General features: G+C 35.9%; 11 protein-coding genes, 2 long non-coding RNA genes and 1 pseudogene across 21 annotated transcripts in view; 3 read left to right on the forward strand and 11 right to left on the reverse strand.

The window, feature by feature from the left end:
* LOC110775876 (uncharacterized) overlaps positions 1 to 5,112 on the forward strand; it is a 12,401-nt gene extending 7,289 nt beyond the window's left edge. The window contains exon 4 of the long non-coding RNA XR_008924811.1: positions 4,934 to 5,112. This is a non-coding gene — a long non-coding RNA (uncharacterized lncRNA). The remainder of the gene's footprint in view (positions 1 to 4,933) is intronic.
* LOC130464409 (uncharacterized) lies at positions 2,067 to 4,323 on the reverse strand. The gene is made up of 4 exons (XR_008924809.1): positions 4,059 to 4,323; positions 3,697 to 3,934; positions 3,121 to 3,184; positions 2,067 to 2,137 (listed from the first exon to the last, which is right to left on the reverse strand). It is a non-coding gene; the product is annotated as an uncharacterized lncRNA (long non-coding RNA).
* A 6,742-nt stretch (positions 5,113 to 11,854) lies between the features above and the next one.
* Positions 11,855 to 14,070, forward strand: LOC110788799 (uncharacterized). The gene is made up of 3 exons (XM_021993437.2): positions 11,855 to 12,628; positions 12,724 to 12,870; positions 12,928 to 14,070. The coding sequence occupies exons 1-3, from the start codon at positions 11,855 to 11,857 to the stop codon at positions 14,068 to 14,070; spliced, it is 2,064 nt and encodes a 687-aa protein (XP_021849129.2).
* A 17,979-nt stretch (positions 14,071 to 32,049) lies between these two features.
* Positions 32,050 to 35,691, reverse strand: LOC110788788 (uncharacterized). The gene is made up of 3 exons (XM_021993428.2): positions 35,332 to 35,691; positions 32,565 to 32,719; positions 32,050 to 32,441 (listed from the first exon to the last, which is right to left on the reverse strand). Exons 1-3 carry the CDS (start codon positions 35,552 to 35,554, stop codon positions 32,181 to 32,183), a joined length of 639 nt encoding a protein of 212 aa, XP_021849120.1. The 5' UTR covers positions 35,555 to 35,691; the 3' UTR covers positions 32,050 to 32,180.
* A 4,494-nt stretch (positions 35,692 to 40,185) lies between these two features.
* LOC110788787 (vesicle-associated membrane protein 722) lies at positions 40,186 to 45,894 on the forward strand. Its single transcript, XM_021993427.2, has 5 exons — positions 40,186 to 40,656; positions 44,943 to 45,084; positions 45,152 to 45,272; positions 45,441 to 45,503; positions 45,586 to 45,894. The coding sequence occupies exons 1-5, from the start codon at positions 40,467 to 40,469 to the stop codon at positions 45,736 to 45,738; spliced, it is 669 nt and encodes a 222-aa protein (XP_021849119.1). The 5' UTR covers positions 40,186 to 40,466; the 3' UTR covers positions 45,739 to 45,894.
* A 166-nt stretch (positions 45,895 to 46,060) lies between these two features.
* LOC110788786 (pantoate--beta-alanine ligase) lies at positions 46,061 to 49,846 on the reverse strand. The gene is made up of 5 exons (XM_021993426.2): positions 49,679 to 49,846; positions 47,911 to 48,632; positions 46,676 to 46,789; positions 46,461 to 46,592; positions 46,061 to 46,362 (listed from the first exon to the last, which is right to left on the reverse strand). The coding sequence occupies exons 2-5, from the start codon at positions 48,481 to 48,483 to the stop codon at positions 46,240 to 46,242; spliced, it is 942 nt and encodes a 313-aa protein (XP_021849118.1). The 5' UTR covers positions 48,484 to 48,632; positions 49,679 to 49,846; the 3' UTR covers positions 46,061 to 46,239.
* A 1,988-nt stretch (positions 49,847 to 51,834) lies between these two features.
* Positions 51,835 to 57,462, reverse strand: LOC110788785 (protein SULFUR DEFICIENCY-INDUCED 1). Its single transcript, XM_021993425.2, has 4 exons — positions 57,075 to 57,462; positions 55,931 to 56,143; positions 55,198 to 55,353; positions 51,835 to 52,430 (listed from the first exon to the last, which is right to left on the reverse strand). The coding sequence occupies exons 1-4, from the start codon at positions 57,177 to 57,179 to the stop codon at positions 52,023 to 52,025; spliced, it is 882 nt and encodes a 293-aa protein (XP_021849117.1). The 5' UTR covers positions 57,180 to 57,462; the 3' UTR covers positions 51,835 to 52,022.
* Positions 57,463 to 59,249: 1,787 nt separating this feature from the next.
* LOC110788783 (uncharacterized) lies at positions 59,250 to 64,343 on the reverse strand. Of its 2 annotated transcripts, none has more exons than XM_021993423.2 (8): positions 64,058 to 64,343; positions 61,897 to 61,977; positions 61,721 to 61,809; positions 61,565 to 61,639; positions 60,879 to 60,964; positions 60,717 to 60,800; positions 60,554 to 60,619; positions 59,250 to 60,124 (listed from the first exon to the last, which is right to left on the reverse strand). In XM_021993423.2, the coding sequence occupies exons 1-8, from the start codon at positions 64,178 to 64,180 to the stop codon at positions 59,589 to 59,591; spliced, it is 1,140 nt and encodes a 379-aa protein (XP_021849115.1). In that variant the 5' UTR covers positions 64,181 to 64,343; the 3' UTR covers positions 59,250 to 59,588. The 2 variants fall into 2 exon arrangements, with proteins under 2 accessions (XP_021849115.1, XP_021849116.1); XM_021993424.2 differs by having other exon boundaries at positions 59,250 to 60,121; positions 64,058 to 64,321.
* Positions 64,344 to 70,162: 5,819 nt separating this feature from the next.
* LOC110788764 (uncharacterized) lies at positions 70,163 to 72,470 on the reverse strand. Of its 3 annotated transcripts, none has more exons than XM_056831481.1 (4): positions 72,135 to 72,470; positions 71,636 to 72,039; positions 71,329 to 71,533; positions 70,163 to 70,383 (listed from the first exon to the last, which is right to left on the reverse strand). In XM_056831481.1, the coding sequence occupies exons 2-4, from the start codon at positions 71,912 to 71,914 to the stop codon at positions 70,364 to 70,366; spliced, it is 504 nt and encodes a 167-aa protein (XP_056687459.1). In that variant the 5' UTR covers positions 71,915 to 72,039; positions 72,135 to 72,470; the 3' UTR covers positions 70,163 to 70,363. The 3 variants fall into 3 exon arrangements, with proteins under 3 accessions (XP_056687459.1, XP_056687458.1, XP_021849098.1); XM_056831480.1 differs by having other exon boundaries at positions 71,636 to 72,015; positions 72,135 to 72,469; XM_021993406.2 differs by lacking the exon at positions 72,135 to 72,470 and having other exon boundaries at positions 71,636 to 72,128.
* Positions 72,471 to 78,461: 5,991 nt separating this feature from the next.
* LOC110779759 (protein argonaute 4A-like) lies at positions 78,462 to 83,463 on the reverse strand (annotated as a pseudogene).
* Positions 83,464 to 85,085: 1,622 nt separating this feature from the next.
* Positions 85,086 to 90,462, reverse strand: LOC110788782 (uncharacterized). 6 transcript variants are annotated; one of them, XM_056833408.1, is made up of 4 exons: positions 90,131 to 90,321; positions 88,869 to 89,085; positions 85,456 to 86,584; positions 85,086 to 85,349 (listed from the first exon to the last, which is right to left on the reverse strand). In XM_056833408.1, the coding sequence occupies exon 3, from the start codon at positions 86,572 to 86,574 to the stop codon at positions 85,468 to 85,470; it is 1,107 nt and encodes a 368-aa protein (XP_056689386.1). In that variant the 5' UTR covers positions 86,575 to 86,584; positions 88,869 to 89,085; positions 90,131 to 90,321; the 3' UTR covers positions 85,086 to 85,349; positions 85,456 to 85,467. The 6 variants fall into 6 exon arrangements, with proteins under 6 accessions (XP_056689386.1, XP_056689388.1, XP_056689387.1 ...); XM_056833410.1 differs by lacking the exon at positions 90,131 to 90,321 and adding an exon at positions 90,356 to 90,462 and having other exon boundaries at positions 85,086 to 86,584; XM_056833409.1 differs by lacking the exon at positions 90,131 to 90,321 and adding an exon at positions 90,343 to 90,360 and having other exon boundaries at positions 85,086 to 86,584.
* A 9,062-nt stretch (positions 90,463 to 99,524) lies between these two features.
* On the reverse strand, positions 99,525 to 101,979 carry LOC110788762 (peroxidase 57). Its single transcript, XM_021993405.2, has 4 exons — positions 101,488 to 101,979; positions 101,208 to 101,387; positions 100,948 to 101,113; positions 99,525 to 100,114 (listed from the first exon to the last, which is right to left on the reverse strand). Exons 1-4 carry the CDS (start codon positions 101,728 to 101,730, stop codon positions 99,699 to 99,701), a joined length of 1,005 nt encoding a protein of 334 aa, XP_021849097.2. The 5' UTR covers positions 101,731 to 101,979; the 3' UTR covers positions 99,525 to 99,698.
* Positions 101,980 to 109,961: 7,982 nt separating this feature from the next.
* On the reverse strand, positions 109,962 to 112,279 carry LOC110788781 (pentatricopeptide repeat-containing protein At2g15690, mitochondrial). The gene has a single exon (XM_021993420.2). It carries the CDS (start codon positions 112,171 to 112,173, stop codon positions 110,281 to 110,283), a length of 1,893 nt encoding a protein of 630 aa, XP_021849112.1. The 5' UTR covers positions 112,174 to 112,279; the 3' UTR covers positions 109,962 to 110,280.
* Positions 112,280 to 117,072: 4,793 nt separating this feature from the next.
* On the reverse strand, positions 117,073 to 118,251 carry LOC110788797 (uncharacterized). The gene has a single exon (XM_021993435.2). The coding sequence runs from the start codon at positions 118,249 to 118,251 to the stop codon at positions 117,073 to 117,075; it is 1,179 nt and encodes a 392-aa protein (XP_021849127.2).
* Positions 118,252 to 123,856: the final 5,605 nt, after the last annotated feature.

A 123,856-nucleotide genomic window follows, 5' to 3' on the forward strand; every position in this document is an offset into this window, starting at 1 on the left:
CGAGGGAAACAAATCAAATTCAATCATCACAAATAATAATAATAAAAGAAATTATTCCTCTTCGCGTGCCCAAACTAAATCATTGACCACTTGGATAATTAAATATTTAACTTTAATTCCTCAAAAGGAACTTGTATTTCCTAAAGAAAATTTTATTCCTCAAAACAATATTAATAACAATTTCTAAACCATAATAACGTACTTGTCCTCAAAATAAAATAAAGGTTCTATGACATAAATATAAACTACCGCTGGGCGAATTATGGAATTCTCAAATTGGAAAGAATACTTTAACTTTTATTGCTAATTCTATAAAGGTTTATTACATCCTTGAAAAGAATAAAGAATAACTCGATCTCATATTACTTTAACTTTAAACTGTTATAGCTTTGCTACTTATTCTTTAAAACATAAAGGAACTAACTAACTATTACAACTTCAAACGTTTAAGGCATCTTGCCTATCTGCTCTTTCCTTGGAAACTTGTGGAGTGAAATCTAGATTTTAGTATTCGTTGAACTCTTCCTCCGGATCCGAATCTTCTTTCACACCTTACCAGGGATCTCAATGGTAGGCTCATAGGTCTTTGGGTTAGGATTTTCTGCCTCAACCTCTACATTCTCATCCTCAACGGCTACATCATTTTCCTCTAGATCATTATTTACACCAACTCCTATAGGTTCCTCTATAACGGCATCCCAAGCATGATTCCCTATGTCTTTACCCTTATTAATCCACTTTCTGCTACCTCAATAGTGGTGGTCATAATCTCCGAGTCGTATCTCGAACTACTATCCTAGTCCCATACTTAGCCGAATTTGGTGTTCCATAATGAGAATGCATGTCTTTAAACATATCTTTGAGTTCTAGGTATGACATTTGGTTAGGTAAGCAATTAATGATAGTGGCTGCTATGATATCCTTTCTCATTAAGATAGGTTGCCCTTGAACTTTAGCATAATATTCACATCCAAACATGATTTTCTTCACGTAAATATCTGGGGTTTCTATATCAAGTTTCTCGAAGGATCCTATGTTGGTGTACTTGGAAAGAAACATTTTATTACTGAAATAAACAATTCAAGGTCTCACTAACGATTTTCCAGCCAAAACATAAACAAGGTTCAATGATCAATAAGTTTGGTGGAATCAAACAATTCTTTATGCACATGTAAATGTAACATTAAACAATTAGCACACGCACATACATAACAATCAATTTCTTATGCTTTCCTTGGCTAGCTACTAATGCACATATAATTCTATCTTATATGCCCTTCTTATACTACCCATCTCTCATAAACTAGAGCATTGGAATAATATAAGAAAATTATAATATAGAATAATAACATAAATAAAAATAGAAAATAAATAAAGTGAAATATGTTAAGAAAATGCGTAGCGAATAAATTCGAAAATAAAGTTATTAATTCGAAAAAAATTATATTTCCTAAATAACGAATTCTAAATCTTGAAACAACTAAAATTTTTTTTTTTTTTTTTTTTTGAACTTCTTTAAAAAAAAATGTACACATTTTTTGAATAATAAATAATAAGAAAAATAAAAATTTCGAAAGTATCACTTTAACTTGAATAAATAATTTGATTTCAAACTTAAATAAGAAATATTATGTTCTTTCAAACAAGATAAAAGGAAATCGGCCCCCCCAAAAAAGTACCAATTTTTGAACACTATAGCTCGATTTTTAAGAATTTTATTTTAAATAACTAGATAGTTAGGTGCCTAAAAATTTATTAAAGTAAAACCTTAGCTTCTAGATACCACTTTGTAACACCCCGACAATTCTCTCTTTTCTAAAAGAACATTTTAATATAAAACGTAGAGAATTATCAAGGCATTATCGCCCGTGTGAAAACGTAACGGCTTATTCAGAATTTTGCAGCGGAAAACATAAAACTAACTGTAGGTTTATAAATAATCATTTTCAGAATAAATCCCAAAAACCAATCAACGAAAAACAAAGTTAATGTTACTAATTCAATAAGTTTTAGAGTCCACTTAAACAAACCAAATCCAACTTAGAAAATCAAATGAACAACAAGCTCTCTAATCCCGATCCCAATGATGCATCATCTTCAAACCTGTAGATGGGCAACGCTTATTGATCCTTAGAGACTGCTCACCAAAGATGGGTCATCACAGGATCAATAAGGCATAGCCATGATCAACACACACAAACAAAGCACGTAATCAGCAAAGCTGAGTACTACATACTAAAGCAATAATAATCCTAACATGATACTATTAAACATAATTAAGGGCAGACAAAGCATGATAATCTGACGACCATACTTAACTAGACTAGGCTAGACTGGACTAGACTTTTATAACAATAATATTATTTTAATTGAAATAGGCAATGGACCGAGTTTTCTAGCTAGACGAGGTACGGGCGCGACTCCGTAACCTCAGTGACCTGCGATATCGAGGAACGTTTGACTGAAAATAGGACGCGGTGATCAATCCGGTCCGAATGAAAGGCCATGGGCTACCACCATGAACCCCAACTCCTGTTTGTCCGTCACTTTAGACGTGCACAGTCTAAAGCTATTGCTACTCAGTTTCACTTTACATGATTTACAAATTGACACCCTGTTATGACTCAACAATCACATAAGGCATGCAACTCACATTTATTTATAACTGTTTTTATCTTGGAATTGAGTAAGTGATCACAGAGGCATCAAACAAGACTCATTCCAATTAACTCCAATCTTTTCTCTAATACTGATCAACCCCTGTATATGGGTATAAGGTTTCAACTTACTAAATGAGGTCATCCGCCCTCATAAAGTAGTGAAAAGCTAAAAGGGAACAACAATTAACTGATCTGAATTATATACTAAATAATCTAGTGTTCCCAATCAAACATGTTTGCATCAATCTTCCATACTAACATGTTACAATTCTCATAATGCAATATAAGTTCATTATGTCCGTCCAACAGTATTAAACATGCAATTTCAACCTAACCGAGTTCGTCAATAATATCAACATAACTAAGTTCAACAACAATCTCAACACAACCAAGTTCACCAACAAGTTCAACATGGTTTCAACAATTAGCACACATTCCAAGCACACAGGTATGTACGTACCTTGTGTAAACAAACTGCAAGACCACTTTAATAATTCAAAAGTCGCCTACGGAGAATTCTCCACCTAACAACAACCAATATAGACTCATATCAATTCATATTGAATTTTCAGCAACATTAGGGAGCTTCAAACCCTTCATAAACATAATTAGAACATTTTCCAATATCGAAACTTGAATATTTGATTTCTAGCATCATAATTATTATATTAATTATTGAAATTCGTTGAAAACTCTTCAAAGCATCATACTTTAAATTTCCAGCAATATAACTACTTTCAAACTACTCCGAAACATAATTAACATGTTTGAAATCATAAAAACAATAAATTTAATAATTCCTAAACATCCTACCATGATTTAAATCATTAAAAACCTTAAAATTCATTCTTTAAATAATTAAAAATTAATAGTTCAATGCATTTATATAATCTGAAATTAATAATCTAATTATGCAAACATATAATTTTTGAAATTCATAATCAAATCATAAAACTTATAATTTAAATTCAAGAAACATAATTAAATCATTAAAACGTAATTAAAACATTAATTAATTTAAGGGTTAAGAATTAACCAAAAGAAAGAATGAAGAGTGGTTGGACGGCGGTCGGAGATGGCGCGGCAGCGGCGGTGGCGGCTGTCGATGGTGGCAGCGAGGGTTGCTCGGGTCGTTGGTGGTGGTGCCGTGAGCAAGGAGCAAGCCAAAGGGAGGACTGTTTGCGTGTGGAAGGATTGCGAAGTTGGTGCTGGTTGGTCGGCGACGACACAGGACGGTGGCTGTCGCGGTCAGTTTCGCAGGTGGGTGGTGGTTGCTGCACAAAACCACGAGCATTAAGGAGGAGAGGAACGAAAGGAAAACCAATCACGAAAAGGAAAACGTGAGAGGAGAAGGAGAACGGAGGAGAACGAAAGAGATAAGAGAGGAGGGAGGTTTACCGGACGAAGGAGGAGACGCCGACGGCGAGGGTGGTGCAGGCGGTGTGCGGTGGCTGGTGGCTGGCGGCTGCAAGGTTTGAGGGTTTGAGGGTTCACGTGAAGGGTGAAGGATGAAGGAGAGAGATTTTTCTTTTGTTGTTTCTTTGGTTTCACGTGAGATGAGATTATGGGGGTTTAGGTTTATCACAATGGGCTTTACCAAAGTGGGCTAGAATTAGGAACTTAGTTTTAGGATTTCATTCCAAAATCGATTAGGAACGTTCTCTAAATTCAATCGGTTTCGTAATTCGATTTATTTTCAACATGAAATTCTAAAATTATTTTAATTTCATAAATCGTTGAAATATTTAAAACGTATAAAAATAAATATTCGTTAATTACATTTTTATTTCTAAAATTCGTAAATTCTATTTAAATATAATTAACTATACGTTAAAATGTATTAATAAGATTTATAAAATTACGGGGGATTACAACGCCATTCTTGATTTCTGATGGTAAACTATGTGTTGTGGAATACTATTGAAGGTTATTGTTGGGTTCTATTTGGTCATGTTTGACGGTTGTTTCAGTTTGCTAAATATCAAAGATTAGTTATTTCCAATTTGGTGCTTTTCTTTATAATATTTTGATAAATTTGATGGCGCTGCAAACAGCTGCTCGGGTTGTGTTAGGCCCTTATGGTAGTGGTTGTCTATATGTCGTGAGTTGTGACTGTTGCTAATATTCTAATTTTGCAATGTGTGTGTATCTTGCTTAACTGAAGAATTTGATTCGTAGATTGGTAAGTTTGTCATTTTTTTGTGGGCAGAGTACGTATGACACTATGGCTATTGCCTTATTTGAGATTTCTGTTATAAATTCTTTCCATGTAGGTTATGGCAGCACATACTTGGGGAATTATTATTTGTCTGGATGAAACTAAAACCTTGGAGTATAGTCAGGTGTTTGTGCAAGTTTCAGGCGCAAGATTTTATTATTGCCTTATTGGAATTTTTTTTGGATGAACTTTGCAAGCGTTATTTCTTGCATATTTTCTTGCATAGTGTGATTAGTTGTAATAACTAAATTCTCTTTTTGAATTGAGTTTTCGTTACTAAATTCTCTCAAATTTGGTTCATGTTTTTGGCTTGCTTTGGTTCTTTTTTTTTGTCTTATGGCATGGTTGTTGTGGCTCTTGGTTGTTTCAAGTTCTAGCTTCTGGCCTTGCAGGTTTATTACAAGTTGTTTCTGGTGAAGTTTTGCCTTTCCTACACTGTTGTCCTGCTGTACTCTATGGCTTTGCTTCTGCTGCAATGTTGTTTTGGTTCAGCTGTGTGCTCCTGTTGTGTCTTTGGCCTCGCCTGCTGTTGCTGGGGTTCTACTGCTTTGTGGCCTTGCTTTTTTTTTTTTGGCCTGCTGGTGCTGTTTTGTTTTTCTTAGCCTTTATGTTGTTTTCTGGTTGTGTATGTCAGTAAGGGATGCGGGGTGTGCTCCCTTAACTGAGGTCTTTGCTTATTTGTTTTGGATTTTACGTTACTTTCTTTTGGTCATTAGTTGCAATAAAATAATTTAAAGTTATGATATTATCTCGCACGCATCGCGTGCAGATAAGACTAGTATCTTTATATCAGAGCGACTGAGAGACGCGAGGGAGGAAGAAAGAGGCAATAAAATACGGTGTACAATTTACTCTATGAATAAACAAATTCGTAGAACTAGTTTACTATCGTTTTGATAATTGTGCTCGACTCTAATTAGCATATGGTGCATATAAACGGGCACCGCACAATAGCAACCATTCAACGCCGAACTTAATTTCTCATATAGGGCCGCACACGAATCAGGTCGAGACGAGAATTTGTGCGTTCCAGGCTCTAGCTTGAACAAACCAAACAACTAAAAGTGAGCCCAAATATTAGCAAATTGGTCTTAAGGTTTACAACTCAAATAGATAATAGCTATCAACTATCAGTAAGTATAAAACTTTTATTTAAGCAAACATTTGTTTTCATATTGTTCCATTCAAATATATGCCAACTTTTTTCGAGCTAAATGAGCTACTTTAACTATCAGCACGATTGTTGTTTGATCAAGGTTCATTTACCAAACGAGCTTTGAAATTTAGCTGGACCTTGTTCATTTTCTCAGTGACCGAGCGTGTTTGCGGGTTGTTCTCGAACGTGTAGGCTCCATTAGCACCCGTAACTCTCGTAATCTCTCACTGTGTGGGTTTTAGTTGAAGCTTAGGAATATTATTTTACGTGAATTGTTATGCTTATTCACCCAACTTAGCTCATTGTCACGTGCTGACTATCATATTCACCCAACTGTAGTCATACAAGTCATTCACGTTTGGTTTTAATTAGGCAAAAAAAAAAAAAAATACCTTTTATAAAAGGATAAATTGTTTTTTACCACCTAAAAAAATCAAAAAATTGTTTTTTACCACCTAAAAAACTAAAACTTGTATTTTACTACCTAAAATAATTTTAAAAATTGTTTTTTACCACCTGAAAAATGAAAAAATAGATAAAAATGTTATGTAGGGGGTCACAATAACGGTAATACTTCTAATATGTTCTATTCTTCCACAATTTCATGTATTTAACTCTATTTTCTTCCCCCGCTTCCTTATTTTCAATTAATTTACATAATTTTTCACCACCATTAATTTATAAAATTGACAAAATTTAATGAAAGTAAATAGCGAAGGGTGAAAGAGTTAAAGAAAATCACACAAGGAATGTATAAAATTGGAGGAAACTTGAATTAGGTAGTCATACATAAAGGTTTCATCTATTTTTTCGTTTTTTAGGTGGTAAAAAACAAGTTTTAATTATTTTGTAGGTGGTAAAATACAAGTTTTAATTTTTTAGGTGGTAAAAAACAATTTTTCGATTTTTGTAGGCGGTAAAAAACAATTTGTCCTTTATAAAATAATTTTTTTTTTTTTTTGTTTTGCCTAAAAAAAATGATGGTCCAATCTAACTACACAAGTCATACGCGTTGCGTTTTGAGTTCTAGGCGGACTTCCCCAAGTTAGAGGAGCCACCTCCCTATCCAATAGGCCGCCCCCAAACAGCATGATGATTGCAACTGTTCCAACAGTTTATTGCCCCCACATAGGTCACAGGCCCACGTAACTATGCCCGGCAAAAATCAATCCTTCATAACCGTATATAACTCTAGCAAAATCTCTACATTTTCTTAATGTGGGAAGTCTTTACAAACCTAACATTCTTAAATAAGTGGTAAAAGTTAAACTATTAATAAAGTGATGATCCAATTGTTTTAAGTTACATTTCATTAAGTGATGATCCAATTGTTTTCAGTTATTGTGTCTTCCATGAGAAGGGTATTAAATATATGATGTGATATCTTTATATCAGTGCGATAGATAGAGACGCAGGGGAAGAAGAAAAGGGTAATTAAATACGGTATACATTTTACTCTATGAATATACAAATTCAGTTTAATTATCTATCTAGTGAAATAAAAAAAACGGTGTACGTATGATTCTGATTCTAAGCTTAAACTGCTACAAAATTCTTGTGAGCATTGCAAAATTATCAAACTAACCATAAAGGAATCAGGCCGAGACAAGTATTGTGCGTTAATTCTAACTTGAACAGACCAAATAACTAAAAGTGAGCCCAAATATTAGCAAATTGGCGTTAAGGTCTACAACTCAAATTGATAGACATCAACTATAAGTCTAAAACTTATATTTGATCAAACATTTGTTTTCATATTATTCCATTCAAATATATGCCAAACTTTTTTTCGAGTTAAATGAGCTCGTTTAACAACCAACACGACTGTGTTTGATCAAGGTTCATTTTACTAATTTCGAGAATAGTAAAATGTGCTATTCATTCAACCAACAAAAATACACTCCCATTAACAACAATAACCTGTGCACTGATTTATACAAACTATACAAGCAACTATTGGGACCAACAAATATACAAACTATACAAGCAACCATTGGGACCAACAAATAAAAAATATACTGGAGTAAGATTAGAAGGATAGAATCAAAATAAAAAGTGGTGGTTCATTTTAGAAGTTCGTAGTCAGCCGAGTGAGTGCTGTAGGGGGGTTTGTTGGTCTTGCGGGAGAGATACCGCGCATGTTGCGGTCGGCACTCCCCGTAACCCTACCCCCTTTTGGTCTCAGCATCAGTGATGATGTAACTTTGAGGTTGTTATATTCCAACACTTTAATGCTCCCACTTGGGTCACAAGCCCACGCTACTAGGCTCAGCGGTGGTTTTAGCTTTGTAAACCTACATTAAGGCGTAAATAATAAATCAAAGGAATAATATGGGAGAATTTATTTTTAAAAGGAAATATGGGAACTTTATTTAATACTCCGTACTAGGCAGTATTTTTTATGTACGACTTTGCTTTTGTTTTGTTCATTTAGCTTTTACTCTCTATCACACACAAAAACAAAAAAGTCGCTTTTTTGACATAAGCTTAACATACATAATTAAAAGAGTTCAAAGATTAAAACACATAAACTACTAGGCCACTAAAGACCCTACATGAACCATCTACCAAACCGAGCATTATTTGCTCTGGCTTACACAGCTTTACAAGGAACAATAAAAGCAAAAGCTTCCGTTTGGGATACATATATAATATATTTCCTGTATTTCCTTTTATGTTTGGGATGAAACTTGGGTCAAAACAATTGAAATGATCCACTGATAACTTCCTCTGCAGCTTGAAAGACAAGGCAAAACATGGAAGAAAGTAACATCACAATTCACAAGGAAACGAAACTTCAAGTCAAAGGGAAGAAGCACATACTTGGTAGTATGTTTATTAACCCCCATAACATGAGGAGTGCTCAAATCTGAAATTTTGAGTGCAATGAGCCAAAAACTCATTGCAAACTTAAACTAAGACTTAACAATTAACACCTCTGATCAACCAAATCAGAAACAACACAAAATCCCGTGATAACCAACCCTTCCTCCCACATACTCCTACACTTATTCTCATTGTAACTATCTATAATGTTTTTTTTTCCAAGAGCAAGTTAACAATTTAACTTGGTAGCCTTGTCCTTGCTCAAAATCTATACTAATATATTAAAACACGTTTTGGAAAACGTCTATGTGTCACGTAGTACTCTTCCCTTTGCGCCACATCATTCATTCACCAAGTGGCAAGTGGTATGTCATGTCATGGATAACCAAAAATCAATACAATGACGTTCGAACTCTAGACCTCATGTCTGAATGATAATTCTCATTACCATCTTAACCAACCACCAATTGTGATTTATTTCTTCACATTAATTTATAAATAAATGTTAACATGAAGTCTAAACCAACTAAATTTTTATTTGATTTTTTATTTTCAATGGAATATTTTGAAAAAAAATAAAAATATATAATTAGTACAACTATGAAGACACATGATGTCATGAATCTCATAAGCATCAACTATAGAAATACCTTGCATAGCTGCTTATATCTAATTTGGTGTTATTAATTTGAAGCACTATACAATTGTAAGATGATCTAATTGAAAAATTACTTGGCATGATAAATGACGTAGTGTATTTGTGTAGTTGACAAACTTAATTGATGTTTTTCACTTTAAGGTATACATGCATTTCGTCAAATATTGAGCTCAAAAAAATCTAAAATTTTAACTATTCAATATAGCGTTCGGGGCATCGCCCGAGCCACACACTAATTCAAATATTAAATTAAGTTGTTTGATGAATTCAGATGATCAATGTAACTAATTGTGCCACAGTTGAACGTTAAACTTAGAAAGTACGTGTCCTTTTTTTTAAAATATAATTTCGACCACAACTAGTAGTATATCGACCAATGAAGACATTGTATGTAAATTGTAAAACAATAAAACCGTAAATTGTAAGGATTTTGCATAATTGCATTCTTTCCAACTAGTGACTACCCATACCGCCATACGGGCCTCTTGCCCCTAAGCAAAACGCGTCGTTATTTTTCAAACAAACCGGCCATAGACGACTCAACATAAATCGATGTAAAATAAATCAAGTAGAAAAAGTTACATCCTCGACACGTACATCCTTAAATTTCAAACAAATACTCTCTCCGTTTCTAAATAAGTGTCACATTTTCATTTTTGGCGTTTCTTTATAAGTGTCACATTTCTATTTTTGAATATGTACTTTTTCCAGTGTCGCAAGAAATCCTACTTTTTTGAAAAAAATCAGAAATTATAATATTCTCCTAAGGCAAATTTTTTTTCTCAATTTCATAAATATTGCAACATTTTTAGTTTTGTCACTATTCATACACCAACTTTAACCATATACTTTACTAATTTATTAAAACCAATTGTTATCAAGTGAAATATATACCGTATAATTGATTTCAATTAAAAGAATCTACTACAGACTTGTTGTTAGTCGGACTTTGGATTTCGGACTTACCGCACTACTTAGAGCACTCCCAGCAGTGAGTAAAGGAGAAAACTTAATTGACCCAGTGGGTCAATTACCCACCTGACTTGGCAGACAAATGTGACATGTGTGATACTTGAGTGAAGGTGATGTGGCCCGCATTTGTTCAAATATTACTCTGTAATTGAGTAATTCAATGCGGGTAATTATTTCTATGACTTTTCCAATATTGTTTCAACTTCCAAGTAAGTTACGGATAATTGCAGGGACAATTCATCATCTCTTCCACCAAAATAGCTTCAAAATCTCAATCTTTATCAATGGTGTTTCTTCATCATACCACCCTCTACGGCGTTATAGCTGGTGGCGTCCACCATAAACCGGCTAATAAGGATATTGGATTATTGGGGACATCAACATGCCGGAATTCGTGACTAATGTCATTGTTAGCAATAGTTTTTTCTTGTAGTACCAAAAAATAACAGCGTCGCCACAAGTTGTCGATTCAATTCAATTTTCCAGATTTCTACAATTTTGTCAATTTGATTCAGTTGAAAAAACAAACAACGTACAAAGCAGAAAGAACAATTTTACACTGTGTTTTCATATTTTGGGGATTAGTGTGAGATGAAGCAATGGGAAGGAAGAAGAAGAGACAAGTTGACAACTGATGTGGCCTAAAAGAATGCCACCTAACTGCACTATCAAAATCCAGAAGAAAGAGCCCAAAAGCTTGCCTACGGGCATTTTCCAAAACTGCACAGAGCCCAGGCCCAAACGATAAAGAGGTCCACATTGGGCCTAAACAAGCCTACAGAACCAATGCAGGACACGTGTCCCAATCTTGCGTAAACACTCAATCATGCGGGACCAGTTCCCGAGTAACCCTAGCACTATAAATAGTGCAGATCCCTAGGTAAAAGGGCAATCAATTCTGGCTCAGCAACAGAAAACCTATCTTTGCTCTGCCTTCTCTCTACAAATTACTTATCTCTCTAGCTTATACTTACTTAAGCATCGGAGGGAATATTCCTACGGGAATATTCTTGTTTTGCAGGTTGCCAGAAGTTCGTGCCAGGTCATACTTGATACCTCCGAGGAGCACGTGCCACGTCAGCACCGTAAAAGTTCCCACAACATTTGGCGCCGTCTTTGGGGAGGTACAGTGTCATGGCCGAACTACACCCTGACAGAGAGCATGCTAGTGAAGAAGAGAGACGGCACATTGAAGAAACGAATCGAATTGCAAATGCAGGGACAAAGAGCATAATGCTTATTTGGCTTTCCTCAGTCATAAAGCAAAATTGTCTTGGCTTAAAGATGGAGATGAGAATACTTCTCTTTTTCATCAGAGTATCAAGACTAGAAAAGTTCAGAACCAAGTGTATAGCATTTATGATATGCAAGGAGAATGGAAAGATACAGCTGATGGGGTGTCCAAAGCTTTTTTGGATTATTATAAAATGCTCCTAGGTAGTACTTCTGATAACAGAACACCAGTTAACAAGGAGGTGGTGCAGCAGGGGCCAGTCTGTTTGGATCATCATAAAGCTATACTCAATGCTCCTTATACAGCAGATGAAGTTAAGAAGGATCTTTTCTCTATTCCAGGTATAAAAGCTCCTGGTCCAGATGGTTTTGGCTCTTATTTTTACAAAGATGCTTGGCATATTGTTGGGGATGAAGTCATTGCAGCCATTCTTGATATGTTACAGCAAGGAAGAATCTTGAAGGAGGTGAACCACACTGTGATTACTCTTATCCCCAAGACTAAATGTCCAAAGGATGTGAGTGAGTTCAGGCCAATTTCTTGCTGCAACACCATTTATAAGTGCATAACAAAAGTTTTGTGTGGGAGATTAAGACAAGTTCTTCCTGATCTCATCATGGAAAATCAAGGAGGTTTTGTTCATGGGAGATACATAGTTCATAATATTATGGTTGTGCAAGATTTAGTCAGGCATTATGGGAGGAAAGGGGTTAAGCCTAGCTGCCTTATGAAGATTGATCTTCAAAAAGCCTATGATACTGTTGTTTGGCAGTTCTTACAGGAGATGCTGGTTCTTTTGGACTTCCCAAAGCAGTTTGTTGATATGGTTATGCAATGTGTTACTACTCCCATGTTTTCTTTGATGCTGAATGGTTCTATGCATGGTTTTTTAAATCCAAGAGAGGTTTGAGGCAAGGAGACCCTATCTCTCCTCTGTTATTTGTCATTTGCATGGAATATTTGTCTAGAATTCTGAATAGAGTGAGCTCTATGCATCAGTTCCAGTTTCATCCAAGGTGTAAGGGGATTGGTCTTACTCACTTATGTTTTGCTGATGATCTGATTATCTGTAGCAAAGGAGATTATCAGTCTATTTACTTGTTGCTTCAAGCTTTCAAGTTGTTTTCTAATACTTCTGGCTTAAAGGCAAATTAACAAAAGTCTTCTATCTACTGTCATGGCATGCATGAATCTGAAATTCAGAGGGTAGTAGATGTTTCTGGTTTTTCTAGAAGTATGTTGCCATTCAAATATTTGGGGGTCCCTATATGTTCTAAGAAGATCTCTGTGGCTCAGTGTGCTCATTTGGTGGATAAGATGATCACTAGGATAAAAATTTGGAGTTCTAGGAATTTATCCTATACAGCAAGAATGCAGCTTGTTAATTCAGTTTTACTGAGTTTGCACATGTATTGGGCACAAATTTATGTGCTTCCAAAAGGTGTTCTTCAAGATATAGTGAAGATCTGCAGAGCCTTCCTATGGAGTGGCCATGCTTTCAGTCATAAACCAAGCAACATAGCTTGGGATAAAGTCTGTAGTGACAAGCACACTGGGGGGTTGGGGTTTAGAGATGTTCAGAAGTGGAATATTGCCTTTATGGGGAAATATGTTTGCGCTTTAGTCAAGAAGCAGGATAATGTGTGGATTAGGTGGATTAATTCAGTCTACTTAAAGGATGGGGATTGGTGGGAGTATCAGCCTGGTTCTACTGCTAGCTGGTACTGGAAGCAAGTGTGCAATACAAAGGAGCAGCTCAAACAGTTCTTTACTTGTGCAGATTTTGAGAACATGCCTCATTATTCAGTGAAACAAGTGTATGAGAAACTCCTAGGGGACAAGCCAAGGGTGCATTGGGACAAAATGGTTTGGAATAGGCTGAATATTCCAAAACATAGATTCATTTGCTGGTTGGCTGTTCAATCAAAGCTCCAGACTACAGACAAACTAGCAAAGATAGGCATTAGTCAATCTGCTAGTTGCTTGATTTGTGGCTTGGATGATGAGACTCATCAGCATCTCTTTTTTCAGTGCCAGTATAGTAAGCAAATTATTATAGCAGTACATCAGTGGATAGGTTTCTCTATTCATGGCAATTTGTTTCAGTTAGTCAGGAAAGCTGGACAAAGTAAAGCTTCAAAGTTCGGGAAGCAGGTGTATTTTGCAGCTGTTGGTGCTGCTGTCTATCTGATCTGGAGGTGTAGAAACACAAGTTTTTGGGATAACTCCATTCCCACTGTCAGTCAGAGTATGAAGGATTTGAACCAAATGGTCAAGAGCAGAATTCAGGTTGTTCTGCCAAAGCATGTAAGCAAGAGAGATAGTGAATGGTTCACAAATTTGTAATAGCCTTTAGGCATTCTGGTTGTGTTTTAGAGCTTGTATAGCTTTGTGTTTGCTGATTTCAAGGGCATAGAGTCCAACCTAGTTGGTTTGTATGTCTTGGAATTGGCTTAAGGTGTAATTGTTTGATCCAATTAATATATTTCTCTCTTGCTTAGCAAAAAAAAAAAAAAAATGCAGGGAACACACCAGGACGAATGCAAGCTGAGGTGGTGGTGGAAGAAGAACCAATAACCGAGGCGTCTCCGCCAGGCGGCCATCTAAGCCCTAGAGTCCGAGACGTCGTGTTGGACGAGAATCTAGATTTGCCAGTATCAGTGGGCTCCCTACGCGAGATTTTAACAGGATTCCAACAGCAAATGAATCAGACCTTCCGACAACAGATGAGGACTACACTGCAAGATGAAATTCGGAAGAACATGTTGATCTACTGCGCTGAGAGGACGGCTCCGCAGAGGCCCCTCAATCTAGGCGTCAATCGGATAAGCAGAATGCCGCTCAGGTCCAACGTCTGGAGAGCTGGAGAAGGTTCTCGTCCACAAGCAAGCAGGGGAGTTAGCCCTGTGCCTGAGCACTCAGAATATTGCCGTGACCCGCCCACCTTCTTACCTCGAAGGGACCCGGTCCTACGACCATCATCTAGGGAAAGTCCCCCAGCCGTCTTGCGACCAGCTGCAAGGCGTCAAGAGCACTATGAGACTGAATCTGAACTGTCAGACACCGGGTCCACCCCTGTGATGGAAGACCCGCCATTTTATCCCACTACACGTGGACCAACCCAGATGACGCCCCATAGGGTAAGCATGCGCCCCCGCCTACTATCAAGCCGCCGTGAGCCAACCTATCATATTCAGCAAGGATTCAACAATCTGACGTTAAGGCACATGAGTACCCCTTTTTCTGACGAGATTATGAACACCCCGAAGGAACCCAAAGTAAAAACCCCTACCATTGAAGCTTATGAGGGGACCACTGATCGCGGCATGCATCTTGTCGCATACCGCCACCACATGTACGTACAGGGAACCAATGAATCCACCTGGTGCAAATACTTCCCAGCCACGCTTAAGGGAGTAGCGCCTAAATGGTTTGAACGGCTGCCTCCAGGATCAATTGCCTCTTTTAGCGAATTACAGACTTTGTTCTCTACAAGGTTCATGGCACACAAGGAAGAAAGGAAAACTAGCATGCATTTAGGACGGATCCAGCAAGGGAAGGACGAGTCCCTAAGAAGCTACGTGAAGCGTTTCAATCTGGAGGCGGGACAGATCCCAGACTTGCCCGATGGTGTCTCTTTTGATAACTTTATCAGGGGATTGAAGAAGGGCTCCTTCAAGTTTGACCTAGTTAAGAAGAGTGTAAGGACTATGGCAGAGGTCCTAGACGAGGCTGAAGCATTTATCCATGCAACGGAAATATGCAGCGCGTCAAAGGAAGGGAGGATTGGAGAAACAACAGACTCCTCCGGGAAGAAGGATAAGGTGGACCGAAAGCCTCCACGGGTAAATGGCACATGGGCTCTCTCTAAAGAGCATGATACCAACTTTCCGGGGCACAAGAGAGAACGGCCGCAAGAGCGGGAATATTTCGAATACAACACAGACCTTCTCACCATACTAAAAGACGTAAGGGCAAAGTACGACCTTGATCGACCCTTCCCCATGAAGTCCCCTGCTGAGACTCGAGATCCCAAGTTATATTGCTAGTTCCATGAAGATATAGGACATGAAACCAAGAATTGTAGAAGCTTGAAGAGGGCTTTAGATGGTCTAGCCTCCAAAGGACATCTCAAGAACTACTTACGGAAGAATGCTCAAGGCTTTGGAAAAAACCAACACAAAAGGAACAAGTCCCCTGCCTCGCCGACTAAGGGACAACATAGCGACGGAGGATTTGTAGCCGTCATATCTGGAGGACCAGCCGCTGGAGGACCTACCATGAGAGGACAGAAGGATTATGCTCGCCGCTTAGGGCAGGTGCTGCTGTCAGCCAAAGCACCCATGGACCCATTCCCAAAGATTGAAATATGTGAGTCAGACGGTGGACGGATAGCCACGCCGCACGATGATCCACTCGTGGTTGAATTCAAGATAGCTAACATGAGAGTTAAGCGCATACTAATAGACACGGGAAGCTCGTCCGACATAATGAGTCTAGAATGCCTCAATCGCCTAGTACACGATCCCAAAGCCATCGAAAGAATTCACTATCCCATCATTGGTTTTGGAGGGAGTATCATTCATCCTGTTGGCGTTATCACTCTACCAGTTCGAATTGGAGATAGGCAGAATGGGCGGAAAATGGAAGTAGACTTCTTAATCGTCAAAGACCTGACGGCATACAATGTCATCCTGGGACGACCCACCTTAAACAAGATCAAGGCTGTAGTCGTCACCCATCTGATGCTTCTGAAGTTCGTGTGCGATGATGGAGTCATAGGCACCATACATGGAGATCAACAACAGGCTAGGGATTGTTACCTGACGACCCTCAACCCGTCAGCATGGAAGCAAGATTCTGCTGAAGTCAGAGGAAAACGAAAGCATGAAGATGAATCCCAGGTCACCAAAGAAATTGGACCCGTCCAAGTAGAAGCGGTCAAAATTGAAGAAGGTGGCCAAGAGTAGAACATCATTAGGGTAACCATTGTACTCAGAGCCTATAAAACGGCCTAGCTATTGTACCCAGAGCCCACAAAACGGCCTGTAAATACCCGTCTAAGACGCGGTGAATGTAGCAAACAATTTAGTAAATTAACACTTATCTGACGAATACAAGTCTCTGTTGAAAGAAACTCACCAGAAAACAGTTCCTAAACTGGCGTCCCTATCCACTAAATATACAATACCCAGTGCTAATAAACACGAAGGGTTTTGACACCCAGCATGACGCCTTTTCTTTGAAAAGCGCCCAAAAAGACTCAAACAAAGAGCAAAACAATCAGACCTAAGACCTCCTCCTTGGATGGCGTCTAAAAAGACTAATCGTTTGACGGCCTGAGAAGTGGCCTAGATTAGCACCTCAAAATAGGCTCGCGAAACATTCAGACATAAGACCTCCTCCGGGGATGCCGTCTAAAAAGACTAATCGTTTGACGACCTGAGAAGTGGCCTAGATTAGCGCCTCAAATTAGGCTGATCACCTAAAACACTGAGGTTTCTGTCCAACAATTGGACCCAAAGAAATTTTTTTAAGAAATCAGTACCGAACTGATAGAATTAAAATACAGTGCACAATGGCACAGACTGTTTATACATAGCGCCCAAAGCGCAAACAAACCAAATCAAATAAATGCCCGAAGGCACCAAAGTTTTACAAACGCCCACGGCGTCATCTAAACCAATTGCAAGAAAACCTGCTCAAGGAAGAGGGGCAATGGAACTCCCGTCCTGGACGTCCTAGCCTTCAGGGGAGTTCACCTCGTCTTCTTCGACGTCTTCCTCCCCGTCACTAACAAACTCGGGAGGATCTAAGCCCAAGCGCCTAGTCGTCGAAACAGCTATCTAGTGGGAGATACGGCGTTTGAACCAGGAAAAATCCTTCCCGTCCATAGACTGATCCCACGCCTTTTGGGCACTCTCCAAGATGGACTCCTCGCCCAACTTAAAAGAGCTTGCAGCCTCCTTGCGCACGGCCTCGATCTTCCCCTGCATGGCCTCGAGCTGACCTTCCAGAACATTCCCCTTGGAAGAGAAGTCAGTCACCCGTTCTAAGACGGAAGAGTACTCCTTTCTCAGCTCGACAAGCCGCCCCTCATGTTCCCGCAGTTTCTCTTCATATTTCTCAGCGTCCTCCTCGGCCTTCTTCAGCTCTTCCGTCTTCAGGGCAATCTTCTTATCCGCGTCCAAGTTGATCAACCTGGCCGTCTTCTCAGCATATTGCTCATGATTCTCGATCTGGTCCTTGTGCTTGAGCATCTCTTTGTGCATATCAAAGCGGTAGTTCCTACTCTCGGCACAACGAATGAAAAGCTGCCAGAAACAATATAGAATTAAAAAATAACATACACATAATCATAACCACATGAATCCAGGGGTAAGTGTCTCACATCAAGGACGAGAGACTGAATGGACCCAAAGAATCCCAAGTCAATCCCGGGGAGTGACCTCACGTATTCCTCAAGGATGGCCGCATACACATCGGCAAGGATTTTATCCTTCGCCTCTGAGCTAAAACCGGAAGAAGGAGGGATGCTCGCCACCTCGGCCCGACGCATCCGCTTGAACATCTCAACTGAACCAAACACCAAGATTAATAAACATCGTGCAAATCCCAACCTGATTATCACAAATTTAAAGTACAGAGACGCTAACCAATTGGCGAAGCTGCAAGAGGAGTAGAGGCATTATCAGTAGAAGGAGCCTCAGTCTCCTTGCCTTTACCCTTGTCCTCTCTGGACAAGGCGGGGGCGTCAGCCGCCGCAGTCTGATCGACTGCTGCCTCGTCAGTTGCTGCTCTGGCAGAACCATCCATTTCGGTGTCCACCTGGGATGGAATCTCCTTTTGCTCAGGAGGAGGAATGGGCGTCTGGATAGGAGGAACCTCCCCCTCAGCTGGGGGAGCGGACGGTTTTGGTACCGACGGCTTGGTAACAGCGTCGGCCAGACCCATCTTCTTAAAGAAGGGTCGTTTGGGCTTAGGAGCCTCCGTCGAAGATGCCGGACGCTTCTTAGTAGCCGGCAAGATGGGTTCCTAAAAGAAAAAGAAATCAGCGACCAAATCATGACAAAAATAATAATATAAAGTATATATATATATATATATATATATATATATATATATATATATATATATATATATATATATATATATATATATATATATATATATATATATATATATATATATATATATATATATATATATATATATATATATATATATATATATATATATATATATATATATATATATATATATATATATATATATTACCTTGGCGACGTCGCCAGAGGCACCCTCACTGGACTTCTTGGAGGAATCCTTCTTCTTGGCCTCCACAGCCTTAAGAATGTCCTCGGTATATACTTCGGACAGCCAAGCGGGTACTTCCACTACACCCTTGTCTTCGGGAGATAAGCGATCCATGGCAGAACTTACAAAGCCAAGGGTTAGTAAAAAAAAAAAAGATGGAAGAAAAATGTCTGAAAATCTACTGGGGAACTACCTCTACTCAAAAAAGAACAAAGACCGACGGCCGAAAGAAAGACTAAATTAGTAAACTGGCCGACATGGGGAAGCCAAGTATTAGGCACTCAGGCATGGCTTTTTGACGACAGCCGATACATCTCAGCCTGGAACAAGGGCTTCACTAGTCCCCACTCCCTGGACGAGAGGCGAGGGTAGGCGTCAGCTCTAGACAAATAACGGGGCCGGCGGTTCCAACGAGAAAGACGTCTGGAAAGAGAGAGGTCTTCCATTCGGACAACAGACCACTTCTTCCTCCACCAAACCCAACTAGAGGTCTTACCCACCACCGTCTTATATCCCCGACGGCTGTAAAGGGTGAACCATCCCTGAGGAGAACGAGAAGAAGGGGCAATAACTACGAGACGAAGGAAAACAGGAAAGGAAGGAGTGACGCCGCTCAAAGCACACTTGGCAACAAAACCAAAGACATTTGCCCAGGAGTTGGGCGTCAATTGAGCAAGGCCAATGTCATACCCCTCTAAAACGTCCATCATAAAAGGGTGCAATGGAAATCTAAGGCCCAACCTAAAGGCAGCAGTATAAACGGCTACCTCCCCGTGGGAGAGTTGGTCCACGGAGTCATGAGGTCGGGGGCTCCTAAGGCTAAAACCTGGAGGCAAGAGCAGAAAACGCTCAAAGTCGCGACCCTGCTCTCTCAGGTACCGCAGCCATTTCATGCTGGGAAAGATATCCGACGGGAACAGATTGACGTCTTCCTTCCCCCGGACCATAGGAGGAAGATTTTTTGCAAACTCCTCGTCTGAGGAGCTAGAGGAGTCATCTTCAAAATCCTCGCGTGGAACGCGGGGACGGGAAGCCACATTCTTTCTTCTCCTAGGAGAAAGTGCTGTTCTAGTGGCCCCGTCTCCTGTATCATGGGAAGAATAGACTCCACTCCTACTTCCTTGGGACGGGTTCGAAAAAGGAACCCTATCGTCCCCCTCTCGCGGTGCAGCCCATGCACGCACGTTAGCTGTCTGTCTAATTCGAGCCATACCGTCCTGCATAAGGGACAGGACGTCTGACTTTAGCAATGAATGAAAGGGATAGGTGTCATAACCCCCAAGACGCCTCCACAGAATACTATAAACAATAAATGAGAGAGGTCCCACAAGCATGCAAACAACAAGGTGTTGATAGAAAACTTATCAGAAAATGATCAAACTGATGAGAAGTCTTGGCAAATCCTCTAAACCCTCAAGAACACTGGACAGCAAATCCAAGAACACTCAAGCGCACGCACCGGCAGATCTTTGGCAGGACGGAATTTACTTTCTCTCTCTAAAAGAAAAAATCGCTCTGAAGTAACAAAAGAAAAATGAAAGAGGAATTGAAGCTTTTAAAGGAAAATCTAAGTTCGGAGAAGCCCTCACACGTGGCGTTCCTCCCTATCAAGCAGCCTACCCCACAGTGACAAGGGGCATCCTCCTTGAGGGGCAAATGATGTGGCCTAAAAGAATGTCACCTAACTGCACTATCAAAACCCAGAAGAAAGAGCCCAAAAGCTTGCCTACGGGCATTTTCCAAAACTGCACAGAGCCCAGGCCTAAACGATAAAGAGATCCACATTGGGCCTAAACAAGCCTACGGAACCAATGCAGGACACGTGTCCCAATCTTGCGTAAACACTCAATCATGCGGGACCAGTTCCCGAGTAACCCTAGCACTATAAATAGTGCAGATCTCTAGGTAAAAGGGAAATCAATTCTGGCTCAGCAACAGAAAACCTATCTTTGCTCTGCCTTCTCTCTACAAATTACTTATCTCTCTAGCTTATACTTACTTAAGCATCGGAGGGAATATTCCTACGGGAATATTCTTGTTTTGCAGGTTGCCAGAAGTTCGTGACATGTCATACTTGATACCTCCGAGGAGCGCGTGCCACGTCAGCACCATAAAAGTTCCCACAACAACAACCACATTGAACAAAATCAACACCAAACCGACGAAGATGAATGTTGATTTTTTTCCCCCTTAGTTTTACTAGTTCTTACTTTATTTTATAAAAAATTATTTAATTTGCAATCTTCTACTTTCTTTAATTCCAGATTTAATACTACTCAATACTCATTCCGTCTCTCCTCCAACATCTTCTACACAGCATTTTTTTTTCAACCTTGTAAATCTCCCTTTACATAAATTGATCTTGTAATTTGAGAAACAAAGCAGGATATTGACAGATACATTACTTTAAAGGCTGGTTACAATTTTTAGTTTTTAAATCGACATTCTGACACCCTTGTTCTTTAATTTTAATGGTATCTATTAGATTTGTGAACTAATCTTTATTTTGGATTCATTTTTTCAGAATAAGCGGCTAAAAATAACATTCCAAAGAATAGATGAAACAACAATCAACAACACTAATGATAAAATTGGAAGCGAAAGCAATGCAATTAATGTATCTAAACGACGAAGATATTGCAGGGAAGCAAGTTTAAAACAAAAACGCATTACAATTAAGGCCCCGTTTCTCATGATCTGATCTGATCAACTTATTTTTTCTGATCTAATCTGATTTGACCTGAACTTATTTTTTCTGATCTGATCTGGTATGATCTGATCTGATTTTTCAGAATTAAGTTTTTTAAAAAAATCTAAATTTATTAATATTAAACGACTTACGTGTAAAATAAATATTACACAAATTTATAATATTCTTATTATTTATTTGACTTTGCTCATTATTTAACTATTCCTCATATTAGATAGACCTAGACATGAGTTAGATAGAGGGATAATAATTTGGATATGATCTGTATAGATCGTTTCTAATATGGACATGATCTATACCGAGAAGTACGATCCGGACATGATCTGTACAGACAAGTTCTGATTTAAACATGATTTGGACAGTTCGGTTTTGATCAAAGTAGATTAATTCAAATTTGGACATGGTATGGACATAAGGGTTTTGATATGGACTTGATCTTAACAAATTAGTACAGATTTAGACATGATCTAGATAGATCGATCCGAATATATATATGGGTTCTGATCTACACGTATGGGTCCTGATCTAGACGTGATCTTTGTATATCGATTTTGATTTGGACATGATCTATACAGATCAATTATGATCTAGACATGATCTATACAGATCAGTTATGATCTGGACATGATATGTACATATCAGTTTTGATCTAGACATGATATGCACAAATCAGTTCTGATCTGGTCTGGTCAGGTCAGGTCTAGTCTGGTCTAATCTGATATGATCTGATTAAATCTGAAATAAGTAATAAGGTCCTGAAATAAGGTGAACTAAATAGGGCCTAAGTCTCTGTTTTGTTCGACTTATTTTGACTTATTTCAGACAAAATAAGTACCGGTAAGTTCATAATAAGTTTAGTTAAAATAAATTCAGAAAAATATTTTTTTTCATACTTCCGCACACAAATAAATTTATTTCAGACAATACTTTTTTTTTCTCTAGATAATTGAGTTTATATAAGTTAAGATAAGTTCAGACAAAATTAATTGAATAGAACGGTGCCTAAGTTACAATAATATTACTTTATAAACTTTCGGATTATAATGTTTAACTAGTTTTTGGGCCCGGGCGATGCCCCGGGTTACTACATAAATAACATTCACTTTTAGTTATATGTATGTTTTTTTTCAATAATAACATGACACATGTAATAGCTTAGTGGTAAAAAGCTTTATTGTTTAAACTCTAGGTCAAGGGTTCAAACCTTAGCAAACTATATTTGGTTTTTTTAAATGTATATGAAGATTATATGGAGCGAACTAACCATAAGCAGAGCGCCACGTGTCACGTATACTCTCTCATAGACGCCTTTTAATATATAGTATAGATAAAACTTACTTCGTATATACACGAAGTAATTAATAATATAACTAAGAAAATGAGTTGGGTTAAACGAGTTGCGGAATGTAAACGGTTCGGATTAAACGGGTTATGAGCTGTAATTGGTTCAGATTAAACGAGTCACAATTGAAACGACTCGGGTTAAACGGGTTACGATTGCAATCGGTTCGGATTAAACGAGTTTTCTCAGATTGAAAAGATTGGGTCATTAACGGTTTCGGATCGGTTCGGGCTAGGTTGAATGTAATCGGATTGCAATAGATCGGTTTGTTATCGGATTTTGTATCTTAACCGGATCAATAATTTTGGGTTGGCTTGACTCGGGTTGAATATATTTGGTTCAGATAGGGTTTCGGGTTCTAGTTCGCGAGTTCTAAACGACCGAAAATACTCAATAGTTTCAACCATTCGAGTTTAGAATTGACACCCCTAATCTTAACCTACATCTATTTACATTATATGTAGTACTAAAAAGACATCAGAAATGAAAAATGTCAATTCATGGTGCAATATTTTCCCGCCAAATAATTGTCACTAACCACGTATTATATAAACCACATATTTTGGTTTCCATATTATAGAGTTTTTTTTGTAGAAATTCACTCCTATAATTTGTATTTCCTTATATGTTATATGCATCCTTTTTACTCCATAATTTTTTGTTTGTTTTTGAGGTAATCCTTTTTACTCCGTATTACTTTTTCTTAAATATTTTAATTTAATTGTTAAAACTGATAGAATATATGTAAATTAGGTTAGTGTATTTTATTTTATTTTTTGACATAGGCGTATTATTTTATTAGGTCCCTAATTACTAGCCAGTCTTGCAGCGAAATTACGCTAAAAGTTTAATTAAATTTTTATTTGTTCTGTTTTTTTTTTTTGATAGTGTTATTTTCTTTAATTTCCTTTCTCCTCTTTTGAACCCAAAAAAAAAAAAAAAACTGATCTCCGGTATTTTCTTTACTTGGTTGCTTTAATTTTGTTTTAATTACGTTTATCTGCTTCTATATGTGAATAATAATAATAAAAAAAAGTATTCTTTTCAACCTCTTTATTTCCCCACTTTTAATCCCGTATGGAAAATTCTAAATACTTCTTGGAAAATTGTTTTTTTAAGTTAACATATTTTTCCGATCTTATATTAATTACTAGCACAAATTTATTAAATGCTTTCACATCTCTATATTCCTCATATGCTTACTTGGTTGTCCAACTCATCTTTAAATGTCCACATGTGTGGTCCACCTCAGCTGGGTGAACAACCCGGTGGGTTGATGTATCAATCTCCGTGAGTAAAATAATTGCCCACGATTGAAAACGGTGAGAATTAAAAAGCTCGCACACCACATTAATGGGTAAAATATAAAATACTCGCGAGGAAAATAAAAAACGCTTGCATGGCGTTTTGTTTTCATTTTTTTCTCACCAAAATCTGGGCCCCACTTTCTATTTGTTGTTGGCAAAAAGTTCAGCCTACATGCATTGAATATTGTATAAATGCCGTTGTGCAAATTAATCCAAAAAAACAGGGAAAGATTCCCTTTTGCTGAAAGTTCACAAGCAACGGCCCAATGGGCGCTTGACAAATGTCACACTCAGCATTATCAACCAATTAAAAAAAATGTGTGCAATTTACAATAGCTATTTTGTGTTAACGACTAATTTAGCCGAAAATAATTAATTAAAAAATAAATAAATTATACCAATGGTCATAAAATTTCAAGATCTATAAGAGCATCTCCAATAGTAAGCTAATTTGACAATTAGCTTGTTATGCCACATAGAGACCAAATTTGCTATATTTTTAAACACTTTCAAAAATTATTTTTCTCTCTCTAAAATCATCAAAATCATTTTTCATACTAAGTATTACTATAATTTGTGTTATTTTCGGAAAATTAAGTAAATAACGTAAAAAAAAAAAAGATTAACGTGGGAGTATGTGGGAAATAGAAATTGTGGTGGGGTTTTATGAATAGTAAAAGTAAAAGTGGTGAGGAGTTTTTTTTAGTTCATTGGTGGGATGAATTTGTTGTAACAAAATTTGTATGTGAGAAAAGTGATGTGGAGGAGTAAGAAAGTAGTAGAGAGATAGTGGTGAGATTTTTTTTTCTCCATTAGTAAGAGGGTCTTACAGTGCTCATTGCTCAGTCGTTTCAGATTATTTGCATCTTTTAAACCTAAATACGGAGTATGTTTGTGTATTTCCCAATAGTTACTCTCCAATTTTAATTTGTACATGTGTGTAAACAACCAATAATAAAATCTATTCCCTCGGTCCCTTTTTACTTTTTACGCTTTCCTTTTCTAGTGTCCAACTTTAATCTTTATATTTGGAATATTTCCTTTTATATTGTATCATATACTTCCTCCGTCTTTTAATACTCGCAACGTTCCTTAGTTTCACGCATGCCAATGCACAACTTTGATCATTTATATATTAAATTCTCTTTATGCAAAAATTATAAAAAGTTGATATTTTAAAAATACACATTGAGACGAATCTAACAAGATCTCACATGACTATGTTTTATCTTATATAAAAAACACTAAGAATAGTCAAAGTAGATTATATGAATAGTGGCAAAAGTCCAAACGTTGCGAGTATTAAAAGACGGAGGAAATATGTCTTTAATATTCTCTCAAAAATTGTGCAATTGATTATTTTAATTAATTAAAATCACTGGGATACTAAACTTTTCAAATTTTTCTACTGATACATTAAATATATCATACTTTTCCTATGTCATATTTTGGATTTTAGTGAAAACATCATCAATAAACGTAAATTGTGTTGATTAAATAAAAAAATGGAAGAATTTTTATAAAATTAATTACTCCCTCCGTCTCTTTTTGTTCTTTACGTTTGATGTTTTTCACGCGTTTTAACGATTAATTAATTTGCATCGAGATTCCTCAATTATTTTTATTTAAACAAGATAAATTACGTTTATTTATAATGTTTTTACTTTTATCAAAATTCTGATATTGGTAAATGAGAAAATTTTAATGTCCCAATGAAAAAGTATGGGAGATTAAATGACCCGATGAATTTAATTGGTTAAAATAATAATTGGACACAAATTTTGATAGAATACTAAGAGCAAGACCAGCCCTAAGTTTTAAGACTTGGGATGACATCATCAATATTATCTTAAGACAAGACTTCCATAATTTCACCCATTTATCTCCCTTTGTCTTAACAAAGTCTTAAGTGGAATCTTGGTTTTTCAAGACTCAATTTAAGACTTGGACATTCACATGGGTGATGTCATCCTAAAAGTGAGTGATGTCATGTACATGTATTGATAAATCTTAATTGAGTCTTAGGGGTGAAGAGATAAATTTAGTTGAGTTTTTAGCAAGTCTTAGAGCATAAAAAATTATTAAAAGTTAGTAAAAAGCTGATGTGGCATTTGAAGTAAGTCTTAAGACGAGACAGGGCTGAACATGCTCTAAGTCATTTATGTGATAATATAAAAGGAAATGTAAAGAACATTTTGAAATACCCAAAAAGGAAAACGTAAAGAACAAAAAGAGACGGAGGGAGTAGTTGTTAAATCGAGTGCATGATACCAAATGTAAAGAATAAAATGGGTCGGATGAAATATTTTCCTAGAGAAATCTATTACTCTCTCCGTCCATGTTTATTCTTTACGTTTGAAATATTTTCCTTATAGCATAAATACCCTATAGTTTATAAAAAATTGTGGCAATTGATTAATTACTTTAATCCATTAAATTCAGACATTTAATCTCTCACACTTTTCCATTGGACATTTAAATTTTCACACTTTTTCAATGCCAGATTCTGAATAAAAGTGAAAACGTTATAAATAAACGTAATTTGCATTAAAAATTAGAAGGAATCACAATCCACGTTAATTAGTTGTTAAATTACGTGCAATATATCAAACGTAAATAACAAAAAGGAACGGAGGAGTACAAACCTGCAATAATCTTAGTGGAGCGCTAAAAGCCGCCTCATATTACTCAAAATCGCCCCACTGTTTTCCCTTATTTTCCATTAGTACCCTTACTTAATCTTACTTTCCAATTCTCTCCCACCACCACCAACCACCACCTCCGGCCACCATCGCCGGCCACTACCTCCGGCCACCACCATCACGTCGTAGGCGACAAAATGGCCGAGTCTTCACAAGAGTTTTTCTTTGTCCGATTTTTTTTAGAAACTTAAGCATTTTTAGCTTGTACCATGGTATAAACTTATGAATTTTAAGCTTGTATTATGGTACAGACTTATGAGTTTTTAGCTTCGACCATGGTATTGACTTATGTCATTTAAGCTTGTACCATGGAAGGAGCTTAAAATTCATAAACCCGTACCATGGAAGGAGCTAAAAATTCATAAGTCTGTATTTTTTTTCCGATTACATTAAATCAAATGCAACAACAAATCAAAATCTTTAATAATATAGACTTATGAATATTTAGCTTGTACCATAGTACAGGCTTATGAATTTTTAGCTCCTTCCATGATACAAGCTTAAACTGCATAAGTCAATACCATGGTCGAAGCTAAAAACTCATAAGTCTGTACCATGGTACAAGCTTAAAATTCGTAAGCCTGTACCATGGTGGTACAAGCTAAAAATGCATAAGTTTCTAAAAAAATTCCGGACAAAAAAGAAAACCTCTTGTGAAGACTCGACCATTTTGTCCCCTACGACGTGATAATAGTGGCCGACCATGGTGGCCGGAGGTGGTGGCCGGTGGTGGTGGTTAGATTTGGGGCAGGTATATGGGTAAATGTTGAATGAGGGGGTAAATAAAGAAGGACATATAGGTAAATGATTGAGACGGTTTTGAGTAATATGGGGCGGTAAATAGTAAGCCCCTAATCTTACTAAGTGCGTGAATCTTTCTAAATTGTGACACGTGAACATTTACTGCTAATTAGTCAAGCAATAATGTTCTTTTTGTCCATGTAAATTTGTTCGGCTATACTTAAATAACACATGCCTCTTAATACATAAAGCAATTTATAAGATAATAATACAAGTAATATCTACCAATGATGTTTTAACCTAATAGTTAAGATTAAGGACCTGTGTACAATAGGTTTCAGGTTCGAGTCTCCCCGCCCCCGTTTGTAATTTATATAAAATCGTCGCAGAAAAACCCTTTTGCATAAATGAATTGTTACTTTGGTGTTTGAAATATGTGAGACTTTTTATTTATTTATTATTAATGCAACGAAGTTGTTTTATATTTAAGACCCCAGTTTAAAATTTAAGACCACTTTTGTATTTATTACTTTATAAATTTTTTATTTTAAATTACTATCTTAAATTTCCAATTTTTATTTTATTTACTACTACTTTACATTTTTCTAATTTTAAAATTAAAATATCTCTTTCGTTTCTTAATCGTTTAAAGAGGTTCAAAGTTCATTATTTTCCTATTTCTATATGGATTTCATTGAGAACAAGACGATTATACTCTTACAGTTTAATAATAATAACGACATTTCAAGTTGTGTGTGTTGTTGTTATATCGACTTAACAAGACGATTATACTCTTACAGTTTTCCCGTGCTAATCAGACTAGTTACAAATTAAATAAATTACACGATTTAGCTTTTATTTTTACTTTCCCACGTGTATAAGACTAGTCATTCATAGAAGGGATGTGAAAGAGATGTTCACTTTAAATAATACTCAAAAATTATTATTTATTAAGATTAGTAATAAACGTAGATATATAACAATAATTCACAAAAACATAAGAAAGAAGAGGAAACATAACATTATTATTCAATCTGAAACCATAATTTTATTGGATGCCGCTGGAGTGTGGAGAACCGGCCATGGTGCCTTGAGCCAGCTGCCGGAATGTTGAACACCGGCCGGAGTAGGCGTTTGGAGGGTTAGTTGTTGCAATCATACCATAAACCCCCAAAAAAACTTTCACAACACAAAGCAGGCTGAGTTGGGGTGATGCCTGGCACATTCAATCTTCCAATATGACATTCGTGCCCTTCGCAACAGTCACTATTAGTACTACACCCATAACCTCTCAGGGTGCATGATTGCCCTAAAGCCATTTCTGCAAAATTACAACACCAATATTAATAACTAACCTACTTAATACTACCTCTGTTTCAAAATGATTTTTACTGTTATTATTTGCAAAAATATTAAGACAAAAGAGGAATATAGTGTGAAAACTAAAAAGGTAAGTGAATATAAAAAAAATATGGTTAAAATAAGATAAATTTGTAAAAAAAAAAGGTGGATGGGTGGTAAGATAAAAAAAAATAAAAAAAAATAAGAGAAAATGAGTGGAAAATTGTAAACGGTGTGGGGGTAATTAAGAAGGGGTAAGATAATAAATTTTCATGTCCAAAAATAGTATAAAGAACAATGTAAACAACATTATGAAACAGACAAAACGAAAAGTGTAAAGATTTTTTAAAGGATGTAATATATAATAATATGTAAGATCGAGTTTAATTGACATTTGTAATAACCTGATGCCATTAGGATTAGCAGTAATCCGAAGATGATTGGCTTCAAATATTTAATCGAGTGAGATGCCATTTTCGTATAGTAATTAACTGCTTTGCTTGTTTGTTTGGAAGATAGTTTAGCAAATAAATAGGAAATTGGTTGGTTCAAAAATGAATGTACATAATTTGCTATTTATATTGTCTTTTTTATACGGTAAGATCAGTCAATTTACTATTGTTTTTAGTTAGCAACTAGTACTGTATTAGAGTAATAATACATACATTACCGTGAGAAGAAATTAAAAATACTAATAAAACTTGACCGATAATAATATCCACTTATTTTATCTCCTATATGAAGAACAATGCAAGGTATGAATGGAAGATAGTATTTGACATGGTCGCTTAAATATATTTTTGTTTAAAATACAATCAGATGCTTAAGTGTACGCAATTAATGTGCTAATCCGATCCCATCAAACTATCATATATAGTACGTACAATCAGATGCTTAAGTGTACGCAATTAAAAGGTGTATATAATAAAGTATGCGTGCTACGTGTCACCCTGTTTTAGCATTAGAACCATGCCACGTCACATATTTAGCAAGTATTATGACAACAAAAATATGTTAATACAAAGATTCGAACATGTGACCAACAAGTTAGCCAAGTATTTGTTGTGCTTTATTACACTATATAAATATACTTAACTTTAAAGATGAGTGATTAATTCTAGTACTCTTATCACGATGCAATAATTATATAAGACACTTTAAATTTTGTTAAAGAAATAACTAGCAACTTTAGTTTTGTGGTTTTTTAATATATATTTTTTCCATTTGCGAAACATAAAAACAATTTTCTTTTACACAAGTTTTTTTATAAAAAAAAAGGTTGAACATACATATATTATTCAAAGTAGCATCCCGAGGCATAGCTCGGGCAACACACTAGTTTTTTATTATTATTATTATTATTACTAGTCAATGGTACGTGCGTTGCACGTGATATTTAAAAACGTACTTCCTTCATTATTTATTTAGATGACACAACTTTTTTTTTATCATGTTTTCCAATGTAATATTTCAATTACTAATGTTGTTGTACTTGCACCATTTTGACTTTTTATACTATTTACACAATTTAGTTTGACCATATTTCATTTTTAGTAAGTAAAAAGAAATGTTAGTATATATTTTCAAAATATTAACAATTTATAAGTTTTTATAATATATATTTTAAAGATATTAGTGGTCAAATTATGCATTGACAAGCGTGTGCAGTCAAATTGTGATAAGTAATTTGGGATGAGGGCGTGCATTTCACTTTCTACTCTGTACTCCTTAGCCACATGGACATATGCAATGACCCTATGTGTCTAGAAGCATTAAGGTCCAACATACCTATAATAGAAAATATTGATGGTCCAATTATGGACTTAACCAAGTAGGCGCTATTGGACCTGGATGGCGCAAACTCGTAGTCCTTTCACTGACAGGAGAAGGAGGTTTTCGTTGCTCTGTGAAACCAGCCTCACGCGGTCCCCTCCACTTTAGGACCCATGAAGTTCGAGCCTTCGCTCAACCCACATGGACCAACTACCAACTTGGAGTAAAAAATATTTTAATCTCATGAATAATTATTTAAAAAAAAACAATATTAACTAAGGAAAAAAAAGTGATGGTCCAATTATGGACTTAACCAAGCAGGCGCTATTGGACCTGGATGGCGCAAACTCGTAGTCCTTCCACTGACAGGAGAGGGAGGCTTTCGTTGCACTGTAAACCAGCCTCACGCGGTCCCCTCCACTTTAGGACCCATGAAGTTCGAGCCTTCGCTCAAACCACATGGACCAACTCCCAACTTGGATAGGGCGAGCCAGCATTAAGCAACCCGAAGGTCCGGCCCAATTGGCTGAGAACGTGTCCCATCACATTAGTGCCCCTACTTAGGTTACAAGCTCACGTTACTGAACTCGGCAAGCCATTATTGACTGTACTCATATATAAACCAATTCAAAACTGATATCGGTCTCGATGTGGGATTTCTTTAACCCTCTCATTTACAATTCGCTCTATCTTATTTGCATTGGTTTAGAACTTTAAATAGGTATGCAGCGTATGCTGCTTTAGCATAAAATTAGCAACTGCATTGAGCTTCCCCTGTAAACTGCTCTAGTGGGTGGATGGATTAACATACAATGACGGATGTTATCCCCATTAATTGCTCTATCTTTGTCTTCTATAAGCTTCGCCCCTTCCCCTTGTTAATTAGCCCAACTATTTTGATTTTGGAGCTTTATTCACAAGTTGCATTATCTCTAACAAGCACTTCATCCTAAATCTCGCTACCCCTAATCGATTTTTTCCCTCTGCTCGAACTTTCAACTAAAGCACTGCCCCAACAAAGTCCCACAATAACTATGACAATGGCTCAGAAGCCACCCGCTCGCCTCTATTAAAATTTGGCAAAAGCATACATCAAGAAACAAATACTTTGTATTATCACATATTCTAATGGATCTTTATAATAAGGTGAAATTTACTCTAGTTTCTGTATTTTTCATGAACAAAACTGTATCATTCTAACATGTATATTCTCTAGGCAAGAATCATTCATCTATGGTTATACTAGAAAGAGAATCTGAATCAGTGTCACGGTCTTCAAGTCCACCATATGCAGGGCCATCTGGATTGACCACACGACGTATGGGAGCAGCTGGATTCACGGGGCCAACCATAGCACTCGAACTAGCACCATTTCTTTCTGCTGCGTTTCTTGTGCTAGAGTTGGGGATGAGTCTCCCTTGCTCTTCCATGGATTCACGAGCAGCTTTTTCCTTAGCTCTTTTGGCTCTTTCGAGCACATCCTCCTGCAGAAAAATACAAGTGTCAGAGACTGCGCTCTTTGTGTGGTAATTTCATGAATTTCACTTACAAAGATATGGCTGGGAATGCTCCTTCATTTTGATACTAGAGAGTAGTTCGTTCCTCACCTGAAATTCTTGAACTTGCTTTTGTTGCTCAGCTTGCAACCTGCCCACGGTGCTCAGAAATTCACCAACTGTAGATTCAATTCTTTCAGTCAGTGCTTCACCAAGAGCTTTCCCTAGGAAAAAGGCATCAAGGACAGTTTTACTGTCATTTTCACCTGCAAGATTCAGTACCTCAGAGATCAAAAACATGGCTGAAGAAGGCAACAGTAAAACACGAACACTAACAAATATAGGCATGATGCCTCATCTAAGTTACATTAGCATCTTTCATACCTTAAATGAACTACTGAATTCACAACAAATGTATCAAGCTAATGAACCTTTGCCTGATATGTGGTCTTAAGATGTCAATACAAAATTTCACCAACTTTCAATGGATGAGAACAAGACATCATATGCAAACTACGTGAACTTTTCTTAGAACTATCGGGTCTTCAGATGACTGATCGCCTTGTTCTCTTTTGATTACAGTGTCCCACATAAATTAAATATTTGAATATCCCCTCAAAAATCAGTTAAACATTAAGATACTACCGGAGTACAGAGTACTTGACAAAGAAAATAGTACTACACTACTATGTATGAACCAGAGATAAGGAGAGGCATATATATCCCAATTTAAAATCAAATGCATAGCTTTCCTGCAGGATTAGATCTAGCCAACATATATTACCTTCTAAATTTATCAGCATGGAATTTCAACAGAGCCTAAGTTCATCTCCAACGGGAGGCTCAAATAGGGGAAGAAAAGGAGAAAAAGTCTTGCTAAAGAAGAGCCCCTTCATTGGACGAGTTATCAAAAATGACAACAGTTATTATTTTTTATAACTCTTTACAAAGGGGTCTTTTCCTCTAAAGGAAAGTTTGTTTTAAAACAAAATCTGAAATATTCATTCATTAATAAATGAAAAATTTAAGAGATACCATTAGGTGTTTGAGTTTCAAAAGGGGTTTCAAAAAAGAAGCAATTATGAAAGGTTTTTGAGTACCAAATGAAGGTTCACCAATGGTGATGCTCTAATAACCAATGCTACTAGTCATGTACTAGACGTAATTAATGAAGTTGATATTGTAAGGATATCTAAGAAGAATGGGGAAGAGGATATGTTTACATCCAGATTCCTAGCCCAAATATCTCAATTGCATGACATTAGGAACTCAGTCACAAGAAAATTCGGGCAGAAGTATAAAAATTGCTAACCCAACAATCCAAGCGACTTAACCAATCTTCACGAAAATAAGAAATTTATAATAGACGTCAGTACTTCACTTTAAGAGTGAAACTTCATAAAGTTAGAAACCATGAGATATAAAATACAAACTATATTTCAGATATTACAACATTCAAACACCTAAACTGGACAGTTAACACTTAACAGCACTGATGACCATTTTAACAACTGCCCCTAGGATATGATTTTAAGATGATACTGTTTGAGAAATAAATTGACAATAACTCAAGTTTCAGTTGCAAGGAAAGTTCTTGCCAAGTTGCCAATTTGGTGCTAAATCATCCCAGTTTGAGACCCTTTACTGCAACATCGTTAGTAAAATGTTCTATTCATTCAACCAACAAAATACACTCCATTGACAACAATAACTTGTGCACTGATTTTTAGTTTCAATATTTTCTATGAACAGAGACCAATTAGCTTCTTTTGTTGAGGTTTCAGCAGGATGTTTGTATAGACAGCTGACACCTACTAAGCCTCCGCGGATCTACTTTCCACAAACACCAAGCAATCTACTTATTCATAAAGATCTATCTGACCTCGAAATAATTAGCAAAGGTTTACAAGTACTTCCGTATCCTTCTCATAATCTCATGTACTCATCCCCTATGAATTACACTTAACTAACCATATACTTCGTATCGTTGCATCGTCATGGCTGGAACTACAAACCTAGCCTCTTAGAAACTACTAGAAATCATAGATGAGAACTAATAGAGCAAAATTCATGAAACATACAAGAGATAAACCCATCAACATTCTGAGTCACTTCCATACAAGCAACCACTGGCACCAACATGCTAAGTCACTTCAATCAAAAACCATCTTTCGATGTAAGAATGGGGTTTTCACTCCTCAACACCTCCTCAGTAGATAAACCCCAAGCTCTGAAGCTCAATATATTCTCCCCAAAACGTCTTATGCAAACCACTTGCAAGTTGCTTTCAAATTCTTGATTGAATGAACTCGAATCAGATCCCGGCCTGAGACTCAAAACTTTTAATAAATTTCTAAGTTCTTTGGTATGTTAGTATTAGACATCGGGTCCAAGTCCGTTCGACTAGTACATAACTAAAGTGGTAAACAACATGCTAATTGCTAAACAATTGCTCCTGTTTCAAATTTCCAATACTCAAGGAAGGTGATTAAATCATAGTGTGATTCATAGGCATACTACTTCAGTTGTTTTTTTTTACTCATTTCAGCAATTCATAATCACTCCAAACAACAAGCTCAATTCCTCAACACAAACTATAGTTCACCCATCAACAAATTCACCGAAACTACCCAGATTAACTCAAACCCAATTCTTCAATTTCAACAGAAAGATCAAATTCCAAAGCACAATCCATTTCAATGAATAATTCAAACCCAATTCGTCAATTTCAGCAGAATAATCAAAGCACAATTAATTTAAATAAATAACTCAAACCAAGTTCGTCAAATTCAGCAGAAATCAACATATTAATGCACAACCCTTCTCAATGAAACATCATGAACACAAAATTGAGTGCAAAAAAGAGCGAGAAACTAACCAGCGCCAGGGGAATTGCTGCAGTAAATGGGTTTTGGGGATTGAGAACGAGAGGAGAAGGAAAGTTGTGGAAAAGTAGGAAGATGATTGTGTCGGTAATTAGCAATCAAAAGTGATGGAAATTGGGAGTTTGAGCAAATTGTACGATTTTGAAAAAGGGAGTTTAATGGTGAACAAGAAGTAGATTGCTGGGTAACTGAAGATGAAACTCCACCTACCATCATTTCTGAGTCTTTTTTTTGGTGCTAATTTCTGAGTCTGTTGCAAAGTTCTACAAATTTTTATGGTTCTACCAAGTACCAACGGTTCAAGTGTTCAACAAATCTCTTGATTTTTCTTTTTGGTTTTTGTTCACTACCCCTCTTGTATTGGTGTACAAGTTAGTGCCTTACAATCTTACATAGTTACGTCAGCTTGTGAATCGTAATTTTCATTTTCTTTGAGGCTGTGTAAAGTGTAATAAGGAATTCTAAATCTTGAGTGGTTTGTGTCCATATGATACAAAATTTAACAATGGATATGAAGTTCTGTTAATGTATGTCTGATTTTATCATTTGAATAAATGATGACAAAAGTTTATTTATCAAATTGTATATTACTTTCGTTCCTTAATGTTTTTTACGCTTACTATTTGCACGGACTCCAATGCAATATTTAACCACTAATATATCAAATTCCGTATGTGAAAAAAATGATAAAAGTTGATATTCTGAAAATATATACCGATATCAATCTAACAAGATCTTACATGATAAAGTTTTGATGTATAAAATAGTGAGAATTTACGGTCAAAATTTTCATACGTAGGACACATATTCTAAGGCGTAAAGAACTTTTAGAAACGGAGGTAGACACTCACTTTAATCTTATACTTCGTATATTTTTTTAAAAAAAAACTCACTTTCCTTATCTTAAATATACTTCCTCCGATTCTTTATAGTTGCAACATAGTGGAATTTGCACTATTCACATAATCTACTTTGCTTATTTTTTATGATCTATGCTTTAGGAAAAACATATTGATGTGGGATCTTGTTAGATTCATCTTAATGTATATTTTGCGAAAATCAATTTTTTAGAATTTTTACTTATCGGTAACTAAATATATCATTTGTTCAAGATATGCATTGGCAAGCGTGAAAAGCAAAGTGTTGCAACTAAAAAGAAAAGTGTTCAAGATATGTAATCCGTTATGATTTTCTTGCTTCTCGCCTGCAAATGAGCACACTGCAGGTCAAGATTATGTCGAAGACATGTATTGTCTCCTCTAGCTCTTCTTTTCTTGCATGCTCTTGATGATTTCAATGTTCTTTGCAATGTTGATGCTCTCTCTTTCACCACTGGATCTTTTGCCCACCGGATAATGAAAACTCTGGCAACGTGTTACTTTGGTGTCATCGAGAAAAACCTCGTTGCTAGGTACATGCTAAGCCCAAGACATGTTGTTGTTCTCAGTTGTATCCTGATGGCTTGGGGAAGATGATAAACCATCGTCAATTCCGCTATGTGTTGTGCTATACGCTCTAGGTACCTTTGTTATCTGAAGGTAGTTTCTTCCTGAGTTACAATGCTCATATGATGGACCAATGAAGATATCACGTTGTCCACTGTTCTACCGAAGTGGGTGTGAAGTTCAGATATAATTTGGTTTCCACTCCTTCTTTGGTTTCATCGATCAACAAAATATCATCTGCAAACATCAAGCACCAGGGTATACCATCTTGAATCGTCCATGACTATAGAAAAAAGGAATGGGCTAAGCGCAAACCTTGATGTACTCCAATCGTAATGGGAAATTCTTCGGTCTTACCAACACTAGTTCGCACACTCGTGCTAACTCCCTCATACATGTCCTTGATGATATCAATATACTTCCTCGAAATTCCTTTCATAGCTACTTAATTCCCACCAAGGAATTTCCCTCGGTACCTTGTCATACGCCTTCTCCAAATCAATGAACACCATATGTAAATCCTTCTTCTTATCTCGATAATTCTTCATTAGTTTTCTTATAAGATGAATGGCCTCCATAGTCAATCTCCCGGGCATAAACCCAAACTGATTCTCCAAATTCTTCACACTTCTCCTCAACCTTTGCTAAAAAATTCTCTCCCAAAGTTTCACAATATGACTCATTAATTTGATTCCCCGATAGTTGGCACAATCTTGGACGTCACCCTTGTTCTTGTACAAGGGGATGATAGTACTTTTCCTCCACTCAAATGGCATCGTATTACTTCCCCAAATCTTGTTGAGAAGAGTTGTTAACCATACAACCCCTCTCCCTCCAAGGCATCTCCAGACTTCGATAGGTATGCCATCGGGCCCACTGTTCTCTTGCGTCCCATCTTTTTCAATGCCACTTCGACTTATCTCTTTTGAATTCTTCGCATAAAGTCTATGTTAACCATATCCCGAGGGATATTTGTATCTTCAATATCGCGCCCTTGATCCCCGTTAAACAAGTTATCAAAGCAAAACCTCCATCAATCCTTTATTTCCTTATCTGCCACCAAATTTTTTTGATCAACATCTTTCACACATTTAATCCTACCGATGTCTTGCGTCTTTCTATCTCTCATTCGGGCAAGTCTATAGATGTCATTTTCCCCTTCTTTTGTATCCAATCTTGCGTAAAGATCCTGATTCACCTTTGCTCTAGCCTCCCTTACGGTCTTCTTTGCTTCCCTTTTAGCCTCCGTGTACTTCTCGTAGTTCTCACCACTTCTACATTTTTCCAACTCTTTATAGCATTCTCGTTTGCTCTTTATAGCTTGTTGCACATCTTAGTTCCACCAAGATGTGTCCTTACTTGGTGGCATGCATCCTTTAGATTGTCCTAGGACCTCTTTCGTCACATCCTTTAAGGTGTGCTACATTCTTATCCATAGTGAGTCTATCTCCAAATCCATATCACCGTCTCAAATACCTTCACTCACTAACTTTTCTAGAATTTTAGTTGTTGCTCCCCTTGAAGTTTCCACCACTTGATCCTAGCTAGGCTCCACTGGTGGTCTTCTCTTCCTTATATAACTTCTACCTCGAAAGTCAAGTAGCACAAGTCTATGTTGGGTTGATGTAATCTCACCAAGGATCACCTTACAGTTGGTGTAGCACTTTCTCAAAGCTTTCCTTACTAAACTGAAGTCGATCTGACTTGTATTACCTCCACTCTATAGGTTACTAGGTGAGAGCGACTTTTGTCAAACCAAGTGTTTAGTATACCCAAGTCATAGGCCAATGCAAAATTCAAAATAACATTTCCTGCTCCATTCCTATCCCCATAACCAAAATCACCGTGAATGCTTTCAAATCCATCGCGACTCGAACCTACATGTCCTTTGAGATCCCCATCAATGATCAGTTTTTCACTTCTAGGGACTGGTTGCACCACTTCCTCAAAATCCTCCCAAAATTCTTGTTAAGTTGAAGCACCTAATCCTACTCGTGGTGTATAGGCACTCACAATAGTTACAACTTCGTCCTCTATCTTAGCTTAATACTCATAATTCGATCACGTTCACAATATATATATAAAAAACACAAAAAAAATGCAAAGCATACGTACATAAATAGTTCCATGACCGAACTGTTGATAACATTTTATGTAATTTTGTTGATTTATCTTGCTTTTACTAAATTTGTTCATCCGGGTACCTGTCCATTTCGATTTTAAGATTTAATTGATTTCAGGTTAGTTTGGTAATCTTAACTACTCACATTGAATTTTTTTTCTTGCATTTTTGGCAGGATATAATTATAAAAATCAGCTCTTTTTTATTTTGGGTTTTGATTGGAGATGGGGTTTATATTTGCTAATGTTTTTCGTAAAGATATTTACTTGATTTTTGCATTTGATTTTTATTTTTTATTTTTATAGTAATTTTGAGTTGGGAATTTTGGTGGAATGCTGATTGATGGTAATGATTGATTTAGTTCATCGAAGCTAAGAAGGTATTTTGCAATGAATTTGATTTTTTTAATTAAAAAATAACAAAAGATTTATTATTGGGTACAATAGTTTGTTTTTACGAACTTTTATATAAGGCAGTCTAACACAAAAGACCGCCTTGATGTCTTATAAGTTAAACAATGAATTCAATTCGTTAAGCATTGGAAATAATTAGTTAAACAATGGAACTATTAGTTGAACACTAAAACTAATGAATTCTGCAATAGAACCAATTAGTTAAGCAAGCAAGTGGTCTTTTCGATAAGGCGGTCTTACACAAAAATTGTCGATTTGTTTTTGTTGGAGCTTGGCCGACGTCAGAAATGAAGATTGGAAAAGGTGAAGCAGGGGACATAAAGTATTTTATCATTTACTACCTCCGTTTCGAAAAAATAGGGACACTTTGACTTTGACACTATTCACGAATTTCAATTTGACTCATATTTGTGATCTATGGGTAAGGAAAAACATAATCGTGTTGAGTTTTGTTTGATTCGTCTCGTTATGTACTTTCGGAATATCAACTTTTTATAATTTTTACGAATATGAATTTAGAGATATTAATGTCCAAACATTTACATTGACAAACGTGAAAAGGTAAAGTATCCCAATTATTTCGAACGGAGAGAGTATACGAGAACTTTTTTAGCGAATATGGTCAACCTCACCCCATGTAATTCTTCTTTCCCTCGGGGCAAAGAGTATCCTTCTTTCCCTCAGGGCAAAGAGTAAGAACTCGCTTTTGGAAAGGATATCTATAGTAGTTATTATACGATTAAATTCATTCTACCCTTTTTGGCAATGAGAACTACGGTGTACTCCGTAAGTCACATCTGTGTTCCACAGGACTAAGGTATAAATTTGTGGGAACAACAATCCCAAATATTGACACGTCAAAAAAAACATTCCAAAAATAAATTAAAAAACCGGTCACCCCTCTTTCTCTCTCCTCCCCACCTCCTCCTCTCTATCTCTCTCCAAAGAATCAAAAATCAAAAATCAAAATCATCCAAAGTTCTTAAAAAAAAAAAAACACAAAATTCACAAAAAAATTCCTTCAAATATATCCTTTTCACCCAAACTCACGCTTCCTCTTCCTTAAAATTCCATACAAAAAACAATTCCTCCATTAATGCCATCCTTTGTGTAAATTTTTGGCGGTGAGTTTAAAAAAAAACAAAAAAATGGGGCAACAATCGTTGATCTACAGCTTCGTTGCGCGCGGGACGGTGATTCTGGCGGAATTTACCGAATTTACGGGGAATTTCACATCGGTTGCTACACAATGTTTGCAGAAATTACCTTCTTCTAGCAGCAAATTTACCTACAATTGTGACGGCCATACTTTCAATTATCTCGTCGACAATGGCTTCAGTATTTTCCCTTTCCCTCTCTCTCTTCATTTTTGCATGCTGTTTTGTGTTTTCAAGGGTTAAATAGACATGAATGAATAACACCGGTTGACGCGTTGATTTTGTTATGAGTTCGGAAATTGGTTGTGTTAGGGAATGTAATTAATGATTCCTCGTAAACTTTAGGCCTTTAGCTCTTAGGGCTACATATAAATATGAATAACACGTTCCGACAAGTAATTTTGTTATATGTTTCGAAGTTGATCTTGTTACAAGTGCGTGTTAGGAAATGTATTTAAAGATTATACATTAGCTGTTACGGTTACGTATAGCAAAACCCGTTTATGTTGTAGTAAGTATGGCAAATGATGGTTGATGAACCAATGATGTTTTGGTTTAATGGTTAAAGTTGAGGGCTATATTACCTTATGGCTTAGGATGGATGATGAATCTGCCAATTGTTTAATAATTTATAGATTTGAATTCTTTGTTTGCATAAAATCAATGATTAGATTGTGGTTGTTGTTTATGGTGTGTGTACTATGGAGTATATTATTATGGTGTGTCAGTTATGCAAATAAATATACATCATAAAAATTAAAATGTTGATTTGGTGATTATGACATTATCGCCGCAATGAGACAATTTTGAAAATGATACTTTGTATTTCTAATTACTCCGTATTTTTTATGCCTTTTGTAATTGGATGATGAGTAATTGTCATATTGATTGCCTTTTTTTTGTGTGGTGATTGCCATATTTTATTTTGGTGGCTTGTGAAAATTCGGAATTTTTTTTCTTCCTCCTAGAAAGAAGAGGAGAGGATTTGAATAATCAAGGAATAAGCTTGTATGAAGCTAAGGGGAAGTCTAACGACAGAGGCTTTTAAAGGCATTCTCAATGTTGGCTTCTCCAACCAGTCAACCACCCTCGATTGTCGCTCTTAAACGACATAAACTATTTTGTAATGGCAAATTAACTAGTTTCTTGCTGATTTAATTGGTACGGAGTATTTTAGTTCTGATACTGGAGTATCTTTTTATGAAAATTGTTTTCAGGAAATTGACATTGACATGTATTACTAGTATGATTTGTGGTTTGCGCATTATCCAGAAGTATTTAGCTAATCGTAGCTGGTTGGTTGTCCGGCTATCTCTGAGTTTTATAAATCATTAAGTTTTGGTCGTGAGATTATAATGTTGGGGATCATGTAAGGTAAGAAATGAAATTTTGACATTGTGATTATGAACTGTAGTTTCCTAGTGAGGGAACTGAAAGCTGTCTGTTTTAGGAGCATTAGGACAGTAAGACTGAAGTTGACTTTGTGGTCCTACCTTATTAGTTTTTGAAGCATATATTGAGCCATAATTTGAAATAATAATTGGTATAGAGTTATAGACTTTGTCTCTTAAGATATTCTTGTATGGAGTACGTTTTATCCTCCCTTTGTCATTATAAATTACATTTCCATTTTAAGCATATCCTAATTACTCTTCTAATTCAATAAGTCGAACTTGGAAGGAAAGACTACCTTGTACGAGTAGTTTGGAGGAAATGCGAGAATATAAAACTCTTTTTTTATTTTAATGAATACCCTTTATCAGATGCCTAGCTTCTTTAGAGAAGAGAGTAGCTTTTTATTTATTTATTAATATTTTATATTGATACGAGGTTATTAGTGATTAAAGGATGGTAAAGTTTGACCTTAGATGTCAAATATCACCTAATAAAGGTTCTGCTAGACAATAGACTCATTTGCTAGTTTGCTGCCATGTCCATGAGGTCATGTTTGTACTAGAGTACTGACAGCTATCCAAGCTTGGTATTGTTTCTTCCCTCTGACGACATCAATGAAGAGCTATTAGGAGGATACACAATTCTTTTTGTTTGGATTATACATATAGGTATATAGCTTACATGACCAATTCTATTTTTAATTGAAGAAGGTTTGGGACTTGGAAGAAGGAAGCTTTTGATTGGAGTAATTAGCCAATGGCACTGGCTTTTGCATTAGCAGTCTCTAGTCTTAAAACAAACAGTTTGTGCTATCGAAATGTCCAATAAAATACTCAATTTTGACAGGGGAAAATTAGACAATTCACCATTTGTTTCTTCTGCAGAAGTCGGAGCTATGCTTCTACTCAGCTCATGAGTAGCTGAGAGGCTACACACAAAGATGCTCTTTTCGCTTCCTGCTACAAACTACATTAAAGCCATATGTTTTTTGGTGGAAATAGTAGGGGTAGTTGGTGAAGCTGAAGCCTAAAATCATTAACAGTATTAGTCGAAAAGCAAGGGAAAATAGTAGATTGATCTAGACTTTTAATTGGCTAGCACTGAAGTTGTAAGCAAAAAAATAAAATAATATTCATCATAAAAGAAAACTGTTTTAGGTCAACTAGCTTTCTTCTATTCCATTTAACTACTGTAATTTTCACTCAAATAACTTCAAATGTCATATCATTGTTTGTATGAGAACACCTTTAGACATGTTATATTCCAATCTATCTGCCAGTGGCTTGGAGGCAGGGGAAGGGGGGGTAGAAGGCTTTCAATTGCGTACTATTTAGACTTCTACGTTGGTCCTAGGAAGAAAGTAGTATGCTGTTAATCTGTAGATCTTGTATAGGTTGATTCGTGTGTAGCTAGTTAAAAGATAGCTCTATCCGGAACTGTGTCTTCATTCTGCTGCTTATGGTCATGAATAAAGTTGACAAGATATTGAATATGTGGTTAGTCGGTAAGAATTGGATTGAGGTTAGAGAGTAGTGTTAGACTCTTTATTTGCACACAATTTGCGGTTCCTGAAACAATATGAGGAGATCCCCTGAAGTGGTAGATCTGGTTTACTGTCAGGTTTTGATTGGTTGAATTTGAACTAGAGTAAAATGTTGTGTGATCGTGCAATGACTTTGAAGGTAAAGGTGAGCAGAAGTTGTGTGATCTACAACACCAGCTTTTAAGGTGACAAAGATACTATATATTGAAAAAAATTAAGTACAGTTGCATTTTTGGGAAGGTGGTGATAGTTGTGGTTTATCATACTTCAAAGTTCAAACTGCAGAAAGTTAAGGTGGTGAACTTTTGGTAAAAAGGTGCTTAGTTTGTTATTGAACCTTGATTATTACTAGATTGTAAGATCAGTGGGGAGCAGTTTTTTATTTGTAATGTAAAAAGGAATGTATATGGAATGTTTCAAATGTTTATAGTTAAGGAAGATTTAAGGAATCACCCTCACAAGAGTTAATGGGATAGACTATGGCGGATAGCTTCTAATGAAGACAGGAATTTTTAATGGCATACTTTCACTTGTGGCTTTTACTTTCTGTTGACTGAATTGTTATCAATCAATGCTATAGATACGTCATGTTAGACACTGATGTTGATGCCTGTAGGGCTGTTGGAGTTGGCAGTGGCTCTCCTCGGTTATATCACGGTGTTTCATTGTCCTTTAAGGCGAAGAAGATAAATAAGAAACTTAGAAGTATACATCTGATGCAGGAACAGATGCTTGGTGTTCAAAATTATTAGTGGCATCTGCGTAGCATGAAGTGTGCCAATGTTAGTGTTATCGTGGAAATAGTAGTTGTGGTCCTTGAGGATGGTGTAAGTTGAATTTTCGTGTGTCTGAAAAGGAGGATAGTCTGCAGGGGTGAGATGATGACCAAGGTGAAAGACTGACAAGGAATTCTGTAGAATGTAGACTGACTTTGCCTTTGTATAACAAATTTATTTTGCCAACTATGAGGTGATGGCATGATGTGATGACCTTGTAGTACAGCACATCAGTGTTAATGTTTTTATTTAGAGCATTGAAGATAAATTTTCTAAATATCTTGGTAATTTTATGGCTGTATTACTGGTAGGCAGAGTACGTGAATGGATAAACTTTGGGTTTGGCTTACTATTGAGTTTGTTTGGTAAAATCCCATCATTCTGGATGGATTCTTTCATTCTGGACTTGTTAAGATTTGTTTGACTGGGTTGCATGTTCTGGTGTAGTTGATCTTGAGTGTTTAGAATCTTAAGATTGTGATATATGTCATCCGAAACTTGTTAAGTGATATGGTAAAAAGATATCCTCAGCTGTACTTAAAATATCTGCAAAATCTCATCTGCGTCCCCCTAAATGATTGCAAATTGGAAGGGGGGGCATTCTTAATTTGACCTCTACTTCTTGTGTAGAAATTTCGCTAGATACAATAAAGTATCTCTCAGTTAGTTTCTGCTTGAAGTTTAGTTGGTTGCTCTATGGTATGGCTACTGGCTGGTATTTGTTAATTTGGTTTGTTCTTTTTTGTGGTGCAGCTTACTGTGTTGTTGCAGTTGAGTCTGCGGGCAGACAGGTTCCAATTGCTTTTCTGGAGAAAGTAAAGGATGAATTTTCCAAGAAATATGGTGGGGGAAAAGCTGCAACGGCTTCTGCTAAAGGCCTAAACAAAGAATTCGGGTAATTGGTTTTTGTTTTCCTTGTTTTTCAATTTGGACTTGTTCATAATTTTGTGTGTTGGTTTCAGACCTAAGTTGAAGGAGCAGATGCAATACTGTGTTGATCACCCGGAGGAGATAAACAAGCTTGCAAAAGTGAAAGCCCAGGTGTCAGAAGTCAAAGGAGTAATGATGGAGAATATTGAGAAGGTATAGAAGCATGTCCTGTTATTCTTTGATTTCTGGGTACCGTAAAATGGATGATTTTGGTTCTCCCTTTGCTAGGGATGAAGCAATTAGTCAGGTTTTGAGGTATTTGTGTTTGTTGAGGTATATGTTTAGGACATTGTAGGATTGTTAAGGACATTGTGGTTTCAGGTTCTTGACAGAGGTGAAAAAATCGAGCTCTTGGTGGACAAAACAGAGAACCTTCGTTCTCAGGTCAGTATTTTACGCGACTATTTACAGACAGGTTATAATACCACTTGGTATGTATTTTGAGGAGTTGGTATATCGGGTGCAGGCACAAGATTTCAGGACCCAAGGTACCAAGATAAGGAGAAAGATGTGGTGGGAAAACATGAAGATAAAGCTGATAGTTTTAGCTATTATTGTGGCATTGATTCTCATCCTAATCTTGTCCATTTGTGGCGGCTTCAAGTGCACCCATAAGTAAACTAGATCTATACGCTTATGTAACTAGAGTTCCATCATCTATGCTTTATGATGGATTTTCAGACAATTTTGTACAGTTTTGTACCTAATCCTGTTTACAGTAGTAGGATGTTATCCAGAACTTGGTCATAGAAATGGTTGATTCCTATTTTGTCCATCTTCATGCGAAATTAAGCTGCTTTATACTATTCACGATATGTTACATTAGCACAAATGCAGTATGCATACAAATACCGACAAAGAATATACGTAATACTTTCAAGCAAGACCTCTTGTCTACTCTGACAATGTAATATACTACTTTCAAGCAAAATACTTTGAGATAATGAACTGATTATAATATACTACTCCATAATAATTGCATAAGTTAATCGGACATACACACAAAAGCCTGAAAATTACCACATTGTCTTAAAGAAGCAACAAAAAATGTGTAAAATTTATCCAAAGTAAATTCTGCAATGTTGCAAGCAACAGACCTTAAAAATATGTTCTATCGTCATCAGGCGTAGGCAGGAATCTCTATATTGTCAATCAACCTGGCCTTTCCAAAACAGGCAGCAACACATATTACAACAGGGGCCTTGATCTCTTCAACTGCTTCCAAGGTCTCTTGGTCCACTATCTGCTTCCAATAAAACCCAACCAAATCGCATCACATGAAACCCAAATTTCAGCCAACTTCTACAGACAAGCATTGCAAAAAGGAGAGCTCTGATTTACCTCAGCATAATCTACTTTGCCACCAGCTTCCTGTATTGCTAGGATTACTGAATCCTGCAGCTTTTTGCAATTAATTTGCCCTTCTTCTGCAGCATGTTTGGCTCTTGATAGAGACCTATTAATAGACAATGCCTGGACATGCAAAAATGGTAGGCATCACTAACTATGATCACTCAAAGAAAGAACATATATATGAGTTATAAGATATAATCAACCTTTTGCCTTTCCTCGGGGGAAAGGTAAACATTACGAGAACTCATTGCTAAACCATCATCTTCGCGCACAATCTCTGATCCAATTACTTGGACAGCAAAGTCCAGATCTCTAACCTGTATCAGTAGTTTGAGATCAAGGCAGCTAAACTCTAAACTCTAGTTAATCACACAAATTTATCACAATATACACCCTAGTTTCAAAGAATTGGATCAATCATCATCAGTTAGAAATAATATACAAGAATGATTTGCTATTCCTGAATTTTTCAGACAAATAAAATGAAAGGACTGCTGTTATCCGTTACTGGACGTAACCAACATGGAATAGCTGTAAGAAGACTACGCAAACACCAATATGCAAGAAGCTCTGTTTTGAGGAAGCAATTCAAATTGGAGTCTTGGTGGAAAACTGACAAGAGAAACAGCCTTTAAATTCAGACGGATGATGAATAAAGGCCACAGTCAACTTGTCACCAACTTCTGAGAGACCAAATTAGTCTTCCTGAGATATTTGGGCAACAGATCAATAGATCATCCATGTAACAGCAGCTTGGCATTTGATTTTATGAGCGCACCGATAGGAAATTCCTCATAGCACACATAAGTACTAAATTAAATAGTTCACTCTATAAGACTATAAGACTATAAATCTACAGCCATTAACCATTTACTAAATGCTTCTGACAAGTCTCCCTCATAGCATGGGGATGACTATCACCAAGTTCTTGAATTTCTACAAGTTTAGATAATGAGAAGGGCTGCTAGAAGGACAATTTTTTTTTTAACAAAAACTTCTACATTAGCATTTCACATTTCTTAAGATGATAATAACTAAAGATGGCATAATCCACAACTCCAAAAATGACTCCCAGTATTGGTATGCAAGTTGATTTCATCTTCTAGTAAGCATTAAAACCAAATTGAATATAAGCAATAATTGAAAATGTTTTAGGCTTCTATACTAGAAGCCATCCCCAAGCTTAGTTTGGTCTAGAAATGAGATTCACTAGGAGCAGAGTTCTCAGCAAACAAACAAATCAGTCACTAGCATCTCCATTCATCATCATACACAATAGACATTAGGGAACAACATTTGGGTAAAAGTATCAAAATACCATCAGCTACACGCCACACCACGTCGCCTAAGTCGAGATATACACAATCTTACAGGAATACAAAACAAATCACAAGCAAGAACACACTGTTAAAAGCCATACAAAATAAAGCTGGCTTACCATTCGACGAATAATTCGCCATTGTTGATAATCCTTCTTCCCAAAGATAGCAACATCAGGATCAACAATATTGAATAATTTACTGACAACAGTAGCCACCCCTCTAAAAAAAAGGGGCCGACTCTTGCCACACAAGCCCTTCTCCAATTTCTCAACCCTAATCCAAGTTTCATGCCCACCTCCCCGTTCCTCCAAACAAGATACCTCCTTTACACTATCTCTCTTCTCAGCACCTTCTCTGTCCCTCCCACTACCATAATCATACAAGTCATAGGGATTGAAAACAACATCAACACCCCCAGAAACAGACATTAGTTTCTGTAAATCACCATAAAAGTCAGATGGGTAGGTCGAAAGATCCTCGGAGGTAGAGAACTGACCTGGGTTAACATAGATGGAGACTACAATGAGGTCGGCATGTTGACGGGCTTCATTAATAAGGGAGAGGTGGCCTTTGTGAAGGTAACCCATAGTAGGTACTAGCCCTATGGTCTTCCCTTTGGCTCTCATTGCTCTTGACCATTTTCTCATCTTTTCTTTGCTTGTGATTATCTCTGGTTCTCGAGCAGCCATTGTTTAAATGAAGGGAGATTTGGTTTTTGAATCTTGAGGTTTTTGGCGCAGTTTAAAAGAAGGGTTCTTCAGTAGGAAGGTATTTCCAGAGTCTTGTATAGTTCTAGTATCATATGCTAGTAAGGATCAGAAAACCACTTTTCTTTCTCCTGTGCATTTGTAAGTTGTAAGACAGAAACAAAGAATCATGAGAATCATATGTTCAATCACATTCATTGCATGATAACTTGATAATATTAATCAGAAAGAATTTCCGAGTAGAAAGAAAAAGCTAAAAAATATGGGAAATTGTCAAATGTCAAACAAAAAGGCAGGCAGAGAGTGCAATTTGCACTTTTAGAGATACTCATTGCTGTCCTCGAAAATCAATCAACATCAAGACAATTAGACAAAGAGGTGAAGCCAGGAATATTTAGATAGGGATGCGATGGAAATAGACAAAATACATAAAGAATGACCTTTTAACACACCGAAAACATAGTCATACTATCCCAAATACAAACCTTAAATTCAACAATCAACGTTATGAAATCGTGTAAAGAACTTGATGTTGGGAATGAGGGATCAAACTAATTAGACCACATTTCAATTCTAAACTCGGAAATTATCCCGCCTAGCGCTTACAAGTTACAACATAGATACCGATCCTGCAAGAAGATTAACTAAAAATCCTAAAACCAACACATTTGAAAGCCTAATTCCATGAAACAAATGGCATTTTGCAACAATCAGATTTCAGTTGATACAAAAGCATCATCTTGAATCGATTCACCATCACCGAGCATCTCTATTTGAACATTGTCAATCATACTAACCATATGCAGAGAACGAATGTCAAAGCTCTATAATGATTTAGAGTAAATGAAATTCAATTGACGTTCAATACAAATGCTAAGTATAATCACTTACCAAAATCAAATGAATAAAATTAATTACATATAATTAAAAGCTACCAAATTGCTTAAGTTTCAATTCTTAACTTAAAAATAAAAGAATGAACAATCAATCAGTTAGAAATTTTCAATTAATCTAAACCCTAACTCAATCAAAAATTGAATTGAATTAAATTAAATTACTAGTCTTGTTTCAACTCCAAAGTAAACGGAATAAATTCAGAAATTTTCATCAAGGGATTCAGCTCCTTTATTAATCATCAGCTGAAAATAAAAATAAAAAGATCAAATGGGCCAATTACCTTGTCGTCGGTCAATCAACAAGTGAACTCAGTGAGTGAGCATTGACTCGTGAGATAGACTGCAGTGTGGCAATGAGTTGAGTACTCAGATGGCCACACCTGTGCAACTGCGCAATTGTTCAATGGTTTCGGTGCTGGAAGATGCACTATGGAGGAGGGAAATTTCTAAACAATCTCTTTAGTTGGCAAAATATGTAAATCAATTGGCATTCTTGTAAATACAATGAAATAACATGCCATTTAAAACTTGCATGTATGGTCTAACTGATCATTTTAAAAATAAAACTAAAATAAAATACACTGCATATGTAACATTCAGATTGTATATCTCGACAATTTATTTATATAAACATCCCTTTATATGCTTAATGCTCGCCAATCAAAGAGATTGACGGGACGGAGGACGGGAGTACTTCCTTGGTTCGTGCTAGAGGTGGCAATTGAGTAATTTGTTTTCGATGTCACAATTCATGATAGAAAGCTTAGTTAGGAATCTTTTAGACCAAACAATAGATTATGTATTTTAAGGGTCTATTGTTTTATTTTTGGTGTAGAGAGATATATAGAGAGTGAAAGAGGATGGAAATTCAGTACCAAGGTTGGCGTAGCGACATTCTGTTATGTGTTGGGAAACACATAACAGGTATGGTCCACAAGACAGTTGTAGCAAAAAGACAAAAACAACAGGAGAGAGAGAGAAAGCGACATTAGGAAGATATAGACCAATTAAATACAATTGTTTTTTTTTTTTTTTAATATATATATATCATTGTTCCGTTTTTATACCATCGTTCGTTTACTTATGTCAATTAAATACCATACATGTACGATGTTTATTTCATTTTGGCACCATTATTTCATTTTTTTTTATCCATAATCAATATTAAAATATATCAAAAAAAAAAAAAAAATTAGGCCACAAAAGTTTAATATATATACAAAATTGTCATATTATGTATTGCCTTTTGCATAACGGTTATGCAAAAATACTTCTTCATTCAATACCATGGATATCAATTATGTATCCCCCTTTAGTTTTAACCAACTTTTCGACATCAACATATTTATGAGATTTATTTCAAGGGTGATGATAAAGGTCGCAAGTTGCGATGACATTTAGTTGTCGCAATCTTACGTGTCGCTGTTTAATTGGTACATATAGGCGCCACGTAGGCTATGCATCATTAGAATATTTTTACTATCAATGCATTATTTTTACTATGAAATTATGTAAATAAGGTAGTCGATATAAAGAAGGAAACAAATTAGAATATTAAGATTTTTTTACCTTTTTTTGAAAAATGTATAATAGTTATATAAGTTAAATATTTTAGTTTCCAATTTAAATCATGACACACAAGTATGCCATATCATCATTGTGACACGGCTTAAAGGTCGCATGTTGCGACCTTTATCATTTTCGTTATTTCAATTACCAAAAGTTAGTTTCCGGCATAGTCGATATATTGGCTTAGTTTGTTAGCACAATATGACAATATAAGCTTGTTATAAAAAAAAAATGGCAATATAAGCTAGTTGATACTCCGTATGACCGTATTTTATCTTTGTCACATATCGTTAGAAGGTTGTTTTGGACTTCTTTTTATAAGCAAGGGAGGTATATTAAGTGAGAAACTTCTAGTAAAATTGAGCAATTGTACTGTAAATGGTTAAATGTATGGTCTAAACCGCCTTATTTTGACATTCAATTATACAACTGAATTTTAGATGTTTATAAACTCCACAAAATTTTAGTGGTTAAACTTTGAACTTGAGTTGTCAACTTAAACCAATACTTTTTATATACAATAGGTTGTAACTTGTGCATAGTATTAAGAAGACTATTGTGTTATCCACGTGCTTGCATCATTCAAGCATATGGATAAACAAACGATCTTGGTTATTTCACTTGATTTAACATGCTAAGCATGGTGTTTTGACTTTGAAAATCGAACCTAACCTCATTACCCCCAACCATATAAAAAGCTAAATCCCTAAGTTTAGATGGATGTTGAGTTTTAAATGACCATATTTAATAATTTCATCTTTCAAGATAACATTATCCTATCAATTTAATTTACTTTGACGACGTCACAGATCTGCCCTAACAAAATCGATCCATGTTTTCCAAATCTAGTTGGTACAACTTCACCAAATATAGTAATGTTGAGGAAAATATATTGAAAGTAGTACAAAAGTTCATTTGTAGCTCCTCAGACATGATTGACATTAGTATACAAGCAACCTTAATTATTTCAACATACATTTCTATTTAACCCTACTATCACCACTCTCTACATTTCTATATTAACATGTTTAAAATACAACAAAAAGGAGTATATATTTAGCAAGCTAATTGATTTTTGAAGTTGGAAATTTCCTCAAAAATGGGAAGTCTTTTAGGTCTTAACGGGCCCCATTTAGACTCAAGATCCTCAAGCCCATGAACAAACTCATCCTCCAAATCAAGGCACACAATGTTAGACAACAAAGAAGGCGGTTGCCGTGACTCCAAGTCCAACAACAATTCCTCGGCCCGATTCCTAGACCGGATATCCTCCGAGCCCGGTAGCTTGGCCTCCACTACCTCCTCAAGCACCGAACGCGCTTCTTCATATCGGGCTTGTTTAATAAGACAAAAGCCCAAGTTACAGGCCTTATTTGCATCAGGGTCAATCATTTGGGCCTTTCTATACACCACTTCTGCAGCCATGTAGTTTGTCTTCTGCATGTAGGCCCAGCCCAAATTTCCCTGTGGTCCAAAACGAGTGTGGGGAAAGTGGTAAACACATTGCTACAAAATACACAAAAAAGTTTGCTATGCCTTGTCCGAGTAGCTAGTAGTAAAGATGGCTGTGGACCGGGCCGGCCCGAAGCCCGACCCAACCCGGTACGGAAAAAGCACGGCACGAGCACGAAAAAAGCACGGCCCGGCACGGGCACGAAGTCGTGGGCCAGGCCTGGGCCTTACTTTTTTGGAAAAAGCACGACAAGGCACGGCACGACTCGACCCGGCACGACAAAGCACGTTAAATTTAGTCAAATTAGCCTTAGGCACGCGGGTCGGCCCGGCACGGCACGAAAGCACGTGGGCTTGGGCCGGGCCTGGGCCTTATTTTTAACTTTTCGGCCCGGCACGGCACGAAACAACGTGGGCCTGACGTGGGCCCGGCACGTTTAGGCCCACGGCCCGTGGGATCGGCACGAAGCACGGCCCGGCCCGGCCCACAGCCATCTTTAGCTAGTAGTGTTAAAAGTACTAATTCTGACCTACAGCGTACTCCGTATTATTTAAGGACGGAGGAAATATTTTATTCTGAAATGCAAAATGCGACCATATAATTTGAAAGTTCATAAGCATTGACATTATTATGTTTGTTAACAAAATTGTGCCTCAACAAACGTAAAAAGTCAAAGGATATATCTGACGGGGTATACAATCTTATTAAAGAATGTTTAAGTTTGTTCTAGTTACGTAGAAGGGTAGAACAAACTATAAAGGTCTAAATAAGACACTCGAATGGTCGTTGTTGTGGTACATTATACTAATTAATTAATACGGAGTACTCAAGTTGGTAGTCATACTTGTATCAGGCTAATAACGTATCTAGTTGGGACAATTCAATAAGTTGTACGTGCTTAGTAATTTGATTAGTACTTAGGAAGTACAGAATATTAACTACGGATTTTTCATGAAATACCCCCGAATTATGGCGTAATTCACCAAATGCCCCTCGACTTTCAGAAATTCACCAAATGCCCCTCACAAATGACTTAATACCCAAAATACCCTTACTAATGACGCGCCGTTAGTCCTCTGTTAGCCTAATTTTTAAATTCACCAAATACCCCTATTTTATTACTTATTTCATATAATACCCCTATTCTGAAACTTAATTCACCAAATACACATAACTTAAAATTACCCATTTTGATGCTCAGCGGCTAGTTTTATGTTTGAAAATTAGCCGTTGCTTATTGTTTGCTTATAAAAACCCCTTTTCTGACTATTTATTGTAGTTTTTCTATTGTTTTGTTAATTTCATATCATTTTTGTCATGAGTTTTCTTTCAAAATCATCATCCACACCCATGAATCCACATATGTAAGAGTCCCAAACAATTTCTAATATTATGGGAGGAAATTTCCATCCGAGGCTCCGATACAACACTCAGTAAGTTTCAATTATGATCCAATAAGTTCAGGCCTCATCCAGTAAAGACAATGCACTTTAGCTGAGCAAAAGGCCAAAAAACCCCATTTTCAAAGGGATCTTATGTAAGTGAAGCTGAAGTAATTCAATCTAAAGCTAACACCTTAATTTTCTTATTGTCCGAATGGTAAAGAAACTAAGAAATCAAGTTCAATAACACATACATTTTTATCACAACCTCGATTTCAACTTGGATTCATGATGTGAAAATCTTGAGTTTGGAGGCAAATCTTTGTGCCAAGATTCATGTTTTTTCACTGGTTCATGAGCTTTGGAACATACCTTAGTTTCATTTTTTTTCTTGTTCCCTCAAATCCAAAAATAGACATTTGTCCATAAATCTGACCATGTCAATAGGACCTAGCTCAAAAGAAAAGTGGGAAAACCTTTATGCCTCGACTGTAAGGTTGAGAGAAAGTTAGGAGATTGAAGAAAGATGTTTAGAGGCAGTAGAGACAGGAGACAAAAGGGAGTTAACGTTAAATATGTGGCATGAAAGCAATAGAAGCCAAGGTAGCTGGAACATATGCGTTAGAATAAAATTAATAAGAGCTTTATTTTTAATCTGTTTGCATATGTTAAAGATATTTCCCATATTGAAAAAGGAATACCTTCCGATTGCGTGGTAAATATAATTAATTGGTCACATAAAGAATAAGGTACAAAAGAAGTAGCTATTTTCTTGAAGAGTTGCGACGTTTTGAGGTGTTTTTAGGAGTGTTTTCTGTTTTAGTGTTGTACCGGAGCTTCAGATTGAGTGTTGTATCAGATATTCGGATGTCAAAGTTTCTCCCATGATAACAAAATTTATTTGGGACTCTTACATATGTGGACTCATTGGGTGTGGATGATGATTTTGAAAGAAAACTCATGACAAAAATGATATAAAATTAACAAAATAATAGGAAAACTACAATAAACAGTCAGAAAAAGAGTATTTATAAGCAAACAATAAGCAACGGCTAATTTTCAAACACAAAAACTAGCCGTTGAGCATCAAAATGAGTAATTTTAAGTTATTGGTATTTGGTGAATTAAGTTTCTGAATAAGGGTATTTGGTGAAATAAGTATTAAAATAGGGGTATTTGGTGAATTTGAAAATTAGGTTAACGGAGGACTAACGGCGCATCATTAGTAAGGGTATTTTGGGTATTAAGTCATTTGTGAGGGGCATTTGGTGAATTACTGAAAGTCGAGGGGCATTTGGTGAATTACGCCAAAATTCGGGGGTATTTCATGAAAAATCCGTATTAACTAATTCATTACTCAATAGAATTGTAATTAAACAAGGGTGTAAAAAGATACCAGTATTCTAGACGTTTCTTGTTTGATAGAAACTTGAAACTTCTTGCCGTGAGATCTAGCTGTCTTTGTTGGTTTCCCGTTGAAAGCTTCGCCATGATAAATCAGCCTTAGCTTACGTCTTAGTAGATCAATTTGCTCATCAACTTTCCCACATTTCTGCTCAAAACGTACACCAACCAAATAAAATGCAAGGTCTTGTTATAAACTAAACTTTGAATTATGAAAACGAAAATACAGAAACTAGATTAAGACGAGTTAATAAGATCTTGTTATAAACTAATGAAAACATTAAGACGACTTGGTCCAATAAATCAAGCCACAACTTATTCAATATATCAAGCACATGTGTATATTTAAAGATATGCAAAACATCATATTTCTTCCATTTGGGAGTTTACAACAATAAAGTGACAACAGTAAAGTGAAGACTATTTATCTAACGGGTCTTAGCAAACAAACTTTGAACATTTCAAACAAAGAAAAACTCATTCAAAACGTACTTGTCTTTTCAACGACATTGTGTGTGTGTGTGTGTTAATCGTGTATCTTTGTGTGTTTAATCGCTTTGTTTGAATAAAAGCAATGGCGGAATTTAGAAATGTCATTAAGCAAGTTCTTGATCAACAAACAAAACTATTACATGAACTAATAATGTTGTATTGAAGCATACTCTTTAATTAGCTTGTTGTTTAGAATGAAATTCATCATCATAAAATAGAAGAATTTAGAATACCTTATACAAATCGATGAGGACGTTGTCGAGTGATTCTTGAGCATTCCTAGAACAAAGGCCTCTAAAAGACATAATAGCTTCAATAGCCTCTTCAGTTCTATCAAGTTGCTTCATAACAACTGCCATATCTTTCAGTGCACTATCCACTCTATCCCCTGCATTTATAGCCTTCCAAAATAGTACTATTGCTGCTTCTGGATCCTTTTGCACCAGCTGATCCATTTCCACACCCCCCCCCCCCCCAAATATACAAAACACTAATTAATCTATTGTTTTTCCTGACTTTTGACTCAAATAAATTAACTTATCATGCAACATTTAGAATCACATACCAAGTAGTTATTTATTTTAATAGGAAAGAAAATCAGGCGGACAACCTGAATCATCATTTCGGATGGCATATTTACAATTACATGCTTATAAAGTAAGCTATATACGGAGTATATATTAGTTTAAAATATATTAGTATGGGATTTTGAATCAAAATTTATATCAGATTTTAGATTAATATAAAAGAATGACTAACTAATTGGTGTCACCTATCTATTCCTCATTTGTCTTTAAATACCCATAAATTAATTACAAATAAGAGTTCATAAATCATACGGAGTAATAGCTTAGGTATGAATAATTTGGTCCTTAGGAAATTACAAGATTAAATGCATTGATAAAAACGAGATTTCATTCCAAATTGTCGATACCACTCTCCAAAATTTTACCAACTAAGTTAATCGGTGTAAATCTACCGCTAAAGTTTGCCATCTAATTTAATTGTCTACCACTAAGGAGTAAGGATCGGAGGATACAAAAAATAATTCTAATGATGATTTTTGAATTAAAACTTAGGTAACTAAATCTATGCTACATCACATTGCACAAAATCGTTAAGTTTACACTATTTACAAAGTACAAACCGTACGATAAAAATCAAAACTATTTTTTTAGTCATGGCCGGACAATACAACCAATTGTATGACAAAGATGCATTTCACAGGGAGAAAGTTTTGATAGTACAAATGTACAATGCATTTCTTCATGAATCACAATTTTTACTCCATAAATGTTATCCAATATTCATTTATTTTATTTAATTTAAGAAAAAGTAAAAAGAAAAAAGAAAAATAAAGGAAGTAAAAAAAATTACCTGGGCATGTTTGGCACGAACATAAGGGCCATCACCAGAAGGAACTTTGTAAACAGCATGAAGTGATTCTTTCTCTCCTGGACTTCTGTTAATCCTTTTTTCCATTCTTAATAATAATAATAATTAATATTAATAAGGATAATTATTTATGATTTGTTTTTTTATAATAAGTTGGTGAAGTAGTTTGACTGTAAACTGGATTAGGAAGTGTTTGGTTTACAGAATTGGGGGATGTGGGAAGTTGAAACTCGCAAAAAACAGGAGAAGAAGAAAGGGATATGGAGTGATTTAGAGGAGAGAGAAAATGGTGTTAAGAGGGGAAGAAATTGTCGACACTTTATAAATGCCAAAGGTTAAGTTGAACCTGGACGCTTTTTGCTACATTATTCAAGTTTAGTGATTTTAGTAAGCCAGTACTAGTTGATTTATAGGAGGCTTTTTAATTTGGTTTCCTTTTGGGGCTTTTTAAAAGCCTATAAAATAAAAATAAATAAAATATGATGAATGAAGTGAGTCAACTCCTCCTAAAGTAGGTTTGCTGCGTCGTGCATCCGCAGTTGTCTTTCATTTATTCGGCCCTTTTCTTTCGTTTCCCACATCCCTCATTCCTTCCTAGTCCTAGGATAGACATAAACTTGGACAATTGGCCGTACAGTGCACCCGAGTGTAGAAACTTACTCTTTTTGTCATTTTTTATTTTAAAAAATTGAATTTTTGTCCATATTAATTAATCGTTAAATCGTGTGCATTAATAAAATGTTAAGATTAAAAAGGATGGAGCAAGTAACATCTAAAATTCGCCATTCAAGCGCTGTTGTATGGTCATTACGCAAATCTAGATTAGGGAACACGTGACATCATGATATGATGCAAATGAACACAAATGAGAGAGAGCGAATTCGAACATGTGACCTGAGGAGATGAGGAACGTGACTCTAACACATCTTGTTAGATATTGTGAAACTCCGTGAGTTAGAGTGTATTGTTATGTATCTAATTATGACTAGAAGTCTAATTACATTAAAATATCCCAAGAGATTAAATCGTAGTAGATTTCTATCTCTATCACATCTATTATTCACTTTTTTTTATCACACAATCATGCTTTGTCTGACCCACATGCCGAATATATTAAGTTGCAATTTGTTACCTTAGTTGCCAATATGTGACTAGCAAAAAACTTGTTTTTATTATACACAGACAATCAGTTTTAATTGTTAGGTGAAGATCTCATTCGTAGATTATTTTAGTTATTTGTTTGAAATAATAAATTATTGTTATGTCTTTAGTTTTATTTGAACATGTATTTGATTTACTAGGTTAATTTACCTTAGAATTAAACAAAGATATGGTTGTTAACTAATCAAATTCTCATACTCCGTAGGTGGATTTGTATTAAAACTTACTCCCACCGTCCTTTAAACATTTTGTTTAATTGACTTTTCGCAATCTCGAGACTCAAGAACACATCTTTAAAACGATTTAGATACAAGGATAATCTTTTGAATTGACACTCTACTGATAATTAGATACAAGGAGGAAGATTGAACGTAACAAACCAAACTAGTAAAAGTGAAATAGAAAAATGCGATGGTAGTGACCACTGACCAGTGAGTTATACAAATGTACCATGTATCATGTATGTGAAACTGCTAAATGATATGGAATTATGGAGTAATATTGTCGATTCCATGATTCTAGCATAAAATGGCCAAATGTTATAAAGAAATTGTCACACAATTTTTTAATAAAAGTCACCACAAAAGAATTGCTCGTCGGTTAAGTCTAAAATGACATCCGCTTGGCATGCAAATGCGATCCATGCATGTGTAGCTTCTGCTTGATCTGTTGCAGCTTACATAATAACTACTGAATCTGGACACGATTATACAACAGATTGTTCGACCTTCCAAAAAATGTATTTATATACTCCGTAGAAAATGGTTGCAAAATCTAGACTGAAGGCAGTCCACATTCATCAAGCTTAAATAACTCTGTATAAATCCATAACATTTAGTCCCACCCAAGATTAGATAAGGACAGAACTATCGGTTATGACTTATGGATCCATGATAATCCAGTAGGACAAAATATACACAGGCCAGACAATAATTTCAGACTTCAAAAATAGAAATAACCGAAAAATAAGGTTGAAGAAAATGAAAGACGAGAACCTGGACAAAAAAATTGCATTTTCTATTACACTACAGATTGAGGTTTGATTGATTACAGAGATGATGATACCTGCTTTAGGCTAAAAGATTAAAAAAACAGCATATAGAAAACCAAGCCTTCTTCTAATAGTCATTTTTATCATAGCGTTGCAAAAAGATCGACAAAACCTTATGCCATTACCCACCACAACACTTAACCCATTACTATCAATGCATCAAAGGCAACTTCTTTTTTTTTGTTTTCATTCTTCTTTTCGTTCTGAAAAAAGTAAAGCGCAGCACATGCAAGCCAAAGCGAGTATTTCAGAAAAAAGATCAGGAAATTAGGGAGGGAACCCTTTTAAGCCTGATCAACATTTGTATCACCTTGAGAGCGGCCTCCCATTCGACCACGACCACGACCACGACTACGGCCCCTGCCTCTACCATAACCTCGCCCCCCACCTCGACCACCTCGATACCCATCATCTCTATCACCATAATACCCACCATCTCGATCTCCGTGATATCCACTGTTCCGGTTTCCTTGGTACCCACCTTCTTGGTTTCCTTGATATCCACTGTTTCGGTTTCCTTGGTATCCACCTTCTTGGTTTCCTTGATACCCACCGTCTCGCCTTCCTTGATACCCACTGTCCTGTCTTCCTTGATACCCACTGTCCTGTCTTACTTGATAATCACCTCCCTGCCTTCCTTGATAACCACCGCCCCGCCTTCCTTGATACCCACCACCCCGCCCTCCTTGATACCCACCGCCCCGGGCTCCTTGATACCCACCATCCCGAGCTCCTTGATATCCACCATCCCGGGCTCCTTGATAGCCATTGTCTCCTCTCACTTGATAACCGTTGTCTTGGCTTACTTGATAGTCACCTTCTGCCACAAAAGTTGACAAAACCATTGAGAATAGTCAACATCCTATATGCATAAATAAGCAGAAATTCCCCTTACCAAGTCAATTTCAAAAATCTTTTATCAATTAACTAGCAGTTCCATTTGCGCCTGTTATGTAGTTACAAGCATACAAGATAATCACATTGCTTAAATACCTTTGCTCCATTTACATTTTACAAATTTTTGCAGGAAATACACATATTAGATGGGAAATTTCCTACACAACAGTTGGTCAGTTGCACCACATCAGCATTACAACCCTCTCACAATCACCAAACAATAATGGGATTTGATGGATTTAAAAGTGGAAATGGTTAAAAAGTAATTGGTAGCATGACAACTGCTGCACTGGATATTTTGGGATGCCAAAATGGTAAGCTGATTCACAGTAAAGAAACAAGTTATACTAACCATAATGTCTCCCCCAGCCTCTACCTCGTCCACCTCCTCTGCCCCAGTTTGAGTAACCTCCATTATCTGCTTACAATCAATATTGAAATAAAAAATAATTAACAAACTGTGACAGAGTCATGGCATCATGCTTAAAAGAACAGTACTGCTTTGGAGTCTATACCCTGATATGAACCATAGCCGCCCCTTCCCCAGTTCTGCCCTCGGCCTCGGCCTCTCCCTCTACCACGCCCGCGACCATATGATTCTAACCAAGAGAAGGCCAAGAATGTCAGATAAGAAGCGATTAACTGAAGAGTACTTGTATGTTGGGCGGAGTTCTTACCACCACGTTCTTGTCTAGGTTGAAGTTGCTGCTGCTGATAGTAATTCTGCTGTTTCGGTTGCTCATTCTGGGATGGAGCTTGATACCTTTCAAAACATATATACAAGCCATTAAGAATATAATTGATGCAAACCATGTCAGACAGGCACTACAATTTTTTTCACTGAAACATAGATTTAACGCGTTAGAAAAGCACTAAATTCAATAACATCACCACAGCTCAATAAAAAACTCACACATACAATGCTGGTTTATCTACCCAAAAAAACTCACTGATTCTGTTAAACTCCTACATTGACCACAGGAGATGAAAATTTAATTCGAAAAACTAGCACCCTAGTTCTGGCCGAAATGGGTTGAGCTGCATACAAGTAAATACAGAGTCTGTATAGCAAGTTGTGAACTTACGCTACATCTAAATTGATCAGAATAGTTAAAATCTAATTGTAAAACCATGCACTTGGCTCTGGAGAAGGGGATATAAGTTGCATACAATTCAATGATAAACAACACAAGAAAACCACACGACTATTTGACATTCCACTGTCCCTGGGATTCGCAATCAAACTGTCATCCCCAAACAGACAAAAGATCAGCTTTCAGAAATTGAACAATAACCAAGTACAGAAGAGGTATTATGGAATCAAACATCAATAACAAAATTTACAGGCAACAGAGAACAGTACCCTGGAGAGTTCTTGTTTAGCTCTTCAGTTGATAGAGTGATAGAGATCATTGATACTTGACGCATAGTTTCCATACTGCAGAATTCCAAAAGCAAAGGTAATTGTAGCACTTCATCATTAAACAATGACTTGTACATGATCTGCAGTAAAACTTACGGTTCTAGACCCTCTTCAATGGGTTCCCAGAAATCTGTGATACTGACGGAGCTGATGACAATGTCTTGGTGCAAGTTGGGGATTCTTTTCTGTAATAGAAAACAACTTAGTAAATCTATTCAAAACATATGATCACCTTCACAAGTCAAACTGTAGGTTAGAAGAAAACAACTAACCTTTATTATCTCTGAAATAGCCACAGTTTTGCTAATTGCCTGCCCCATTGCTTTTAAAACAATTTCTTTGGCATTCTTCTCCTACAGAGTTTTTAAAGGGATTAATATGATTTGAGCACAGGACCGATTATCATACAATTTCTTATCAACACTCATATGAACTCAACAAGAACAACGCATAAATAAGGTGAACATTCATATCACAAATGTAGAAGACCAATAGACCGGGACAACTACAGAAGAGCGTCAAGGAAGAGCAACAAAAAACAGTAGTCTACATGTATAACAATGATACCAAGGGAAATAAGGAATCATCAATTGCAGCAATTCCAATCAAACAAAAAGTGCTCTCTCCAGCATAATGAGATAAAAGGTTGATACTGTTTATGCGATAGAGGGTTGTTCGAATCAAATGCAATTGCACTAAATCAACCACATTCAAAGAACCATGCACGTTTCTGAAATAACTGAACCATACTTTATTCATATATATTCCTCAAAGTTCCATTTTTTAAGAAAAAGACGATAAAGGAACAAATGAGTAAAAGTACCAAGGATTCTCAGCAGCTCCACCAACAATAGTTCCTTGATGAAAAAATCCACTCAACCATCAACTCAGATTTACAATAATGCAAACTATTTGCCTGAAACACGCAGTTGGAATCGTGATTTATGATAGTCACAAATCATGTAACCCTGGAATTGTGCCCCAAATCAACCAAGTGAAAACATATATCCAAGTCATCTTTCCTAATATTAATCAGAGTCATATTGACCCAATGACCCAATATGTTATCAACTTTCATACGTAAGTCCCTGATCTTAGTTTGAGAGTGCACTAACTGCCTAGAGGTAGCCATAATGGTCCTGTAGTTCCTACCCTAAAACAAATTCTTACCACAACAAAGACAAAAGGTCCTTGTTTGAACCCTCTTTTGTTAATTAAAAGTCCAGATGTGTCTGTAATGGCCATTGTTCTGGAGGAGCGTCCTCCATGACTGTTGTTTAAGTGTAAATTCTTGATCAGTTAGATCACTTTATTTTATGTATTCCTAGCTTTGCATCAAAAAAAAGAAAAGACAAAAGGTCCTTAGAACATCATCTCGTATACGAACCTAAACTATAAATATGATTCGAAATAAAATTCCCAAAAACGCTCCTAAACAATGAACCAAAATTAAGAGACAACCTAAAGACAATATTAGGCCCTGTTTATCACATAAATGGAAGTGAACATGCAAATCTGTAGATTTGGAATATCAGCAAATAGAACACTGCCGATATGCAAGCTGCGAGTCTTCACCCAACAGTAAGTTAAACGAACAACTATTAACGCAACAGAGTGACAAAAGCCCTAACTCCTAAGGGACTTTACCATTCTAGAACAGACCGAGAAGGAAACTATGAGCATATCTTTGAAATTTGGCACATTATAGCTTGACGCTCTCCATCAGAATCTACTTCAAGACGATACATTTCTATCTTTCAACAAGTGACAGGATACACATTACACCAATATAACCTCCAACCAACAAATAGCCAAATGCATGATCAACACTACACCCCATTCTCACTAATATAACTTTTCATAGACAAATTCCTATCACTAGCGTGAGTTACTCATAATCTTCATTCTACGAAGCGCAGCTATGTGGCTCTCCAACCTAATGACAGCATTGAGGCATCAAACCGAGACAGAAATCATACTAATAAAACATCTGAAACCACATTATTCATAAGAATCTCTCGACATTTTATTATCAGTTCATATCCACCTCACTCTCACTCTCAAAGAAAAATTCTTAACAACCGAGCAGTGGCACGCGCTCGTCCTACACATAATGACGCATCAACTCAGTTAATTGAGATTGAGAGCAACTGGAAGTCGCTGGATTCTCATTACATTTACATGAATCCATTTCAATCATCATCCCAAAAATGCATCAACAAAAACAAATATTTACACAATTAATCAATACAAAATTACAAAAATCCCAGCATTGTCCTCCGATCAGCGAGTATTATCCATCATTTCAAATTTACAACCAGATAAACGCTTGAAAATTGTCGAATAACAGCAAATAATCGGTGAAAAAGCCACAAAAAAACAGCAATGGAAAACTGAATCGACGAAGACGAAACAGAAAAATGAATGTCGGACCTGAAGAAGAGTGGTGGCATAGCTGATGTAATTGCGAATAAGACCTTGAGTAGTGATGCGAATTTCATTCTCGTTAATCGGGATTTCAGGCTTAGGCTTCTCAACTCTGGTGTATTTGTCCATGGTTGATGACGATTGAGGAAAGAGGATTTGGCAAAGAGAGAGCGATTGAGAAGAGAGAGAAAGATGAACCCTAAAACCCTGAAAATAATAACCCTAAAAAGAGGCTAAAACCTTCAATCTGAAGCCCAAATGGTCAGATTTTTTTTTTTTTTTTTTCTCTTAATTATCGCGATTTCACGAAAACGGAAAGGGAATTTATGAAGTACAACGTGGTACAGATTACAAAAGAGAAAGTCGTGGTTACGTGGATGATTGAACAGCGTAGATTGATTAAGTGATGCATGGCCCATGATTTAGTTCAATGTTTTCGTTGAAGTTTTTTGTTTTTTTTTCCGAAGTTAATAGATTATGTTACTGGTTGGAGTTGGGCCGAAACTATAGGTTTCATATGGACTTGGGCTTGCCAAGCACTCGTATTTCATAGTCTAAACTCTTAAAGATTATGGGACGCAAATTTTTGGCTGTATCCGGGTACAGTCAGAGTTGGTTGTACCCCCATCCAAAACGACGTCGTTTTATGATGTTTAAGATGAACATTACTCCGTAATATACTGGTATGAAAATTAACATTTACTATTTCGCAAATGAACATTTATTTATTTATTTGGAAATGAACATTTACTATTTCGGAAATGAACATTTATTTATTTATTTGTAAATGAACATTTATCTACTCATTCGAATATGAAAGTTTATCTAATTATTTGACAATCCTCATTTATTCAACCAATTTAGAAATGCATTTATCTACTGATTGTAAAATGAGTATTTACTAATTTTTAAATGAACTTAGTTATTGCATTACGATGTTATTACTTTGCACATATGTTTACATCATCTCGAAATAAAATCCTTATAGAACACCGTTAGATTTTGAATTTTTCCGATTGTTGGTTCTACACATTGATGCTTCTGAGCTTGTTCATCTTAGTCATTAACTCAGGAAGATTGGCATTATTTCATTTCTGAACAATTAGGCATTACCTTTATTTGTAGTAGTGATTAAGATTAAGGTGTAGAAACTTTGTGTTATGGTTCATAAGTTATCTGTTTTGCACCTTCTCTACATTGATCAAAAAAAATTATAATGGTCTAAAGTCAGGATCAGTCGGCAAACCAAACAACTTCTAAGAGAAGAGACTTGCAGATTATCTACATTTTTCTTGTGAACAACCAACTCTATTATTCTATAGGATGAAAGACTACAAAAGGAAATGGCCGCAATTGAAAATATTGATAATTCCTTCAAATTCTTCCGGTGTCAATCTGGTATTGTTTACATAAATGGATTTAATAGAACAATAACGAACAAAGAATACAAAAGGTATGAACAAATAAAATAAAAAATATGAACATGCAATTTCATTATGAACATTAACCAGATGATTATTATGAACAAAAGATAAACAAGGAACAAACAATATAAAAAAGAACATAAAATTCCAGAAGAAAGAACAAACCATACAACAATTATGAACAATTTTATGATGAATTTAAATAAACAACATGAAAGAACAAACAGTACAACAAGAAAGAACAAACAATCAAAAAGAAAGAATAAAAAATACTAGCACTTGTAAAAACATAAAAGATCAATGAAGAGTTTAATTTCATTATGAACATTAACCATATGATTATTATAAACAAACAAATAAACAAGAAAAAACAAACAATATAAAAAATAACATAGAATTCAAGAAAAAAGAACCAACAATACAACAATAAGTTTGATGAATGAATTTAAAAAACAACATGAAAGAACAAACAGTACAACAAGAAATAACAAACAATACAAAAAGAAAGAATAAACAATACTAGCGTTTGTAAAAACATAAAAGATTAATGAAGAGTTTAATTTCATTATGAACATTAACCATATGATTATTATAAACAAACAAATAAACAAGAAAGAACAAACAATATAAAAAAGAACATAAAATTACAGAAGAAAGAACAAAAAATACAACAATTATGAAAAATTGATGATAAATTTAAAAAACAACATGAAAAAACAAACAGTACAACAAGAAAGAACAAACAGTACAAAAAGAAAGAACAAACAGTACAACAAGAAAGAACAAACAGTACAACAAGAAAGAACAAACAGTCGACAAGAAAGAACAAACAATATAGGTGCGTCGTTTTTTGGGGGTACAAGCAGAGCTGGCTGTACCCGGGTACAGCAGTTAGGGGTTAATTATGGGAAACTAGAATTAAGCCGATGCACATGTTAATAGTAAAAGAGGAAATGAATAATTTGTTACTTTTATTATGGGGTAAAACCGTGCATATTAGCTAGCGTTCTACCAAAATTTATTTCTTACTCATGCGGCAATTAATCTTTTTTGGAGTTTTACTCAGTAGTTGTTCACTTGTTCATTATCGATTATGTTCAATACATCGATATATTAAAATTGAAAGATCTATACCTAGTATTTAAAAAAACACCATAGATTATTTGAAGCCATGTGTCATCTCATTATTAGAAGTCATGTGGCATCTCTCCTTTCATCCATCATTTTGTTTTTGTTTTTTTTTTCTTCTAATTTTTCTTTATTGTTTCTATGATTTACAACTTCTAATGCCTCTTCCACTTCATTTTCCTTATTCAACATCAAGTTATTAATAGTCTAATATACTCATTAGTCTCTTCCACTCTACCCCTTTAACATCCAATATTCATTCAACATATAATTTTTATATTTTTTCAACCTTCAAATTACACCTCTATTTAATTCATATATTACCAAAAATCACAAGTATTCACTAATTAAAACTTCAAAAGACATATGAAAAACCACTATACAACTGCCCGTTCTATGAACGGGCTCAAAAGCTAGTTACACATAATAAACCTATTTTACTCAGTAGTTGTTCACTTGTTCAATATCGACTACGTCGCTTAAACCAACATAATTGGTCGACATTTAATACAATTAAGACTTCCTCTGCAGAACTATATATACTTACACCAATCATATAGGAACTCGAGACCTCTTTCTTCCTCCAAATTTTGGGTTTTTTTTTGCAGCCAGAGCCTCCACCATCCCTATATGAAATCAAACATAATCAAAATCATACAAAATTGCTTGCTAAAACACTACACACAGACACACAGTTAACAGTTGAAAACCTTAAACTTGAAACTTTTGAAAAGCTATAGAATCATATATCAACTACATCCCTAAATATCATGTTGATCAACCAGAACTTAAACTGGCTAACCTCATATCATATCTCAAATATTACGTACATCCCTAATTATTACGATGCCAGCCAGTGTTTAAGCTGGTTAATCTAATATCTGTTAGCCTATCCGATTCATTTTATTTTTAGAACATTTATAAATATTGTTCTTAAAATATACATATTAGTGATATAGCAAAATGATTTCATAGTCCCACCATTAAGATTGGGGACTCCTTTCAGCCCTCTAACCTTTATTATGGTTCATTGTTGTGAATCATGCAGTGAAAGCAATGCTATCAATAGAAGGAGAGTGGGTATAAGCTAAAAAAGTGAAATTTTTTGTTCTTTTTTATTCATAGAGGAAGAATGGCTTCAAAAGAAAACAAACCTTATCTGTCACATATAATAATGTTCCTGGATTCATGTTGTTTATTCATCTTAGAATACAACATAATGTAATACCTGGAAGCTTAGTAACTAAAGTTCGAGCTTTCTCTGCACATTTGATCAAAATCCCCAACTGAAGCCTTCAAAAGCCACACATCAATTAGTTAATTTTATCACTATAAATTACCATGTCAACGTAAAAATTTTCCGATCCTCATCACACAAACATAAGCTAATTTACATCAACTCAAATAATACAACTACAATAAGGCAAGGCCGTCTTAAACAATTTGGAGGCCCTGTGCTCTATATAATGCACCTTTGACAAATTTTTAAAATTCATAAAATATGCTACTTTCTAAAGTCAAAGTATGCTTCCGTTATCTAAGAAATTATACATTTACCACAAGTACATCCACCATAAAATGCATTAATCACAAATTTACTAAAGTTGGGGAAAAAAAGGGTACATTAAATAATCTAAGAAATCTTGTACGTGTATATATGTGTACACATTTTCAGATTTTCTACATGCATCAATGTTGTTTTTTACTTCACAAAACATAAATAATGAAGCACAAAAGATTAAAAAAAAAATCAGGTTTTGGGAATCAAACCCTGTACCTTTTCAGATTTGAAACAAAGGATATACATTTTCCTTTCAAATGACCAACTGAGCTATAGTTTATTTATGACTATACTAGACGCTGAATGTTTTATATATAGAGTTGCAGTTTCAGTTCAGATTTGGGGGCCCCAAATAAATCGGAGGCCCTGTGATGTTGGGCTGGATGCACAGAACAATAGCCGGCCATGCAATAGGGGAAGTAAGGCAGTAAACGTTAGGGGAAGGGGGTGGGATTTGGGGTTGTTAGGTAGATTCATGAGCGTAAATAAATCTTTAAACTATGAAATTAGCTTACAATTATATAAAAATGTTACAGTATTTATCTTTTAGTGATGTAGCAACAGACTACTTAGAGATCTTCTAAGCCTGTATTTATCTTTAAAAAAGATCACTCATAGTTGAAACTGGTAATGTAGTTTTTCCAAGATTATATTCGTTACGTTGTATCTCATGTCAAACCTGTATGATTTAGAACTATGGCACGGTTTAGTGGCCAACTAATCACGAGTCTTGATGTGTCGATCGAGTTTTTCAAATGACTCTGGCTACACCTTTAAGCTAAATTTTAATTAGTTATTTTATCTAGCTTGTTTAGTTGTGTCTATCTTATTCTTAGATAGTGATGGACGTTGTTGCCCTCTCCCAACAAATACTAGTATACGGCATATCATAGCTTACAACCCGACAGACAAAGTGTTGTGTTTTTTCCCTTATTGAATTGCTGACCCAATGTTATCTTTACAACTTTACTAGCGTACAAGTATAATCACTCACTACAAATGGTAAAGTTGATTAAAACTTAAAAGTATTAGCGACTTGAAACATAATTCTAATTCGACTGCAAAACCCTTCTTTGACCTGCATGAATTGAGTAAAGGCGAATACTTCCATCCAACATCTCAATCATTCATCTTTACTACGGAGTAATTAATTTGATTGGTGTAAGAAAATTAGAAATGATAGGTTTTCCGTCTAAAATGAAGTCAACCACTTTATTTCATATCTAAATATTATATTAATATCAACCAATAGAATGAAGTGACAGTTCCAACTTTTAGACTCCAAATTGTGTGACAGAAGATTTAGACTCCAAATAAATTAAATGATTTTAAAAACTCATGACGATACTTTCCAGCCTCATTCAAGCTTTGACCGAACTTGTTCGATCATAATTGTATTGCCACTACAAAATTATGGTTTATTAGAGACGGAATTTGAGACGGAAACTATAAGCATCTCAAACTTGAGACGGATTACTAAAATTTCGTCTCTAAATTAAAATTGAGATGGGATTGTATATAGAGTTTCAAAATTTTCGTCTCAAATTTGTAATGGACTTGCCAAAATTCCGTCTCAAATTTTTTGAGACGCCCCATTTCGGTCTCAAATCCGTCTCTAATCATCATTTTGAGACGAATTTGGACTATTTAGAGACGAAATATAAAATGATTTTTTTTGTAGTGTGCCTTGTTGTGTAATAATAAGGTGATTTGAAATCGACATGATATGAATATTTCATTAAGTTCAACTTTAATGCGTTTCTAGGACTAATATACAAAGTATATTAGTACTATTCGTAACATGTGAATTCTCATTTGCTTAACATTATGTCCAGAGCTATAATTTTTTTGTGTGTATGGAGCGAGAGCCATAAATGATAAATGATGTAGACTGGCATTTAATCTCGTTCAGGTTTTGATTACCATGCACCTTTCTACATTTTAATCAACCAAGTTAGTTGTGATCATAAGAGAGAAGAAGTTGTACGTGTTAGGCCATAAAAGATGTAAGTTGTGTGCATTAAAGCCCTCTCCATTAATCTTTGGGGTGAAATTTTGTCTTCAATATATAGACAATTGAAAATGTACATCACCCATCTACCAAAACTTAACAAAAATTAGTACGAACGAAAAATAAATACATTTTAATCACGTAATAACCGCGTATTTAAGCTAATGGATGTTCTCTTTATCCGCTCTTCATAGCTCTAGCACCACAACTGTCCAAGGAAAAAAAGAGCACATGTTAGCGTAATCTTCTTGTTTTACCCTGATTTTATTGATTTTGGATCCTCTAGAGTTCTAAAATAACTCTATAAAATAACTCTACAAGATAGAGTTTGAACATATCAACCATTAAATGAAAATCAATGGTTAATATATTATCTTTCCAAAATTCCCCCTATTTTTTCTCATCAATATGAGCCATTGGTTTTAAAATGCATGGTTTAGATACAATTCTACCGTGTAGAGTTTTATTAAAACTCTAGAGGATCCGGACTCGATTGTATTCCCCCTATTTTTTCTCATCAATATGAACCATTGGTTTTAAAATGCATAGTTTAGATACAATTCTACCTTGTAGAGTTTTATTAAAACTCTAGAGGATTCGGACTCGATTGTATTAGGATGATATAAAACAAATGAGTTAAGAATCAAACTTTTAACCTTTTAATTAGTTGTCGTTTTTCACTTTTAAAAATTTACGTATCCCACAAAGCAAATTCATATAAAAGAATATCCGACATGTTCATATTCGCAGGATCAAGTATTAGTTAAATAAAAATAAAGACAAAAAAAAGTAAAAAATTATGTTGGTCAGACTCTTATTTACGTATCGTGTTCGACAAGGGATCGGAGGATCCAACACTCATCTAACACTCTACATATACTCCGTAATAAATATAATATAAGACCACTGCATATTTAGATGTCATGTAGTGTCAAAGGATCGGAGGTTCGGACACCAAACACCGCCCGTTGACCAAGTGTCAGAAGTAACACATGTAAAAAAAACCAACTAGTTTTACCATAACATTGATCAATTGATCAGAACCGTCTGACAAAAAGACATATGTACTCTTAAACGTTGTCAATTTATTTCAGATTTCAGATATAGGTTTACTGTATTCTTAGTTTTGACAATTGAGGTTAATAGAGCTTACATTCATCATCTGTTGTGATCCAACTCCCATTCCTACGAGAACATTCATCATACTTGATTGAAGGAGGAGCTGAAGCTGCAGAGCATGTTGTCGAACAACTCTCTACTTCCCATCTTAAGCTTATCTTTGGAGATTCATTTGTTGTTTCATCTTCAAAACCTGTTGTTGACTTCACTGTTGCTGATTTATTCCTGAAGTGCATCATCTTTAAAATCCATAAAAATGAAGAGGAATTAGGCACAACTCGATATAGTGTAACTTGAACTGATAACGTGACAACTAAATCTAGACAGTGTCAGTATGGTACCTTTCTTCCAAATTTGCCTCCTTTTTCAGATTTAGCAGCAGCAGCCCATCTCAAGAGTTCCTTCATCCTTGAAAGTGTCTTGTTTTTATTACTTTCACCTTTGTTTGATCTGTCTTTCTTCTGATCTGACAGTCTGCATTCCTGCTGATCATCTGCATTGCTTGTTGTTGTTGTTGAATCAGTAATTGGCAAGACCTTATTTCCAACATGAGCATTTAAATCTGCCTTATGACTGTTTTTCCCTAGACCGCGAATTAGATCTTCCTTTATCATCTTCATTGAAATAATATAATGCTGTTGTAGTTGTGGCCGGCTGCTTACTCTTTTCTGATCAAGTGTCCTAGACAAAAATGGGCTACCTTGAACAGCCAATGAAGAACCTGTTTATTGTGATAATTAGAAGCCTAATTATTGTGTTAGCAGTAATTACAATCGTGTCACAAAAGAAAAAAAAGGATATTTAATTTTGATGGGATGATAAAAATACTACAAAGCTCACCTGCATGGCTATGATATGAATGTGCCTTTTATACTCCTAAACTTGTGAAATAATTAATCAAATGATTAATTTTTTTTATATTTCTTTTGGGGGTCAACTGGACAGCAGAAAGGAGATCTATCTGTGCTGTCCTAGTAGCAAAAGATTCGTGTTGGAAATCTTGGAAGAAGAAGACAATTGAAGAGAGAGTAGAAATTGGAAAATCTAAGGGAAATTGTTGAGTAAAGGAGACAACTAGGCAGTGAGTGAGGGATGGTTGGCCTTGTGATTTTGCATATGTTGCGGAAGGGAGGTAAGTATCGAGTTTGTATTTATATGGGCGAAGTCGTACATTACTCCCTCCGTTTCAAAATTAGATTAAGTCATTATCAGAACAACGTTATAGGTTCTAAATGGATCGATGTGGCCTTGATGGCATTCTTTTGTGCCATACATATACATGAAGACTTAACTAAATATTTTGGGTAATCACCATTGTGATACAAATGGGCTGGGGCCATTTTGTTAGGTATGTTGAGTTGTGGACTAAATTTGATTAGTGAGTTATCATTCAATTAAGCTAAGGGATCCAATGAAATTGGTTAGAGAAATGTGGCATATATGTGAATGTGTGGCTGTTTATCCATGAACTGATCAATCGGAGCATTTAGTACGCAATTCTACTCCATATCTCTAGCTTTGTAGGATTAGTTCTATGCTTGCTTCTACAAGTTTCTATAGTCTTCTACATAATTCAGGTTATTGCCAATGTCCGTAAAGATCATTTTACAAATTAGAAAACGGCTGATAACTAAGTTACCAAACAACTAATTCTACCAATTAGTCAAACTATGAAACCACGGTTAGTCAAACCATCTAATAACTACTCCGTAATTGTCAAACAAGATCGTAGACCACAAAGAACGATACACAGAAATTTCTCCCTCACATACCTCTTCAAAGATATAAAATTCATCAAAATCAATTGCAAATTATTGATGGTTGAGCATGTTAGAAAAAAAGAGGTTGTTGGATCTCAAATGGATCATAGCTACACACGTATAGGTCACATGGGAGTGAAAAAAAATACATCAACTACTAATCACAATCACATTTTTATTATTATTATTATTATTATTATTATTATTATTATTATTATTATTATTAGTTTAGATATACTTTCTCTCTAATACTTTGACCCTACATAAGAGCTTAGGGCTACCCTCTTTACCTATAAAACTTACATTTAAATGGGATTTGATCACGGGTCTTTTATATCACCCCTTAATACTTTACCAACTATACTAGTTGACATGTACTTAGACCTATTCTTTTATTCTTTGTTTCGGTTTCATTGAATTCAGTTCAGCCAAATTAAACTTAGAAGAACAAGAGCATCGTAAACACAAACTACGGCCTAGGGAGTATAATCAATGAAAATAAGTTATACTTAAATAAAAATAATTTAAATTCAATAATGATTAGACGAAAGGGATGTATGATGTATGAGGTTGAGTAAAAATCCTAGTCAAAAAATTGTAAGGACACACATGTGGGTGATGTGTCTCTATTCTTCATCAATTGATTTATGTGTGATCTAGAAAGACAGAGAACTGAGGGAATATAGGAAGATGTCCCCCCATTTTAGGGAAACCTGGAGGAACTAACATGATTTTCACTGCACTAACAAACAAACAGATGCAGTTCCAACTAATTGGTCTTCATGTTATATGCTCGAACAATATGGTGGGAATGTTAAATTTTTTTTAATGCTTCTTTATTTTTCTTAAAACCAGAGTCTTGATTCCAAAGTTTTTAATGAAAAGAGTTTATGTTTTCCTATCTAATCGAGAATTGATGTCAAATATATTTCTCTACAAGTATGTGAGATCAAGACATTAAGATTTGATCGAGGACCTTCAAGTCTTCAACGTACAACATTAAAATACAACTAATATTGTTTCTTTCACTCGTGCTCAAAAGGTACAAGCATATGGATAAATAAAAAAGCTTGGTTGTAGCATGAAAAAAAAAAGTATAATCGAATGTACGTAGAAATATTATTTCAGGGTTATGATACTCCATATTCGACTTGTATGTGATTGAAGTCTATAAAAAGTTACGATGGATGTTGTGTATCTAGCTTGTGTTATAAATAAAAATGTATGCTCGTTCAAGTCAAAATAAGGCCATATTCAATCGACTTTTAAAATACGGAGTAGATACGTAGTAGTATTATTATGGTTGGTATTTAGTCAGACTAAATTAATAAATAACTTACTCACCTAAAAATTAGTAAAACTGAGTATGGTATTTGCGAATAAGTGGATTTGTAGCACGTATACTTGTTTCAAATTTCAATAGTCAAAGTTGGCAAAGTAATAATGAAAAGTGTAGTTGCGGCCTAGCTTGTTTAAATGTAATCTTTGTAGTATAAATTTTATAAAGATGACAAGAACGTGTTATAAATTATTCTAATACTGACTTTGAAATTCAAGACCCATTTGAGCCAAGCCTACCAACAAATAGACCCACTCCCACTCCCACTGGATAAGGGAAAAGCAATCGTGACTGACGTCATCCTCTGAGGAATCATCCCAATCCTTCCCGTTCATCCACACCACTTCCCATATGGTAACAAGTGAGGAAGAGTTTGAGTCAGCAGAGTCGCAACTGTCAGAATCAGAGGGGAAACTAGGGGAGATGGGGTGTTTTTCCTGGGGAAGGTGTGTAAAGGAGACCAAGTGTGTCAGGACTCAGGATGAAGAAAGGGAAAGCAAAGGTGATCAAGGAGAAAAGAGCTAGGGTGGCTAGATTAAGTCAGGGAAACAAAGGAGAGAGCAGTTCGTGGGAAGCGAGCTTGAGAAAGAAAGGCGCAAAGTACAGAATTTTTTTTATGGTCTTGACTCTTGAGATAGAAGACATGCTAGCAGATTTTATGTTCTCAGGCGAGAGTGATGACGAGGAGGTCAATATGAAGCTACTATCGTAGAATTGTAGGAGAATGAAATCATCTAACCGCTCTACAATTCCCTTTCTAGTTTCTAAGATGGTTAGTTAGTAACTTAGTACTAGTAGTATTGATGTAATATTCTTAATGGAGACTAAATGTAGTGTCTCTAGTCTACAACCTTGTTTTCATAATATGGGATTCATTGGGTGTACCGTGTACGGGGGTGGATACTGGATAGTGTAGGGACTAGGGAGTAGTGGGGGTCTCTTTATGGGTTGATCGCCTAGTAATAGTATTAGTGTTGTTGTTCTTTTCAAAGATGTCAACTATGTACTGTGTGATGTGACTAATGAATCGAATGGTTTGTACTATGTTTTGGTGATCAAGGGACATCTTTTTTCTATAAGTGTGTCATATTGTTCATATTTTATAGTGCTTTTATCCCCGTCCCTTAATACTTTTTTATCTCAAATAAGCTATTCGGAGCGATTTTTAGTACTAATGTGCTCCTTGTAGTGTGTTTGTAGTTTCAGGTTCATCATTGTAGGAATTACCATATTTTTATGCATTTCATACTCATTTGAATCAATACAAGAGATTATGTACTTTCGAGAGCACAAACGTTAAGTTGAAAGAGTTTTGAAGCAAAGCGAATAACGAAAGAAGTAGAAAAATGAGTATAGTCCATTGTTTTAATCATAACTCAAGTTATACAACTCCAAATGAAGTAATTCCAATTGGGTTGGATTCTAGACTTCAATATCTTTCCAACAAGTGGTCACTCGCCTAATTCCGACGAATAACGAAGGAGATATGGCGTTTTGAAGATAGAGGATCGTGCAGCTTCAACACGCGCCCGATCGGGCGGACTTCGCCCGATCCGGATCGGGCGGTCATTCTGGGCGCTGTTCTGGGCATTTTGTAACCGCCCGATCGGGCGGACTTTCGCCCGATCAACCTTGTTTGTCGAGCAGAATGCCCGATCGGGCAGCCTTTCGCCCGATCGGGCGACGCCAACCTCCTGCACTTATGCGCGTGTTTATTTCCGATTTTTGGCTTGTATTTTGGGCAAACTATAGATACTAGCCCCTTATATTTTTAGAGACATCTTATTTTGTAGTATGAGACCCTTAGTTTATTTTCTCTTAATCTAGTTTTCTCTCAAATTTGTTCCAAGCACTTATTTTTAGTTTCAATCAAAGCTCCAATTTTTAGTTCATCTTTTTGTTCTACATTTAGGTATTGCTTTCTATTTTGCTTTATTAATTACTTTTGATCATGTTTTCCATTATGTTGATTACTTTGTTATTTGTTATTATGCTTGAGTAATTTATTTTCTAGGGTTTGGGGATCCTTGAATAACATGAAGGGATATTGAATAATTGTGATTGTTGGCATTGTAATTAATTCCTATTGATTGGTTTATTTCACTATACAATTAGATTTGCGCAGGTTTAATTGTGGTAGTTATGCAATATCAAGTTAAGATTCGAGAGATGCAATTTGATGTTTAGGCTTGTGTCAATAGGTGGAATTAGAGTTAATACGTAGCGAGAGCCCGTTAATTCTAAGTCTATGATTAGTATCGATTCGAGAGAGCATGCTAGTCTAATTAATTACTTTGTTGATTATCGTGATTGTTAATTGTCCTGGATTGTTATTTGTTGGTGAACCTATGCCCTAGATTCTTTAATTCCTGAATTCTTAATTGTTTAATTATCGCAGTAGTCTTAGCAAACCATCAAACAAACTCTTGTTCCCAATAGTCTAGTTTAGTTGATTAATAGTAGAAAGAACATTGTTTTCCTGTGGATTCGATCCTGACTTCCCTTGCTACCTAGCTAGTGGACTTAGGTTTATTTTTGATAAGGTGATACGACTTTAGCCTGTCAGTGTGCCAAAGTTAGAAGAAGCAGGAATGTCATCAAGGCAATCAAAGGTGCTGGAGTAGATTGGCTTTTTGATCCAACTCACATTAAGGCAAAATTTTATCGGTTCTACCAAGACCTTTTTGTTCCCTCGGTGGCTCAAGAGTTGTTAGGCCCTCAGTGGGATGCTTGGAATCCGACGCTTAAAATGCTAAACACTAACCACCTGAATATTTTAAATGCACCCTTTTCTTTGCAGGAAATCAAAGCTGCGGTCTATAGCATGAAGCCCTTTAAATCACTGGGTCCAGATGGAGTAGCGCCAGGGTTCTATCATACCAAATGGGACCTTGTTCAAGATCATGTTGTGGAAGCAGTGTCGAGTTTCTTCGTGGGAGGGTTTATGCTTAAAGAAATGAATGAGACATTTATCTCTGTTATCCCCAAAGTGGAGGCCTGAATCCGTGTCCGGGTTTAGGCCCATTAGTTTGTGTAATACCTCCTACAAAGTAATTTCAAAATGTATGGTTCGAAGGTTGCGGAAAGTGATTGAAGACTTAGTGGGAGGAAGTCAGAATGCGTTTGTTCCGGGGGGGGGGGGGGGGCAGATGTCTGATAGTTTCCTGATTGGTCACGAAAGGACGCACTCACTTAAGAAGAAGAATGGATCGGCTTTGGGGGCTATCTTCAAGGTAGACCTAAACAAAGCATATGACAGAATTAGGTGGGGCTTCCTACAGAAGGTGCTTGAGGAGATGAATTTCCCGGTACAATGAGTACATTGGGTGATGCAATGTGTGTCGACAGTTACCTACTCGGTCCTAGTCAATGGGGAGCCGACGGAGAAAATATGCCCAAAAGTAGGTCTACGACAGGGGGACCCTCTTTCTGCGTACCTATTTATTCTATGTATGGAAGTACTAGGAACAAAACTAACTTCAATGCCACAACAAAAGAAGTTCCATGGTCTCAAAGCAGGGAGGAGTGCTCCCATGATCAGTCACCTATTTTTCGCGGACGACGCTTTATTCTTTGCGAAGGCATCAATTGATAACTTTCATTTTCAAAACACTAGAAGAAAAAACCTCAAGTGCGGGCTCATTTTAAGGGGTTTAGTGCGGGCTTTTACATGTGCAGCACATGGCCTGCCCGCACTTGATGTTTCTCAAGTGCTGCCAAAATATTGGCAGCACTTGATGTTTCAAGTGCTGCCAATTTGGAAAATGAGCCCGCACTTGACATATTTTGTGCTGCCAATTTTAGAATATGAGCCCGCACTTGATATATTTAGTGCTGCCAATTTTGAAAATGAGCCCGCACTTGACATATTTGGTGCTGCCAAATTTGAAAATGAGCCCGCACTTGACATAGAAATGGGCAGCACAAGCATAAAAATGAGTCGCACTTGGCCTATAAATGAGCCGCACTTGGCCTATAAATGAGCCGCACTTGATCAAGTTTTGTTGTATAACCGATTTACCTGCTACATATTCCAATTGGACCATGCCACTGATTAACCTCCATACGTCACAGAAAAAGTATCCAATTATATAGATAATTAAATCAAATAGTATATAATTGTAAATATAAAAGTCGATTACATTACAATCATATGAAAAAACTAGCATCTATAATTTATGTTTCAGTACAAGAAAATATCAAAGACAATCACTGATAATGAAGTTTCCAATATTTCCCGAACTTCATCTATCTCCTCAAAGGTGAAAGGTCGCTCCCTCGGATTAGTGAATACCTTGAAAAGATCGACCATAAAAAAATATATATACACTTTAGTTATATTATAAATATTGAAATGTACAATAAATTAAGACTTAATTTGTTCATAACAAACAAATAATGAACCGTATAATAATAAAATTGGTTAATTTCGGTCCCAACTTTCATCTAATGAACTTAAATGAGTATTTTAAAGTCCTTCCATGTTTAACACACTTAGTTTTATGTTTCAAAATATTCATTCTCACCCATTTTGGTGAAGTTATGCACATTTAAGCCTCGGTAGTTCATTATCGGTCACATTTTGACTAAAATAGCTTATTTCGGTCTCAACTTTCAACTAATGAACTTAAATGAGTATTTTAAAGTCTTTCAATGTTTAATACACTTATTTTTATGTTTCCAAGACTCATTCTCACCCATTTTGGTGAAGTTATGCACATTTAAGCCTCGTTAGTTCATTATCGGTCACATTTTGACTAAAATGGCTAATTTCGGTCCCAACTTTCAACTAATGAACTTAAATAAGTATTTTGAATTCTTTCCATGTTTGATACACTTATTTTTATGTTTCAAAGACTCATTCTCACCCATTTTGGTGAAGTTATGCACATTTAAGACTCGTTTGATCATTATCAGTCACATTTTGACTAAAATGGCTTATTTCGGTCCCAACTTTGAACTAATGAACTTAAATGTGTATTTTAAAGTCTTTCCATATTTGATACACTTAGTTTTATGTTTCAAAGACTCATTCTCACCCATTTTGGTGATGTTATGCACATTTAAGCCTCGTTAGTTCATTATCGGTCACATTTTGACTAAAATGGTTATTTCGGCCCCAACTTTCAACTAATGAACTTAAATGAGTATTTTAAAGTCTTTTCATGTTTAGAATCTTCCCTTTCCCTAGCAGAGACATCAATTCAATTGCTAAAATCATTATTGTAATCAAGTATGGAGTACCCCGTATCAAATATCACGACCATTAATGTTTTTCGTATTAAGCTTTAATTTTCAGCTAATAGTACAATCTTAAGCCAAGTTGGCAGAGTATGTTGCCTAATTTCTTTAACAACACAATTTCATTATAGCTTGTTTTCAAGCAATATACTAGTAAGACCATTATTTATGACAACTTTGTTTTAAAAACTTTCATTATAGGTCATATTTTGACTATAATGGCTTATTTAGCTCCGAACTTAAAACTAATAGACTTAAATAAGTATTTAAAACCCTTTACATATTTAATGGTTTATGTTTCAAAGATTAATTCTCACCTACTTTGTTCAAGTTGGCTCGATGAAGTGACACCACCTTGGCTCGAAGAAGTATTAGAGAAGTCATCAAAATTCATGAACTGACCGATCTGATTCGCTGCTAGATGAGCATAGCATATAGGAGAAACTGCATTACACAGTAGCATCATTAACACAAACTCATTTTTCGACAGATGTGTAATTGTCTAAGAGAGAGCAAATAAATCAAGAAGAACTCAAACACTCACAGAAATGGCTGTTGAGCTTCTTTGATAGCTGTGCAGGAAATAATATACTATTCAAACTTCAGTAAGTATGAGAAGAAATATAAACAAGTAACTTATGACTAGATAACTCTGCACTGCATAACGATACTCACACGTAGGATAACGAATGCACCAGATCTTGCAAATCGTGAGCTGAGAAACCAATCTCATCAAGCAGAACATGATAATGTGTTGGCCTAGTTGTTCCCTACAAACATTAACCAGTATGAAGCTCCAAATAATAAAACATTCTTCAACTATGACACTCTAAAAAATAAAACCAATACTCGATTACAAGCTCAAAGAAAAACTCACTATCATTCCAGCATGGGAACACATGTAGAAATAATTGTTCTAATGATGGCAAATGATGTTGTCAACAACAGTTCCTGCAGAACCAAACAAGGATATATAGTCACTTTCACATGCAATACTACAGAGTACAATATTTACTAGATCTCTAATATACAACTGAGAAGATAACTCGCCAGCTGGAACATTGTCTGGAGCTTTTTTCTGGAAAAACTTCGTATGATGATTCTTCTGGGCAACAACCAGTGTAAACTTCAGAAACCAATTTTCTTCTAAAAACTTGCAAGCCTAACAACAAAAAAGTTAATGTAAGTTAAGTGAATGATTTAGAACCATAAAAATGAAAGGAAAGCACTTTCTTTTAACCTCTTTTATCTGATCCAGTTCAATATTCAGGACTTGACTGAACTGAGATTCACTGACACCATCCATGAGAAGCATAAAGGTAAACTTATAATTAGTAACCATCACTTAGCTCATACATTCCACTATATTATGCAGTTCCTGTTGCAGATATAATTTTTTATTCCCCTAATGATTTTGAGCATAAATGATAATGTAAGAATATTATATCTTCCTGGCGGTAATAGGATAAAATTAACCAAATAGATAAACAAATACTAAAAGTCGAACAAGACTAACAGTCACAAATGTTTAAATATGCCTATATGATGTTAACAATGGCATTATTTGAGAAAAGACTCAATTTTTAAGAATTACTGAGTATAAGAACATTTGGTATGTTTCTTTACCTGAATATATTTATGTGCTGTGGTTTCTGATTTCCAGAATTCTGAAAAAAGTCTACTAACAGTTCCCTAGATAACATGCAGGTTGCAAGAAAATCAAGAAAGTGGCATCTAAATATAGCTTTAATCATTTTGATATCATACAGTTGCATAATAAGTTGATAACAAAAGCCATTATTATATTGCAGGAAAGAATGAAAGATTAATTTGTTGTGTAAAGCTACCTGATCATGCCATCATCTTGATTAGTTCCAGGCACTGGCTTGAACAGACCATCAGTTATCCCCTGCTGAGTATTGAGCCTTACAGAAAAGTAGGCTGACAGCTCACTGAGACCTTCAGAAATTTGTTCCAATGTCACTTGCTGTGCAATCCCTTTCTTCATACTAGATGAGAACAGGTTAAAGGGTTCTCCTGTCAAATTGTGAAGAAATAGTCAATTACAATATATATTTGCTAACCAGAAACTAGTTAATCCACTCCTAGTTGTTAAAACCAACATGGATAGAAGAAATCACATTATTTAGAAAGTTGCCGCATTGAAGGTCTATCATCAATGATGATGAGTAGTGACAGTTGTCAAAGCTCTATGGTCATGGAGCCACATCATTATTTTCACTAACAGAAATTCCGTTCCAGCAACTAATATGTTGTAGGTCACAACATCAGCATCTAAACCTTTGCTGGAAGCCAACAACCTTAATTTATAAGCTTCAACAGGTCTTCCCACACGAGTATCATCTTGAAGAAGATAGTTAAAAGTCACACTATCCAACAGAACACCCTCTTTTAGCATCTTGACATCGAGCCTCAATTCATCTTCTATGTTTCCAGATGTCCTAAGACCTTATACCAAAGTACTACAAGCAATAATACCAGGACTTTTCCATGTTTGCCACATCTCCCTAGCTAAATGAACATGCAAGCGGAAATCAGATAGTCACAAATCATAGTGGAAATATTAGCTTATCAAATTCAAAAACATGATCGACTTGGTTATTCACTTATTCTACTTCAAACAAAAATCCTAAGGTTACTATCCCAAAATTCTGAATTCAGCTCTCTATTCTAGTAATAAAACTGGAACCAACTTCAATATTGTTTGTGCAAAACATCTACAATCAGGTTACATTGTAACCAATTATTATACGAGAACCAAAGAGTGAATTAAAAGAGAATTAGAAATTCCAAGTAAGATTCAAATGATCCAGAAATTGCTAGATAACAACAAAGAAAAAAGTAGTGTAGTATTCTTTCCAATAATACAAAACCAATAAGCTCAATCAGTAGAGAAAATAACCTCAACTACCCTCGACGATTGTGAACGTCAATGGCGTAAATTTAAAACCATTAAACACAATAAACCATTCAAATTATGCACACATTTTCATCAAAACACTCAAACACAAACACCACCTTAAGTAAAAATTAACAACAAATTAAATAGACACATATAGAACGAAAAGATTCAAGAATTGGAGTACAGTTCGGTGTAATAATCAGCTAGAAAAAGATCAAGGTAAGTGTCTCATTTGTTTCTGATTACATGAACACATTCAACAACTGCAAAAGTAATCAAAAAGTTGAAGCAATTAAGGTTTTAGAAAAACCCTAAACAATGCAAACAAAACCGTAGAAATTAAAGAATGCGACGAACAATTAATTCGCAAAGAGATACTACCTTGCTGATTAAGGTGTTGATTTCTCTGTTTCAGGTGTCGTGATTTTTCCTCAATGTTGCTCGCCAGAGAAGAACGAATGTGAGGGAAGGAAGAGTGGGGAAATGGGAACAAATCCAATTAAACTTGAATGGATTCGACCCTATGAACTTGAATTTTAAATCGAAAATAAATTGAAACAAAAATTGAATCACATGTAGAAAGTGTATTAACTGGGAAACTTGAATTAAGCAGAATCGTTGAACGATTTCTTCAAATTAGGGCAACTAGAAGCTTCTGATTGTGTGGGTGGATGGGGGACGAATCAATATGGAACAACCTTGAGAGTTGAGACTACGTTCTTCATCTCAGAAGCGGCGCTGAAAGAAGCAGGGGCGGCGATGGCGATGGTAGAAGCAGGGGCGGCGATGGCGAAGCAGGAGCGGGAAAATGAAAAAAATCACCGCTTTATTTTTGGGAAACCAATTTTGGGCTGCATCTATTTTCAGAGAACTTTTGTGCGGCTCGTTTGTTGAATGCCCGCACTTGAGTTTAAAGCCCGCACTTGAAATCAAGTGCTTCCAATTTTCTAAAATGAGCCCGCACTTGTGAAAATGCATTTTTTTGTGCTCTCAAGTGCTGCCAATTTACTAAATGAGCCGCACTTGAAGAGAAGCACATGACGATTTTTCTACTAGTGAAATCAACATAATTTTTGTAGATATGACAATTTCCTGAATATATTTCAATATAAATCGTGTGACTTGTAAATCTTAAATAAAAAATTGAAAACCCATAGATACCGAACTTAATTAATTGGAATTCGATCCCAATCTTTGTCCACAAAACGTGCAGGATATCAAGTAGTTGGATAGGATGTAAGAAGTAAGAAGTAAGAAGTAAGAAGGTGTAGAATCCGATATTGGATCACAATCTTCGTTGATCAAGGTTTAGGTAGTAAAGATTCCTACACGGATTAATACAAAACTCTAGTATTATGTGGTTGATGTGGTCGTAATTAAATACTTCTTCCGTTTCTGAAAGTTTTTTACGCATTGGAATATGTATCAAAAATATGAAAACTTTGACCGTAAATTCTCATTATTATATACATCAAAACGTTACATATAAGATATTGTTAGATTGGTTTCGGTATGTATTTTCATAATATCAACTTTTTATAATAGTTCCACATACGAAATTGGATATATGAGTAGTTAAATATTGCATTGAAGTCCGTGCAAATAGTAAATGTAAAGAACTTTCTGAAACGGAGGTAGTACTATGTACTCAATCCTAATCCTAACACTTATAAAGCTTCATACTTTGATTATTATTCACCCAATAGTGCATTTACGTGCATGCCCCTCATTTCCTTCTTTGTTTTATTTTGTCTTATTCTTAACAATAGAGCATTTACGGTTTCACCCTTCTATTGTTATACAAAATGTATTGTTTTCTTTGGGTATAATTTTCTATATATTGTACCTTCGAACTATCAATTAAAACGCATATGGTTTCTATTTCCTGTTACATGTAAATCCAACATCTAACTTTAACACAATTCGTGGACTATGGACCGTGGTGCACATAGAGCTACGTGCACCAAAAGAACATGTGTGCATAAGTAAAAGAACACGACACTACGGCAAAAGAACATGCGATATAATATTTTACTTTTTAATTACAAAAATAATTTATTATTTTACTATTTATTAAAACCTAAATAAAAAAATACTCATGTTCTTTTCTCGTAACCAGATGTTCTTTTAATTATATACTGTGTTATTTTGGTGCACGTAGCTCTATGTGCACCATGGTCCATCTTTTAAATTGCGAACTTTAACATATCATTTCTACTCCAGCATTTACCATAAATTGTAAGTTCCTAGCTTTTAAGTAACATTTTTACAAAAATAATTTTGTATACATTGAGAGATAGTATACGCTAGCGCACGATCCAACAACCAGTAACAACAAATAAACGATCAAGGCACTCTTCACTTCACCCGATATTTACTATTTATGTAAAACATATGATTTCATCGGGCACCAATTGAGAAAGCATCGTAATTCGTAAGTTTTACAGAGTAGGCAAGTACAATGATGAGTCATCAGTGAGTAGATCACCGAAAGATGAAGAGATTTTTCTTGAAAGAGGAGATTGTAGTTGTTTTAAATGTAAACCTGCTTACTATATACATCATACATGGGTGATTCAAATTGAAATTTGAATAGTTGTTGGCCTGAGAAACCTAAATTTACAACAGTGAGCTCGAATTAAGCTCACCAAGTTCAACAGACCAGTAAAACAAGAAGATACAAACAAGTGAACGAAGCAGAACTAATTTGAACCTATCTACCTCCAACTGCAGTTGTCGATGCCACCTTCTGGGTCAATCAGCAGTTATACCTTTGGTGGTAGATGAAGGCTCTGCAAATGACAAACTGACTGTAAATTTTTATTAAGAAAAGCAACAAAGCCATTCAATTCAGGGCATGCAGAAGGAGAGAAGTTCCTCCATATCAAGTATTATTACCCAAATCACTTTTCATAAGCGATCTCTCCTGAATCCAGATTGAGACAAACGGCGGCGCTGTCTTGGGGCAGATGAAGTGCCTGGTTCTGCCTCATGATCCATCGCATCTTCTTCATCTGTAAAGCTGTCATCGCCATCACCATCACCATCACCATCACCATCACCATCTTCATCTTGTAGGCCCAGAAGGTTCTCCCCCCAAAGGTACCTTTGGCGGGATGAAGAGCGTCTATGCCTTGTCCAAGGCCTAGACGTACGACTCCTTGGTCCTGCTAAGCTTTGCATAGATCCAAGCATCTGAAAGAAAAACAAGGTTGTAAACAACCTCCCACCAGCATCAGTCTCCCTTTCAACCGCCGGTGTTCTATCATTGTAATCTATCACATAATCACCAAGCACAACAGCCCCCGGCATAGCTGATCGAATGGCACTGACAATATCATCATGTTCTCTTTGATGCTCTAAGTGTCTCCAGGCTCGCTGTCTTGATGGGTCAACTTCAGCAGGTCGAACCCTGGGGTGATCACGTCTTGCATGCCTGCGCAACTCACGATAGTTACCTGTAAATGTGCATGATTCTCGTGTACAACTTCGACCCTTCATATTTAAATGACTCCTAGCCTCTTCTACAACTGTCACCCCTAATACATCTCCCCTGCATAGAGGGCATTTTAAGTTTGACTTTTTTTCCTGTTCCAAAGATTCAAAGTTGTGTCTTCCTATCGCCTCTCGTTCAATATCATAATCACCAGAATCAGTGGACCTTCTAGTTGACGTCATTCTATTGTGGGCCCTAGGTAATTCATTTCCAAACAATGGAGTTAGTTGAGTGTCAGAAACAAGGTTCGAACCCTGGAGGTTTGTAGGAACAGGTATGGTTTCTGAGGGTGAATTGGTATCAGAGTCTGTCTTGAGTTTCCTAAACCGATCCAGGCAATTTGAATGTCTGTAACTTGTATCACAAATATAAGATCTACAGCCTTTTGCATGTGAAGTACACAGAAGAAGAACTGCATTATGAGGATGTTCCATGCAGATGGGGCACAATGCCACATCCCATTCCTTTTGCACATCACACATATCTGCATCCAGGGACATGCTTCTTTTCTTACCAGCCATCTTGTATGCACTGAAGTGGCTCACAAGAATTTATTAGAAACTTTTTCAAAGTTAAGAACAACTTAAGACAATCAAACAACTTCTAGGGAAGAAAGAAATTAACTAATTTGGGAAGGGAAAGAGAGATCCTGGGACAATTCGGGTTAATAGATATCAGAAGAACCAACATAGAACATCACAGGTCCTTCATTGCATGTACGTAAAGCTTAAACCACCTCACCTAAAATAAGACACCCACAAGAACAGGCCATACTCAAGATTCAATCTACAACTAATATGGTAAAGGCAGAAAAAATGGTTTTGAAAGTACAATAGTATCTGTAAAAAAAATCTTATGACGTAAGAACAGGTGAGTTTGAATAATAAACTCGCAAGAAGTCCATAAACGTCAATGCCTTGAGAGTAATGTGTAATGCGGAGTACCACTTTAGGCATATTCTCAACAGCCATCCAGACGCAGTCCTCAAAGGAATAAAATGAATACTCCAAAATTAATAAGAACTGTTGATAGTATCAATCGAACAGCAGGTGAACAGCTACAACAGAATTCAGTAAGGCAATCCTAACCCGTGTACTTATTAAACTAGGCCACTGCACAATCCTAACCAAGCCTTTCAGCAATTGAATCTTCAGAAAAACAAACTCGATAGAAATACACAAGCAGGGTATTACTACACAACAGAAAACACCTGCACTGGAAATACAATTCCAGAATATTTACCTCGGTCTATATAGCATATTCCTCAGGAACCAGGAGACACTAGATTAACCCAGCAAATAATAGGATGCAACTGTACATGCATAAAGGCCTACAGAATGAACTGCTGCCAGCATATACCCTAGAGTCAATCAAAAGCATAGGCTTAACAACCTAAGAAAAATAAGATGATAAGATCTATCCAAGAGATCCAGCTTTTACGTTTATGCCTCCAATATCAAAAGCTAGGTTAATAAAATCCTCAAGAGTCAAACTAACAGCATTAGCTATATCTTACATCCCTAGGCCTTCCCACATGGCCACATACACTACCATGACGTAAATATTTAAGTCCATGAAAAACTGTAGTGGACACAATGTATAATACAGCAACTGAGAATACCAACACTCTAGAAAAAGGATAAATATTGACAATGCATCAAGCACAAAGGAGGCAAGTGTGATGTCCACATGTTACGAACCCAGCAATACGTATTGCATTAATACAAAGTGGTCAGACTCTAAACTAATGAGCATAGGTCCCCAATGCGCATACAAATTCCATTTTCAGTTTTGTTAATTAAATCTCAAATTGAACTAAGCAGCCTATGCAACTACCAATACTGCAACAACAAAATTCACAATTGGACCTGTATCAGCTTTCCTGATTCATTGTTGTTATACCCAACACCAGACAGTAATAAAGTAACAGCAATCCGCTAAATACTACGAATTAGAAATAAAATACAGATAATTCTCCAAGTACCTGTTACCATAGTACTTTTGTTCTCAATGATATTTTCACTCCAATCTTCTCAAAAATGCTCCCAAAATTATACAAGTAAGTTCAAGGTAGCCCTTGCAGAGTTGCAACAGTAATAAAATATACAGGATGATCTGAAAGGTTGGTCTGGCACAATTAACAAGCTACATTACTCCAACTCATCATCATACATCAAGTACTAATCTTGAAACCTCAATATTCCGATATAGGTGATATTGCAATCTAGGCAACCCTTGCAGCACTGTTAAGATATACAAGACAATCTACAAGGTTGACCTGGTACAACTAACACCCTATGTAACCTACGTTACTTGAATTTATCATTCTGCATCAACTAACCATGTTGAATCCTCAATATCCCAATACAGGTATAGACATTACGCAGTTCAACTTTGGAGATTTCTAAAAACAGAATATCCTGAGTCCAACACTTCACATGCACCCATGTGCTACAAGAGAACCTGAATCTGAGTAACACAGGTCACACAACTAACAAGTTTAGAAGTTTGCACAATACAACCAAACCAAAATGATCAACGAGGAAGACAACCTCCAAACTTTCACGCATTTTAAGATCAAATTTTAAGGCAAAAAGGGATGAAAATCATGAGATTCAACTTTAAAATGAAAAAGTCTGAATGTTGTAACAATTGATCAAAGTATGCAACAATTTGATTGAAAATACCGTAACAACCAAATATTTAGATCATATTTCACAAGCAATGGGCTTCAAGCAACGGAGTACGCAATCACAATTAAGTAAATTACACGGACCCCTATTTCAGATTATATTTAACCATCAGTGACACTTACCAAAACAAGGATTTGAGAAGAAATTTTCTGAACTTGTAGCTCCCGAATGCTTGACAGGGAATGGATTATACCACGTTTATAGTACGCAACTATATTTGTTTCTACAGAATAAAAGAAAGGAAATTCCTCAAGCAATGCTCCAAACTGTTAATATTTATGCTTTTTCTACAACTCTTGGTGAAAGATCTCTTGATCCCAAAGTCACTGGTATTCAAACCTGCAGTTAATACCGCACAACAAATGCACGGAGATTTTTAGCTGCATTGAATACAAATTCTAAAATCTCAAAGCAGGAAACCACTGTTTAGAATCAAAGCATGACATTTCTGCGCATTTGAAACAACAGATAACACTTCAAATCTCCAACAACTATTTAAAACGAAAACGGTAACCCTACAATAAAAGAAAGGGAACGAACATATTGTGCTAACCCATAGAAAACCAAAGGAACCAAGAATACACCGCTCACTTCATCACCAAAATACGACCAAACAATGCCCAATCTGGGTTGCATATTAAGAGCACTAGATCCAGCTTTACAACAGCTACCAAAATGATGTCCCAACCTCGGATCAGTACAGATTACAGTAGAATCAACCTTAAAATAGCCCTCAACCTCAACCAAATGCAAAATGAACTAGAGCGACTCCCAAATCACATAATTCATGCTCTGAGTGCAACCCGTAATAAAAGAATCTTGTAAACAACAAGAATGCAACTGAGAGATCTTAAATCGACATCAGTTGAATTGTTTTTCGGTCCAAAGTGAGCATTAAAATCTCATAGCTAAACATCAAGTCAACTGTTTCATTATACCAATTAATCCCCTATACCATTGAGATTTTCGACATCGCCCTCCATCAGGCAATTGTCTACATTTGTATTCCTAGTTCTGACACCCAAAACACACTAATAAAAGAAAAAAAACCATTTTTTTAATACATGGAATTTCTGCTTTGCAAACAAATTTTAAGTAGAAATATGCAATAACAACATCTGAAAGAATTGAGAAACGTAATCTCAACGATCAATTATATACATAATACCAAATTCAACCCAACAAATAAAACTAATCACCAAACCCTAACCCTAACCTTAAGTCTAACCGCAAATCAAAGTGGTGTTCTACAAAATTAATCAAATTTAAGTGAATTCAACCGCATAAAAACCAGTCAGATACATAAAGCACCACAAATCAATGACGAAATGAAGAAGCGTGAATTACAAATGCAAGATTAAAGCAAAAGGGCTCAGGATTTTACAAGAATCGCTATTTCTGAAATCGATTGGGCAGATAAAAGATGGGTAGATTGGAATTCGGATGAGAAATGGGGTTGAATTTCAGTGGCGTAATAATGCCGACATGAGAGGATGATGATGGTAATGGAATCAATCGTGTCGAAGAGTTTTCCTCGATTAACTTGTATTTGAACAAACCTCTAAAAGAGAAAGAAAGAAAGAAAGAAAAGTTAACCTTTCGAGCTTACTTGGTTAGCTAATTCCGAACCGCCTTTGAGCCAGACAGACTTGAGTTGAGGCCCTTGAGGGTGAGATGTTGCCTTTGTTGCCTTGTGAACTGAGCGTAGTCGAGTCGAGTTATGTGAGATTGTTCAATCAAATTTGGATTTAGAGCACGTTATTAAGTTGTGAATCTCGTGTCCTATTCTACTGGATTTATTTTGTTAATTTTCTTAACTTACTGCTCCATGCAAATGTGCAATAGTGTTTATAAACGCGATTGGTGCTTAATATTTTATATAATTTTGAACTAAGGAATATGCCAGTAAAAAAAACTAAGGTGCACTAAATATAAGAACTTTAAATATTCTAAAAATAATATTTGGTGTATATTTATAATATTTATTGACATTAAGAAGTGTTGTAATCTACTTCGTATTTTATGGGGTGACACCAACCCCGTGAATTACCCTTATAGATCGAATAAACTAATCTAATATGCATGGAATGCGTGTGAAAATATATAAGAAAGGTTAACTATGTTAAGTTAAAAAAAAATTATTTGCAAACTTTATCTAAAAAGAGTAGACATCTTTGGGGATGAATTTTTGTTATGCTTGTTTAACTAACTTTTTTTAAAAAAATAATAATTAAAATATAATTTTTTGGTGACAATATCAAAATGGGGCAATATAAAGTATTTGAAAGGCAAAAAATAAATTACGTTAACGACAAGTAATTATTTTTTTAAAAAAATATACTCAATTGATGGGCAATTGTCGATCGATTTTTACTGTAAACCTATGATTATCAAACCTTGGTATGCTAGCTTCAATTTCTATGATGAAATTAAGAGGTTGTTTCCTTATTGTGGGTGATGTACACATTTGTCTCTAGGCCCGAAACGGTGAGTTCAATGATGAAACCAAACACTGTTTGTCCTAGCTTTCCTACGTATGCAATTACGAATGACCTGTGACTGACTGACACAAATCCCAAAACCCATATTTTCATTTTTAATTAGTAACTTTTATTTATAGTAACTGTCGTATTTAACATGCTACCCAAAATAACAACTATATAAGATAAATTTTCAAGTGATTGCGTCACACTACGATCAATCCTTGAGAAAAGGATAAGAATTGCACCCCCAATTAGTATCCTAAAAGATTTAAAACCGTGAATGAGATAAAATACGGAATCAAACCGGAAAATCTGGAATCCCGCGGAAAGGAAACACCAGCGCTAGAAAATTCTAGCGTATGGCAAGCACGCGCCGCAAAATTCCAGCGCTCAAACTGCAGTGCCATAAAATTAAATTATGGCGCAAGTGTTTGAATCTCCACCAATCACGACACAATGGATGAGCTGTCAGTGACTCAGCACTGATAAATCTGGCGCTCACCAAGCCAGCGCTACAATATTCTAGCGCATATAATGCATGCGCCACTTTATTCTGGCGCATCCATTTGATTCTCATAAAATTCAAACTCTTCAAGTGTCTATCTTATTTAGATTGCTTACACTATAAATACGACCCCATCAATTATCATCCATTATCATCAATAAACACCAAGTACCACCTAATACCTTATGCTTGAGTATTGACCGAAGCCGCACTTTGTCTCGTATTCGTTAACAGTCTGTCGCATTAACACACTGAAGCAGACTCTGCCATCATAATCGCTCAGCCCCGCCTGAATCCTACCGAATTTCTGGTCAAATCCTAAGCCTAAACTATGGAAGAATCCCATCATACAGTTAGTCGGTTACCGGGAAGTTCGAAGCAGAATAAGTAGGCTAGTAGAGATAAGTGGTTAGTGTTCCTGAGAACCGTAGTATACCCTATGCTATACTGTAACCTGGAATCTACATTTTTATTGCTTTCATTGCCTCTATAAATCTGTTCACTTAATCTTCTATATTGCTCACGCCTAATAAGATAATCTCTGAACAAATATGTTATTGCTAAGTATCGTTAATCAATCTAAATCTCTCTTTTGACGTTGTTTAGTTATCTGTGCATTAAAATCAACTCAGATTAGTAATGTAGTCTAACACATGTCCCTTCGTTGTCAGTGGTGGCTGATAGGGTGTCAGTGGTGGCGAAGGAGTTGTGAGATGATGGTGATTGATGTGGTGTAGGATTAGAGAATGTGCGGTGAAGGTTAAGCTGGAAAGGTTGTTGACTTGTTGTAGCTTGTTTTCTTTGAGCCGTTGACTTTTCTTGACCGACCTTTAAGCTTGTATTCTGATCTCCGAACAATATGCAACTACACAAAACAAAAATAGAAAATAAGAGAGAAACAAGAAATAGAAAATAAAATAAATAAATAATAATAATAAAATAAAAACAAAAACAAAATTATTAAACTATAAAATTATAAAACAAATCTAATAAATAAATTACGGAATTAAGATCTAAAAACTAACAAAAATAGCTAAAAGCGCTAAACTAAGCTATAAATAATCAAAATAAGAAATTAAGGAAAATAAAGATTAAAAAAAATACTAAAAAATAGAATAAAACGACTCAAATGATGCCTAAATCACTACCCTATGAGTGACATAAATGTCACTCATCAGTCTCCACCAAACAAGTTTAGGTTTGGAAAGACCAAATGACTCGGGATAAAACTAGGACTTGAAATCGTATAGAATCTCGGGTAAGGGAACGAGGCACTTATTTAGAAAGATTCGACAAGTTAGGTTTAATTAAGACAAGTATCCTTTTCGTGTAAGAAAATCTTAATCATGACACTATGTTTAGGTTGGTTTTGGCATGCATTTTAGAACATCAAGTTTGCTAATTTTGTACGTGATCACTTTGCTTTAAGTCAAATTGAAGGGAACATAGTCCGGTCGTCCCAAAATTATCTTTGTTAAGCGTGATTAAGACTTGTATTTTGTTGTTTTAGCATGTTAGGTGATGAAAGCAATAACAAATAGAGCAAAGCATCACAATAGAAAATAAGTGGTGTAATAAGTAAAATTATACTTGACAACCTAAAATGGACTAGGTGTAAACCAAATTGAATGAATGATAACGGTGAAAAATTGAAGGGTGCAATATTTAAAGCAAGCAATATAAGCATAAACGATTGAAGGTGCAATAATGGAAATTGTATGAATGGTGTTGGAAATCCAAACGAGAAATACTTGTTCAAGTATGACTTGGTTTCCCATGGATTCAACTTTTGAAATAATCTAACTTTAAAATGAGGTTGCTCATTAAAAAGTATCATCGATTTGTATTTGAACATTGAAATAGAACTTGAACATTAAATATAGAACTTGAATATTGAACTTGAATATTGAAATTATGAGGCTTGGTTCTTAAAGATTAGACCTTTTCATGTTAAAAGACCTCACCTTTAATATGCTCCATGACTTGAAATTGGTTCTATTTTAAATAGAAATTGTTCCCATTTAAACATAATTGAACTTTGAATGTAGGAATTGAATATTGAACAAGAAACTTTGATGTTCACGTGTTCTAGTGAAAAGGGTTTGCACTTTTCCAAGCATCATTGAACATTCATAAAATCTTGGATTTTTGTAGGATTTGGATAATGATTTTTGTAAGGAACACTTTAGAGAATGAAAGCCTCGACTTACTAATCATGTTTTTGAAAACAAAGCTTAAAGATTGAAACTTGAAACTTGGAAATGGAATATGGAAGACCATTTAAGGGGGATTCAAGTATGAAACCCCTTAAAGGTTACTCCTTTTGTGCAAATCCTAACCTAAGTGAGTTAAGCATCACGGGGTTATGGAAAAGCTTGGGGATTAAAGCATAGAAATTAGACATAACGAGATTTAGGGTCTCATATTACCTAGTTTTGCTAGGATGATGCTTCCAATATTTAGCCCCTATTTCTTTAACGCTTAGAACTTGTAAAGTTTAGAAAGTTTGGATGTTTTTAAGAGAATTGTAAAGTGGAGAGTTATTTGTGCATTACGACGTTGTATTTTTTGTGCTCCTTTTCTTCCTCCCATTTGTGTAAAAGTGGGGGGTTTATATAAGAAAGATGGCTAAAAATGCCATGGCGACATGCGCCTAGCGCGGAGCTAGCTGCCAAAGGAAGGAAGATGACGACCGTCCTTTAGGCGCTTTGGCACCTAAAGGACAATCGTCCTTTTGGACTCTAGTAAAGGATGCTTTGTTTGGAGAATAAGGCTTGAGTTTTTACGACTTGAATGCGTCGCTTTTGAGATTTTTGTACAGTTTGAATTCGGTTTTAAGGTTCGGAGCCCATGATGCTCGGTTTTGTGGGTCGGTGCCGAATTTGAATTACTTAATGGCATTTTGATCGGAAATAGGTTTCGGATACCAATGGTGGTATCCGTTTCGAGAGATTGTGTTCGAATTTCAAAATTGTATTTGGAATTTGAATTTTGTACCAAGTTTCGGGATGGGAACGAACTTGGCCCTTAGGAGTTGGATTTTGGATAATTGGACTTGGAACAAGTTTATTTTAGAAATTGGGGCTTCCACTCGGAGTTGCACCAACCTTGAACCTAGGCTAATGGTTTCGTCATCAGCCCTAAGGGGAAACACAAATTAGGTGTCTACAGGGGCCAAAGCCACCCTCATCCATATATATCATCTCATAACTAACCATCGTGGCCACTAGTCCCAGCTACATCAGTGCCTGCATCTCCGTACCCCGGGAAACCATCATGCCCATAGTAGTTAGTAGGCGTGAAAGTACCCATAGATCCTCCAGCTCCATAACCGTCCGGAGGATACTGGATGCGGACCGGCCTCAGGCACAATTCCTTGTCGAGAAAAGTGGTCATAGATAGGGAACATGGACCTCTGGTTATCACTCTCGAAGTAATCGAAGCTGGAAGTGAGAGCCTCTTGATTGAGCTCAAGCCTCTCCATACGGTGCTCCAGAGTATCCTGCTCCTCATGTGGAGCCGAGCTAGCATGCCCTACCCTCTCTCTCGCGGCGTCCTCCCAGAAGGAAATAGGTGCGAGGCGCGGGCTCCGGCTGGGATGGTGGTTCTTGTAGTGGGTTTTCATCATCAGCATCATACATATAATGAGGTCGGTTGGCTGGAAACTTGGTGCGGCCTTCTGAGTCAGGCAAGAGTCTCGCCCTCGTGAGTGTCCAAAACATATATCCATGATGAAGAATTTGTAACTCAGAAGTGAGCCGATCCAATGTCCCAAAGTATGTCAAATCAAGAAAGTTAAGATCTTGGACCGATACATGATCCCTCTCTACAAAACCAATAGTAGCAATAGCAAGATGGGTGATCAAACCCCAAAAGATATTCTTGTGCTATGGCAAGATATGGCCACCGATTTGAAATTAATAGGCATGTGGTGAGAGATGTTCATTTTATAGCCGTTATTCGACCCATTCACAAAACCACCCAAAATTTCCAATTCAGTACTCCTCACGTCCTGATGCTCCTCTCTACCAAATAAAGTAAATCCCAAAAACTGGAAAAAGACTACGGGACGGGATGTTGTATCATGGATGCATACAAATGCTGCATACTAGTCGGTGCATAATCCCCGGTCAATTTTCCCCACATAGTACAAGGATTATAACCTTCCCTGGGAAACCTGTCAAGCTTAGTGGAAAGGCCAAAAACTTTCCCAAATTCTCTCAATAAACACAGTGCCAATGTTACAAGGGATCGAAAAACTCTCGGGGTCTTTAAGCTTATGTGGAGACTAATTTTCAATAAAGAACTACATTCCTCCGTAAAAGTAACAGTCTCTACCTCACAAAGGCACGTTTTCTGGTCAAAATATCCTTCATGATTTTAGCATAAGCAAGGACTTGCAAAATTAATTCAGTAAAAAGAATAGTTATCTGCAACTTTTTTACCACCTCCAAGAATTACCAAACTGCTTGTCTAGCTTATTCTTGAGTTTCCAGTTTGGGAAGGGGGGTACAATAGGTGGTACTTGAATTTCAGTCTCCTTCTTAACCTCAGGTGCAACCTCTTTCTCACGGGCTACCTTTTCATCTAGTACCTTCTCTGTGACTACCTCTTCGGCTACTTTCTCAAATGTACCACTATTAGACACTTAAGAATCATTATCAATAGGTATAGAAGGTCCATCATACCCATAACCACTACGAAGTGTAATAACATTTGCAATCTCCATACTCTCTGGCTGTGAAGGTAGTTTACCTTGAGTCCCCCCCCAAGACTAATAGCCATCTAGAACATCTGTTTATCAATAATATTGTTATGGCAACAAGAGAATCGTTATGAGCATCCGTGTTTATAAGAGACCTTTGTATAGTGAGCATCATATTCCTCATCTCCACTAACGTACATAGGGTCAAGCCGAGGGACCTGAGGCTGTGGTGGTGGAGTCTGCGCCCGTGGAGGGGTATAAGATGGTCTAGGGAACCCAGGTGGTCCACCAGACTGTTGTTGTTGATTATAATAACCCCTTGGTTGATATGGTTGTTGAGGTGGTGCATGCTATTGAATCCGATGGGGAATATGAACATTGGTACTCTTGTAAGATAAATAGGGATAATTTTTGTTCCCCTCATTGTAAGAATTAGAGTATGGGTTGTTCTGCTTATAGGCCTGAAATGTGTAGCACTACTCAATGGAGCTTCTATATTCGTGTGCATAATGACCAGACATCCCACAACTATCATAGACATTCGCTGCTTGGGCATCATTGCATCTACACTAACATGTTGGGAAGATTGAGATGATGTTGCTTGCATGCTATTGAACTTGTGGTGCAAACAAGTAAACTGTGCAGTAAGCAACTGAATAGAATTAATCTCATGCTTACCACCTTTGTTGGGAAGGCCTCTAGGATTCCCATACTGGGTATTATGAATAGTCATCTCCTCAATCACCTCCGTAGCTCTAGACATTGGGATTGCATGAACCTCCCATTAGCAGCAGAATCAAGAATAAGCCTAGAATCATTGCCCAGACCATTATAGAACTGTTGGGTCAATAATCACGGTTGTAGACCATGGTGTGGGCACTCCCCTTTGCAAATCCTTGAATATCTACCAAACTTCAAATAGGCTTTCCTCTGCATCCTGCGTGATAGAAACAATCTGGCCCCTCAGACGGGAAATCTTCTCAGGTGGGAAGTACTTCACATAGAAAGCAAGGGGCAAAGACTCTCAGTCTATGATTTTCATAGCTGGTCTATTCAGCCCATTAATCTACAACTTTTCCTTTCCACTCAGGGAGAATGGGAAACAAATCTCCATTGTTTGCTTTATGATCAAATTCTTTTGCTTGATCGTTGAACAATACTGAATAAATGATTGAATATGGAGATTGGGGTCTTCACCCTTTTCCCCACCAAAACTGGTGTCTCTCAATCATGTTGATCAAGGCAGGCTCAATTTTAAAGTTGATAGCTTCAATGGTAGACATGATCGCCTTTGGCGGCACAAACATACTAGGCTTGGAGTAGTCCGTAAGCCTCGGCTCTGGTTGGTCACCCATCTCCGAATATGTTGTAAAAAAATTACCGAATAAATGATCAGATTCAGAGTCAATATAGTCTCCCAACTGTTTGATAAAGTTTCTTCGTCTACGAAAAGTTCTTTCAGGTTCAGGATCAAATGGAGTAAAATCACTAGTACCTTCGGTCCTGGGTATAGACAATCAAAACTAACAAACAGTAGTGAGTTCCAATCTCAAGGAACAGGAGTCCCTTGAGATGTAGAAAAAATAACAAAAATCAATAGCAGAAAATAAAATCGTTTCCTCGGCAATGGTGCCAAAATTTGATAGGATAAAGTCGTATTACCTAATCAAAGATAAAACTAAATTTAGTAACCAAATAGCAAGGGAAGTAAGGATCGAATCCACAAGGAAGCAACGTTCTTTATACTACTAATAAAGAGGTCTAGATTATTGTTAACAGGAAAATTGGTTGATTTGGTAATTAAACTACGACAATAATTAAACAACGAGAATATCAATACTATGCGAATCTAGCTAGGGTGACAGTTCACCACAAATGCAGACTAGGATTGGACGATGGACAATAATAATCAATTAACAGTCATAACTAGCTAGGAAAACATGCATCTCTCGATTCTTATGCATTCCTTAGGAAATACAACTAGCAGACTCTCACAATTTACTAGAAATAATCCTATCTAGCTAATAGCTATAGATCATAAACATCATACTTATACCTCTTGACGCATAATCTAAGGTTAATCAAACTCAATCAAAATAGTCCGGCCGAACAGAATTGACGAATAGTTAAAACAGACTATAGAAATTACGATCAATAATCAAACATCAAAACCAATCCAATCCAATCCAAATCATACATTCAAGGATCCCCTAAACCCTAGAAATAAACTACTCACACATATTTAAATTCAACAAATTAAAAAGCAACCATAATTAACGAATACATACGAAATTGAATAACGGTAAAGGAAATAAATCAATACCGAGAACGAAGGATGAAATGAAAGATTGAAACTTGAATTAAACTTGTAAGAGTAATTAACAAAGGTTTTTAGAGAGAGAAAATAAACTAAGTACTTAAAATGCTGAAAATAAGATGCCTTCTAAGTTCATAAAAATTGAATATTTATAGTGTTCCAAAAAATTAAGAGAAAACTGGATCATTAAACTGAAAAGCGCGGCCTTTGTTAAGTAACTCCCACTTTACCACAATCGTTCCATAACTGTATGTCATTGAGGAGTATAAATAAAGCAAAAACCGGAAGATTACAGACATCATCGACACACAAAAAAAGCATTTCATATTTTCGTAGCTTTTTTTAGCTTTAGCCTCAACGCTTTGTTTAGCCCTATGCTTAATTAGTAGCGTAGCAGTAGTTCGTAGTTTTCTCCATATGTTGAAAAAATTCAAGCGGTTAGCGTCAGGTGTATTTCCCAAGCATTCAAATATAGAGGTAAATTTCTTCATGGTTTAATATTTGTCCAACATTCAAACAATCAATGATATTTATTTACCTTGTATATATGTTGTTATCTTAAGCATTTAATTTCGCATTAACTCTATTAAAGACGAGTTTCAATTTGGTGATTTCTTACGAAATTACTCGTTCACGAGCGAGACATCTACGTAAAAAGGTCAACCGTCCTTAAGGGCAGTACCCCTAGACACCTTGATCACCGTACAAGATAAGGTGTTATTGATTGTTCGCGTATAACGTCAACAAGTTTTTAATTAACAACTAGTCTAGTAAAAGTAAACCGTTACGGAGTACTTCAATTCATTACTTAAACTGTAAGATGGAACCAAATACATTTTCTTAAACATTAAAATACACTTGGAAGCTAGACACGTCTGTTCTCAACACCGTGGTACGAGATCGAACCAGAACCAATTCTGGTTCGATCGAGGCCGAAACACTTTAAGTATTGATAGAACCACAAGATTTCCTGATCTGACCTTGGGTGCCAGTAAGGACTCCAATTCTAGCCATCTTGACCATAGCCCGACCGAACAAGTTCTGAAATGTATCAGGACCCTGGGCTAGTGTGTTAACCATGTCTTTTGTTTGAGGACTCGAAGCCAAGTTTTGATCAATCTCCAACACACCGTTTTGTGCTAAAATTTGCTTATAGTACGCGTTGTCGATCTTGAAATTGCTGTCTGGAGTTTGGTCAAGGAATGCTTCATTGTCTGTTTCATCGTTAAGTGGACATGTTTTTTGCAAGTTTTGGAGTAGAGTTGTGCTGATGGTTGAGTCTGGTTTTTGGGTAGTACGGTAATTGTATAGACGATCTTTGAATGAGTGGCAGTGTGCGGTTCCAACTGTATGTCCACCTGTAAAATGAAAATTTAATTATTATATTAACATTGGTTAATGTTACAAACTCTTAATCAAATCGGGTGTACAAATAAATATTGTAAAATGGATGTAAAATTGCGTTATACTCCGTAATGTTTCCAAGTTACCCCTATACTTCTATTTTTTCTGATAATTTTTTCTCTTAATTTACCCCTTCAAATCACTTACTCCGTACAATGTACACTACAAGAAATTGTACTATTAACGACGAGAAATCTCGTCGCTAAAGGTCAATAATTGTTGATTAACGACGGGATTTTCCGTCGCGAACCCGTCATAAAAGCGGGCCGTCGTTAACCCGTCGTAAAAGACATTTGTGACGGTTGTTCCCGTCGTTGTTGAATTGTTATCTCCGTCGCAAAAACTCTTTTGTGACGGGATTTTTACCCGTCGTTATTAGGTTGTCATAACATATACAAATTTTTGTAGTGGTATAAAGGTAACCATATAACTAACCCTTTAAAAAATTTACCAATAAAAAATTACTTCATAATATAAAAAGTAAATTAAAACATTTAAAAAATTGTCAAAAACAGATTAAAAATTATCATGATGCACGATAAATTTATTACAAATTAGGTGCACGTGAGACATTTTGGATCAAAATACGTTAAAAAGTAGGATGCTTATGTTAGATTTTATGTGCTTTGTTTTTGTTAAATTTGAAGGATTTCTGCTATAGTAAGTGAACTCGTGCATAATCTAAAAGTTTGATGTCCACCTAAAATATCCTTACTTTTAATGTACTCTTTTCGAAATTAAAAGCACCTATAGTAATCACATGCATTTAGATGTAGTAATCACGTACCTAAAAGAACAACGAAGTCGTCCTTAGTAAGCCCTTTCTGAGCAAACAAGGCAATGGCTTGTTGTATTGGCATCGTTGGAGGAGGAATGGCAGCTTGTGCTTCACTTTTTATGGACACAACTCCATCTCTTCTTCCTGTTTCTACCTCGTAGTATTTCCCTCCTGCCTGCATGCATATAATAACAATTAATGAGCAAAGTATGCACTAGCATAAGAAATTAAGTTAATTACTACTAAAATTAATTAAGTTAGGTAATTACCAAGGAAATAGCCGCTCTAGCACCTATAACAAGGATATCAGTACAAGAGACGACTCCTGGACAAACTTTCTCAACAGCATCTTTAAGATCATTAATAGTGTCGATGCCTCCAATCCCTTGATTTATTACAGCTTTTTGCTCAGTGTTATCCCCATCGAGAAATATGGATCCATCACAACCCTATCGAGATAGAATCAAGTTAAGTTTAATTAGTATAAACATTAATCTTAATAATAACAAGATTGTGTTAAGACGTACTATTACTTAAATATATACATACCCTGACAAAGCAATCATGAAATGATAAACGAACAAGATCAGACACAGTATCTGGTTCACTTGCAATCTTCTGCTTAATTATTCCAAATATAACACTTTCAACGTCGACGTTTCCCCCACACTTACCTTCATAAAATCGTTGTTGTAGTTGCGTCCCGTAACCACCCCCGTAACAATGACAAACTCGGGTCATCAAAATGAGCCCAAGAAACAAGATTAAAGTGGAAAACAAGGATCCTTTCATATTCTTTTTTATGAATGTTAAATTCAAATAACTTAATTAGCAAAATGTGATGATAATACTATGACTTATTTATAGTGAACAAAAGCCATGCAAATTGGAGGTACATAAAATTTGGAAGAACTCAAATGTAATAATGGATGAGCATAGTAATTATCTAATGTGTGGTGCTTATTCTTAGTTTGTTTTGTTGAATCTTGACTTGGATAGATTGGTGGGTTATGGGCCCTTATGGTTCTATGGGCTATGGTCCTATCGATATTTTAACTGGTAGGTCCGAACTTCATATTTGTTCATCACGGATTTAGCCTAAAGTTATAATGTTAAACCATGCATGTATGAATGCAAGATGGAGCCGATGCAATCGGGAGAAGTTCTACTTGTCCAGTTGTCCACTATGCTACCTTTGGGCATTATTGACATAATATGGACAATAAGGGTACTAATTTCATTGAATATCAGTTTCATTAATATTTTTGTGGTCTGTCAGACGAAAATATATACTTCTTCGGTTCCTTAAATATTGCATTATGGTTGACTTTATGTTTTCTAACACATAATTTTTTAATACCTTGAATTATGTATAAGAAAAAAAATTATAAAAATTGGATATTTATAAAATATATATCAATACGAATCTAACAATATCTTATATGACTATAAGTTTTCGTAGATATAAATCACAAAAGATGATCAAATGTCTAGTGTGAATAATGTAAAAAATAAAATGGTGTGATATATATGGAACAGAGGAAGTATCAAAATTAAGAATTCTTTCATTCCTAAATAAATGTCGCTCTAAGCCTTTAACTTTCTTAGTTGGTAGTTTCAAAATCAACATGATTATTATGTGTTTGACACATTTTAAGTTTAAGATTGACATAAGAAGAACAATAAGGATACTAATGCAATTGAATATCAGTTTCATACTTTCATTGATATCCTACAGGTTGATGGACATTTTTATATTTTGGGTGAAAGAGTGGGGCAAGCCCCTAATAAATAATTAAAATAACATACAAATAAAGGACAACAGACCAAAGGAAACTAATCGGTCAATATTTCTAAATTGATACTTCCTCCATTTCTAAATGAATATCGTTTTAATTTCCTTTGTTCTTAAATAAGTGTAAGAATATTCATGTAAATTCTACTTTAATAACTTAATTTATTCAATTTATTGGGCTATAATACTGATCATTGTTTTAAAGTTGAGGAAAAATAATATAAAGACATGCATATATAGATGGGGAAGTTAGAATATTTTAAAAGTATTTCCGAAAGATTTTCAACAATTATGAAGTATTCCTTATTAAGAATAACTACTATTTGGGCCTCAGCCATGCCCTGCCCCAGATTATTATGTGAACAACAATTAATTATTGTAGTCTTTATTGAAATTATGTTTGAATTTTTTCACAAGATAATTTTTCTATATTATATTAATATTAAATTTGCAAACACAATATGTAAAAAGGGAGTCCGGATCCTCTTGAGTTTTAATAAAACTCTACAAGGTAGATTTGAATCGATGTTATTATTCCACTTTCATCTTTTTTTAAAAATGAGAAACATGGTATGCATAAAATTCAGGAAAATTTGGTAATATTAATCCAACCTTTGACCGATTTTCTTTTATTAAGCCCACCTACGACATATTTTTTAATAATCCCACATTTATTACCCAACAACTTTTATTGGGCCCAACATGTCATAAAACTGTTGTAAGCGACATTATTTCTCTACATGGCAGTACTCTCTCTCGATATATTCAGTCATCATCATCAATTCATCACCATCTCGTTGACTTTTTCACCGATTACCGGCCACTTAAGCCCAATAAAAGTCGTCGGGTAGTAAAGGTGGGATTATTAAAAAATATGTCGTAGGTGGGATTAATAAAAGAAAATCGGCCAAAGGTTGGATTAATATTACCAAATTTTCCTAAAATTCAAACCTAGGATCTCCAATTACAATAGTAGAGCATTATCCAAATCATATTATCTTATTTTATCTAAACTTATTTTGTATGAAAAAAAATCTTATTTATCTGAAATAAACTTATTTGTGTGTGAAATTATCTTAAAATAACTTTATTTTTTGAACTTATATTAACTTTACTTATGTCAACTCATTTTATTTGAAATAAGATCTTGAAGATAGATGGATATCATGGATTAAACTTTATCATGATTGGCCCTGTTCTTTAGAGCTAAACTGAACTGAATGCTCCTGAACTGAACTGATCGAACTGGACTTAACTTAAATAATAACAATAATAAATACAAATACTATAATAAATAATTAATAAATTAACAATTAATAACTAATGATTAATAACAAATAATTATTAATTATTAGTTACTATCTCCGTACCTGAAAATTCTTTACACCTTGGAAAATGTGTCAAAAGCATAAAAGCTTTGACCGTTAATTCTCACTATTATATGGAGTACATTAAAACGTTATCATGTAAGATTTTGTTAGATTTGTCTCGGTAGTGTTTTCAGAATATCAACTTTTTATAAATTTTTCATTTACGGAATGTATATATTAGTAGTTAAATATTGCATTTGAGTTCGTGCAAATAGTAGCGTAAAGAACTTTAAGGAACGGAGGTAGTAATAGACAATAATTAATAACTAATAATACGTAATTAATTACTAAATAATAATAATGATAACTAATAAATTATAGTAATTAATAATGAATTAGTAGTAAACAAGAAGTTAAACGTACGGCCCTGTTCTATTCACCTTATTTCCACTTAGTTCAGGAAAAATAAGTTCAGATAAGTTCAGATAATTTCAGTTAAGTTCAGATAAGTTCAGATAAGATAAGTTCAGGAAAAATAAGGGTTGACCAAGTACAATTTATAACTAAATTAAGTTTTGATAAGTTCTAATAAGTTCAGATTAGTTCAGATAAGATAAGTTCAGGAAAAATAAGTGGAAATCAGGTAAATAGAACGCAGACGTAGTACGAAATATATAACAATAATAAAAATAATAAGTTGGAATTGATTTGAATTAAACTTATAACTTATAAAACTGCAATTATGCCAAAAAAAACAAAGCGTTAGTCAACTTAATTCGACTAGCACAAGCTTTCAAACAAGCCAAAAACAGGGAGAACAAAGTCAATAGTATACTAATTTGGAAATTGGGAATGCGTTGAATATCACTTGCTAGTGGCTAACTATCTACCAAAATCTCATTGACTTATATGTTACATTGATTACTCTTTCTCGATGAGCCGAGTTTTACTATGTTCGATATGAGTTTAATAAGGATTATTAGTTGTTGAGATGAACCGAGTTTTACTATGTTCGATTTGAGTTTGATAAGAATTATTAGTTGTTGAGCTAGCTAACTCGAGAAAAATTCTTGTTCGAGCTTGGCTCGTTAAAAATTTGGTTTATTTGAGCTGTATTCACAAACAAGCTAAGCTTGTATTTCGTATTTGAGCTCGAACTTGAACGAGCACAAATCAAACTTGATAAAACGATCTTTTTACACTAATATTTAAAAACAGGAAACATTGCATATTATTATGCATTTATACCACATGTCACCCTTTTAACTTTTTTTATATATATTTAAAATCATCATTTTATATATTTCCCTTTCTATCTCGACCTCTTTACTTATTTTTCCCTCTTCAATTCACTCATAAATGTTACTTTTACCTTTATCTCCCTCTTCTTTTCTAACGAACATTATCATTCAAGCATTTCTGAACACTTATTTTATTAGTTTAATTTCATTCCCAAATTCAATTCAATTTTTTATTTTATTTTTCATTTTTCTATGATAAAAATATATGGCAATTTTTTTATACCTAACAAAAATTGATATCATTCAAAAGATATAGAAAGAAACTATAGTTTTAAAATATTATACACTTTTTTGAGCTTGAACGAGTTTTGAATGAGTTATACTTGAACATAATCACGCTTACAAATAAAGTTAAACGAGTTGTTTATGAACATTAACGAGTCAAACATAAAGTTGTTCGAGCTTGTCTCGTTTACTTAAAGAATTTAGTGACCAACTTTGTTCACGAGTAGTTCACGAACACATCGACTCATTTGCTCCCCTACTCTCAAATATCTTTATATTTATTATCCCAACCGTATCTAAATAATTGTCCTTTTATGATTGACACATTGATGTAGTACTCCGTATGAGATGTTTTCTTCGTCCCATAACTAAAATCGTTGATTAAAGAAATAAATTTCAATATTTCATACTTGTTGTATTTCTCTTTATCTTAAGCTTAACAATTTAGCAAATGCCTTGTAGCTCTGGCAACCACATCCTTTCCTTCCCGTAAAATGCATATATATTGAGCAACTTAAAATAAAATCCTTGAAGAAATTAAAGATTTTAAAATGCAGAAGAAGAAGAAATTACGAGAATTTAAGGGATGGCGAAACGCTAAATGAGGGTGGGCATAAGAGCTCGAGGAAGGCGAGGGTCAAGGCTAAGATCTTCAAAGTTATGGTTGTCTTCGCCGTCTAATTCAATTTCTTCTGGAAGAAAACCTGCTAAGTTTCGAAATCAAAGATAAAATAGTTTAATTAAACTATAAATAAATGGAAAAACAAAGAACGAATTCAAGCAATAAGACCATATATCTAACATAAAAAAAAATTTAAAAAAAAAAAAAGTTCTACCACCGAGCAACTGATCTTGAAGAAAAGAAATTCAAATATCCAAAAACAAAAATAAAGAACAAAACCCAAAAAATGTGACATCAAGAGAGATCAAAGAGTGAAAAAAACTCCAAATCTAAAATCACAACCGGAAGCTGGAACAATTTAACCTGAATTTTGAACAACCTAATAATCTCAACAAAGAAACTCAATCCAAATGCAGCGAGAAAACAGAAACTGAATAACAACCGGAAGCCGGAACAATTTAACCTGAATTTTGAACAACCTAATAATCTCAACAAAGAAACTCAATCCAAATGCAGCGAGAAAACAGAAACTGAATCTGCTGCACACCAAGCAAAAGCTTCGCACTAAAATTCTCAACCCAAGAAAACTAAAAACTCAACCCTAATGATATCGATTGCTAGTTATTAAAGTGAAAATCAAAATCATATTAAACACTAACTTTACCACCAGTGTCGGCAACGAGATCGATGCAAAGCTCAAGAGTAATGTTATCACCACCACATTTCATCATTCACCAATAATGCAATCAGCTTTAGAAGAAAAAGAAATTAAAATTAATGGCGATTGAGAACAGTAAAGAAAAGTCGGACAAAATATGGAGAGTGAGAGGGAGAGGAAGGAACAAGAAAAAACGGCATAGTAATTTAGAAACCCTGGAGTTGTATCCGATAAGGCGATGACATGCATCTGGGCCGGCGTGTTGAAGCGCACAATAAAAAAAACCCGTCTTTACAGCCATATATCTGTTGAGACGCACATCCAGAAGCCCGTCTTTTCTGTCATACTATAGCTGCTGTTGAAGCGAACTTTTAAAAAGCCCGCCTCAATCTATCACTAAATAGTTTGACCCGCCTTGACTTAGTGGCGGTTGAGGCGTAATTTTATATGCCCGCCTCATCAAGGGGGCAGCAAGCCTGCAACGGGGGATTTTTTCCACTAGTGCCCAAAACCCAATGCAGAATAAAATCCGTTTACTAAACTCGTTTTATATTCTCTTTTGTTAAGATTATAAATTCAGACCCAACAATGAAACCTAAGCCAAGCAACAGAAATCATACCTACCACCTGTGCTATAAATTATAATACTATAAGCGGTTAATGTTTCTCATAAGTAATAAAATACTACTCCGTATGATTAGCGTTAACAGTTTACACAAGAGGTGCTAGTGCTGATAGTTACACAGGAAAATTCAAAATTTTTATTTTTATTTAGGTGGTAAAATACATTTTTTATTTTAGGTGGTAACTAACAAATCGGGATTTTTTTTAGGTGGTAGAAGTCAAAAAAATCCTAAAAGTTTATGAAATACAGACATCAAAGTAGCTGCTGGAAATGTTACCTACTTAAGTAGGTATAAGAAATCTCAGTCAGGAGGGTAGAAACTAGAAAGAATTTGAAGATGCAACAAAATGAAGTAGTTTAACAGGTAAATTCCAACTCAAATCACAAAAAAGATGCAAGGATCTTAATAGAAGTTATAAATATATCATACCTGTGAGTTGGCCATACAAAAACGTCAATTGTGAGCCATCTAGAAGCTGAGGTGAAATATTTTCCTCACGCGCCGCCTGCTCCAGAACTTGCGGTAAGCACTAACTGAGACACTTCAGAGTATCATCTTGATGTTTATATGTATGTGAAAGCTTGCATCCTTTTAACATAAACTGATTCAATAAAACTCCCAACTACTTTTTTCCCTCCCTATAATGCAACAGGATCAACTTTCCTACTGTCAAAGCTTACCACTTCTTGTCCTTTGATAAAAAAAGAGTCAGCACAGTGTGTGGTAAGAAACCATACAAGATCTACTATCCTATAAGAAGAGCTCATAGCAGTGACATACTCTATGTACTTTATGATATCAGAAAATCAATCAGCATGAACACAATAGAAGAAATAGGAACAAATGAAATAGAAAAAGAGTCTGTGAAATAAATACTACTACGTAGATTTATAGACTTTGTATGAAAGCTTTCATGGCACCAAATTAAGTTCCAATAACAACGTTAAGTGTAGGAATGAGTTTCGTAATCATGCAATATATCAATGAGAAGAAGCTGAAGAACAGAAAATACTGAATAACACAACCATACTATTCCAAACGGCTAGATGCAAGTTTGTTTATTTTAGGTTTTCATAATTAAACATTTAACTTTCGACATGGCAACCCAGCCGAAGTTTCAGCCATGGGTACATTTAGCCACCCCCGGTGCAGGCTCCTCAACCACAACCTGGTGTTCAACCAATCTAGAGTACATACCCTTACCCAGATTTAGGCCTGCTGCAACTAATTTTTCTCTGGTTAATCAAACATTTTCATCTGGCTCAAAAAAGTTTCTCCCCTTCCTCCGGCTCTGATCTATATTGTCCAAACCCTCCCCCACCTGTACTGCTCCTCCAACCCCTACTGTTCCCTCTCCTCCCATACCCAATCATCACCATTTCAGCACCAAGAGCTTCTGTGCTCCCCCTTGCTGCAGTTGTACTGCAGATTCCTTCCCTGCTATTTCTTCTCCTCTTCCAATCACTAAAACCCCTGCGCCAGCATATCCTATCACTGAATGAAATTTGCTGCCTACCAATTTAATTCACTCACCTCCTAAACTGTCTTTTCCTCCCATCTCATGCTCAATTCCAGACTTCCAGCTACTTCTACTACCGTAATAAAGCATGAACGGAATGCATCTACTGTTGTACGTCTAAAATTATTGTTTGAGAGGGTTCATAATTATATTCTTCTGCTGCAGAACCCCCCCCCCCCCCTCTCTCTCTTTCATCGTTGGTACTCAAATATGTAGCAGTTCATTCTCCCTCCTACAGTACTGGAGTGCATCCAAGGTTTCTATTAAGAGAGAGTTTCCATGATTTAACTTAAAATATAACAAGCTGCCATCAGAAAATTCTTAAACTGACCAATTTGATATTTTGAGGCCAAGTTAATAGGCAACAGTCACAGTGACAAAAAAAATACAAACTTGGAAATTACAAGCAAATGTAAGGATTTTATCTACGGACAAATAATATAACAAATGTAATTTAAGTAATCTCCCACAAACAGCTCATTATTCACTGATCAAATCAGCAAACAACCCGTTTAATGGGAATTAAAGGAACTAACAGCGGAAAATATATCATAGTCAAATAAATCGTAAACAAAGACAGGCTAAAGCTGACAACCAACCAACCCCCCCACCCACAGCACACAAACACATAGTGCAAGAATAGCTAGAAATGAATAAATGCATCATGAAAAAGTCTTGCCTGAGATAATGAACAATTGAAGGTAACATCAAGTACGTGACAGCAGTATGCTGTGTAAAGAGATAGTTCTTTGCCATCAAAGGCAAGGTCATAACTATCAACTTCTTGCCAACAGTCCACAAAAACTGACTCTAGCAAATTAGCTACTCGAGTGACAACATGAGTCCCAGTCATGGAAATTCAGGAGAATTTTTTAGCATAAAGCATTACTCGTGCATCAACATGTGACTTTATCCTAGAAACGTAAGAAAAAAGCTTAGCATAAAGCATAACCAATGTATACATAGCTTAAGGTTAATAGATCTTCAGAAATTTCAATTATACTGAAATATTTCCAAATATTGATATTGATGAAACATAAGCATGACACAAGGCAAAGTGATATTAGAATAAGATCACCTGCATACTCAAACTCAGACATATACGATAACTTGCCTAGTGCCTATTTCTGTTAAATCCTTATCTGTAGCACAAAGGCCTAGTTCCTAATTCTTTCTTGGTCACCAAGTGTCACTGTGCATTCCCTAACCTTGAGAGGATTTCCAATAAAACTCTCACAATACATACTTACTGCACATACTAAGAAATCTTGATCATATGGAAATCTTCACCAGTAATCCCCACATGAACACTTTCCCTCCTTGAAATGATGGAATCGCTTGTTATCCCTGACAATCAATTCTCTCCCAACAATCCTAGACATGATCTTAATAGCATTGTGACAATCACCACAAATCCGAAGGTTCTTAATGATCCTGAGGGGTGTCCTTGGCGGGGTACTGATCAAGCCATAAGCTATAGCTAACCTCTCACTGTGGTAAAGCAGGGCCTGCTCCTTGGCTTCCTGGTCAATGTCATGAAGAACATATCTAGTGTCTGGTACGTAACCTTGTTCCTTTAAAGCAGCCTTATATTTTTCATCATCTTTGTAAAGAGAAGGATTTTTAAACTCTGGAAGTCTGTTCCTTCCTTCCATAAGATTCACTGCCATTCGCTTTTTTGGAGGTGGGGTAGGGAGCTTGTCAGCAACAGCCTTTGAAGGATCAAGGTCAGCTATCAACTCATTTAGATGATCCTCAAGATCCAAATCCCCATGATACCTAGCATAATCCCTCAGTGATTCCCAAGCTGCCACATTCGGCTGCATTGGCAACTTTTCTACATACTCCCGAGCTTCAATAAGATGCCCAGACGCTCCAAGCACATCCAAAACAGCCAAATAATGTTCCATCTGCGGCTCAATACCATGCTCAGTTCTCATCTTCTCCAAATAGATGAACCCTTCTTCCACAGCTTCTGCACCCGCACACGCATACAAAACAGCTTGAAACGTCTCACTATTCGGCTGCAATCCCAGCTCCTTCATCTTCTCAAACAACTGCAACCCCTCATCCCCTAGGGAGTTACTGGCATACCCCCTAATCATCAAATGCCATGAATCAATGTCTCTGTCAGGCATATGATCGAACACACGCCGTGCATCCACCATACTCCCACATTTCGCAAACATTTCAAGGACTCTATTGATCAACCTAAGTTCACCCCTGAATGTAGACCTGAGAAAGAAATCATGAACTTTTTTCGCATTTTGTAGCAACTTAGGGTTCCCACATTTATCAAACAGAACATAAAAGCATTCCCCATCTGCTATGGCACCTTTCTCCATCAACTCAATTATCTCCTTCACCTTCCCCTCCATCGCCATACTCCTCAAGTCCACATTTGGAGCTTCAACTGGGCCTTTCTGGGCCTGATTTTGGCCTTGATTGTTCCACTGAGGAGAGGGGGCCTGATTTGGGCCTTGATTGTTCCACTGAGGAGGGGAGCCCTGATTTGGGCCTTGATTGTTCCACTGAGGAGGGGAGCCCTGAATTGGGCCTTGATTGTTCCACTCAAGAGGGTTCCTTGGAGGCGAGTGTGGCGGCTGTTGCATTGGTGGTTGTTGACGGATGTATCTTTGTTCGGGAGGACCTTGTGGGTACCCATGATTAGGGTTTCCACGAACTGGGTGCCCTTGATTTTGTTGATTCCAATTGCTTTGTTGCGGCGGCGATGGTGGTTGTTGACGGGTGTATCGTTGATCGGGAAATTGACCTTGTGGGTACCCATGGTTAGGGTTTTCACGAACTGGGAACCCTTGAATTTGCTGATTCCAGTGAGGTTGCTGGTGCGCTGGCGGTGATGGTTGCTGTTGGGGGCGATGACTTTGAGTGTAATTAGAGTGTACAGGCGGAGGAGGAACAGTTCCGCCACCTTGAGATTGGTGGTTCCAGCCCTGATTATGATGAAGAGGGTTTTGATTATCGGGCTGCGGGGGTCGAGGAAAGTCGTTGGCGGAGGCGAAGGCCGTGGAGAGAGATCGAGTGAGAAGCGGGTAGTTTAGGGTTTTGATGTTAGGGATTAAGGGTGGGAAAGAAGATGGGTTGAATTGGGATCGTACTTTGAGGATAGAGGAGAGATAAAATGGAAGAGGAGGGCGAACTGCGATGAAGGAAGCCATTTTTAATGGTGAGAAGCAATGGATGTTGAACTTAATTTTGGAGGATGAATAGCAAGAGAAGATAGAGTTCCAGCTAAGGACTGGGGTTTTTGGGTTGTAGGGTTTAACGGTTGAAATCTATTTTTTCTCTCTATTTTTTTTAGATAATTGTTTCTTTTACCCCATCTAAAAATCGAAAATTTTATTATTTACCATCTTAAAAAATTATTTAAAACTTAATTTTTACCACCTGAAAAATGATAAAATAGATAAAAATTTTGTATGGGAGACCATAATATAACAATAATATTTCTGATAATTTCTCTTATTTGATGTATTTAATCCCTTTTCTTACCTGAATTCACATAATCTCCGCTCCCATTAATTATCAAAATTAACAAAATTTAAAGACATTAAAGAGAGAAGGGTGAAAAGAAAGGAGAGATTTCCTTCAATATTGCATAAAGATCCAATAATTCCCAAAATACGTTACTTTCTAAACTAATTCTCACCATACCGTCCACGTCGACAAGGGAGAAAGAGAAGTAATTTTTTTTCGGTTCAGCGTTGAACCGCCATCTGAGATAGCGGTTTCGTTTTAAAGCAAACGGCCATCTCAGATGGCAGTTCAATGTTATAAACCGCTATCTGAGATAGCGGTTTGCTTTAAAACAAAACCGCTATCTCAGATGGCGGTTTGCTTTAAAACATAACGGGGGTACTGTAAGTTTTTGTTTTGGAAGCTCATTTTAAGTTTTGATTTAGGGAATATCTAAACCGCTATCTGAGATAGCGGTTTACTTAGATAGCGGTTTACTTATGTCAACAGTTACCTGAGATAGCGGTTTAGTGTCGCTTTGTTAAAAAAAAATAGACCGGTTTTAATGCTGACGTGGACGGTATGGTGGAAATTAAGTTAGAAAGTGGAGCATTTTGGGAATTTGACGTTCTTTAAGAAATATTGAAGGAAATTGCTCAAAAGAAAGTCACACAAGGAGTGTAAAAAATTAGAGGAAAATTGAATTAGTGGGCCCCACATAAAGGTTTCATCTATTTTTCTTTTTATGTGGTAGAAAAGAAACGCTACCTTTAAGTGAGGAAGTAAATTCCAATATCAAATACTGTATGTATTACAAAATACATTTCAGCCAACAAAACGCAGAATAAGCTAAAGACAAGCACTAAAGGACAAAACACTAAGGGCAAAACACAACAATCAAATTGTGTTTTTTATGTGAAAAGTGACGTTTGTTTTTTAAAAATGGCGTTTGTTTTTAGTGCTTGTTTTTCCCCTATTTTATCGTTTTGTGGGCTGAGATGTATTTTGTAATACATATCTGATATTGTAACAACCCGACTTCTAAACACCATTAATTAGGTTAATTATCTTTAATTAGCAGCGGAAACCCTAATTTAGTCGGAGCGTCACATGCCGTATTTCCCTCGTGGGAAATACAAGGCGACATAACCTGTTTACATTTACTGACTACTGTTGAGTAACAGTAATTATACTTCACTTCGATTAATTCTTTAATAATTACATCGAAATCTAAATGAAATTTAATAAACATTCCTAACATTGATTAAACATAAATATTAAAATCCAATTCAATAATTGAAATTTGACTTAGAGTTTAATTAGTTCATCCATTATTACTAGTGATACATGATTATCTTTATTAAACATCGATCGTGAATTTGATGGTGCTATCCTCACTCTAAGGCATCCCATGATCTTCTTCGTACCTAAAACAAAAGCAACATCGTGAGCCGAGGCCCAGTAACATACTACCCTAACAACGTAAACTCATTTTAACTCATTTTATTTAATTTGCAAACAGGGTGAATAGAATATAGTAAATCACTTTAATAAACTCATTGTAATAAAAACATCATTTACGTCTTGAAACTTTAACATTTCCCATTATCTTTCATAAAACATTCATTTTACTTGGTAACTGACAAGTTAGCCTTGCGGGACGTCTCCCACCTTGCGATAGTCCTCAAGGAGCTCTCTCCCTTGTTGGACACACGCCCGTACCCAATTAGTTTTTTTTTTTTTTAGCTTGCGGTAACCCTCAAGGATCACTCTCCCTTGTTGGGTGTCCCGCGGTACGGCGGTACGTGCACGACCTAGAAATAGTAACCCCACTAACTGCCAGAACCGGTTACACTTTTATTCATCATGTTTCGTATCTTATTCATAACTCATAAACATCATCTTATAAAATCATTCATAAACATATTTAAATATCATCATTCATAAAACACACTGCATAAATACATTTCGTATCCCACAATCCAATAAAAACACATCATTATAAACATATTTCATAATCTCATAAAACACATTTCATAAGGGGATTGTGGGTGTTAGCAATAGATGTTACCTCAACCGTAGTTTATATTCCCTGTACGATGGATCGTTCTTCCTTAACTCCGAGTCCAATTTCTTTCAAAATATTAAATAATTGAATTAGTTATTAATATGGTAATAATTTAACTTAGAAATTTCAAATTATTATAAATAACGAATATATAAATTCATAGTTTTAATGAAAATATAATTAAACACCAATTTTTTTTATATATATATATATATATATATATATATATATATATATATACTTCGATTGAAATTTCCATAAATTATATTTATCACTAAAATTGGTTTAGAATATAAATTATGTCCTTGATAAATTTAGTACGGTAATTTATTTTTCTTAAACTCGATAATCAAATTTATTTATTTCCTGAAAATAATAACAATTCATTAGTAAATAATTATATCATAAAATTTATTAAAACATGAATATTAAGGATTTGATAATCTGAAATTCAGGTTTGTCTTACCCAAAGCCCAATCGATTTGGCCCAACTTGAATAAGGAGGAATAAAACAAAGTTTCAATTTCAGAAACTTTGTTTCTGAAATTGAAGGGCACGAGCAGCAAGGGGGAACACGAACATGAGAAACACGAGGAGGAGGAAGAGAGGAGGGAGGCTGGGGGCTCAGCCTGGGCGGCGAAACCGTGCCGAGAGGCGACGGTGATGGTGGTTTGAGGCGGAAGAAACAGGCGAGGGAAGGGGGAGAGGGGCGCGAACAGGGGAGGAGAGGGGGAGGAGAGGGGTGATGGTGACCGGAGGTCTGGGCGGAGGTTCTGGGCGGACTGGGTGGAGGCAGAAAGCCGGCGGTAATCGCAGCACGGCGGCGCAGTGGTTGCGCGATTAGGAGAGAGAACAGGGGGGGTCGAGTGAGGAGGATGGCAGGGGAGGTTGTGCGTGCGGCGAAGGGAGGTGAGGTGGCCGGAGCCTGGGTTTGGGCGGCACCGAGACGCGAACGCGCCGGAATTTTGACGATGCTGGTGGTTTCACGGCGGAGGAACACAAGGGAAGGGGAAAGGGGTTCGAGCAGGGAAAACAGGGGAGGTTGGGTGGTGTTTCTCGGTTGGTTCTGGGCGGTGGACAAGACGACTAGGTGGTGAGGGTGGAGGGAATTGGGTTGAGTCTGCGACGGGGGTGGCTGGGTGTGGTGGATGCGGTGGTTGACGGTGGTGGTTAGTGGTGACTGTGGTTCGAACAGGAAGGGAACAAGGGAGAAAATTTCAGATTTTGTTAATTTGATTTTTGCATTGAAATAATTCTGAAATTGGGTTGAATTTGTAATTAGGTAGGTTTCTAGAAGAATAAAAGTTCTTGGGCTCCAAGGAAATGAATGTAGACTGAAATAAGGGAAGAGAGGAAGAAAAAAAATGGCTTCCTTCTTCCATGTACGTGGAAAGCAAGGGAGGAAGAAGCTAATTGCAAATTTTGTCCTTTAGGGACATTTTAGTAATTTCAAGTAGTTAGGCCAAATTTCTGAATTTTAAATTGCTATTTTAGGAAACTACTAAAAATAGAAATGTTTAATTAAAACAAAGTCTCGTAAAATATATCGTTAACGAAAAATAAATAAATTTTCGTTTATAAATTTATCGTTTAAAATAAATCGTAAAAACGTTTAAAATAACGAAAATTTTAAATTATTTCTAATAATTAAAACGAAAATTACCTTAATAAAATATTATTAATTTTAATAAATCGAGTTTAAAAATTTCGGGGTATTACATTCTTACCCCCTTAGAAAAAGTTTCGTCCTCGAAACTTGAATTGATTGTTGAAAGTCGAAAACATTTGAATAAAAGTACGATATTTTATTTTAAAACCAAGATCTCACAATTTCATTCCAATTCCGACATTGTCTAGCCTTCATTCCGCCATCTTCTTTAATGACTCCGCTTCAACTCGAGACCTAGAATCGAAGAGTAAAGAATACAAAAGGGGCAAAATTATATGTTGATCTTAATCGTCATTAAGGTCAATTATATTCTGCCATCGTCTTTTGTATCTCTACTTTACTTCATAAAATAGGATCGAGGAGCAAAGAACATAAAAAGGGGCAAGCTTGTTAGCATAGACTAGGCTCCCATTTTTCTTTGTGAGATCCCGTTTGAAAATATTTTTTTACCAAAAGTAGTAATGTTTTTAATACAAAATTATAATTCTGAAGATAGATATAATGAAAATAAATATTTACCTAACAATTATAATAGTCAAATAATTTGTAAAAGTCATTTGTTATAATAATCTCGTACTCTGAGCTCAGGAGAACTTCCATCGAAGACGACTTTCATACGTAACGATTAGTTATTACCAATACAATCATGTCAGCATAAACATGATCCATAAAGCATATCTTAAACACATAATTCTTTAGTTGAAAATTTCATACATAAGCATAACATTTATATAACTAATGATGGTAATACATCTTAGTTAGATACTCGATTAGCGCATATTACTTTCAAAATTTCCATCATTTATTCTAAAATATTCTAGATGTTCGATCACACGATTTCAAAAGGTCATTACGCTTCATTCTTCATTCCATACTAGCGAAGTCGTCATTGTCATTTGCATCATCGTCTTTTCCCTGCATTAAAAACACTCTTCCATTCGAAGTTGGTCCACGTGGAGAATTACGGTTGAAATTTGTAGTGCCACCATTTCCTTTGTTCACATCGTTTCTCCTATCACCTTGCTCTCGATGTATTTGAGGACAATCTCTGATTTTGTGATCTTTGCTACCACATTTGAAGCAATCTCGCGTACCAATTCGACATTCTTTCTCAGTATGGTTCCATCTTCCACACTTGGCGCATCCACGATTCTTGTTGAAGTTTTGGTTTCCGTTATTCCCTCCTTGATAGCTGACATTGACATTTTGTTTCTTATTGTTCGGTTGATTTTCTTCGAAGCTCCCTTTTCGTTTTCCATATGTTTCTTCTCGAAGCTTGATAATTCTTTCGACGTTAATTGCTCGATCATACAACTCTTGGAATGTGGAAATTCTAGAACTCGAGAGACGATCACGGATCTCAATGTTTACTCCTCCTTCAAATCGATTCATCCTTTGCCTATCAGTAGTCACCAGGTCAGGGGCAAATCGAGCAAGCTCATTGAATTTCACTGCATATTCCAGAACATTCTTCTTTCCTTGACTCAATTTGATAAATTTCGATTCCATTTGCAGTTGCAGAGAATAGGGATAAAATTGTTCCCGCATAGCTTCCGTCAGCTTTTCCCAACCAAAACCAGGCTCATTTTGGATTCCTTTAACACTTTTCCACCACAGGTTGGCTTGTCCTTTCAAGTAAAAGACGGCGTAGTTGACCTTCCATTTCTCGGGGCATTGAGTTGCATCAAATAACTTCTCCATATCGCTAATCCATTCCTCAAATTTAGTAGGGTCTGGCTTGCCATCATAAGTAGGGGGTTTATGAGAAGCGAACTTCTTGAACATGTTGGAGCATTCTTCTTGCTCTGACCTTGGCTTCTGACGATTTCCTTGCAGAAGTTCCGACATTATCAATCTCATTAAGTCCATTCGATTATCACTCGTTTCTCCTGGGGTGTCACCGAAAATGGGATCCTTGCGCAATTCTTCAATTCTTTCTTGCATTCCTTCCAGCGTTAATGCAGATTTGTGATTACCATTGCCATCGTTAACATCGTTATCGTTTCTAGTGCCGTTAATAGGAATACTTCCGCTTGAAGTCATCGCCGATCTGATCGCAAGGATACAACGCTTCAGATAATCTTTTCTTCTTGAAATTAGACTAAGAAATTCTGCAAATCATAATAAAGAAAACATTCCCGTTGCGTTCCCCGTTCCTATCACTCACACTCATTTCATTTTAACTTAGCATGATTTTAACATATTCTTTTTACTTATTCCTTAAAATTCTTGCTTAAACCTAATAAATTTTATTTCGTGCAAAACCCGTAAAGTTTAGCACTTATGGTCGCAGAACCTTGGCTCTGATACCAAACTGTAACACCCCGACTTCTAAACACCATTAATTAGGTTAATTATCTTTAATTAGCAGCGGAAACCCTAATTTAGTCGGAGCGTCACATGCCGTATTTCCCTCGTCAGAAATACAAGGCGACATAACCTGTTTACATTTACTGACTACTGTTGAGTAACAGTAATTATACTTCACTTCGATTAATTCTTTAATAATTACATCGAAATCTAAATGAAATTTAATAAACATTCCTAACATTGATTAAACATAAATATTAAAATCCAATTCAATAATTGAAATTTGACTTAGAGTTTAATTAGTTCATCCATTATTACTAGTGATACATAATTATCTTTATTAAACATCGATCGTGAATTTGATGGTGCTATCCTCACTCTAAGGCATCCCATGATCTTCTTTGTACCTAAAACAAAAGCAACATCGTGAGCCGAGGCCCAGTAACATACTACGCTAACAACGTAAACTCATTTCAACTCATTTTATTTAATTTGCAAATAGGGAGAATAGAATATAGTAAATCACTTTAATAAACTCATTGTAATAAAAACATCATTTACGTCTTGAAACTTTAACATTTCCCATTATCTTTCATAAAACATTCATTTTACTTGGTAACTGACAAGTTAGCCTTGCGAGACGTCTCCCACCTTGCGATAGTCCTCAAGGAGCACTCTCCCTTGTTGGACATACGCCCGTACCCAATTAGTTTCTTTCTTTTTTTAGCTTGCGGTAACCCTCAAGGAGCACTCTCCCTTGTTGGGTGTCCTGCGGTACGGCGGTACGTGCACGACCTAGAAATAGTAACCCCACTAACTGCCAGAACCGGTTACACTTTTATTTATCATGTTTCGTATCTTATTCATAACTCATAAACATCATCTTATAAAATCATTCATAAACATATTTAAATATCATCATTCATAAAACACACTTCATAAATACATTTCGTATCCCACAATCCAATAAAAACACATCATTATAAACATATTTCATAATCTCATAAAACACATTTCATAAGGGGATGGTGGGTGTTAGCAATAGATGTTACCTCAACCGTAGTTTATATTCCCTGTTCGATGGATCGTTCTTCCTGAACTCCGAGTCCAATTTCTTTCAAAATATTAAATAATTGAATTAGTTATTAATATGGTAATAATTTAACTTAGAAATTTCGAATTATTATAAATAACGAATATATAAATTCATAGTTTTAATGAAAATATAATTAAACACCAATTTTAGTGATAAATATAATTTATGGAAATTTCAATCGAAGTATATATATATATATATATATATATATATATATATATATATATATATATATATATATATATATATATATTCTAAATCAATTACACAAGATTTATTTAATTTATGTCCTTGATATATTTAGTACGGTAATTTATTTTTCTTAAACTCGATAATCAAATTTATTTATTTCCTGAAAATAATAACAATTCATTAGTAAATAATTATATCATAAAATTTATTAAAACATGAATATTAAGGAATTGATAGTCTGAAATTCAGGTTTGTCTTACCCAAAGCCCAATCGATTTGGCCCAACTTGAATAAGGAGGAATAAAACAAAGTTTCAATTTCAGAAACAAAGTTTCTGAAATTGAAGGGCACGAGAAGCAAGGGGGAACACGAACAGGAGAAACACGAGGAGGAGGAAGAGAGGAGGGAGGCTGGGGGCTCAGCCTGGGCGGCGAAACCGCGCCGAGAGGCGACGGTGATGGTGGTTTGAGGCGGCAGAAACAGGCGAGGGAAGGGGGAGAGGGGAGCGAACAGGGGAGAAATCAGGGGAGGAGAGGGGTGATGGTGACCGGAGGTCTGGGCGGAGGTTCTGGGCGGACTGGGTGGAGGCAGAAAGCCGGCGGTAATCGCAGCACGGCGGCACAGTGGTTGCGCGATTAGGAGAGAGAACAGGGGGGGGTCAAGTGAGGAGGATGGCAGGGGGGGTTGTGCGTGCGGAGAAGGGAGTTGAGGTGGCCGGAGCCTGGGTTTGGGCGGCACCGAGACGCGAAAACGCGCCGGAATTTTGACGATGCTGGTGGTTTCACGGCGGAGGAACACGAGGGAAGGGGAAAGGGGTTCGAGCAGGGAAAACAGGGGAGGTTCGGTGGTGTTTCTCGGTTGGTTCTGGGCGGTGGACAAGACGACTAGGTGGTGAGGGTGGAGGGAATTGGGTTGAGTCTGCGACGGGGGTGGCTGGGTGTGGTGGATGCGTTGTTTGACGGTGGTGGTTAGTAGTGACTGTGGTTCGAACAGGAAGGGAACAAGGGAGAAAATGTCAGATTTTGTTAATTTGATTTTTGCATTGAAATAATTCTGAAATTGGGTTGAATTTGTAATTAGGTAGATTTCTAGAAGAATAAAAGTTCTTGGGCTCCAAGGAAATGAATGTAGAGTGAAATAAGGGAAGAGAGGAAGAAAAAAAATGGCTTCCTTCTTCCATGTACGTGGAAAGCAAGGGAGGAAGAAGCTAATTGCAAATTTTGTCCTTTAGGGACATTTTAGTAATTTCAAGTAGTTAGGCCAAATTTCTGAATTTTAAATTGCTATTTTAGGAAACTACTAAAAATAGAAATGTTTAATTAAAACAAAGTCTCGTAAAATATATCGTTAACGAAAAATAAATAAATTTTCGTTTATAAATTTATCGTTTAAAATAAATCGTAAAAACGTTTAAAATAACGAAATTTTTAAATTATTTCTAATAATTAAAACGAAAATTACGTTAATAAAATATTATTAATTTTAATAAATCGAGTTCGGGGTATTACAGATATTGGTCTCGCCGTTCTCACCTTTAAGTTGAGGGCGGAGAGGCCCATCTCAGAGATGTGTTTTCAAACACATATCCGATGGCTAAGCGGTAATTTCATCATTTTTTTTGAAAACTTTTGATTACCATTTTTGAGAAATGAACACTATTTTTGAACTTTTGAGTACCATTTTTGAACTTCTCAGTACCATTTTTGAACTTCTGAGTACCATTTTGAACTTCTGAGTACCATTTTTGAACTTATGAGTACCATATTTGAACTTATTTTGGTCAGATGTATTTTTGTCAAGACATATTTGAGATTGGAATATAGTTCCTCCTTTAAGTTTGGTGCTTTTATGAATTGCTACCTTTTAAAAAGAAAATTATATTTTTCTGCCTTATAAGATTGGTTTGTTTGAATAACACTACCATTTCACGTTTGTCGTTAATGTTTTCAATCTTTAAACCCCATTACAACTGTTATTTAATATGGCAAATGAACACTACCATTTGACATTTGTCATTAATGTTTTCCATCTTTAAACCCCATTACAACTGTTATTCAATATGGCAAATGAACAAAACAACAAATTAATATAGCTATTTAAAATAATAAAAGAAATACACGACGGAAAACGTCAAATGGTAGTGTTAGTAAAACAAACTAAACTTATAACGTAGTTAAATTTAATAAAGTTTTTAAAAGGTAGCAATTAAAAAAACCACCAATCTTAAAGGCAGTGTTTCACAAAATTTCGGGTAAAAAATAAGTTTTACTTTTTTAGGTGGTAAAATACAAGTTTTTGTTTTTTAAGGTGGTAAAAAATAATATTTCGTTTTTGTAGGTGGTAAAAAACAATTTGTCCTTTTTTTTTTCCTGAGCAAATGGGTCGTGGACTCGTGGTTTAGACCATCTGCATGAGATTGCAACCTTGGATCCGTTCTATTTACTTGTCTTACTAGTTGTTGTACCACGCGCTAGCGCGCGCGATCACCCAAGGGATGTAAAACCGACTAGTGAAAGTAAATTTGTTAAACTTTTATAGTAAGGGTCAGGGATAACAAAATATATAAATCACAAATATATAAATTTTAAACACAAACACTTAGGTAATACTCCCTCTGTCTCTCTTTGTTCTTTACATTTGGTATTTTTCACGCGTTTTAATGACTAAATAATATGCATTGGGATTCATCTATTTTTTTATTTAAACAAGTCAAATTACATTTATTTATAATGTTTCACTTTTATCAAAATTTTGATATTGGGAAAATGAGAAAATTTTAATGTTCCAAAGGAAAAGTGTGAGATATTAAATTACCCAATGAATTTAATTGGTTAAAATAATCATTAGACATAAATTTTGATAAAATCTTAAAGAATTCATGTGATAATATAAAAGGAAATGTAAATAACATTTTAGGACACCCAAAAATGAAAACGTAAAGAACAAAAAGTGACGGGGGAGTAGATAATATACCAGGTTCTTTAAGATTTACAAAAGGAGCAAAGTCAAAGAGTATTGGCCAAGAACACGAAGCATTGCCTAGCAAAATTCCTCAGTACATACTATTAAACTTGGGGAGTTAGGGTGCTGCAACACTATCTGCTAGTGCCAAACTAGTATGTAATTTATACATAACTGACATTGATGCTTAGCAACATAGAGATGGACATCATCCTCGAACTGCATTCATTAACCATATTCTTTCTTCCAGAATAACTTGTTTGAGGGTTCACTACATATCATTGTTCCCCTATAACTGTTGTTCGTCCTATTTCGATCAGCAAATACTTGGTGCAAAGCAACGCTTGGATAAACTTGAATTCCCCCTGATCAATCTACAATTTAAATACAATTTAGTCTAGCGAAAACTCTAATATAAAATCATGCGGATATACTCCCTCCGATTCCCACCCCAGGACAGTGCATCCCCAAAAGTTCCACCACAAGCGCCCTTCTCTTGAGATGTAGCAGTACTAATAATGCTACCGATTCCCACCCCAGGACAGTGCACACAACGCTACACCAACGCTTCCTAGTGCAAATCACGTCACCATCACAGTAGCTACTCCTAGGCTTGACCAAGATCAAGTCCAACCGATGTGGGAAGGCCCAGGGTGAGTTTGTACCTCATGCTACTGTTATATCCATAATTATTTGTTGTGGTTTAATATACCCCTTGTATAGCTTTAATGTGTAAACAAAGACTTATTTTGGTAATAAGTTCCATTTTTTAACTACCTTAGTACGTAAATATTGTAATATATATTTCTCAATTATTATGATATTTACTATAAATCTGACACGAGTTATATCACTAAGCTATTTTCCCATGTCTTTTAGGCAACATCTGTGCGATGTATTAGAAAAAGGCTCTTTTTTTCCTGATTGGATTAATAGACTATATATACGATCAATTTTTTTTTTTGATTCCATGTATTATAGCAAGAATCTAAAATAACATACTAATACTGATTTGAAAATATATTATGGGAATAATTGTTGCACTATTATTGATTTTCTAAAATTTACGTAATAAGTTCCTAATAGCAA

Source organism: Spinacia oleracea, chromosome 6 (assembly GCF_020520425.1).
Source record: "Spinacia oleracea cultivar Varoflay chromosome 6, BTI_SOV_V1, whole genome shotgun sequence".
NCBI classification, from domain to species: Eukaryota; Viridiplantae; Streptophyta; class Magnoliopsida; order Caryophyllales; family Amaranthaceae; genus Spinacia; species Spinacia oleracea.

Coding starts and splice junctions, on each gene's coding strand:
- LOC110788787 (XM_021993427.2), top strand. CDS start 40,467: ATGGGGCAACAATCGTTGATCTACAGCTTCGTTGCGCGCGGGACGGTG. Junction 40,657..44,942: donor TCTCGTCGACAATGGCTTCA/GTATTTTCCCTT, acceptor TTTGTGGTGCAG/CTTACTGTGTTGTTGCAGTT. Junction 45,273..45,440: donor TGATGGAGAATATTGAGAAG/GTATAGAAGCAT, acceptor TTGTGGTTTCAG/GTTCTTGACAGAGGTGAAAA.
- LOC110788788 (XM_021993428.2), bottom strand. CDS start 35,554: ATGATGGTAGGTGGAGTTTCATCTTCAGTTACCCAGCAATCTACTTCT. Junction 32,720..35,331: donor CAGCAATTCCCCTGGCGCTG/GTTAGTTTCTCG, acceptor TGAATCTTGCAG/GTGAAAATGACAGTAAAACT. Junction 32,442..32,564: donor AGCAAGTTCAAGAATTTCAG/GTGAGGAACGAA, acceptor ATTTTTCTGCAG/GAGGATGTGCTCGAAAGAGC.
- LOC110788797 (XM_021993435.2), bottom strand. CDS start 118,251: ATGACTTCAAGCGGAAGTATTCCTATTAACGGCACTAGAAACGATAAC.
- LOC110788783 (XM_021993423.2), bottom strand. CDS start 64,180: ATGGACAAATACACCAGAGTTGAGAAGCCTAAGCCTGAAATCCCGATT. Junction 60,620..60,716: donor CGGCTATGGTTCATATCAGG/GTATAGACTCCA, acceptor GATTGTAAGCAG/ATAATGGAGGTTACTCAAAC. Junction 60,125..60,553: donor AGGCTGGGGGAGACATTATG/GTTAGTATAACT, acceptor CTTTTGTGGCAG/AAGGTGACTATCAAGTAAGC.
- LOC110788764 (XM_056831481.1), bottom strand. CDS start 71,914: ATGAAGATGATAAAGGAAGATCTAATTCGCGGTCTAGGGAAAAACAGT. Junction 71,534..71,635: donor GAGGCAAATTTGGAAGAAAG/GTACCATACTGA, acceptor TGGATTTTAAAG/ATGATGCACTTCAGGAATAA. Junction 70,384..71,328: donor GATCACAACAGATGATGAAT/GTAAGCTCTATT, acceptor TTCCTTGGACAG/TTGTGGTGCTAGAGCTATGA.
- LOC110788762 (XM_021993405.2), bottom strand. CDS start 101,730: ATGAAAGGATCCTTGTTTTCCACTTTAATCTTGTTTCTTGGGCTCATT. Junction 101,114..101,207: donor CTAGAGCGGCTATTTCCTTG/GTAATTACCTAA, acceptor ATATGCATGCAG/GCAGGAGGGAAATACTACGA. Junction 100,115..100,947: donor CGACTTCGTTGTTCTTTTAG/GTACGTGATTAC, acceptor TTCATTTTACAG/GTGGACATACAGTTGGAACC.
- LOC110788786 (XM_021993426.2), bottom strand. CDS start 48,483: ATGGCTGCTCGAGAACCAGAGATAATCACAAGCAAAGAAAAGATGAGA. Junction 46,790..47,910: donor GGCGAATTATTCGTCGAATG/GTAAGCCAGCTT, acceptor CTACTGATACAG/GTTAGAGATCTGGACTTTGC. Junction 46,363..46,460: donor GCAAAGTAGATTATGCTGAG/GTAAATCAGAGC, acceptor TATTGGAAGCAG/ATAGTGGACCAAGAGACCTT.
- LOC110788782 (XM_056833410.1), bottom strand. CDS start 86,574: ATGGCTGGTAAGAAAAGAAGCATGTCCCTGGATGCAGATATGTGTGAT.
- LOC110788781 (XM_021993420.2), bottom strand. CDS start 112,173: ATGGCTTCCTTCATCGCAGTTCGCCCTCCTCTTCCATTTTATCTCTCC.
- LOC110788785 (XM_021993425.2), bottom strand. CDS start 57,179: ATGGAAAAAAGGATTAACAGAAGTCCAGGAGAGAAAGAATCACTTCAT. Junction 56,144..57,074: donor TTCGTGCCAAACATGCCCAG/GTAATTTTTTTT, acceptor GAAATGGATCAG/CTGGTGCAAAAGGATCCAGA. Junction 55,354..55,930: donor TCCTCATCGATTTGTATAAG/GTATTCTAAATT, acceptor CGTTTTGAGCAG/AAATGTGGGAAAGTTGATGA.
- LOC110788799 (XM_021993437.2), top strand. CDS start 11,855: ATGCAAGGAGAATGGAAAGATACAGCTGATGGGGTGTCCAAAGCTTTT. Junction 12,629..12,723: donor GTTTTTTAAATCCAAGAGAG/GTTTGAGGCAAG, acceptor TCTATGCATCAG/TTCCAGTTTCATCCAAGGTG. Junction 12,871..12,927: donor CTAATACTTCTGGCTTAAAG/GCAAATTAACAA, acceptor TCTGAAATTCAG/AGGGTAGTAGATGTTTCTGG.